This window comes from Lissotriton vulgaris, chromosome 4_1, assembly GCF_964263255.1.
Source record: "Lissotriton vulgaris chromosome 4_1, aLisVul1.2, whole genome shotgun sequence".
In the NCBI taxonomy this organism is placed as follows: domain Eukaryota; kingdom Metazoa; phylum Chordata; class Amphibia; order Caudata; family Salamandridae; genus Lissotriton; species Lissotriton vulgaris.
The window spans coordinates 19519570-19663748 of record NC_141691.1 but is presented as its reverse complement, the minus strand read 5'-3'; the positions used below and the strand labels follow the sequence as shown (position 1 = coordinate 19663748).

Sequence of the window (144179 nt, the reverse complement as noted above, 5' to 3'; positions counted from 1 at the left end):
CCCCAGGTGCTGTGTATGTTGCACTATAGTGCTGAATCAGGTACATTTTTCTATTTTTTCTACAGCACCCTCAGTGCATGAACAACTATAGCAAGAGTAGAAAATATGATCATTACCTTTTAGTCTAGATTTCATTTTATGTGTTTTGAGTGGGAGAAATGCCGTCTTTCGCCTTTTTATGTGTTTTGAGTGGGAGACACGCCGTCTTTCGCCATTTTATGTATTTTGAGTGGGAGACACGCCGTCTTTCGGCGCAGCATTGTAGGATGGCCACACCAGTGCGGCAACTTGCTGGACACAACCTCGGTGCCATCCGGATCTCGGCGCGTTGTGCTGCCTTCGGCCTATTCGCACATCGGTCCGCTACTGACGCAGCCTCATGGGCCAAAGAGTTTTGTATGCTTTTTATAACCCAAAGCCGCATAACAGGTCATGTGACTTGTTTATAAAACTTTTCTTTGGTTAATTTTACTTTTGGTTTCCTAATGATGGAAGGCTTGATCATATGACCTAAAAATAACACTTTTCATTGGATTAAAACATTTTTTTTTCCCAAACGATGAAAGACCCACCTTTTTTTTTCTCACTCAGCAATCAAAAAAGGTTCCGTTAGATGACAACAGAGGGGACAGGCAACAACAACCATCACTCAAAAAAGGGGAGGGCAAGTTCTTCCCTACCGGGTCATGTTGGGGCTCCACTGGAACTCATCGAATTGATAGTCTACAGTGTTTCTGGATGTTTCAGACTGAAGCTGGCGTCAGCATGAGAGCACCACCATCTCGTAGCTCCGTCGTGGCCATTCCGCAAGCAATCATGGCAGCCGCTCCCCACCAGAAGCCTGCGGGAGTCGGGGGACCCCAAGACTTTTATAGAATCTTCAAGGCTGAGGGGACGCTTTCGGGAATGGGGCCCATGCCCTAGCAGACAAGCGTCCGAGTTCCAAGGTGTCCCAGGGCCATTTCAGTGGACCACGCCCAAATCCGAAGAGCCGGCCGCCATTTTAAGAGTCCTGTGCAGCCACCTATTGCTGCACCGCAAGAGTGAAAGCAACTCAACTACATGGTGAGTGAGGCGCTGTAGCTGCAAGAGCGGGCGGTAAACAGCTGAATGGCAGAAGAGGCACAATGTAGCAAAAGCGGGCGGAATGGCAACTGAAACGGTAAAGGGGCACCCCACTACAGCAGACAAGCCTTCACCTGGGGAGGCCCGTTCACGGCGCCTCCCCCCCACCCCCCGGGACGCCCCACGCTGTTTTTCGGAACAGCATTGTAGTATACCAAAACCAGTGCGGCAACTTACTGGACATGACCTGGGTGCCGTCCAGATCTCAGCGCGTTCTGCTGCCTTGGGACTATTCGCACAACAGACCGCTACTGACGAGACACAGTGCAGCAAAAGCGGGCGGAAACCGCTGAATGGCAAGTGAAACGCTAGAACAACGCTAGAATAACATCTGGAATAATTGTCGCTCAGAAGAACAGCACACAAAACTCTGCAGTGTCTGAGGAAAGTAAAACAGAGAAGGTCACTGTAGTTTGAGACACACTTAACACTAATGACTTAACAAAGATATCGTCTGTCTATGAAGCAGCTGTCATGTTCACAGAATTGACAAAGAAGTGTGCAGACACCAATGCTATTAAGAAACACAAAGAAATCCCTAACGCATCTGCATTCTCGGAAGAGGTTGACACAGATGACATCTTAAGGAACTAAGAAAGACAAATTAAGGATGAGGAAGTTGTCACTTTAGTTTTTTCAATAATGGAAAATATGCAGTCATTGGCATGAAGGATGTCTAGTGAAGCAGAAAAAAGGCCATTTGATTAATCATCGAAAATTGAGTAATTGCGTAATTTGGGCATAAAAGTTATATTATTGGAAGTAGATGGTTATAGTTCTGGTTAATTTCCATTCAGAGTGTCCTACACAGCACCACTCTAGGTAAACACTACTTTATGTAAAACATGGGACATAGCACTCATTGGAAGGTTTGTGATCTTTCCTGTTAAGTTGCATCATAAGTTATTTTAACCATTCCATATAAAGTCATGCATAAAAATGAATACACAGACACAAATAACATGTGTATCCAAAAACAAAATACAGATTTCGGCCTTATTTATTGCCTCTACTTTTCAAAGGCAAATTTCTGTGGAAAACATGCACATTAAGGGTTGCCTTTCCTTAAACCTTTGTTTTTTATAAAAAATTGGAAGAAACAAAAAGTCTTCCCTTCCATAAATAACCCAAGACTTTTATTTTGTTATGGCAAGGGAACGAAATAGAGAATAAACTATAGTTGGTCACCATGGGGTTTAAAGAAGGGATGGTTCTTCACCAGATTAGATATTTACCCAGACCCTCATGCTCCAATGTGATGAACTAGGCTAAAATTCTTCTGGTGCCTGCACCCTGTCACAGAATATCACCCCAAAACATGAAAGCGCCCAAACACCAGATTGAGTTGAACCCCACAGTAAGCCTTATTTCTTCAGGGCCTCAGAATTTCTTTTGCTTTGCTCATGGAAATTGTGGGATATAGGACAGATAAGGTGTCACCATTAAGAAAGGGTAGTATTTAAATTTGCATATCAATTATGTTTAACCTTTTAAAAATATGATATGCTAGCTTGAACTTATGCTTTACATTTGAAGCCGAATTCAACAGCTTAAGTAAGTAGGTTTTCGTAGTTGTAACTTTAAAGGGTGATGTAGCAAACTGTAACGATTTTCTAAAACAGTGGAGCGTATTTAGTGTTTTAATGTACATGTTTTTGAAACGATTACACAAATGAAACATTTGTGAGTTTTAAATTTCCGGAGAAGTATAATTTACCAATAGTTTTCTCTGTAGATGTTTTTCCATTAACAAACCCAGTTCCATCACCCGCCCAGGATATCACTACTGTTCCCCATGTCATAAAACCTTAGGATGTTCAATAACTGAAACAGCTAATATGGGTTTACTTACAGGGGACATCTTTTGTTCTGTTTTGTAATGTAAAACTATTGTGAACGCAAGTATTATACATAGTAAGTGTTTAATATAGCATTTGTCAGTCATTGGTAAAGCAGCTAGGACCTGTTCACTCTTGACACCCCAGGTGCTGTGTATGTTGCACTATAGTGCTGCATCGGGAATACGGACAACCCTATTGATGTCGATTTTTCATTATTGATTATTGTAAAGAAATGGCGACTCCCCCCTTTAGCAGATTAGCTAAATCTTTGCGTAATTTGGGCATAAAAGTTATATTATTGGAAGTAGATGGTTATAGTTCTGGTTAATTTCCATTCAGAATGTCCTACACAGCACCACTCTAGATAAATATGATGCCTTGAGACTATTCGCACAACAGACCGCTACTGACCATTGTTCCTTCTGTTTTAATAAAAAATCTTTTAAGGTGTTTACTGTTTTTGTTGCGATGTATATATTTATAAGTTATTAAAGTGTTATAATCCTACTACTTTGTTGGAGTGCTATATATTTTTAATGTGACACATAATTGTGAAGATTTTGATGTACAAAAAGGCATCCCTGGAATCTTCCGCTTCAGGCTCGGTCCCACACACCCTCACAGTGAGAATCCCCTCCCCAATCACAATACAGGATGGTTATCAGATTGTAGGAACGCGTGTAGTGTGACGGATCACATTGGGTGGGGGCCTTGATCTACTGTAACTCCTTTGAAGAGGGGTGATTCTTTACAGTTGAGGCCATAAACTACATCCGCAGGGCTAGGTGATAGCCTGGGACTGGCCTGGACAATCGGACACAGAGGAAGAGGAGTGTCAGAGGGTGCGGTAGTGAATAGGGTGAAAGGGAGGTGTCGGACGGGCACAGGGTGTGATTCTCAGGGAAGAGCAGCGCAAATGGGGGGAGGTTTATGGCCCATGCATAAGACAGAGAGCGGGGGTGACCAGTGCGTGGGGGAGATGCTTGCAAGGGTGGGGAGCCATGCTGAGGATCGGCAGCGTGCAGAGAGTGGGTCTGGTCAAAGCATCTAAAATGGCTGCCGTGCACGACAAAAGTGTGGCATTGGAAAAAAAGCAAGATGGCGCACACAATGTTTATCAATACGGATTAATTTATAACAATTATTTTTAACAATATATTTACTCGCAGTGTCAAAATGGCGGTCAACAATTCCTGATTTCCTTCGAATCGATCGTCAACAGACGTCACGCAGCAAAAAAAAAAAAAAACTCACGCGCAGCCGCTGGAAGACAAGTATCAACATATATGAGCCTCCTCAACCACCCTCAGAAAACATAGGGAGTCAGGATACGTCTCCTGTACCCCCTTATACCCATTTCTCACATTGTTTTTCCTCCATCTTGTAATTTAATTAAATCGAAACACAAAATGGAGAATTCCCGTTTCGCTACCAGTTTGCGACCCGGTTCGCGAACTGGAAAGCGCTTCTACCTCGAATTTTTTTATTTTTTTATTTGCCCCACGGGACCCTTTAATAACCCCAACATCATTCCTTGGGGGTCAAGAGGGGTCTACCTTGCCCCCTTTCATTAAATTCCCCCTTCGTTTTTCTCCTCCTCTTGTCTCTCGATCCTACCAAGAGACAAGATGGCGGCCGCACCGGACTGTTTAGAATGTTGACAGACACCGGAGAGCCAATCAGCTTCGCATCGCAAAGCTCCGTTACGCGAAAAAAGTACGCGATCTGGAGCGCTATCCGGAACCCTGTCACAGATATATCTGTTTTTTTAAACGTTAATTTCTCGAAATCCACTGGAGCACATATATTGGGACCCAGCAAAGGCACATCGGGCTAACAGTCCCTACAATTTTGCCAAGTTTCGTGCAAATCCATTCAGCCGTTCGAGCTAAAAGTGAGGCCAAACGCCCTATGGAAAAATGAATGGGAAAAATGCGTTTTGGGACCCCCCTTTTTTCGTGGCCCCCCCTTAACGGAACCCCCCAAATTTTCAGGGGCTGCTCAGAAACAAAATGTGCCATTTCCCTGAAAATTTCAGCCGATTCCGTCCACAAACGCCAAAGTTATTAGTCATAGAATTTTCAAAAGTTCCATAGAGATAGTATATATATTTACTGAAAAAAACATAGGTTTTACACACGTTATAGTTAGGAAGTAGCATTTAAAAAACCTATGAAATTCACTGAAAAAAACATAGGTTTGACACATGTTATAGTTAGCTGGACATTTCACTCATATAAAACCAATGAAATTCCCCCGTCATAGTTACTTCAGCTAACTATAACTCGCCCGCCCGCAATGCACTGCTGATGATGTCACACATCAAATCACTCTTGACATCATCTATTAAATGGGTTAGTTTTGAAAATTACATATATTTTATATATGTAGATCTGAAAGTTGGTTGGAAAAAAATTGTAGTATATAAGTGTAAAAATGGTTGCTTTTGGGTGACAAATAGATTCTATAACTGACTGATTAAATATATCTTAATGAGTACATGTGTTACTGAGTAATATTTAAATATATACCTATCTGTGTCTGTCTTTCAGTGTCTATTTTAGTGGCTAAATGTGTTGATAAGTATCACTGATGCATTATATCTATATAGGTTATTGTTTCTTTATTATTAGCAAAAGTATCCCAGTGTCTAAGTGTTAATATGCTACATTAGGAGATTTTACATATTCCATACATGCAAGAGTCAGTGACATACTATTTACTATATGTTGTAGGCAGCATATGTCAGATACTAGATATTATCAGTGATATCAAGAGTAATGTCACTAACCATGTGATGAGTGATGTAATATGTAACATCATCAGCATTGCGGGCGCGCGAGTTATAGTTAGCTGAAGTAACTATAACAGGGGAATTTCATTGGTTTTATATGAGTGAAAGTTTCCAGCTAACTATAACATGTGTCAAACCTATGGTTTTTTCAGTGAATTTCATAGGTTTTTTAAATGCTACTTCCTAACTATAACGTGTGTAAAACCTATTGTTTTTTCAGTGAATTTCATAGGTTTTTCAAATGCTACTTTCTAACTATAACGTGTGTAAAACCTATGGTTTTTTCAGTGAATTTCATAGGTTTTTTGAATGCTAGTTCCTAACTATAAAGGATATACCTGAAATAAATATCGCCATACCAATCTAACATGCGCGACCGAGTGCGCGCACCCACCTATATATTTCGTGAAAGCTTTGCAATTTGAACCTAATGAATTTCTTCATAGACCAATGAAAGAACTTATAGTACGTTAAAGACACTGAACCTAGGCTTCTTTTTTTTCATATAAACCTTTTAATTAAATGGAGCCGAATATCTTTTTAATCTTTCGTGCGTGACTGTATGTACACACCTTAATATTTTTTTTAAAAATATGAAAAGTTTTATAGTTTAACGATTGTATACTTAAATCGAGCTCTAAAGATATGTAAAATCCGTATGTGTTTGAATTCACTCCTTTTCACGTTTTCAAACTTCGCTGAAAAAGATCGCTACTTCCAAATCACGTACGTGACTAGATACTGTCAACGCTTACACGTCCTGAGAAGCGCATGTGTGTCATGTATCTTGAAAAGAACACTTCCAATTGGTTCTTAGTAGTTTCTATTCTGGAATTTACACGCAGCACTCCACCCACTTCCCTCACTATCTTTTCTACTCTCAAGAGAGCACAACGTCCAACATTTTTCCGAAGACTTTGCTGAAATGGCTGCAACTTCGCATTCATCTTCCAAATCTGAAGAAAATGAGCGACTACCTTTAAGAAGAAAAACGGAATCTTTCATTTGGCAATTTTTCACTTATCCTAAAGATCAAAAGAAAGTGAATGCGCCAAAGGTAACCTGCACGATATGCAAATCAGAGCTCTCAAGAGGAAATCCAAGGAAAAAATATTCCTTTTCCATACATACCATGAAGCGGCATGTCAAACAAAGGCACCCTATAGAGTTTGCAAAGGCATCGACAAGAGCTCTGGCCACGCTAATACCAACAGAAGTGGCCAGCACATCTTCTGCAGGACGACCTGTATCTCCATCGAGTGCTGAGATGGACTTGAGACCATATCTTGCGAAGGTGCACATGAAATGCAACGACTGTGGAGAAATTCTTTTATACGGAGAGCAGAGCCTTATTCTAATTAAACTCAAAATTGAGAGTCATAAATGCTCTGAGAAAAGATAAATTTCTTCATTTCATTTTGATGGTATGACATACTTAAAAATGTTGTTGCAAGTTTAAGAAATCAAAAGCAACATAACACTTGTTTCCAAAAAAACAAAACAAAAAAAAAAAGTTATTTTCAGAACTAACTCTTTGTACCAAAACGAGCTCCAAGAGCATATTATAAAGAAGTTTCTCGCCGCTTTCTTTTAGTGCGCGACCGGGTGCGCGCACCCACCCATCGCATACAGGACCTGAGACGCGCATGTGAAGTCATGTGACTTGAACACAACACTTCCAATTGGTTCTTAGTAGTTTCTATTCTGGAATTTACACGAAGCACTCCACCCACTTCCCTCACTTTCTTTTTTACTCTCACGAGAGAACAACGTCAAACATCTTCCAGAAGACTTTGCTGAAATGGCTGCCGTTCAGCATTCATCTTCCGAATCTGAAGGAAATGAGCGACCACCTTTAAGAAGAAAAAAGGAATCTTTCATTTGGCAATTTTTCACTTATCCTGAAGATCAAAAGAAAGTGAATGCGCCAAAAGTAACCTGCACGATATGCAAATCGGAGCTCTTAAGAGGAAATCCAAGGAAAAAATATTCCTTTTCCATACATACCATGAAGCGGCATGTCAAACAAAGGCACCCTATAGAGTTTGCAAAGGCATCGACAAGAGCTCTGGCCACGCTATTACCATCAGAAGTGGCCAGCACATCTTCTGCAGGACGACCTGTATCTCCATCGAGTGCTGAGATGGACTTTAGACCATATCTTGCGAAGGTGCACATGAAATGCAACGACTGTGGAGAAATTCTTCTATACGGAGAGCAGAGCCTTATTCTAATTAAACTCAAAATTGAGAGTCATAAATGCTCCGAGAAAAGATACATTTCTTCATTTCACTTTGATGGTATGACATACTTAAAAATGTTGTTGCAAGTTTAAGAAATCAAAAGCAACATAACACTTGTTTCCAAAAAAAAAAGTTCTTTTCAGAACTAACTCTTTGTACCAAAACGAGCTCCAAGAGCATATTTTAAAGAAAAGTTTATCGCCGCTTTCTTTTAGTGCGCGACCGGGTGCGCGCACCCACCTATCGCGTACTGCACTTGAGACGCGCATGTGAAGTCATCTGACTTGAAAACAACACTTCCAATTGGTTCTTAGTAGTTTCTATTCTCCAATTTACACGGAACACTCCACCCACTTCCCTTGAGAAAAATTTTATCGTAAAACTTTTAAACCCTCCTCTTGTCAAACATTCGACATCGTTCACATAACAATGTAGTAAATAAAACTAGATCCACTCCGTCCCTTAATTACAAGGGACATATTGATGTGTGAAAACAACTTTTGTTTTCACGTGATAATGTGAAACACTGAGCCTGTTACAGGATTTTCTTTCACATATATGTTACCATTCTTCTTCAAGCACTAACACCGTAAAAAATACCACCGATAGCGGTGATATTTTTTAACGCTGAGTACAGGCGATTTGTATCGCTTAGAGCCCTTGCTATTATAAAGGTTTATCTCCTAAGTCTCTGATCTCCAACTGTGCAACACGGCTCCCCTGTGTGCCGTAATGAGGTGCTAGGGGCGCCGCGCACACTCTACTGTGACTAAGCATCCATAAATTCCACGGACATCTCTACCCTGCTATCTGCAATTGTAAACATCAAAAGGAACTACGCTGCGCCCCTTGGAGAGGCCTCACTCCCACTGCTACAATGGCTTGGCAGTCGCCAAGATCCACAAGAACAGCGTCTCAGATCCATTGAACTTCTGTGACGGTCTCAATGAAAATAAGCACTGAAGAATTTTCAAGTATGTAGTAGTCCTCCTGCTACAGCATATAGAATGCATTCTGTTAGATATAAAGAAGGGAAACACCCACGCCAATTTTTACCGCAAATAAACCTTGGTATTAACAAGGTTTAACGCAAATGCGGTAAAAATCGTTGCAAAGCATGAATATCACAGAAAAGTCAGCATTATTCATGCAATAGCGACCTAATGCTATTAGCCATGTTATCCACCTCCCATGGGATAACATAGCTAAGAACTGCTCAGGGCAGGTGTTAGCTTTTAGAGATATTCCCGCTTAGCGCAAATATCTCCAAAAGCTAGTAATAGGAGATGGCGATGTTAGAGACTATTTTCAGTCGCTAACATCTTGGCACGCCCACTTTGCATCTCATTAGTGATAAATATAACTGACATGCAAAGTGGGGCCCAAAATGGTCGCTATCTCTTACTAGCTGTCGCTAAACAGAGATAAACCCCCTTGATAATCTACCCCTATATTCAAATTGCTGCGTCAAGACCTACGCCTGCTTCAAGCACATGCACAGTTTTGAAACAGCATGGGCCTGAAAGTCACTGAGTAAAATCTCATGGATTACAGTCAGCCACTTTCAAGACGCATTACTTCAGAGGAACACTTCTTTATGATACAGGGCTTTAGAATGTCACATATCTCCGAGATTCATTAATGTTGTATATATGATACATTATTTCCACTGTCATTATAAAAATTAAAGTGACGAAATTCTAGCGCAAAGAGAAGCAACGTCAACATAAAGGTGCCACAATCTGTTTTAAAGTACCCTTTACATTACACCAACATTCTCTTTATAAAGACCCCTCAGGTTTTTTTAACAGCTGTTAAATCCTTCCATACTCATTACAAAGCCGCTCCATCACGAGCATTGCCTCAGCTGTCCTCAGAACGGATGACATTTGTAATGAACTTGCCGCTGTGCTTGCGCAACACTAACATTGCGCTTCCTTGACACGTTCTATTGACTAAGCAGAACCATGATGGAACCACTCTATCATGAACACACCTCAACCATGGATCAGAAAGGAGTAGCTCTATCATGACCATACAACTACCACTCAGCCCCCCAGCCCCCTAATCCTGAGGCAGAATTACCACTGCAACACAGGATTTAAAGCCCTGCAAAGAACACCATGTAACATTTAATATAATTTTCCACCAATGTTTTCTTATATCAGTATTGCTAAACTCACTCAGTGAAATGTCGCTCATTTTATTAAATCACTTTTAAAGCATGCCTTATAACAATGCACCCAATCCTATGTGGAAGTGTTTAATATAAAACATGACATTCCATTAACGAGGATAGACAAAGAAATAACACAATGACGTAAAAATGTCTTTATTTTATATAGTTACCTAAAAAAATAAAAAAATAAAAGTAAATTTATTTTTAAAACGTAGTACCTGTGGAAGAAAATCAAAAATAAGATTATAAAGTACATTTAATTAAAGAAAAAAGAATAGGAGACAATAAGAGAGATGCAGAGAAAACTCTCAGATATTATTAGTTGAACTTACCTTATAAATATAATATCTGTGGAGGAGAGTAAAAAATAAATCTGTTATAATACATATTTCTGAATGCAATGTAACAAAATAAGTCAAACAACATATTAAATGGTTTATTTTTGCTGTCCTCAGAATACATTGATTTTCACTATCAAGAGTGATTTCAATATTAATCATCATATAACAGCGGGGAAAAAAAAACCACAATCAAAATGATTGTGTTTAAAAAACCCATACAAAATCTGCATACATATTATAAATACCTGAAAAAAACATGTCTTAAATGTTTTCCTCAAATTCACAATTTCTTGAGTAAGCACACTACATCTTCCACAGTTACAAACTAATTAAAGTATACCACTTATTTTTCAATATATCTCAACAAAGCCCCGTGCAGGTATCTCCTGTAAAAAATCTATTTGAAAGACACAGTTTCTTCTCTCATACCTTTCCGCGTGGCCAACTTGTATAAGCTAACTCATTATCTTTTAAATACCTCTCCCAAAAACTTGCGTCCATATAAGTTTTAAAATAATTTTCAAAAGTACTCATTTTCTTCTCTCATATTTTTCCTTGTGGCCAAATACTATGAGTTAAGTAGTTTTTTTCTGAAATTATTTAATCTTAGTCTTATCTATTGTTTTCTGAACCTTTACAATTAAAATTTGTAACATGTTTTATACCATCAAACATTAAGTACATGTGTACCTGATGTTATCACTATGCCAAACACAAATTTCATTTATATATTTGTACACCCTCATTAACATGATATTTGTAAACTAGTAAGTTTCAAATCTTTACAGTATACATCTTCCTACAGCAAGTCATTCTACTGAAATTTGGGTTCCAAAAATAACAGATACGAGTTAGTTAAGGCAAAAGGCAAACGTTTTTTAAAAGTCAATTGGCTATCATTGCAAAGCGTCCAGCCACTAGCACACTTCAAATAAGCTGTATAATGTCCTGATGATGTAGAAGGCCCTTCATGAAAAATAATGGCTACAGTTACAAATGTTCTTCTAGAAATAGAAACTTGAGAAGCCACAAAATTTTTAATTAAAGTTGGCAATTTACTCCCATCAGCTCTGCATCGTTGAAACATTAAAATTACATATTGTCCGTATATATGGATAAATAAAGTTGATAACATTTCAGACTTGCATTGAGAACAGACCATGTTCTGATGCACATCTTTAACTAGTTTATTAAAAGGCACTTCTTTGCAGTCTGGTAATGTCAAATATAAAAATCTTTTACTGTGTATCTCAGTACTGCTTAAAAATGAGCAATTATCACACTTATGTTCCCATTTAAAAGAAAGGCCAAAAAAGACTATCAATATCTACACCTTCATCTTCCAAAACTGTAAACATATACATGATAAATTCCTGACAATCTTGCTGAATATTCTGAGAAAATTGATTTACTCCTGCAAATATGTCTAAAACATTCCTTAGTTCTGAAACCCTTGCTACTTCACTATCACCACTTCTACATATTTCAAATATAGAATTTAAAGAATAGCAACATTAACTACTGCATTTGCATAGCAGCTGACACCAGACCTATTTTCAAACTTAAATCCAACAATCTCTTCAATACTAACAGTTTTGCTATGGCTACCAAGAACAGCTACATCTTTTTTTCGTCGTTTCTCGACTACTTCAGCACATTTGTCCCCATTTTTCCTTTTTTGACCAACTATACGCCTTTCAATTAAAGGATATTGAGGTAAACTTGGAGCATATTCTCTTCTTAACCTATTATACTCCTTCACACAATTTAAATCTGCACTAATCTTTGTCTCATCATAATCAATTAGATAAAGTCCACATAAAGTTCTAATTCGCGATAAAGCAACATACGCCATACCCTCTTTGAATACAGTGCTTCCAATATTTACCAAAGCACAATCTCCACTTAAACCTTGAGATTTATATATTGTCACTGCATATGCCAAACAAATTGGAAATTGCTTACGACGGACATATACGTTTTTCACAAGCAAAAAACGAGTCCAACATCGACTAATTTGTTGAACTTCCTCAATTCCATCAAATTTTATTCTCAAAAATTCAATCTCATCTCTATTTGTATAATTGACAAAACCAACAACATTACCCATTGCTCCATTTACCAATCCTCTTTCTACATGTAAATTTCTCCTTAAAATTATCCGACAATTTAAACATACATACAGATTTTTCTCTAAACCAGCAGTTTTAGATATAGTTTTTTGAAGAGAATCCAATTTTAACTTCAACTTTTCAGACAAAACAATAGTACTACCTTCATGCTCTATTCTATCTTTAGCTTCCAGTTTCTTAATTTCTTGATTTTCTAAATTCAACATTATCTCATTAAAAACTGAACATTCTTTCAGAGTTGGCATCAAGCATATCACTGACTTATCTGCTACCTCTTTACTATATATTTTCTAAGGTACATTATCTTCATTTGGAAACAGCTTGGAAAGTAATCAGGTTTGTAGAGTGTGTTTCGCATCTTCAGTTAGTTTTCCAATCCTAATATCTTGAAGAATACTTCCATATTTAGTATCCTTTGCCTGTCGCAAATTTGGAATTAATTCAGTAAAATTGAAATGTGACCATATATTTACATTTCCAATACTGCCCAGGCACTTTCTGGTCTCCTCATGTGTAACAGTTTCAAATACAGGTTGTCCTTTCACAGGAGTTAGCTGCAGTAGATCTCCAAAAACTGTGACATGTTTACCCCCAAATAACACATCATACTCTGTCTTAAGTGTCTGTTGCATTCTTAAATGCACAAAAGCAAGCATTAAATTGGATACCATGCTTACTTCATCAATAATAAGAAGTTTAATTTTTTTAAGGACTCTAGAAACTTCAAAACAAGCTTCTCCACATAGCTTCTGATATTGTAATTTATTTTCATGTTCAACTGGCAGCATCAGTAAGCAATGTAAAGTAACACCTTTAATATTATGTGCTGCCAAGTTGGAGCAGTAACACCACATGACAGTGTTGACTGAGTTCTTTGCTGTTAATATGTAGTAATTCCTTTAATTAGGAAACTTTTACCAGTCCCAGCTTCTCCACTTACGTATAATCGAATAGGTTCAAATGACATACATGAGCAATCTTTTCTCTCATGACGAAAGCCATGCTCAATGTGCTCTGTCACTTCATCATATATCTGTCTTTGCTCAACATTAAACTGCTTCTTTAATTCTTCTAAGTCGATTACTGCCTCTTGACCTTGCTGCATTGCTCTTTCCACCTCATCCATGGCGGTGGCTGTTTCATTTTGGATAATTGGTTGTCCCAGTGGATCTTGACTTAATGAAGCCGAACTTTGACTACCTTGTGAACTATCTCTAGCAATCTCCGCTGCAATTGTCACTTCTTGCTCTATTTCATCATTCAACATTTGGAGATAATTACTAAAAACAGGACATTCAATATTACTTTTAGATGCGTTGAAAGAATCTTCATAACTATCAAAGTCTCCAAGTAGTTCCTCTTCTCTACGCCATGGTTTAAAAAGTTGCAAAAGAGCAAAATAGTAAAATTCTCTTTTGTCAGGTGTTTCGCAACTCAGTTTCTGATGATTTATCAAGTGTCCTTTTCTTTGTTTTACCAGACATCCTTCATGTCCAATTACAGCATATACACCTTTATCAATGTTTTCCGTAACATTCCTTTTAAAAGTATAATTTTGAAGTATTTCATACAGACAAATGTTTTCAAGCAGAGTACTTCTATTTGGATAGTATGTATCCAACATATTTGTTTTCAAAATGTCTGTACTGTTTGGTTCTTTCTGGGCTAAATATTCAATTTCTTTCACAGGTTTCAGAACACGGCTTTGTGTTTCTGCTAGGCCCAAACTCACCCAGAGAATAGTCCTTGATTTAGCATAAAGCCTTGCTGATGATAATCTGTCACAACATAAAAATGGTCCAATTTCTCAATGAGACAGCATCTTCAAACTGTACGTATACAATTTCTTGCTTAGGCTCTTTTCAAGAGAAGTGTCTTCCCACATCTCCTTCAGTTCCGTCTTTTCAGATTTCGTGATGTAAGACGTTACATATTGAGCCACAGCAATAGAGTTGTCTGCAACATATTGTATGTCCATGTTAGCATTCCACATGGACAAAATGACTGGGTTATAGTATAGTTATATTTATATTATATTTGGATTCTTCACCTCTTCTTAAATTGTACGTATTTTTAGGTGACCTCCTTCTGATATTATATTGCAAACATGACATCAAATTGTTGACTCTTCCTTTTGAAAGTACTGGTCCTGCAAATCCAAAGCGACATTTGGTGTAGAATTTGCTCTTTGATTTGAATTTTTGCCGACAATATTTTCCACAACAGCAACAACACTTTTCCTCTTAAGTCCTTATCAGTGGTACTATTAGGTATGTCACAAGTGGCATACTGTTCAATAAAAGACAGTACAGTCTCATCCGAGTCTATTCCAAATTTAGGAGCATCCTTGATCCATAGCAGCATATGAATATGAGGAGCACCTCTTGCTTGATATTCTTTTCTCCAAAAGAAATCCAGTACTTAACCAAGAGGCGGATTTTTCTTGTTTGTAATGAAAGACATCATAGCTTCAAATCTATGATTAAAATATCTGCAAACATTAACTGGATGTAATGAACACAGTTCTCCAGGTGTCTTGTAGTTTATGTTTTCTATGTTTGCATTCGCCTCCCGAAGAAATTCAAGTAAATCTTCCCAAGCATACTCTGCACAGCTTAGAGTTAAAAACCATGTTGGTGCTCCTAAGTTTCTAAGCATGCACTTCAAATCTCCATGACGACGGTACCAATACTCATTAGTACCCCGCTGACAAGCCATTAAATTAATTAGATGTGAATCCAAAACACTATCTTTCTGTTGCACTTTATCCATAAAATTCCTTTGCTGAAATATTTTGCAGATGTACACCACTTTTTAAAATATGATTTACTGCATAAGACAGACCAGATAAATCACTTTCAAACAGAAGATGAAACAAATATGGAATGCATTGGTGAAACCTTGGATCTTCTGCATATAATCTTGTTGTCCGGTACTCAGATGCAGGAATCTGCATAGGTCAATCATCATATCGTGTACCTTCACCTGTAGGAAATAACTGTGGAAAACAATGACCTTCCAAACTTTCTTCCCACACACTAACAGGATTTCCTTTCGCCTTTTTCATCTGAAATAATTCAATAGCATTCCCTATTGCTTCTTTGGAATGTAGTGGATGAACACTGTAATGTTCATAAATTTCTTCAGATCTGGATACATCAACTTTTTCAATTTGTCCACTAGACAAATCACTATCCTCTTCTTCACTTACATCTTCTTGTTCTACGTATACATCTTTGTAATACTTATTATTTTGCACTAAATACAACGTTGCCTTTTTCACTTTCCTAACATCCACTAAATCTTGCCAGATTTTCTTACTCTTTGTAGGTACACCATTTACTAGAATAACTAGAGGTTCCTCTTCTACATTTTCAACACCAATTGTTTCCATATTTTTTTTTTAATCAAGTGGCAAATACACAACTCTACCCTTTAATCCTCTTTGTAAATCTGAAGGATTTAATTTACCAGTCTTAGGCTCCATACAAACAATAGCCTGAAAAGGATGTACACATTGAATCAGAATAGTCTCATAAGTATTTAAATCCATCAATTCTGATGGAATATTTACCAACTCTAGATTATTATGAACAGCTCTAGCAGGCATTTTATTTTCATTTAATTTATTATAGCAATATTTACAAACATGTTGCTCAAAACCCAAATCAAAATAGTTTTCCACCAACAAATAAGTTGCAAAATCTTTCCATTGACCATTACTTTCATCTTCACTTTTTAAATGTAAATCAACTAACCTAGTTTGACTTTTGTAATGAATGCGTCGACAACAGACACAAGAAAAATTTGGTTTCTCACCTGCAATTACCTTAAACTTTATTATTTCCTGTTCAAAATTTTCAATATTAACATTTCCAACATTTTCTAACACATTTCCTTCTATAATTATATCAGTTTCTGCATTATCTTCCTCTGGACCAAAATAACTTACCTCAATTTCTGCACAAATCTTCTTAACATCTAATTCACATCCATACAAAAGAGCACTATTTAACTGTTTAAGTTTAAGTGCTGAACTTTTTGCATAGTACAACTTTCTCACTAATTTTCTCATTTTCGTATGATACACTGCTAACATCCGGAAGTGATGAAACACACTCTGGCATTTTTTTTTTTAGAAAGACAAGCCATAGAATGGCCTTGCAGACCTATTTTTTCTCGCACTCTGCATTGATCTAATTCTTGCAACATTTTACATTTTTTTTTAGGCTTTCTTTAGTGTACTTACGTAAGAAATTGCGAAATAAAGGAATTAAATCCAGTCGTACACTACAAATGCTACTACAATTCCAACTGTAAACAGGAGCATTAGGACGTCCCTCTAAAGCTTCTCTAGCCATAACATCTTCTGCATTTCTAACCACAATTTTCTCTTTCTCAATAACACAACCATCCTTCACCTCATAAGCTCGACCACTGGTGTCAACTGCATGCAACAGATCGTTACTTTGAAAGTAACTCTCTTCATTGAAAAATGGCTCAGAAGTTGAAGTGTGCATCCACTTCCCAGAAAACACTTTACAAAAATTACTCCTATTTATGTGTCTCTTCCATTTACTTTTACCTTTTAAAACTCGAATCGCCTTATTTAAAATATTTATTCTATTAAGTATTAAAATAAATAATGTTCTTTTTGTCTCAAATGCGCGCTCAACGATACCCTCTATATATTGTTTTTTCTTAAAAAAAAGCAGATCTTCTTTTAGAAACTTTCTCCTTTTGTAATAAATTCAAAACTAATCTGTTGTAAAACATACGCTTCCTGATTTGGCTGAATTGATTAGTCCCGGTTTTACTGTACACTCTTTCATCTCTCCTCATTCCAGAAACATTTTTATCTTTGATTCCATATCTCCTTTTAGATACTGATATCGTTTTCTCCTTCTGGACTTCAATATTAACATTTTTCCTTCCCAAAATTCCTTTCAAAAACTTTTTAGTTTGCTTACCAGGAGCACTCTTCTTTGTATCCGTCCTCTCTTTCTTAGAAAACACTTCAATTTCTTTCTTCTTCAAACTGTAAGTCCGTTTGTAGAGTTTATTTTTTTCAATTCTAGTCGGCATCTTAATTTAAAATTTTGATGAAATTGTAAATCTGTAAAACACAAAAATAACAAATATTATAGTTCACTACTAGCATATACCGTACAAATTAAAACCACAGATTCATTTCCTAATGAAATACAGATAATAACAGAAAATCTCTGAACAAAGTAGTAAATCCTGTAGTGAATGTTTGTTGTAAATTTATCACACTCCATATCTGTTTTAACATTATAGACAATTTTTTTTTTAATTCTTAAAGCATACAAACAGTACACTTTTTTCAAGAACTATCGGTCATCATAGGTGTTTTAATCTTTTTTACTACAATCTCTTTTACACTTCATGAGAACATATCTTATCACTCTCATAAAGCACATCATCAACGAATATATCAAGAAAACTGTCATCACGAATGCTTTGCTATCAATTTTTTTTAAATTTATTTATCAGTTCAAAATTTAGAAGAACTTCCAACATTAGTTCATCAGGGACTTCTTCAAGTCCATTGTCCTCATCTTCTTCTACCATCTCTAAATAAGCTGAATCTAAAGATATGTTCATAAAATCATTATTTTCATCTGTTTCCTCTTCAAACACCGCGTCTAAAATTTCCTCAATCAGTTCGTCAATGATGTCAAAATGAATTTCATTATCTTCTGACCAATTCTCCATAACTAGACTATTTTTATTCTTCTGTATCCTTTTAAAAAATATAGAGACTAAATTATATCTTTTTCCATAAGTGTTTAACTGAAAAGTACTTTTACTAATTTTCAAACTACATATATTTTTATAAACTCTAACTTAATAACTCTATACATTGTAAGATACCACATTCCTCTTATTTTGAAAAAGAAATTGGCAATATAACTCTAAACATTTACACTGAGCTTTTTTTTCCATTAAATAATTACTGTTGTTAAAAGACATTTCACTGAAAAAATTATTTTTAGATTTTCTAGATATCTGAAATATTTATTACCTGTACAATAATTTTTAGAGACCCATTTTTTTAGTTCATCACTACAAAGTGCAATATAAATTTATGCACTCTGAAGAAATGGAACACACTATACAAACCATAGCATTCACTTAACAGATTACCACTTCCCACAGAGACAGTTCCATTTATGTTACAACAGCATACTCACCATGTAAATGTCTTAGCATATGCAAAATGTCATACTAACCATGAAGAACCACCTCATAATAAAGCTCTACATTAATATGTAAAAAAGTATAATCACAGATATGCAGGAAACATGACCATCACATTTAGATCCATATCATAATACCTCTCTGTAAATAAAGGTGAAACACTGCCAAACATAATACAACAAGATTTCAAAAATAATGAGCACTTCACAAGAATTAATTAAAAGAAACATGAAAGAATGGAAAGGGGCTACCACTCGGTCCCCCCGAACGTATGGTTGGGTGCCCCGATCCTCCCGGGAAACCATTTTGGGCGGGAGGCGTGTCTCGGCTGGTATGCCCGAAGCGGCGTAGCTGGGGCGTGCCTTTTCCCGCCCAAGAGGGGTTGTCCTAGACACCTACACCGATGGCCACGCCCAGTAGGCGTACCGGCAGAGGGTACACGCCCTCCCGAAGAAGAATAAAGAGAGCGGGAATCCATAGAAGCATCCTCTTGTTCCTGTGCTTGGAAGGCTGCACCCACTCGTTGCTCGTGAGCCCTCGACGGAACAAGGAGCAATTTTGAGAACTTGTAATTCTTGTGTTTCTCTTTCAGAGACTTTACAGCGAAGGATCCAGGACCGTGTTGATCGACTAACAGTTGATAAGCGAAACCATGTCTGGCAAGAAGGCAGGAAAGGGTTCTGAGACTGACCAGATGCTTCGCATGTTGGTGACCAGAATGACGAGAATGGAACGAAGCTTCGGAAAAGTCCCAGCGCTTGGTCGTGATTTGGCGGATGTCAAGAAACAACTGGCCGCAATGAACAAGCCTGGTAACCCGAAGAAGGTAATAGGCCCGGCATTGTCGGGAGTCATCCCCGAGGGTAGAGGGAAGCGGGTTAAGAGGAGGGCGGGGGCAGGGGAGGTTCCGGTCCCTGAGGTGCCCCCGGTCAACCCTGCCATACCAGCTGATGAGCCAGTACCAACCCCTGACGCGGTTCAACCGATTCCGGTTGTGATTACGCCCGCTAACAATGAGGATATGCCTCCTGAATTGGCCACACAGTTGGCCGCATGGCTCAATAAGAAGGCAGGGGGTGCCACAGCACCAGGAGACACAAACGAAGAGGCCAAACTACTAATCCAGCAGTTGCGGCAGTCGCGAGATGCCGCGAAGGCGAATCTCTCTCTTGTCTCCCTACAGGCGACAACAGAAGGACCGGCAGCTGGTCTCGAGAAAACGGCGGGAACAACGACCGCACCAGGTAAGCTCACCTTGCCAGTGGCAGAGGAGGGCTCATTACCCTCAAGGCGGGAGAGGGTGGTTCAACATATCCCGATGGCCACAAGAATTGATATGGGCAGACAAGTATGTCAATATGTTTTCGTTGTTAACCGACCATCGCGAGATGGAATATGCTAAAACACAGAAAGATTTGTGGCACCCGAGCGTCTGGTGCACCAAGATGGTGGAGTTCAGGGTGGAGGAGACGATAACGAATTGGGCGAAGGCCTTTGCAATGTTTACTGCGATTATTGGTGAACGTAAGCCTGAGGTATTGCCCGAACTGTCTTGTTATCAGGCACGTATAATGGATTTTTATGAAACATATGGGGGGGATGAATGGAAAGGTTACGACATGAAATTCCGTAAAGCGAAAGAGTATGATTCGTCTCTGACATGGGATTGCCTCGACTCCATTTCTTGGCATAAGCAGCTCCTGCCTGGCGCGGCAAGGACTTCCTCGCCAGGTGGGAATGGGTCGGGGGTTTCCCGCCAGAAGCCTGAGGTGCCCTTTCAAGCAGGCACCGGTGGCGATCACCAGCCGAAAACCGGCGGGAATGGTGTAAAGTGGGGGGTCTGTTGGGGCTTCAATAGAGGCAACTGTAACAGACCGCAAGGTGCATGTAAGTTCAAACACGCGTGTGCGGGTTGTGGGAATTCCTCTCAACCGGAGAGTTCTTGCAGATCGGAAAATAGCGGGTCGGGAGGTAAAGGAGGATCCAAGCAAGACTGAGGGGGATCGTTGTGTACAATTGCTTACTCCCGTTGATCTCATGGCTATGACTCCTTGGTTAAACAAATACCCTGATTATGTCTCTGCTGGGGTGTTGAGGAAGGGATTCTTATATGGCTTCCACATCCCGGCAGGGGATTTTCGTGGGGAACTTTTTTGTAAAAACCAGCTTTCGGCACAGCATAATCCAGGTGTGGTGGAGAGAAAAATCGCTAAAGAGGTGAGCCTAGGCCGAGTGACTGGGCCTTTTCAGCGCCCGCCAGCGGCGAATTTCATCTGTTCCCCATTAGGGGTGGTCCCCAAAAAGGACCCGGGGGAATTTAGGTTGATCCATAATCTGTCTGCTCCAAGGGGTTTCTCAGTAAACAATGCTATTGACCCGGAAGTCTGTTCGGTGCGGTACGCATTGTTCGATGATGCCGTCACAATGTTAAATTGCCTGGGCCGTGGGGCGCTGATGGCGAAATCAGATGTCGAATCGGCGTTCCGGTTGCTCCCGGTACACCCACAGGATCAGCGTCTGCTAGGTTTTGCGTTCCAAGGACGTTATTACATGGATACATGCATGCCGATGGGTTGCTCCATTTCTTGTGCCTATTTTGAAAAATGCAGCTGTTTTTTAGAGTGGGCATTCACCGAGGCCACAGGGCATAGGCATGTTATGCATTACCTAGATGACTTTCTGTTCTTGGGAGCTGCCGGCGACACGAAATGTGCGCAGGCGCTACAGGACTTTTGCATCCTCATAAAGGAGTTTGGAGTGCCATTGGCACCAGGTAAGACGGTTGGACCATCTACTTCACTGGAGTTTCTGGGAATTGAGCTCGATTCTGTGGAGGGATGTTTCCGTTTGCCAGTGGGAAAGGTATCAAAATTTAGGGCTTCCTTGGAACTTTGCCTTGGTAGGGCGAAAGTGACCCTGCACCAGTTACAGCAAGCAGTGGGTCAGCTTAACTTTGCCTTGAGAGTGATACCAATGGCCCGCCCCTTTTCACGCTCTATTGCACAAGCTATGGTTGGTCTCAAAGAAGGGCATCACCGCACGAGACTGTCTGCAGATGTTCGCCAGGACATGCACATTTGGTTGGCATTCCTGGTGGACTTCAACGGTCGAGTAGTGTGGAACAACCCGCCAGCGTCTTCGGATGAGCTGGGTTTGTGGACCGACTCGGCCGGGAGCGTGGGATTTGGCGCCATCTTTGGTAATCGATGGTCGGCGCAAACATGGCCGGCGGGGTGGAACACCAGCGGTCTCACAGGTAACATAGGGTTCCTTGAGCTATTCCCAATTTTTGTTGCTCTGATGGCATGGCCGGACGAGTTCCGAGACCGCTCAGTGGTATTTTGGTCTGATAATATGACTGTTGTAGAAATCATTAACAATCAGGCAGCACGCTGCAAATGGATCTTGAGATTGCTGAAGGAAATTGTGCTGCTTTGCATGAGACTGAATGTACAGTTCAGGGCGAAACATGTGCCGGGTGTACTGAATCATGCGGCTGATGCACTCTCTCGTTCACATATGCAGGCGTTCAGGGGTTATCTACCTACAGCGGACCTAGTGGCGGCACCGTTCCCCGAAGCACTCTGGCTAATCGGTGCCCCGGATTACAAGACCTTGTGGCAGCAAGCTTAGCCCCCAGGACGAGGAAGGCATACGAAGGAGCGTTTCGTTCCTATTGTACATTTTTGGGTCCGACAGGGAGTCGGAACTGGGGTCAGGAGGAGTCCTTCCTGGGGTTCCTGGTAGCACTGCACAGAGAAGGCCGATCAGCGGCAACGGCCAATAGACACAGGGCGGCCATCTCATTCATGGCGCAGGTGCATGGCATCAAAGACCCAACAGGTTCCTTTTTGGCAAAAAAAGCCCTTCGCGGCTGGCAGCGCCTCGAGGGTCGCAAGCAAGACTAGAGGCACCCGATTGGCTTAGAAAGGTTGTCCCTACTCATGGCAAAACTAGTCACGACATGCTCCTCCCAATTCGAAGCAGTTCTGTTCCGGGCAGCTTTCGCATTAGCGTTCCATGGGGCTATGCGGGTGAGCGAACTGGTCGCAAGGAATAAGAAAGATGTGGAGGGAGGCTTGTGCAGGGATCACATCCTAATTAGGGGTGATTCGATGGTAGTCACGATAGCTAGGTCCAAAACTGGCCAGGGAGCTATGGGGAACAGTGTTGTTGTCCAGCGCATGCGAGGATCCCCCACGTGCCCGATAATGTGTATAGAGGAATACTTGGCACTGAGGGCGGATACATGGGGGGGAGTTTGCTGAGGCACATCGATTCAACCCCACTGACGAGGTTTCAGTTCCAGAGGGTGCTTGCACTGACAATCGCTGTGGCGGGCATGGACCCGTGCGATTTCGGGACCCACTCCTTTAGGATAGGGGATGCTACTGAGGCTACAGCCAGGGGTCAGAGTACGGAAGAAGTGAAACAGTTAGGACGATGGTCCTCGAATTGTTTTAAAAGGTATGTGCGATTGCACATGTTGTGAAGTCAAGTTACATGCACTCACGCTTCTTGTCTTCTGTTTGATTTACAGTTTTGCGAGCATGTCATGCGGGGTGGAATTTGCAGTCGACCCAGTACCAGGGGACCAGCGGTCATGGATCACCGTCTGATGAGAGAGGGGTTTGGGTCGTGAGGTGGGTCGGAGACGTATTCAAAACAGGTGACGCGACTCGCGCAGCTGGGGAATATGGGTACAGAGTGGCCTTCCATGGAAGGGGCGGGCTCTGTATTGACCAATTCGAATCTTTTGTTGAGGGTCTGTTAGGGCGGCAGAGGTCACCGCCATCTGTAGTCATAGTACACCTGGGGGGCAATGACTTGGTGACACTGGGTAGACGAGAATTACTCGAGCGAGTTTTGTCGGCCGTTAGCTGGTTGGCAAAAAGAATCCCGGGGTGCACGATTGCCTGGTCCCACATGTTTCCCAGAAAGGTGAACCCATTGCGCCAGCAAAACAGAAATCAACAAACCTGAATTGCGCAAACCAAAAACAATGACAGGACCAAGACCCATACAAAAAAACTATTGGTAACTGTAAATCGAAATCCAACAAATTATGAGAACATTAATCTCAAGGCAAACATATTATGAACTATTCTAACTCAAGGCAAACAATTAATGAATTTCACAAACTCAAGGCAAACAAAATACGAGTTTTCTTAACTCAAGGCAAACAAAATATGAGTTATTTTAACTCAAGGCAAACAATTTATGAGAAACACTAACCCAAAGGCAACAAATTTTGTGTAACCCTACACTCAGAGGAAAACAAATAAGGGAATCACTAAACCCAAGGCAAACAAATGATAGGTTTCTTTAGACCCATGGCAAACAAAATATAGGCTTCCTCAGACCCAAGGCAAACAGGTTTTGGGTATGACTAAAGCCAAGGAAAACAAATTCAGTTTCACTTAAAACCCATGACAAATCAAAATTTGGGATATCATCAAACTCATTGCACTCACGTCACAAACTGAATAAGGGACACTACATGACAAACTGAATAGGGGACACTCCACCAGAGGCAAAATAAACACTACACACACTAACCAACCACCACTTCAGAAAAAACACGAGACAAACACTATAAATGACCAGCAAAAATAATAATGTCCCATGCTCCAGTGAGCGGTCTCTGTTGTAAATACGGCAAGATTTGCGATGTCTTCCATAAAATACCATCATTTCCAGAAAACACACCTCATGAGTAAAAACAAACCTACAACAGTAGCATGCCCCCAATACACACAATGTTGTGAAAATGCAGAATGAAAAAAAACAAGGTAATAGTAACACAACAAACTAAAACAATAAACGTGGTCACCGTATTCTAGGTTAGATGAGCGATACCTCACCCGAAAGTCCAGTCCAAGTAGAGATGAGCGATACCTCACCCGAAAGTCCAATCCATAGATGAGCGAAACCTCACCCGAAAGTCCAAAACTTCGCCCAAAAGTATAATCCAAGTAATCATTCATCCAAAGTCCAAATGGTGCAGGTTAAATCCAGCGTATGTAGAGAATTGCGCCACAGGCAGCACCACCAACTCGAGATCACCCCACATGAAGTATTTGGCAGGGGGCTCTTATTGGCCCACAAGGTGAAAACCAACAAAGTCCAGAGTACATGAAAGCAGGCAAATCAAAATGACAAGGGATCCGATAGATCACGAGAACCAAATTGGAAAACATCACGATCTTCAAATAAGAGTGATAAACGTTGTGATTCACAGCACAACAAAGAGATTCTTCCCAATGTCTCAAGATGGCCGCCACAGCGTCGTTATGCGTGATTTTCTAAAGGAAATTGCCCACGTCTCCACGTTGAACATGACGCTGGTAACCTGACCGACATCCGACGTCACAGGGGTCATCCTCACCAATACGCCGGAGAACTCGAACAACATCATCAAATGAAAACAGCAGAGGAAGGTTGAGGAGCTCCGCTGATCAACCGTCACTGACTCCAACCGTCAATGACTCCACGACGGTGAGTTAAAATAGTAAGACGCCCTCGCCAAGAAATGTCTGCACACGCTCTCTCTGATTAAAGTAGGGCAAAACGGTGCATGGACATCGATCTCCACACGCAGGTAGTTGGTCTGCCACAAATAGTTTTAAACCAGTGCACAGGCATCGATCACCGCTTGCAGACAGATGCTCTGCTGGAAATTACTCTGCCATTAAAAGTTTAAAACGGAAGTCCGAGGCAGGCACACTCCTTAAATCAACAAGCTGCCAAAATAACAGTGCAGGAAATAGATGACCAAATCACCACAGTAACATTTCCAACGTCCAAATTCCAAATTCAGCCAGATGTACACAGCAGACACTTCTTTCCAGGATACAGAAATGCAAAACGAACGTCAAACACTCTGGTCTATAGGCTGTCCTGTTGACTAAGGACACTGGTGGGGCTTACCAGAGCGCAGTTTCTTATGAATTCTGTTAATTCTGTTCCTGTGGTTATTCACATCCTTAGTTCCAGGTTAGTGCAAGGTTCAAGGTAGTCCAGGTAGTCCTTCACGCAGTTCTTCCCAAAGTAGGTAAATCCTTCAACAGCACGTAGTTCTTTTTTACCTCGTCGCCAGTATTGTAATGATGAAAGATGCGCAGTCTGGGTCTTATAGTTACATCAAGTATATTTATTCTTAAGGAAGATGTTCAGTTCCAATTAATGCCCCACCAGGAGCAGCCTCCTAGCTGCTCAGCCGTCCAGATCAACTGACACTCCACTCATACAAACACACTCCAACATTCTACATGACCTCACCACAAGCTGAGCAGGTAGGCAGAGAACTACTGAAAGGAGAGTGCAGCAGGTAAAAGAAGACTACAACACAACCTCATGGTCAAAACTTTTCATTTTATTTCACTCGACCACCTCCCTTTCTCACCCCACCAGTGCAAACCGCGACAAGAAACCGCACTATAATTTTGTCGTCTAACAGAAACTTTGTGAATACCTTAATCATTACCACTTAAGCCCCCTTCCCCCTCCCTCTCACCCCACCCCCACCAGTGCAGGCCACGGCGACCAACCAGCCTGAAATTTTGTCGACTGACAAAAAGTTTATGATTTCAATAACCAATACAACGGTATCACTAGTAATTTACCATTTCTCTCTCTTTCTGCATTATCTGTCTCTCTGCTAATATCATTTTTTCACTTCCTGAACAACTTCTCTCATTATATATAAACGCTTCAAAATCTCAAAAATAATTACTCTCTATATTAAATATATTTTATACTGCGTATTCAACATTTAAATGAAAAAATTACTTTTAGAAATACAACACATTATGACACCCAAAAATTTGTTTTCTTTCAGGCTACGAGGAAAATCAATCAATGTTTGTGACTGAACTATATTTTACGGTACATGACAAAACAAACTGTTACCAATGCTTTGTACGATGTACAACAGTGACAGACACAAAACAGATATTCGTTTGACGGAACTTTCTATTAAGCTTCTATCACTGCAACCAAAATTCAATGGCACAGATATCCAGTCAATACACACTCATATAACTCTCTTCAGCCAATCACATTTCGTCACGCAAAATTGTAAAATCAAATTTACATTTCAATTGGTTGTCCTCCACAATATTTTCAATCTCACGTGAAAGTCACCCATCACCAACTGCTATCTCTGGCTGTTTCCATGGTAACACCTCATTCTGCACCTGACTGAAGGCACAGGTCAAAAGTTCATGTCTCAATGTTCTACAGCAAACTAAGAAAACTGTTTTCCCTCCAGAAACACCTGCCAATCCACAGCTCTGTTATATGTCATTTTTTTCACACCCAATAGTACTTTTCGTTTAACATAAACATTAACATGCAACGTACTCTTCCATCTCAAAGTATTACAATCAACCAATCATTTTTACTTTTTCAACCACACCCAGCCTCATCCTTTTTTTATCCTGACTTTCAGCTTCTAACTACCATTCCACTTCCAGAACCGATCGGAGTATGACTACATATCCCTTGAAAATGAAGGTCTGGCTTATAGGACACAGTTATATTCACTGGAGTGGAAAATATACAGCAAGCAGACGAATTTCCAACCTTGATTTAACAAATGTACACATAACGTGGATTGGCCAAAGAGGATTGAAATGTCACCAATTGATTCCATTGGTGAAAACTTTTATGCATCTCCCAGAACCAGACCTTATAATTGTGCACTGTGGTGGGAACGATCTAGGCACAATCACTGGGGTAGGTCTGGAAATGCTTCTAAAAGACACCTTTCGACAATTGATGACACTTTTTCCTTGAAGTGCCTTGGTATATTCCAATATATGCCAAAGACAGAAATGGAATTGGTCCAATCAACATTGTGCACACATTGAGAAAGCAAGGAGACATGTAAATAAATCTGTTTCTGCTTTCCTCAGAGATTATAGCATGGGTTCTATTTAACACAACAACTTGCGTTACCACATGCAAGACGTCTATAGGAGAGACGGTGTTCATTTCACGGATGAGGGAAACAGAATCTTCCTCTGCAACATCAGGCTCTGCATCGGTACTTACTTATAAATGCAGAAAAAACTCAATTAACACAAGGGCTTTTTTCAGAGCCACCTTATATCTAAGCACTCAAACTTCTACTTTATCTCTATTTTCACACTCTTGTAAATAGGTGTGCGCGACCGGGTGCGTGCACCCCGCAACTTTAAAAAAATATATATATATATCTTTTCGTGTTTAAGGGCCTTACTGCACACCCTAAGAAAACCTACGCAGCAAGACAATCTCTACCTTCTCCCCTTTCCATGTTTCAACGCTTTGAAATGAACAATATATTTACTCGCAGTGACAAAATGGCGGTCAACACTTCCTGATTTCCTTCAAATCGAACGTTAACCGACGTCACGCAGCAAAAAAAAATTCCGCTCACGCGCAGCCGCTTGGGTGCGCGCACCCGTGCGTGCGGATAGATATATAATTGACTTTAACTTTAATTATCTCAGCAACTTTTGAACGAATTTACACCATTCCAAAAAAAAGCGTAATCTGCAAACCGAACTCTACAGTTTCGCCAAATTTCTTATAAATCCATTCAGCCGTTCGACCTGTAGCCGAGTCTAAACGTCCTATGGAAATAACATGGAGAAAACACGTTTTGGGACCCCCCTTTTATCTCAGCCCCCACTTTACCAATCCCCCCCAAACTTTCAGGGAAGGAGCACAACGGACCGAGCCATTTTCTTTGAGAAATTCGCAAAGATTCATCCACCAGGGCTAAAGTTATTCCAAATAGAATGTTGAGGATTTCCTATTTAAACTAGGTCCTAACTATAACTACCTACTGTCGACCGCCAGTAGGTAATATGTATATATATATATATATATATGTTCGCAACACACCTCCGTGATCCTTGCAAAGGTTAGAAAAGAACGGCACTCCAAGTTGATGTTTTCACCAAAAGTGGTTTATTGGCAGACCCCACTGCCCCCCTTGACATACGCGTTTCACCGATTTGGCTTCTTCAGTGTCAGCCATTCATTGTGTACGTTGTCATTAAATCCCCTACCACTACCCCAAACATAGAGAGTGGACTGTTGCTCGCCTTGATGGTGTGTGGCGGCCATGTTTTAACGTGCAAAATTACAAACTCTTTTGTAGCAGCGTGTTACAATGTTAACAGGGGGATGTAATGACATTCTGGAAAAAGTGCCTGTGCAAAAGTGCATATAATACAAAAATTATTAAAAACAAATTGTTGACCGGCAAGGCATGTTGTCCACAGACATTCATTCACATGTATATGTACATTCTTTCTGTATCCACCTTACTTGACATGATTGCATTTCGACAATTTATCAAGGATGTAGATTGTCATAACTCTCACATGGTTCACAGATTTACATATTGAATTCTGCCCTGTATGGGCTAGGTGGACAATTCATCTGTGTGCCTTGTTTTGTCAACCCTGAATATGGAGCCCTGTATGGGCAAGGATCCATATATATCATAATTCATGGTACCAGATTCTATGCTGCTAGCTAAAAAGTTACATTTTTTCAAATTGCAGGTCTCACGTGTTCTTATTACAATGCAGGTGTTTTTATCCTGAACCAATCTGGGACTAGATATTAACTATTCTAAATGTACCCAGAGTTCTTCGTTGTTGTTAAGCCCTCTCGGCTGCATGCTCTGAAGGACGATAATGTACCTAGACTCCATTGCTCTAAGAAGTCTTATCCTGTCCCCACCTCGCTCCCTTCTATCAAGTTGATCTATAAGGTAGAAGGACAATAGATCCCTATTGCTTTCATGATGGGTCTCGAAATGGCGTGCCACCGGGTAGTTCTTATCCTTATTTGCGATGGCACGCATATGTTCCAGGATGCGTTTTTTGGCTTGGTTGATGGTGCTGCCAATATATCTTTTGGTACATGGACACACTAGGCAATAAACTACAAATTCTGAATTGCAGTTCAGAAATTTTTTAATTTCTCTCATTGGCCTGGGGTCATTCGTCCTCCCTTTGTATTTGGTTCTTTTCTTGCTAAATTTGCAAGCTTTGCAATGCATGCAGGGAAAGAAACCATTGATGGGTTTATTTCTTGTGCTTTTGGGGGGGTCAGTGTAGTGGCTCCTCACGAAATGGTCACTCAGAGATTGACAACGTCTATAGGTGATAGGCGGTCTTTCTGGTATCAATCCCTTTAGTGTCGGATCCGTTCCTAGGATGTGCCAGTTCTTATTGAATATATGCACCAGTTCATTCGATCTCATGTTGTAACTGGTGATCATCCTAGTGGTACGGTCATCTGTTTTGTTTTTGGTGGTAGTTTGTATGAGGTCTTTCCTGTCAATGATGTCTACTCGCTTGGTTGCTTCATTGAGTAATGATCTAGAGTACCCTCTTTCTCTGAATCTTAATACCGCCCCTTCCTGCGCCTGTCTGAAATCGCTGGAATCAGAGCAATTCCTTTTAATGCGCAATAGCTCTCCGAAGGGAATATTCCTCACCATGCTTTTCGGGTGGTGGCTGGCCGCGTGTAACACGGTATTTCCAGCCGTGGGCTTGCGGTAAAGCTTAGTGCACAGGGTTTTCTCTTTGACAAAGACCTCTAGGTCGAGATAGTATATAGATGTCTTACTCATTGTGCTTGTGAATCTGAGATTCAACTCGTTGTCGTTTAGCCCTGCCACGTACTCCTCAGCCGAGGAGACGTCACCCCGCCAAACGACAAACAAGTCGTCTATGTATCTCGACCAGATCATGATGTTATCCAGCCATTTCTCATTGGACCCCCCCCAGGCCACGTGTTTCTCCCACCAGCCCACGAAGAGATTCGCGTAGCTGGGGGCGAAGCACGTGCCCATCGCGGTCCCTCTCAGTTGGTGGTACATGTTACCTGCAAATAAGAACATGTTATTGCAGAGGCAGAATTCCGTCATTTGCACTATCATTTTGTTATGCTGATGGTATTGCATACTCTTTTTGCCCAAAAACCATTTAACGGCAGAAATACCATTATGATGTTCAATACAGGTATACAGGCTTGTAACATCGAGGGTGATGAGAAGCATGTCATCCTCCCACCCAATTCCCTCAATCTGCCTTATAAAATCCTGGGTGTCTCTGACATAGGAAGGTAAATCTTTTACAAATGGAGATAGATATCCATCTATGAATCTCGACGTGTTTTCGAGTAGGCTTCCTATGGAGGAGACAATTGGCCTGCCTGGGGGGTTTCGAATATCTTTGTGCACCTTGGGGAGATGATAAAAAGTTGGAATGATTGGGTGCTCGCAAAGCAGATACTCATATTCATGTTTATTGAGCATACCCTCCTCCTTTCAACCCCCAAGTAATTTGTGATATTCAGTGACACAGTTCACGAAATCCCTTTTGTCCATGATTTTGTAGCAATCAGAGTCATTCAGTTGCCTCAACGCCTCTCTCTTGTACTGTTCTTTTGTGAAGATGACAATATTGCCCCCTTTGTCTGAGGGCTTTATTTCGATGGTTATATCTTCTTTGGGGGACTTTATCGCTTCCCATTCTGATCTTGGAATGTTGGAAGTTTTCTTGGTCAGTTCCGGACTTCTCATTGTCATTTTTTCCATGTCCTGTAGGATAGCGTCATTGAAGACGTCTATGGCGTCATGTGTTGCATGAGGTAAGAATCTGGATTTGCGTTTGCAATTACTAGGGTCTCTGATTTGTGTGACTTCCTCCCTTCTTAGTATCTCCAACGAACTTGGTATATCCTCTGAGTCCGTGAGTTCATGGACCACTCTGAGGGCTGGGAGATCATTGACTGCTAGGCATGCTTCCGATGTTAGAGTTACCGCCATATTCTCTGTTTCCTCTGAGAGATTCTTGTTCGCAAAGATTTTCTGTAATTTGAGTTTGCGGACAAACTTGAAGATATCAATCCTGGTTTGGACCGGGTCAAATTTGGCAGTGGGACAAAACGTGAGTCCTTTTTTGAGGACACTCTCCTCATGTGTTGTGAGTGTCCTCTCAGAGAGGTTGATGATAGTGTGTTCCTCCTCTATTGCCATCGTCCTCTCCTTCCCCGGCTGCGGGTCACCATTGGCGGAGCCGCTTGGGCGTCCTCTCCTGCCGTGCCTTGTTTTCCTTTTCCTTTTCCTTTTTTGGATGTTGTTTTCTGTGATGTTTGTGATGGCGCTCGATATCCTGTTTCCTGCATCACTTGGTATTCGTCTAAAAAAGGTTCGGGGACTGTATCCTCATTCACATTGGTTTTCTTCTTTTGTTTATTCCCTTTGGTAGACTCATCCTCTGATTGGGATGCCTCAGATTCCGATGTTATTGCCCCTGAGCGTGTTGGTCCTCCCTGGGCGAGTCTTTTCCTTGTCGCATCGAATTTTTTTGCGAAGGTTAGGATTCTGCCAGTTAAATAATCCTGTTCGTCTCTCAGGAATTTGGTTTGTTTTCTCTTTTTGATGCCATTTTCATAGTCTTTGAGTCTTTTTTGCATGGTATTCCGCAAATCCTCAGCTGACTTGGTGTCTTTGTCCTTGCTGATCAAATCCTTCAGTTTTTGGATTTCGGCTAGGGCTTTATCCCTATCACTCCAGGCGTATTTGATAAGCATTAGTAGCATCCCCTTACTACTTTCAGCCGTGTACAGTGCCCAGTCTTTCAATAACTGTGGGTCCGGGTTTTCATAAGAGGGAATGGTGAAAATTCTCAAACCTCTTGGGACCCGATTACAGTCAACGTAGCTTTGGAGTGAAGTTGCCTCCCACCATTTCCGGACTTCCCTTTTGGTCATTCTTTCTAATTGTAAGAACAGAGTCTGTAGATTTGTTGCAGGTGTTGTGGGGTTCGTGGCCCCAGCGGCAGTAACAGTGATGGCATTTGCGCTTTTAAATATACTTTCTGCCTCCCGTTCTCTCTCTGCCGTGGATGACATATTGGTGCAGCTTAGTGCAGCTTCCTGGTACTGTCAGGGTTGACAAAACAAGGCACACACATGAATTGTCCACCTAGCCCACACAGGGCAGAATTCAATATGTAAATCTGTGAACCATGTGAGAGTTATGACAATCTACATCCTTGATAAATTGTCGAAATGCAATCATGTCAAGTAAGGTGGATACAGAAAGAATGTACATATACATGTGAATGAATGTCTGTGGACAACATGCCTTGCCGGTCAACAATTTGTTTTTAATAATTTTTGTATTATATGCACTTTTGCACAGGCACTTTTTCCAGAATGTCATTACATCCCCCTGTTAACATTGTAACACGCTGCTACAAAAGAGTTTGTAATTTTGCACGTTAAAACATGGCCGCCACACACCATCAAGGCGAGCAACAGTCCACTCTCTATGTTTGGGGTAGTGGTAGGGGATTTAATGACAACGTACACAATGAATGGCTGACACTGAAGAAGCCAAATCGGTGAAACGCGTATGTCAAGGGGGGCAGGGGGGTCTGCCAATAAACCACTTTTGGTGAAAACATCAACTTGGAGTGCCGTTCTTTTCTAACCTTTGCAAGGATCACGGAGGTGTGTTGCGAACATTGAAACGCGTCTCACCAGCGCGGAATTGAGCACCCGGGTAATGAGGAGGAGCGACGGCGGTGAAGGGAGCTGTTCGATAAATCAATTTGGCCGTCGACCCGAGACACGGGGATTATCCAAGGATTATTGAAGGCAGGACGGAGGGTGTTCTGCCGTCCCAGCAAGAAGCGAGGGGAATCTGCACACGCCGAGCCGACACCGGGACAGACGCGGCAACTGCTTGAGATACGAGCGGCGGCTGGGAAGGTCCGGCGGAGGGTAAGCGGTGCACTAGTACCCAAGTCTCTTATTTATTTTTGCGATAACCATTGCCATATACGTGTCTCTGACCCGCTAACAGCAAGTTACCTGTGGCGGACCCCCCGCTAACTGCCTTACTGCCCCCACAGACTGTGTACTCCAAACGCGGGAACAACGCGGGAATAACAGTGCTTGAAAGTACCAGGAAGCTGCACTAAGCTGCACCAATATGTCATCCACGGCAGAGAGAGAACGGGAGGCAGAAAGTATATTTAAAAGCGCAAATGCCATCACTGTTACTGCCGCTGGGGCCACGAACCCCACAACACCTGCAACAAATCTACAGACTCTGTTCTTACAATTAGAAAGAATGACCGAAAGGGAAGTCCGGAAATGGTGGGAGGCAACTTCACTCCAAAGCTACGTTGACTGTAATCGGGTCCCAAGAGGTTTGAGAATTTTCACCATTCCCTCTTATGAAAACCCGGACCCACAGTTATTGAAAGACTGGGCACTGTACACGGCTGAAAGTAGTAAGGGGATGCTACTAATGCTTATCAAATACGCCTGGAGTGATAGGGATAAAGCCCTAGCCGAAATCCAAAAACTGGAGGATTTGATCAGCAAGGACAAAGACACCAAGTCAGCTGAGGATTTGCGGAATACCATGCAAAAAAGACTCAAAGACTATGAAAATGGCATCAAAAAGAGAAAACAAACCAAATTCCTGAGAGACGAACAGGATTATTTAACTGGCAGAATCCTAACCTTCGCAAAAAAATTCGATGCGACAAGGAAAAGACTCGCCCAGGGAGGACCAACACGCTCAGGGGCAATAACATCGGAATCTGAGGCATCCCAATCAGAGGATGAGTCTACCAAAGGGAATAAACAAAAGAAGAAAACCAATGTGAATGAGGATACAATCCCCGAACCTTTTTTAGACGAATACCAAGTGATGCAGGAAACAAGATATCGAGCGCCATCACAAACATCACAGAAAACAACATCCAAAAAAGGAAAAGGAAAAGGAAAACAAGGCACGGCAGGAGAGGACGCCCAAGCGGCTCCGCCAATGGTGACCCGCAGCCGGGGAAGGAGAGGACGATGGCAATAGAGGAGGAACACACTATCATCAACCTCTCTGAGAGGACACTCACAACACATGAGGAGAGTGTCCTCAAAAAAGGACTCACGTTTTGTCCCACTGCCAAATTTGACCCGGTCCAAACCAGGATTGATATCTTCAAGTTTGTCCGCAAACTCAAATTACAGAAAATCTTTGCGAACAAGAATCTCTCAGAGGAAACAGAGAATATGGCGGTAACTCTAACATCGGAAGCATGCCTAGCAGTCAATGATCTCCCAGCCCTCAGAGTGGTCCATGAACTCACGGACTCAGAGGATATACCGAGTTCGTTGGAGATACTAAGAAGGGAGGAAGTCACACAAATCAGAGACCCTAGTAATTGCAAACGCAAATCCAGATTCTTACCTCATGCAACACATGACGCCATAGACGTCTTCAATGACGCTATCCTACAGGACATGGAAAAAATGACAATGAGAAGTCCGGAACTGACCAAGAAAACTTCCAACATTCCAAGATCAGAATGGGAAGCGATAAAGTCCCTCAAAGAAGATATAACCATCGAAATAAAGCCCTCAGACAAAGGGGGCAATATTGTCATCTTCACAAAAGAACAGTACAAGAGAGAGGCGTTGAGGCAACTGAATGACTCTGATTGCTACAAAATCATGGACAAAAGGGATTTCGTGAACTGTGTCACTGAATATCACAAATTACTTGGGGGTTGGAAGGAGGAGGGTATGCTCAATAAACATGAATATGAGTATCTGCTTTGCGAGCACCCAATCATTCCAACTTTTTATCATCTCCCCAAGGTGCACAAAGATATTCAAAACCCCCCAGGCAGGCCAATTGTCTCCTCCATAGGAAGCCTACTCGAAAACACGTCGAGATTCATAGATGGATATCTATCTCCATTTGTAAAAGATTTACCTTCCTATGTCAGAGACACCCAGGATTTTATAATGCAGATTGAGGGAATTGGGTGGGAGGATGACATGCTTCTCATCACCCTTGATGTTACAAGCCTGTATACCTGTATTGAACATCATAATGGTATTTCTGCCGTTAAATGGTTTTTGGGCAAAAAGAGTATGCAATACCATCAGCATAACAAAATGATAGTGCAAATGACGGAATTCTGCCTCTGCAATAACATGTTCTTATTTGCAGGTAACATGTACCACCAACTGAGAGGGACCGCGATGGGCACGTGCTTCGCCCCCAGCTACGCGAATCTCTTCGTGGGCTGGTGGGAGAAGCACGTGGCCTGGGGGGGGTCCAATGAGAAATGGCTGGATAACATCATGATCTGGTCGAGATACATAGACGACTTGTTTGTCGTTTGGCGGGGTGACGTCTCCTCGGCTGAGGAGTACGTGGCAGGGCTAAACGACAACGAGTTGAATCTCAGATTCACAAGCACAATGAGTAAGACATCTATATACTATCTCGACCTAGAGGTCTTTGTCAAAGAGAAAACCCTGTGCACTAAGCTTTACCGCAAGCCCACGGCTGGAAATACCGTGTTACACGCGGCCAGCCACCACCCGAAAAGCATGGTGAGGAATATTCCCTTCGGAGAGCTATTGCGCATTAAAAGGAATTGCTCTGATTCCAGCGATTTCAGACAGGCGCAGGAAGGGGCGGTATTAAGATTCAGAGAAAGAGGGTACTCTAGATCACTACTCAATGAAGCAACCAAGCGAGTAGACATCATTGACAGGAAAGACCTCATACAAACTACCACCAAAAACAAAACAGATGACCGTACCACTAGGATGATCACCAGTTACAACATGAGATCGAATGAACTGGTGCATATATTCAATAAGAACTGGCACATCCTAGGAACGGATCCGACACTAAAGGGATTGATACCAGAAAGACCGCCTATCACCTATAGACGTTGTCAATCTCTGAGTGACCATTTCGTGAGGAGCCACTACACTGACCCCCCCAAAAGCACAAGAAATAAACCCATCAATGGTTTCTTTCCCTGCATGCATTGCAAAGCTTGCAAATTTAGCAAGAAAAGAACCAAATACGAAGGGAGGACGAATGACCCCAGGCCAATGAGAGAAATTAAAAAATTTCTGAACTGCAATTCAGAATTTGTAGTTTATTGCCTAGTGTGTCCATGTACCAAAAGATATATTGGCAGCACCATCAACCAAGCCAAAAAACGCATCCTGGAACATATGCGTGCCATCGCAAATAAGGATAAGAACTACCCGGTGGCACGCCATTTCGAGACCCATCATGAAAGCAATAGGGATCTATTGTCCTTCTACCTTATAGATCAACTTGATAGAAGGGAGCGAGGTGGGGACAGGATAAGACTTCTTAGAGCAATGGAGTCTAGGTACATTATCGACCTTCAGAGCATGCAGCCGAGAGGGCTTAACAACGACAAAGAACTCTGGGTACATTTAGAATAGTTAATATCTAGTCCCAGATTGGTTCAGGATAAAAACACCTGCATTGTAATAAGAACAAGTGAGACCTGCAATTTGAAAAAATGTAACTTTTTAGCTAGCAGCATAGAATCTGGTACCATGAATTATGATATATATGGATCCTTGCCCATACAGGGCTCCATATTCAGGGTTGACAAAACAAGGCACACAGATGAATTGTCCACCTAGCCCATACAGGGCAGAATTCAATATGTAAATCTGTGAACCATGTGAGAGTTATGACAATCTACATCCTTGATAAATTGTCGAAATGCAATCATGTCAAGTAAGGTGGATACAGAAAGAATGTACATATACATGTGAATGAATGTCTGTGGACAACATGCCTTGCCGGTCAACAATTTGTTTTTAATAATTTTTGTATTATATGCACTTTTGCACAGGCACTTTTTCCAGAATGTCATTACATCCCCCTGTTAACATTGTAACACGCTGCTACAAAAGAGTTTGTAATTTTGCACGTTAAAACATGGCCGCCACACACCATCAAGGCGAGCAACAGTCCACTCTCTATGTTTGGGGTAGTGGTAGGGGATTTAATGACAACGTACACAATGAATGGCTGACACTGAAGAAGCCAAATCGGTGAAACGCGTATGTCAAGGGGGGCAGGGGGGTCTGCCAATAAACCACTTTTGGTGAAAACATCAACTTGGAGTGCCGTTCTTTTCTAACCTTTGCAAGGATCACGGAGGTGTGTTGCGAACATTGAAACGCGTCTCACCAGCGCGGAATTGAGCACCCGGGTAATGAGGAGGAGCGACGGCGGTGAAGGGAGCTGTTCGATAAATAAAAAAAAAAAATATATATATATATATATATATATATATATATATATATATTACCTACTGGCGGTCGCCAGTAGGTAGTTATAGTTAGGATAATTTTCAATGTTAAATCTCAACATTCTATTTTGAATAACTTTGGCGCCGGTTGTCGAATCTGCCTGAAATTTTCAGGAAAATGGTCTCATGGCGGTCCGGTCCTTCCCTGAAAGTTTGGGGGGGATTCGTCAAGCGGGGGCTGAGATAAAAGGGGGGTCCCAAAACGCGTTTTCCCCATGTTAATTTCCATAGGGCGGTCGATTTCACTTTTAGCCCGAACGGCTGAATGGATTTCCACCAAACTTGGCAAAATTGTAGGGACTGGTAGCCCGATGTGCCTTTGCTATGTCTCAAGATATGTGCTTCAGTGGATTTTGAGAAATTAACGTTCAAAAAAATATATATATCTATAGGCGCTCTCGGGTGCGCGCACCCGTGAGCGCTCCCGGCGCGACACGCGACTTGCGCGCAGAAAGCTGGTTGGCTCTCAGTTGTCTGTAAACATTCTAAACAGTCCGGAGCGGCCGCCATCTTGTCTATCGGTAAAATCTAGTCATAAGAGGTGGCAAAAACAAAGGGTGGAATTGACCATAAGGGGGCAGGGTAGACCCCCCTGACCCCCTAGGTGTGATATGGGGGCCATTAAAGGGCCCCGCGGGGCCTCAAAATTTTTTTTTTTTTTTTCGATTTTCGCGGGGGAAGCGCCTGGTGCGCGCACGGGGGAGCGGGTGAAGCGACTGGTGCGCGCACGGGGGAGCGTATCGGGGAGGGTACTATGGAAAAATAATCACTTCAAAAATTGTATGTTTATGAATTGTTTTTTTTTTTTATTTGTTTATACTTCATGAATTACATATAAAAAAGAATATTGTCTGATACAATTGATATTATTAAAGATAAATTTATTCCTCTGATTCTGTTTCATAATTTAATAAAATTTCTAACATAATATTGTCCGGAATTTCCTCATAATTATATGTACATGATTCAATTTCTTCCAAACATTCTATAAACTGTTCATCCAAAGAGTCATCCATGAAATCAACTTCTTTTTTTTCATCTTCTGGTTTTTCCACCTTTACTTTGATAGAAGTATCATTTGCCTTATTTTCTCCTTCCATTTTCTTTCTGTAAATTGCATATAAATTAACTATATTAGTAGAGCTAGTATACCAGAGAAGCCTAACTCAATCCATAACTATTACAGAGAAGTCTATGTCTATCTCTAACTATTAAAGAGGGATAGCATATCACTAACAGAATATTTTTTAAGAAATAAACTTAATGTGTACAATATACTTCCATAATTAGAAGTTACCTTAGAGAAATTAGTTGAAGTTGACAGTGAAATTTGTTTTCAAGTGTACTTCAGGAAGCAGTAGTCAAAATGGCTGTGTTTCCCTCTCTTCTTTTATATATATTGTTGTACTTAACCAATCAAACGACAGGAAAAAATCGTAGAAAATGAGAGATACTTTTTAATTGGTTGTAAATTCTAACATTACAAGTGTGTTTTTGTCATGTAATTTACCTCAGGATATTTAGACAGGCCTGTAGCCTAAATGTCTCAATGGAATTTCACCAAATTTGGGCAAATGGTAGGGACTGCTATGTAGTAGGGCGTATTCTATATTTGATGAAAGTGTCTCCATTGGGTTTTCCGTAAATTACTTTCCCACCTTTTTTTATTTTGCGCTTACTAGTGCGCGCTCAAGTACGCGCACGGGCAGCGTATCGGGAGTCATCCATTTTGTGTTTCGGAACAATCGAGACACAAGATGGAGGGTAAACAATGTTCGGAATGGATAGAAGGGGGAACTGTAGAGACTTCTTGACCCTCTAGGTTTTCTGAGGGGGGCTTAGGAGGCTCATAAACGTAAAAAAAAAAAAAAAATTCTTTAATTTTCCACGGGGGAAGCGCCTGGTGCGCGCACCTTTAAGCGTTCTCGTACGCGTACTTTGGTGAAAAATAGTGAAAAAAGTTAGAAAAAAATAAACGCTTTGAATGATCAGAGTTAGGGTAGCTCTGAAAAGAGCTTTTGGGTTCTGTGGTTGATTTAGGTACCTACAAGTAGGTTCCAATACACATTCTTAAATTCAGGAGAATATTCTATTCCCCTCATCTGAGAAGTGCACTCCATCTCCTCTGTAGATGTCTTGCATGTTGTAACGCAAGTTATTATTGTATAATGAACCCATTCCATAGTCTCTCATGTAAGCAGAAACAGATTTATTTACATGTTTCCGTGCTTTCTCAAATTGTGGACCAAATTGGTTGGACCAGTTCCATTTCTGTCTTTGGCATATATTGGAATATACCAAGGCAGTGTGGGGAAAAAGTATCATCAATTGATGAAAGGTGTCCTTTAATAGCATTTCCAGACCTACCCCAGTTAATGTGCCTAGATCGTTTCCACCACAGTGCACAATTATAAGGTCAGGTTCTGGCAGATGCAAAAAGGTTTTCACCAATGGTATCAATTGGTGACATTTTAATCCTCTGTGGCCAATCCACTTGATTTCCACATTTGATAAATCAAGGTTATGAAAATTTCTGCTAGCTGCATACCTTTGAGCCCAGTGGATGTAGCTATGTCCAATAACCCAAACAGAGTACATGATGTGAGAAGGTTCTGGTCCAGTCAGATGAAGTGTGGGAATGAAATGGCAGTTGGAACAGTAGGAGTTCACAAAAAAATAATTGTGGAGTTTCTGTGCTCTTGAATCACTAGCAATGATTGGTGGATTCAGATAGTTGAAAACTGAAAGTTAGGGTGTATGGTTATGTTGTGTGAAAGAAGCAATTTGAATGGTTTAAAAAAAATCACCAAAAGCAAAAATACCCTGTATAGGCTGCTGTATTCACAGGTCAAACATCCTTGCTGAGTTAATTTGCAACATTGTAAGATAAACTTTTGAACCTTAGAGTTCAGTTAGGAGGGAGTTGCTATGGTAACAGATAGAAAGGTTTGAGAGGGGGATGGGTGTTGGTTTGAAAATAGTGAGGGAAGAGTTTTCATTGGTTGAATTAAGGCATATGTGTACAAAGATAGAGATTTTCTATGCCAGTCTTGGTTTCAGTGTATTGAGAGCACACCTTTTCCTCTGCTAAAGAAAAATTGGTGTGTGTGTCTGACACTGTTTTCAATCTCCAAAAGCATTTCTAAAGGTAAGTAATGATTCATTTAATTTAGATAGAGATTTATTTTCTCTATGGAGAATATTTGGAAGCAGATAGTTATGTTTTAGAAGTGAAATTGTATGTTAGTATATAAGTCCTGCGCAGTGTTTTTTACATGTTATTTAAAAATCGATTTTGGGTGCAAATGAATGGTATTTTTATTTGGCCTTTTTTATGATTGCCATGTGCAGTTGATGCATGACTTTAAACATGGGTAATAAGTGATGCACTGGTGGCGCCAGGCTTTTATAAATGAGGCCCTGATTTTGTTTGATGAGATTGAGTGGTTTTAGTTAGGTTCTGTGCAGTGTTTCTTACATGTTATTGAAAAATCGATTTTTGGGTGCAATTGATTGGTATATGTATTTGGCCCTTATTTATGAATGCCATGTGCAGCTGATGCATGACTTTAAACATGGGTAATAAGTGACGCACTGGTGGCGCAAGGCTTTCATAAATAAGGCCCTGACTTTGTTTGATGATATTGAATGGTTGTACTTAGGTTCTGTGCAGTGTTCCTTACATGTTATTTAAAAATCGATTTTTGGGTGCAATTGATTGGTATATGTATTTGGCCCTTATTTATGAATGCCATGTGCAGCTGATGCATGACTTTAAACATGGGTAATAAGTGACGCACTGGTGGCGCAAGGCTTTCATAAATAAGGCCCTGACTTTGTTTGATGATATTGATTGGTTGTACATAGGTTCTGCGCCGTGTTCCTTACATGTTATTGAAAAATCGATTTTTGGGTGCAATTGATTAGTATATGTATTTTGCCCTAATTTATGATTGCCATGTGCAACTGATGCATGACTTTAAACATGGGTAATAAGTGACGCACTGGTGGCGCAAGGCTTTCATAAATAAGGCCTGACTTTGTTTGATGATATTGAGTGGTTGTACTTAGGTTCTGTGCAGTGTTCCTTACATGTTATTCAAAAATCGATTTTTGGGTGCAATTGATTGGTATATGTATTTGGTCCTTATTTATGATTGCCATGTGCAGCTGATGCATGACTTTAAACATGGGTAATAAGTGACGCACTGGTGGCGCAAGGCTTTCATAAATAAGGCCCTGACTTTGTTTGATGATATTGATTGGTTGTACTTAGGTTCTGCGCCGTGTTCCTTACATGTTATTGAAAAATCGATTTTTGGGTGCAATTGATTAGTATATGTATTTTGCCCTAATTTATGATTGCCATGTGCAACTGATGCATGACTTTAAACATGGGTAATAAGTGACGCACTGGTGGCGCAAGGCTTTCATAAATAAGGCCTGACTTTGTTTGATGATATTGAGTGGTTGTACTTAGGTTCTGTGCAGTGTTCCTTACATGTTATTCAAAAATCGATTTTTGGGTGCAATTGATTGGTATATGTATTTGGCCCTTATTTATGATTGCCATGTGCAGCTGATGCATGACTTTAAACATGGGTAATAAGTGACGCACTGGTGGTGCAAGGCTTTCATAAATAAGGCTCTGACTTTGTTTGATGATATTGATTGGTTGTACATAGGTTCTGCACAGTGCTTCTTACATGTTAAACAAAAATCGATTTTTGGGTGCAATTGATTGGTATATGTATTTGGCCCTTATTTATGAATGCCATGTGCAGCTGATGCATGACTTTAAACATGGGTAATAAGTGACGCACTGGTGGCGCAAGGCTTTCATAAATAAGGCCCTGACTTTGTTTGATGATATTGATTGGTTGTACTTAGGTTCTGCGCAGTGTTTCTTACATGTTATTGAAAAATCGATTTTTGGGTGCAATTGATTAGTATATGTATTTTGCCCTAATTTATGATTGCCATGTGCAACTGATGCATGACTTTAAACATGGGTAATAAGTGACGCACTGGTGGCGCAAGGCTTTCATAAATAAGGCCCTGACTTTGTTTGATGATATTGATTGGTTGTACTTAGGTTCTGTGCAGTGTTCCTTACATGTTATTCAAAAATCGATTTTTGGGTGCAATTGATTGGTATATGTATTTTGCCCTAATTTATGATTGCCATGTGCAGCTGATGCATGACTTTAAACATGGGTAATAAGTGACGCACTGGTGGCGCAAGGCTTTCATAAATAAGGCCTGACTTTGTTTGATGATATTGAGTGGTTGTACTTAGGTTCTGTGCAGTGTTCCTTACATGTTATTCAAAAATCGATTTTTGGGTGCAATTGATTGGTATATGTATTTGGCCCTTATTTATGAATGCCATGTGCAGCTGATGCATGACTTTAAACATGGGTAATAAGTGACGCACTGGTGGCGCAAGGCTTTCATAAATAAGACCCTGACTTTGTTTGATGATATTGAGTGGTTGTACTTAGGTTCTGTGCAGAGTTCCTTACATGTTATTCAAAATTCGATTTTTGGGTGCAATTGATTGGTATATGTATTTGGCCCTTATTTATGAATGCCATGTGCAGCTGATGCATGACTTTAAACATGGGTAATAAGTGACGCACTGGTGGCGCAAGGCTTTCATAAATAAGGCCCTGACTTTGTTTGATGATATTGATTGGTTGTACATAGGTTCTGCGCCGTGTTCCTTACATGTTATTGAAAAATCGATTTTTGGGTGCAATTGATTAGTATATGTATTTTGCCCTAATTTATGATTGCCATGTGCAACTGATGCATGACTTTAAACATGGGTAATAAGTGATGCACTGGTGGCGCAAGGCTTTCATAAATAAGGCCTGACTTTGTTTGATGATATTGAGTGGTTGTACTTAGGTTCTGTGCAGTGTTCCTTACATGTTATTCAAAAATCGATTTTTGGGTGCAATTGATTGGTATATGTATTTGGCCCTTATTTATGATTGCCATGTGCAGCTGATGCATGACTTTAAACATGGGTAATAAGTGACGCACTGGTGGCGCAAGGCTTTCATAAATAAGGCCCTGACTTTGTTTGATGATATTGATTGGTTGTACTTAGGTTCTGCGCCGTGTTCCTTACATGTTATTGAAAAATCGATTTTTGGGTGCAATTGATTAGTATATGTATTTTGCCCTAATTTATGATTGCCATGTGCAACTGATGCATGACTTTAAACATGGGTAATAAGTGACGCACTGGTGGCGCAAGGCTTTCATAAATAAGGCCTGACTTTGTTTGATGATATTGAGTAGTTGTACTTAGGTTCTGTGCAGTGTTCCTTACATGTTATTCAAAAATCGATTTTTGGGTGCAATTGATTGGTATATGTATTTGGCCCTTATTTATGATTGCCATGTGCAGCTGATGCATGACTTTAAACATGGGTAATAAGTGACGCACTGGTGGTGCAAGGCTTTCATAAATAAGGCTCTGACTTTGTTTGATGATATTGATTGGTTGTACATAGGTTCTGCACAGTGCTTCTTACATGTTAAACAAAAATCGATTTTTGGGTGCAATTGATTGGTATATGTATTTGGTCCTTATTTATGATTGCCATGTGCAGCTGATGCATGACTTTAAACATGGGTAATAAGTGACGCACTGGTGGCGCAAGGCTTTCATAAATAAGGCTCTGACTTTGTTTGATGATATTGATTGGTTGTACATAGGTTCTGCACAGTGCTTCTTACATGTTATTGAAAAATCGATTTTTGGGTGCAATTGATTGGTATATGTATTTGGCCCTTATTTATGAATGCCATGTGCAGCTGATGCATGACTTTAAACATGGGTAATAAGTGACGCACTGGTGGCGCAAGGCTTTCATAAATAAGGCCCTGACTTTGTTTGATGATATTGATTGGTTGTACTTAGGTTCTGCGCCGTGTTTCTTACATGTTATTGTAAAATTGATTTTTGGGTGCAATTGATTAGTATATGTATTTTGCCCTAATTTATGATTGCCATGTGCAACTGATGCATGACTTTAAACATGGGTAATAAGTGACGCACTGGTGGCGCAAGGCTTTCATAAATAAGGCCTGACTTTGTTTGATGATATTGAGTGGTTGTACTTAGGTTCTGTGCAGTGTTCCTTACATGTTATTCAAAAATCGATTTTGGGGTGCAATTGATTGGTATATGTATTTGGCACTTATTTATGATTGCCATGTGCAGCTGATGCATGACTTTAAACATGGGTAATAAGTGACGCACTGGTGGCGCAAGGCTTTCATAAATAAGGCTCTGACTTTGTTTGATGATATTGATTGGTTGTACATAGGTTCTGCACAGTGTTTCTTACATGTTATTCAAAAATCGATTTTTGGGTGCAATTGATTGGTATATGTATTTGGCCCTTATTTATGATTGCCATGTGCAGCTGATGCATGACTTTAAACATGGGTAATAAGTGACGCACTGGTGGCGCAAGGCTTTCATAAATAAGGCCCTGACTTTGTTTGATGATATTGATTGGTTGTACATAGGTTCTGCGCAGTGTTTCTTACATGTTATTCAAAAATCGATTTTTGGGTGCAATTGATTGGTATATGTATTTGGCCCTTATTTATGATTGCCATGTGCAGCCGATGCAAGACTTTAAACATGGGTAATAAGTGACGCACTGGTGGCGCAAGGCCTTTATAAATCAGACCCTGACTTTGTTTGATGATATTGAGTGGTTGTACTTAGGTTTTGCGCAGTGTTTCTTACATGTTATTGAAAAATCGATTTTTGGGTGCAATTGATTGGTATTTGCATTTGGCCCTTATTTATGAATGGCATGTGCAGCTGATGCTTGACTTTAAACATGGGTAATAAGTGACGCACTGGTGGCGCAAGGCCTTTAAAAATAAAGCCATGAGTTGCTATTGTATAAACTTAAATATGTTGCAATTTATTGTTTATATTGTTTGCTTTTTAACATTACTTTGTTGTTTGCTAATAGTGGTCTTTCATGTGTTTTTTTAACAGAACAACAGATTCAAATCAACTTCTGAAAAGCAAGCAAAAATGCCTTCAAGGCAAAGAAATATCAAAAATACCATACGGAAAAGGAGAACATCAACAACAGAGTTTATGGAATCCTCTTCAACAACTACTTCAAAAAACACCAGAAAAGCTTCTGGTAAGCCAATTAAGTCTTTTCTTCGTAACATATGTCGTAGGAAAAAAAATGAAATTGCTAATGTGAATATACAGAAAAAGTCAACAAATCTAAAAAGGAAAGAGAAGCCCACAAAAAATGTTTCCATTGGACCAGGAGAGAAGAGAATGGTTAGCAATAGAAGAGTAAATGTTTTTAGGGACATTCGTAGGCGAATGTTTCGCAATAGGGTAGTTTTAAATTTGCTAAAAAATGAAAAGAAAATTAAACTAAAAGCTGCTTTTTACAAGAAAAAGAAAAGTGTAGAAAAGATTGTTGATCAGGCTTTTGAAGTTAAGAAAAAATTATTTATTTTAATAATCAATAGAATTAGGATACTTAATAAGGCAATGGATGTTTTCAAATCGAACAGTAGATGGAAAAGAATTATTAATCGGAGTAATTTTTGTGAAGTATTTTCTGGTGAATGGATGCATAGTTCAAGTTCTGAGCCTTTTTTTAATGAGGAGAGTTACTTTCAGGAAAATGATTTGGTGCATGCGGTTGACACCAGTGGTCGTGCCTATGAGGTGAAAGATAGTTGTGTGATGGAAAAAGAGAAACTTGTACCTAGAGATGCAGAAGAGGTGTTAGCTGATGAAGTTTTAGGGAGACGTACTAAGGGTCCAGTGTACACATGGAAATGCAGTAGTATTTGTAGTGTGCGACAGGAATCAATTGATTTGCTTCGAAATTTCTTACGTACATATAGTAAAAAAAGTCTCAAACAAAAAATGAAGATCCTGCAAGAGTTAGATCCTTGCAGAGTGAGAGAAAGCACAGGTTTGCAAGGGCATTCACTAGCATGTCTTTCTAGAAAAGTTTGTCGGAGTGTTTTTCATCATTTTAGGATGTTAGCAGTGCATCATAATAACGTAAGGAAATTAGTGAGGAAGTTGTATTATGCAAAAAGTCCTGCACTTAAGCTTAAACAGTTAAATAGTGCTCTTTTGCATGGATCTGAAGTGGATGTGAAGACTATTTGTGAAGAAATTGAGTTTTGTTATTTTGGGAACAAAGAGGACAGTGTAGAAATAGATATAGTAATGGATGGTAATGCAGAAGATAATGGACAAATTTCAAGTATTGAAAAGTTTGATGAGGAAATTATCAAGTTTAAGGTGAAATCAAGTGAGAGGCCTAATGTAACTTGTGTGTGTTGTCGACGGACTCATTATAAAATTCAGACTAGGTTAGTTGATTTATATGCAAAAAGTGAATTGGAAAATAATAGTGAATGGGAGGATTTTGTAAGTTATTTGTTGGTGGAGAATTCTTTTGATTTGAGTTTGGATCAGCGTATTTGCACTTATTGTTTGAAAAAATTAAATGAAAATAGAATGCCTGCAAGAGCAGTTTATAATAATCTTCAGTTGATAGATATTCCTTCTGAATTGATGGATCTAAATACTTATGAATCTATTTTGATTCAATGTGTCCATCCTTTTCAGGCTATTGTACGCATGGAGCCTAAGACAGGGAAATTGCCTCCATCAGATTTACTGAGAGGATTAAAGGGAAGAGTTGTTTATTTGCCTCTAGATGTAAAGAAAAATATTAATACAATTGGTGTAGAAAGAGCAGAAGAAGATCCTTTAGTTATTCTAGTTAATGGGGTTCCAACAAAGAGTAAGAAAATTTGGCAAGATTTAGTGGATGTTAAAAAAGTCAAGAAGGCAACGTTGTATTTAGTTAAAAACAATGAGTACTACAAACATGTAAGTGTTGGAGTTGAGGAAACAGCTACAGAAGAAGATAGTGATTCTTCAGTTGGTCAAATTGAAAAAGTTGATGTGTCTAGAACTGAAGAAATATATGAACATTATACTGTTCATCCTTTGCATTCCAAAGAAGTAATGGGAAATGCAATTGACTTGTTTCAAATGAAGGCAGCAAAAGGAAGTCCCATTAGTGTATGGGAAGAAAGTTTGGAAGCTCGTTGTTTTCCACAATTATTTCCAACAGGTTGTGGTGGACGATATGATGATCGACCAGTTCAAATTCCTGCAGCTGAATACCGGACTCTAAGATTATATGCAGAAGATCCAAGGTTTCGTCAATGCATTCCATATTTATTTCATCTACTGTTTGAAAGTGATTTGTCTGGGCTTTCTTATGCAGTTAATCATATATTAAAAAGTGGACCTCATTTGCAAAATGTATGTGCAAGGGACTTTATGGAGAAAGTTAATCTGCAAGACAGTATTTTGGAATCTCAGCTAATCAATCTCATGGCATGTCAACGTGGAACCAATGAGTATTGGTTTCGTCGTCATGGAGAATTGAAATGTATGCTAAGAAACTTAGGAACTCCTACATGGTTCCTCACTCTTAGCTGTGCTGAGTATGCATGGGACGATTTACTTCAATTTCTACGAGAGGCAAATGAAAACATACCAAATATAGAATTGAAAACACCAGGAGAACTGTGTTCTTTAGATCCAGTGAATGTTTGCAGATATTTTAATCATAGATTTGAAGCTATGATGTCTTTTATTACCAACAAAAAAAATCCTCCCCTTGGAGAGGTTTTGGATTTCTTTTGGAGGAAGGAATATCAAGCGAGAGGTGCTCCTCATATACATATGTTGTTGTGGATTAAAGATGCACCCAAATTTGGAACAGATTCAGATGAAACAGTGATGAGTTTCATTGAAGAGTATTCAACATGTGCTGTTCCAAAATCTACTGAAGAAAACAATTTAAGGCAACAAGTTTTACGTTTTCAATCTCATCGTTGTGGAAAGTACTGTCGTCGAAAATTTAAAAACAAGGAAAAGTACTACACGAAATGTCGTTTTGCATTTCCTCGACCAGTGATTTCTAAGGGAAGAGTAAATAATTTGATGTCATCTCTACGACATACTGTGACGAGAAAATCTCCCAAAAACACATATAATTTGAAAAGAAATGAAGAATCTAAGTACATCAACGATTACAACCCAGTGATTTTGTCCATGTGGAATGCTAACATGGATATTCAGTTCGTTGCTGACAACTCTATTGCTGTGGCTCGATATGTGACATCTTACATCACCAAAAAAGAAAAGACAGAACTGAAGGAAATGTGGGAGGACATTTCACATGAAAAGAGTCTAAGCAAGAAATTATACAGTTTCAGTCTGAAGATGTTGTCGCATCGAGAAATTGGAGCATATGAATGTTCTGATCGGTTATCATCAGCAAGTCTCTATGCCAAATCAAGAACAATCATTTGGGTGAGTCTTGGTCTTGCTGCCACACGAAACCGAGTTTTGAAATCTGTACAAGAAATTGAATATTTGGCGGAAAAAGAACCAAACAGTACAGATATTTTGAAGACAAATATGTTGGATACATACTATCCAAATAGAAGTACTCACCTTGAGAACACATGTTTGTATGAAGTTCTTCAAAACTACAGTTATAAGAGGAACATCACAGAAGATATCAATAATGGAAAATATGCACTCATTGGCTATGAAGGATGTCTAGTGAAGCAGAAAAAAGGCCATTTGATTAATCATCGAAAATTGAGTTGTGAAGTTCCAGACAAAAGAGAATTTTACTACTTAGCTCTTTTGCAACTCTTTAAGCCATGGCGTACAGAAGAGGAACTACTTGGAGATTTTCTCTGTTATGAAGACTCTTTTAATGCAACTAAGGATACCATAGAATGTCCTATTTTTCTAAATTATCTGCAAATGTTGAATGAAGAAATGGAGCAAGAAACCACAATTGCTGAAGAGATAGCTAGAAACAGTTCTCAAGATAGTCAGAGTTCTACTTCATTGAGCCAGGATCCACTAGGAGGACCAATTATCCAAAATGAAGCTGCCACTGCCATGGATGAGGTGGAAAGAGCTATGGAACAAGCTCAAGAGGATGGAGTTAACTTAGAAGATTTGGTAACGCAACTAAACATTGAGCAGAAAAAGATATATGATGAAGTCACAGAGCAGATTGAACATGGATTCAGACATGAGAAAAAAGAGTGCTCATGTATATTATTTGACCCTGTCCGACTGTATGTAAGTGGAGAAGCGGGGACAGGAAAAAGTTTTCTAATTAAAGCCGTTGCAAGTTATCTGCAGAAAAGGACTGATTCACCACTGTCTTGTGTTGTAACTGCTCCAACTGGTCTGGCAGCACATAACATTAAAGGGATTACTCTACATCGTTTATTGATGCTGCCAGTTGAACATGATAATAAATTGCATTACAACAAGCTATCTGGAGATGCGTGTTCTGAAGTTTCAAGAGTCTTGAAGAAAATGAAACTTCTTATCATAGATGAAGTAAGCATGGTCTCAAATCTAATGCTTGCTTTTGTGCATTTGAGAATGCAAGAAATTCTTAAAACAGACTATGATGTGTTATTTGGAGGAAAACACATTATTGTTTTTGGAGATCTATTGCAGTTGACTCCAGTAAAAGGACAACCAGTGTTTAAAATGCTCACGCATGAAGATACCAGGAAGTCCCTTGGAAGCATTGGAAATGTTAATATATGGCTAAATTTTAAATATGCTGAACTGCTTCAAAATATGCGACAGGCCAAGGATGAAGATTATAAAAATATTCTACAAGATGTAAGAATTGGAAAAATGACTGAGAAAGGGAAAAAAGCTTTGCATAGTCGATTAATTTCAAATTTGTATCCAAATGAAAACATTCTTCCAGAGAATATTTTTAAAAAAATGACTGAGAAGAAATCTGGGATATGTTTGATGCCAACTCTGCAAGAATGTTCCATCTTCAACCAAAAAATGTTAGACTTAGAAAATGAAGAGATTGTGAAACTAGAAGCAATAGATAAAATAGAGCATATGGGTGCAACAATTGTTTTGTCAGAAAATTTGAAAATTAAATTGCATTCATTGGAGAAAAGTATTTCAAAAACAGCTGGTTTTGAAAAGACTCTGAATGTGTGTTTAAATTGTCGTATCATTTTGAGAAGGAATTTAAATGTTGAAAGCGGTCTGGTAAATGGAGCAATGGGTTATGTTGTTGATTTTGTGAATTACAGAAATAGAGATGGAATTGAATTTTTAAAAATAAAATTTGATGGCATTGAACAAGTACAACAAATAAGTCGTTGTTCTGCTAGATTTTTACTTGTAAAAGACTTATATGTTCGCCGAAAACAGTTTCCTGTTTGTTTGGCGTATGCAGTGACAATTCATAAATCTCAAGGTTTAAGTGTAGATAGTGCATTGGTGAACATTGGAAGATCTGTGTTTAAAGAGGGTATGGCATATGTGGCATTATCTCGAGTCAGAACTTTATCAGGATTGTATTTGATTGCATGTGATGAGACAAATATTTCTGCCGATCTAGATTGTGTTAAAGAATACAATAGGTTAAGAAGAGAGTATGCTCCACATTTGCCTCAATATCCTCTGTTTGAAAAACGTGTGGTAGGCCGAAAAAGAAGAAATGAGGATAATTGTAGTGAGGTAGTTGCAAAAAGACAAAAAGTAGAGAAAACTGTAATTGAAAACAGGAAGAAAAAGAATTGTGGAGAAAATGTTGTTGGATTTCAGTTTGAAAACAGTTCTGGTGTCAACTGCTATGCTAATGTAGTGGTTAATGTTGTTTTTTTTCTTAAAAGTTTACAAGAACAGATTGTTGAAAATCGGGATCAAAGATTGTGTGGTTTATTGAATTCTGTGTTTCAGAAATGTAGCAGTGTTACAGCACAAATAGAAAGTGTAACAGAAATTCGAAATATTTTAGATTTGTGTTCTGGTCAAGATAAATTTTCACAGAACATTCAGCAGGATTGTCAGGAATTTTTAATGTATATGTTTGGTGTTTTGGAAGATGAAGGTGTAGATGTAGATAATCTTTTCAGTCTTTCTTATCAATGGCAGCATGACTGCTACAATTGTAGTTTATCAAGTACTACTACAATAGACACTGAAAGATTTATATATTTGACTTTACCAGACTGTAAATCAGTGTCTTTTAAAAATCTAGTTAAAGCAGCAGATCATAATATGGTGTGTACCCAATGTAACTGTACAATGCTGTCCACATTATTTATACAAAGGTATGGGCAGTATATCATTTTAGTTTTCCAACGATGTAGACCTGATGGAACTAAATTGACAACTTCTATCAAAAATTTTGTGGCTTCTCAGTTATCAATTTCTGGAAGGACCTTTACAACTGAAGCTATTATTTATCATGATGGACCTTCGACCACCTCAGGACATTATACATGCTACTTAAAATCTGAAAATGGATGGAGTTACTGCAATGATTCTCATTTAACTTATAAACAACGTTTGCCTTATGACTCTACAAATTCTTATCTAGTGTTTTTAAAACCAAAGTTTTAGTAAAGGGAATTGGCCTTTGAAGACGGGAATAGTTAATAAAAGTTAGTTAGTTAGTTAGTTAATCTAATATTTGAAATTATTTATCTCATGTAGATACTTTAAGTGGATCTCAAAGTAAAAAATACCGATATATCAGACACAAATTGGCCGTGAGGATTGTGTATGGTATGATGTTTTTAGATCTTTTTTCATAGGAAGTCGATGAAATGGAACTCATAAGGAACAGCAGACTTTTTTTCTACCAAAAGGACCTTCACTATCTTCTATTTGGCCTCATGGAAAAGTAAGTGAATCAAAGATTAGTGTACATATATGAGATGTATGTTTGAATGGGTTTTTTTAAACACAATCTTTTAGATTGTGTTTTTTTTTTCCCGCTGTTATATGATGAAGACTTTGAACTCACTAATTTAAGTGGAATTCAATATATTCTGAGAACAGCAAAAATAAATAATGTAACATATTGTAGAAGTTATTGTGTAGTTTGCATTATGTAATTTATATTGTGTTCACATTGTTATGCACTCATTTTCTTTTTCACCCTTATTTACCTCTCTTTAATAATTTACAATCTTTTTTCATTGCTGTTTCTTTACTGTACTTCATTCACAACTTCTTAATCTAATAGGAACTATCTGCATTTCCTCAGTTCCTTCCACCACTTTTTATCTTTTTTATATTCTCTTAGTACCACTGCTTTAGTTTCCTAACCCTCTTTCTCTTTCTCCATTTTTTTTTCTTTCACACTCATTGTACTGTAGTTCAGTTAGTTCTTCCTTTTGTCTTTCTTTTACTCTCTCTCTTCTTTCTCTCTATTACTCCCCATGTGTTGCCCTTATTCACTTATATGTACCCTCTTTCACCCCTCTTTACTTATATTCACTGATATTTACTTTCCCTCAATCGCTGCTATTCTTTTCCTCTGATCCCGTCACTACCTGTCATTCTCATACTTAACTGTCCTTCTTTTTACTTTCAATATCCATTTATATTCTCCCTTAACCTCTACTTTAGTGTTCTTCCTATTTCTTCTTTCTTTTGCTCCCTTATTCATTTTTCTTTTCTCAGTTACTTCCTTTTACACTTTTTATCTGTCTTACTATCTATTACACAGTCCCTCCTTCATTTTTTTTTTCTTTTTTTTTGTTAGTGCGCTGACGGTACGCGCACGGGTGCGCGCACCGAAAGCGCACCAAAGTGAAATATAAAAAAAAAATATTTTAAATTAAAAATATTATCTCAATATACATTATAGTGTTCATTTTTACAAAAACATACTTTAGCAATTCACTAAAAAACACATAGGTATGAGTCTGTATAAAAAGTTAGGAATTAGCATTAAAAAAACCTATGAAATTCACTGAAAAAACCATAGGTTACACACCAGTTATAGTTAGAAATTAGCATTAAAAAAACCTATGAAATTCACTGAAAAAACCATAGGTTTCACACCAGTTATAGTTAGGAATTAGCATTTAAAAAACCTTACAAATTCACTGAAAAAACCATAGGTTTCACACCAGTTATAGTTAGCTGGAAATTTTACTGATATAAAACCATTGAAATTCCCACGTTATAGTTAGTCGGACTCACTATAACTTGCGCGTGCAATGCACTGCTGATGACGTCACATATTACATCACTCATGACATGGTCAGTGACATCACTCATGACATCACTGATGACACCATCCAGTGAATATGTGTCTTTCTGAAAAATAAATATTAGTGAGTTATGTTTAAATATTTAAATACATATATTAGTGTTTCACTTTGTGTATAAGTGGCTACATGTGTTGATAAGTAGCTACATGCGTATGTATATGGGTTATTTGATATTTTTATTAGTATTAGTATGAGTGTCTATATGGTTAGGTGGAGGTATTACTTAGCACATAGATGCATGAGTGACTGACTCTTTGTTTGTATGTGTTTTGAAGACAGCATATGTACAGGACTGTATGGGTGGATGAGTGTCTATATGTGTTTGTTAGTGAGTGAATGACTGTCTCACTAGTGTCTTTATCAGTAACTACATATGTTTTAATCTAGTATATATGAATATTGATGTATATAAGTGAGTATATGTGAGAGTAAGAGATTGTAAGATTTCCTGTTTAAATAAGTATGTGTTTCTATAAGTGATTGTTTAAGAGAATAAATATGTGTAATTTTCAATAGAAGTAAGGTGGAAGTGTGTGTATAACTCTATATTCAAATAAATGGTTGTTCAATAGTTTATTTGCACGTGTGAATATGTGTGTGAGTAACTTTTGGATGAATGTCGGTGTGTAACAGGATGTATAGGTGTATCTCTTCATATGATGAGTGAGTATATGTATGAGTGACTATATAGAACTGTTGGTGAATGAGTGGATGTGTATATAGATAGTGGAAGTACAGAATTGCTTGTTGTAACTGATATAGGTATGTCCATTTTTTAAAAATTTCAGTTTCTATTTTTGAATATGTGTCTCAAGGGTTACTTTACACTGAGAGGAGGTCTGTCACTATGTCACAAGGATGGTGTCATGAGTGATGTCACTGACCATGTCATGAGTGATGTAATATGTGATGTCATCAGCAGTGCATTGTACGCGCAAGTTATAGTGAGTCCGACTAACTATAACGTGGGAATTTCAATGGTTTTATATCAGTAAAATTTCCAGCTAACTATAACTGGTGTGAAACCTATGGTTTTTTCAGTGAATATATATATATATATATATATTCACTGAAAAAACCATAGGTTATAGACCATATATAGTTAGGAATTAGCATTTACAAAACCTTATTTTACTCACACAAAACCATTGAAATTTCATATATAGTTACTTGCACTAACTATATATCGTGCACCCGCAATCCACTGCTGATCATGTCACATATTACATCATTCATGACATGGTTAGTGACATCACTGATGACATCACTGATGACATCATCCAGTGACTGTATGTTTCTGTAAAGTTAAAATATCTCTTACATATTGAAGAATGAGTGGATATATAAGTGTCTGGATGAAGGATTTAGTAGGTGCATGACTGACTGTATGAGTGAGTGATTAAATGTGTCTCACTGAGTGCATGGGTTAGTGACTAAACTGTCTTAATTTGTGCATCATTATGTCTGTTGTTCTGTAAACTGTTCCATGTGTTGATAAGTAGCTATATGAGTAACTATATGGGTTATTGATTGGTTGCCCAAGTATTTCTATGGGATACTGAGTGTGTGTGTGGGTGGCTGGGAGGTGTGTGACTCTGTGCATAGATGTGTGAGCAGTTGATTCACTAGATGTATGGTTTCAAAAGTGCATGTGGAAACAGCTGTATGGGCGGTTGACTGTGTGCATGAGTGTATTGGTGAGTGAATGGATATCTCAGTGCTACATGTCAAAGTAAGTACATATGTAAAACACAGTACATGTGAGAGTTGACATATATAAATAACTGTGCATAAGAGCCAGTGAATGTGTGAGTGGCTGTATGGATCATTGTGAACTTGTATCAGGGATTGTATAAGAGAGTAAATATGTGTTAGTATATGTTTGAATAAGTAAAGTTTGTATAACTGTATATTTGAGGAAATGGAGGTGTGATTGATTCTTTGCATGACTGACTAGGTGTGTGAGTAACTCCATGGATGAGTGACAGTCTGTGAGTGTCTGTTTACACTGATTGTATCTAAGGTTATATTAGAGTCTGAAGAGGTTCATCGTATTATCACATGAATGATATCATCAGTGATGTTATCAGTCATGTCAAATGAGATGTTTTCAGTGATGTCATCAGTGATGTCATTTGAGATGTCATCAGTGATGTCATCAGTGATGTCACTAACCATGTCATGAATGATGTAATATGTGACATCATCAGCAGTGGATTGCGGGTGCGCGATATATAGTTAGCGCTTATAACTATATATGGAATTTCAATGGTTTTATGCGAGTAAAATAAGGTTTTGTAAATGCAAATCCCTAACTATATATGGCCTAAAACCAATGGTTTTTTCATTGAATTTTCAAGGTTTTGTAAATGCAAATTCCTAACTATATATCCACTATAACCTATGGTTTTTTCTGTGAATTTCATTGGTTTTTTAATAGCAAATATGAAAAGCTTTAAAATGTCAAGTACGTGATAGATAAAAACATTTTCGTATTTATGCACGCTGATGTGCTTTGAACGCTGCACCCCCCCCCCTCTTTTGTCTTAGTAGTACTCTCTCTTTGCAGATACTGAAGGGTAGTTAACGCAGGCCTTTACCCCCGTTGTAATCCGTCGTGCCTGCTTGTCTCTCCATTTGATTGATTGTTGTCCAAGCATTTACTGTTTTAGAATTGGTTCTCTTTGGATCATTCTCTATTTACAAACAAGCACAAAGTCGCAATACTATGTTTAGTCTTTGCAGATAGTGAAAAATCGTGTAAAAAAATAAAAATAATCGAGCAAAATCAGTAGGCCACTAATTGGATCTCTTTTTGACCTCGCTAAAATAGAAATATTAGGAACAACCCTTCATGAGAAATACGAAAATAGTGAGATGAACTGAGCTCCACACCATGAGGGCTGCAAGACAGCTCGGCTCCATCACCCATCCCGCACAAAATAACGACAAACCCTATGCAAATATTAAAAATATAGACAACACACCAGCAAAGAAACAGGGTAAAACATTTTATTAAAAAACTATTTACATAACGTTGGTTTATAAGATGATGTCAGTAGTGGACCGATGTGTGAATAGGTCGAAAGCAGCACAAGGCTCCAAGATCCGGATGGCAAGCTCCTGGATGTTGGGTGCCATAGTTCAGAGTTCTGAGTTTGAGCCTTTTTCAATGCCTGTGCTTTGTTGAATCAAAATGGCGGCTTGACACAAAGCTGACTCAAGCGTTGCTACTGATGCTATGCAGACCAAAACTGGTTTTCAGTTTGTACATTTTTCTAGATTTTTCAATCCAAGTTTGGTTGACTTTGTAGAACAATGGCTTCAAATTTTCATCATACGGTGTGGTGGCGCTGACTGGGGGGGGGCGCTTCGCTCCTGCCCCCTCCCCAAGTAAGATTTTCATACGTGAAAGTACGTTAATGGTTTTGGTCCCTGAGTTGCTTCGATGTCACTGCCATTCTCAAATGGCATAAGTTCTGGATGTTGGGTGCCATAGTTAAGAGTTCTGAGCAGCGCTTGTAACACTGTCTGAAGCTTATTTCCACCTACTGCAGCTTCACTATTCTCAAAGTAAGTGAGTGTCGTTTGTGGACCTGACTGCATTAGAAAACAATGTGATATGTTACCTTCCTAAACAGCTTGACGGAGGCCCCTGAGGGGCGGTGTGATGGCCATGGACTCGGAGAAGACGCTTGGCTCCGACACCCTCCCCAAGTCTTATAGCACTGGTGTAGCCTGAGATCGCCCCCGACATAGGCGGCCGGCTCCCGGGGTCCGGCGGAACTTTTTGCCTTTTGATGACTCTTCAATTCTGAACCTTGTCCCATCCAGCTGAGTTGCGCCCACTCTTGTGGCTACAGCGTCTTGCCCACCATCCAGCTGAATTGCGCCCACTCTTGCGGTGCAGCGATAGGCGGCTGCCACAGGACTCTCAAAATGGCGGCCGGCTCCTCGGTTTTGGGCCTGGTCCACTAAAATGGCCCTGGGACACCTTTGAACTCGGACGCTTCCCTGATAGGGCTTGGGTCCCATTCTCGAAAAGCGTCCCCTCAGCCGTGAAGATTCTACAAAAGTCTTGGGGGCCTCCGACTCCCGCAGGCTTCTGGTGGGGAGCGGCTGCCATGATTGCTCGTGGAATGGCCACGACGGAGCTACGAGATGGTAGTGGTCTCATGCTGACGCCAGCTTTAGTCTGAAACATCCAGAAACACTGTAGACTACCAATTCGATCAGTTCCGGTAGCGCCCCAACATGACCCGGAAGAGAAGAACTTGCCCTCCCCTCTTTGACTGATGGTTCTTGTTGCCTGTCCCCTCTGTTGTCATTTAACAGAACTTTTTGGACTGCTGAAAGGAGTTGTGTTCCGAACGCTGGTTGGTGGAGACATTTTGACTATATTCTTGACCTACGTTGTCGCGTAATGCGTTATATGACACGCCGCGTTACCGCACCCGGAAGTGATCCGAGGCGCGGCGCGCAGCACGTAACGTAAGCATAACAGGACATGTGACTTGTTAATAAAACTTTTCATTGGTTCATTTTACTTTTGTTAATTTAATGATGAAAAGCTTGGTCATATGACCTAAAAATTACGCTTTTTATTGTTTTCGAACAATATTTTTTTTTCAAACATATGTTATAATATTCCAGGCTAATGTACTTTCCCGGAAAATTTACAACTGTCTTGTAAGTAAAATATATTCCTTTTTCGAGAAAAAGGGCGTTTCTTCCTTCCATGACGGAGCTGTTGAGTAAAAGAGATTCGGCCTGCTGTCTTAGTCGCCGATACGCCTGATCATCAGATTCTTATCGATCACTTTATATTGCAGACATGAAAAACACAACTGCCCTTAAGCATTTATCTTTACTGCGTTCCTACATATTATACCTTTTATCCGTCATGTAATTGGACTGCTTTATTTCACTTGCCTTTACTGATTCGAAAACAGTGACTAAAAGTAAAAACTTTACCAATGTAAATACTACTACCGTGTTTTGTTTTAAAAACCTTTATTGTGAAAATGTCAGTATACAAATACGGGCCTATAACCACGTGGGCCGGCCACGGAGCAAACTGAAATCGTATATGATGAGGAGACATTTACACTGTAGAAGAACGTAACGAGCGGGCCATTAGGTTGCAAGAACAAAGGTGTCTAACAGTTGCGGAATCGGTGGACGTACATTTTGTAATTAAAATACGACAGGGCCACTTACAATAAAATTTTCTAGATATACATTTGCGGGCAAGGAGTTACGAGTCCCATTTATACCAGCGCCATTTTGGGCGAGGCCGGGCAGGTCCAAGATATAGTCAAAATGTCTCCACCAACCATCGGCCAGACCAGAACCCCTTTCGGCCCTTTATGCTACAAGATGGTGTCTTCCATTCAGAAAATATTGTTGGCAGCATTTTGAAAGGAAACAGAAACAGCCGTTCTCCTAGTGAGTTTCACATTGTTACATTTAGGAAGAATGTTGAAGAGTAGTATGTGGAAAATCTGAAGCCATTTTTCTACAAACTCTCAATCAGACTTGGATGGAAAAAAAAAACCTGAAGAATGTACAAACTGAAAACCAATTTTTGTCTGTATAGCATCAACAGTAACGCTTGAGTCAGCTTTGTGTCAAGCCGCCATTTTCATTCAATTAATAGCGTCCCCCTGCACACATTCAGGGACCTGGTCGTGTCTTCAGATGAAACGGATTGTAGGAAAAGAAGCAGAAAGGAAAAGGAAAAAAGTTCCGCCGGACCTCGGGAGCCGGCCGCCTATGTCATGTGCCACCTTTGGCCACACCAGGGCAATAGTGAAGCTGCAGCAGGTGCAAATAAGCTTCAGACAGTCTTACAAGCACTGCTCAGAACTCTCCACTGAGGCACTCAACATCCAGGACTTGCCATTCGGATCTTGGCGCCTTGTGCTGGTTCCGACCTATTCACACATCGGTTCACTACTGACATCACCTCATAAGCCAACGGGGCACCCCACGCCGACTTTCGGCGCAGCATTGTAGGATGGCCACACCAGTGCGGCAACTTGCTGGACACAACATCGGGGCCATCCAGATCTCGGCGCGTTCGACTCACTGTACCGCAAGAGTGACCGCAACTCAGCTGGACACGCCATCTTTCGGCGCAGCATTGTAGGATGGCCACACCAGTGCGGCAATTTGCTGGACACCACCTCGGTGCCATCCGGATCTCGGCGCGTTCGAGTCACTGTACCGCAACAGTGACCGCAACTCAGCTGGACACGCCGTCTTTCGGCGCAGCATTGTAGGATGGCCACACCAGTGCGGCAATTTGCTGGACACCACCTTGGTGCCATCCGGATCTCGGCGCGTTCGAGTCACTGTACCGCAAGAGCGGGAGAAACTCAGCTGGACACGCCGTCTTTCGGCTCAGCATTGTAGGATGGCCACACCAGTGCGGCAATTTGCTGGACACCACCTCGGTGCCATCCGAATCTCGGCGCGTTGTGCTGCCTTCGGCCTATTCGCACATCGGTCCGCTACTGACGCCGCCTCACGTGCCAACGGATTTTCTACGCTTTTTGTAGCCCTATGCCGCATAACAGGTCATGTGACTTGTTTATAAAACTTTTCATTGGTTCATTTTACTTTTGGTTTCCTAAAGATGGAAGGCTTGGTCATATGACCTAAAAATAACACTTTTCATTGGTTTAGAACATTTTTTTTTCCCAAACGATGAAAGCCCCACCTTGTTTCTGGATCATTTAGACTGAAGCTGGCATCAGCATGAGAGCACCACCATCTCGTGGCTCCGTCGTGGTCATTCCGCGAGCAATCATGGCAGCCGCTCCCCACCGGAAGCCTGCGGGAGTCGGGGGCCCCCAAGACTTTTGTAGAATCTTCACGGCTGAGGGGACGCTTTTCGAGAATGGAGCCCAAGCCCTAGCAGGCAAGCGTCAGAGTTCCAAGGTGTCCCAGGGCCATTTCAGTGGACCAGGCCCAAAACCGAGGAGCCGTCCGCCATTTTAAGAGCCATGTGGCAGCCGCCTATCGCTGCACTGCAAGAGTGGGAGCAACTCAACAACATGGTGAGCGAGACGCTGTAGCCGCAAGAGCGGGCGCAACTCAGCTAGATGGCCGCCACCTGGGGAGGCCCGTTCACGCCGCCTCCCCCACCCCCGGGCCGCCGCACGCCAATTTTCGGAGCAGCATTGTAGGATACCAAAACCAGTGCGGCAGTTTACTGGACATCACCTGGGTGCCTGTCGTACATGTTGTGTCAGCCATGTGACACTGGACACAGTCCCATCAACATCTCAACGCGTTCTGCTGCCTTGGGACTATTCGCACAACAGACTGCTACTGACGAGGCCTCCCCCCGCACCACCCGGGACGCCCCACGCTGTTTTTCTGTGCTGCATTGTAGGATCCCAAAACCAGTGCGGCACCCAGGCGACATCACCTGGGTGCCGTCCAGAACTCTGCACGTTGTGCTGCCTTGGGACTATTCGCACAAAAGACAGCTTCTAACCATTGTTGCTTTTTGTGTTGAAAAATGTTTAAATGTTTTTAGTTTTTGTTCCGTTCGTTATAGTTAATAGTTAATAAAGTTTTATAATCTTACTTTGTTGGAGTGTTATCTATTTTTTTAAAAACGGGTGAATGGGGCCTTGAATCGGGTTATTGTCATGTGTGGGCTTTGGAAGTGTGCTGCTGCAGGATCGGACATTTCAAACTCAAATGCACGTTCTTTTTCTTACCTTTCCGAAGCATGGAGCGCAATAGCAGGCAGAGAAAGGGTGATGCACGTGTTGAACACTACCTGACCTGGCAAGTTGCTGGCAGTGCCCCCTCGCCCGCTCCTAAAAGAGGGCACACACACACCGCCGCCCCGAGTACTTCACAAATCTTTAAAAGACCATGCGCTTGTTCATGAGGCTTAAATGGTTTATCACCTCTTCTAGAACCCCTGCATCGACCCTCTGACGTTTCCTGGAAAAATTACCATGTAACACAATACCAAGCCCTGTCAGCTGAAACCCCCAAGGAATCGTGGGGCATATTATCAAGGGGGTTTATCTCCGCTTTTTTGGCTTTAAAAGCCATGAAAGCGGAGATAAAATTATCTCCCTATTACCAAGCTGTCGCTAACACCAGTTAGTGACAGCTAAAAGGAGATAGCGACCATCTTGGGCCCCGCTTTGCATGTCAGTGATACTTATCACTAATGACATGCAAAGTGGCGTACCAAGATGTTAGCGACTGGAAACAGTCCCTAACATCGCTATCTTCTATTACCAACTTTTGGAGATATTCGCGCTAAGCGCGAATATCTCCAAAATCTAACACCTGCCCTGAGCAGTTCTTAGCCATGTTATCCAATGGGAGGTGGATAACATGGCTAAGAGCATTTGCTCGATAATACATGAATATCGCTGACTTATCTGCGATAATAGCAAGGTTTATCTGCGATAAAAATCGCCGATGTGCGGCGATAATTTTTGTCTCTAAACAAGTTAGAGACAAAAATTATCGCTAGTTGTTCGTAATATGCCCCCGGGTTTTTGCTCGCAGAAATCGGGAGGCGGGAGACTAGCACTGAAATCAGTAGTCACACGCCTGAATCGGGAGGGTTGGCATGTCTGAATTCTCTACAGCTGGGGCCATAAACTACATCCGCAGGGGTAGGTGATAGCCTGGGACCAGCCTGGCATCTAAAATGGCTGCCGTGCACGACAAAATTGTGGCATTGGAAAAAAGGCAAGATGGCGCAGCCGCTGGAAGAGATGTATCAACATATATCAGCCTCCTCAGCCACCCTCAGGAAACATAGGGGATTAGTATACGTCTCCCGCACCCCCTTATACCTAGTAATTTAATTAACGAAGCACAAAATGGCGAATTCCCGTTTCGCTACCATTTTGCGGCCCAGTTCGCGGCCCGTGAAGCGCTTCTACCGTGAAAAATCATTTATTTTTTCTTTTCCCCACGGGACCCTTTAATAACCCCAACAACATTCCTAGGGGGTCAAGAGGGGGATACCTTGCCCCCTTTCATTAAATTCCCCCTTAGTTTTTCACCTCTTCTTCTCTCTCGATCCTACCGAGAGACAAGATGGCGGCCGCTCCGGACTGTCACGCAGCAAAAAAAAAAAAAGCTCACGCACAGCCGCTGGAAGAGATGTATCAACATATATCAGCCTCCTCAGCCACCCTCAGGAAACATAGGGGATTAGGATACGTCTCCCGCACCCCCTTATACCTAGTAATTTAATTAACGAAGCACAAAATGGCGAATTCCTGTTTCGCTACCAGTTTGCGGCCCAGTTCGCGGCCCGTGAAGCGCTTCTACCGTGAAAAATCATTTTTTTTTTCTTTTCCCCACGGGACCCTTTAATAACCCCAACAACATTCCTAGGGGGTCAAGAGGGGGATACCTTGCCCCCTTTCATTAAATTCCCCTTTTGTTTTTCACCTCTTCTTCTCTCTCGATCCTACCGAGAGACAAGATGGCGGCCGCTCCGGACTGTTTAGAATGTTGACAGACACCGGAGAGCCAATCAGCTTTCTGCGCGCAAAGTTCCGAAACGCGAAAAGTAAGCGGACCGGATCGCTGCCCGGAGCGCTGTTACAGATATATATCTTGATTTAAACGTTAATTTCTCAAAATCCACTGAAGCACATATATTGAGACCTAGCAAAGGCACATCGGGCTAACAGTCCCTACAATTTTGCCAAGTTTCGTGCAAATCCATTCAGCCGTTCGAGCTAAAAATGAGTCCAACCGCCCTATGGAAAACTCAATGTAAAAAATGCGTTTTGGGACCCCCCTTTTTTCTCAGCCCCCCCTTGACGAAACCCCCCCAAATTTCCAGGAGCTGCTCAGAAACAAAATGTGCCATTTTCCTGAAAATTTCAGCCAATTCCGTCCACAAACGCCAAAGTTATTAGGCATAGAATTTTCAAAAATTCCATAGAGAAAAAATCCTAACTATATATACCTACTGGCTATCGCCAGTAGGTAATATATATATATATATATATATAGATATTCACTGAAAAAACCATAGGTTATAGACCATATATAGTTAGGAATTAGCATTTACAAAACCTTATTTTACTCACACAAAACCATTGAAATTTCATATATAGTTACTTGCACTAACTATATATCGCGCACCCGCAATCCACTGCTGATCATGTCACATATTACATCATTCATGACATGGTTAGTGACATCACTGATGACATCACTGATGACAACACCCAGTGACTGTATGTTTCTGTAAAATTAAAATATGTCTTACATATTGAAGAATGAGTGGATGTATAAGTGTCTGGATGAAGGATTTAGTAGGTGCATGACTGACTGTATGAGTGAGTGATTAAATGTGTCTCACTGAGTGCATGGGTTAGTGACTAAACTGTCTTAATTTGTGAATCATTATAAAAGTTGTTCTGTAAACTGCTGCTTATGTTGATCCGTAGCTTTATGATTAAGTATATGGGTTAATGATAGGTTGCCCAAGTATTTGTATGAGAGAGTGAGTGTGAGTGTGGGTGGCTGTGAGGTGTGTGACTATGTGCATAGATGTGTGAGCAGTTGATTCACTAGATGTATGGGTTCTAAAGTGCATGTGGAAACATCTGTATGGGCGGTTGACTGTGTGCATGAGTGTATTGGTGAGTGAATGGATTTCTCAGTGCTACATGTCAAAGTAAGTACATATGTAAAACACAGTACATGTGAGAGTTGACATATATAAATAACTGTGCATAAGAGCCAGTGAATGTATGAGTGGCTGTATGGATCATTGTGAACTTGTATCAGGGATTGTATAAGAGAGTAAATATGTGTTAGTTTATGTTTGAATAAGTACAGTGTGTATAACTGTATAGTAGAGGAAATGGAAGTGTGATTGATTCTTTGCATGACTGACTAGGTGTGTGAGTAAGTCCTTGGATGAGTGACAGTCTGTGAGCGTCTATTTACTCTGAGTGTTTTTCTAAGATTATATTAGAGTCTGAAGAGGTTCACTGTATTATCACATGAATGATGTCATCAGTGATGTCATCAGTGATGTCACTTGAGATGTCATCAGTGATGTCATCAGTGATGTCATCAGTGATGTCACTGACCATGTCATGAATGGTGTAATATGTGACATGATCAGCAGTGGATTGCGGGTGCGCGATATATAGTTAGTGCAACTAACTATATATGAAATTTCAATAGTTTTGTGTGAGTAAAATAAGGTTTTGTAAATGCTAATTCCTAACTATATATGGTCTATAACCTATGGTTTTTTCAGTGAATTTCATTGGTTTTTTAAAAGCTAATATCAAAACCTTTAAAATGTATTCTTCTTTAAATCTTAAAATATATTTTACATGTTTTTAGTACAATTTTTTTAAATTATTTTTATTGTTTCGCTCCCGGTCCACGAACCGGTTAGCTTCCCGTTAGCTCAATTTGGAGCCGCAACCCGGTCCGCGAACCGGTAAACGTTCCGTTTGCGTAACTGTTGCGTTAGAAAACAACATCGTGACGCATCGCGTCAGCATGACGTTTCGCATTGTCGCGTGATACGTCATGTGACGCGCCAAGTTAGCGTACCCAAAAGAGGCATACACCTACCATAAATCTGTCCCTAACATGTTAAATGATTGATTCAGGATGACGATAAGGTGTGGCCTCTCCAAAGGTTTGTTTAAGGTGAGGCCTACTCAGGGTTGCATATCAAATTTATAATAATAAATAATACATAATAATAATAGATAATACATGTGAAGGCCTACCAATGAAGTAAATCATGTCCACTTCACTCTTGAACAAAGGCCAGACCTCTTCTGTGTCCATGGACAGACCTAAACTTCATCTGCACAATGTCATTCGTAAACTTAGGAAACAGAGGTGATGTAATTGAAAAACGTGGAGTTTCTTTTGCTCATTTCACAATCACATCACCTGAGTTGCCTTTGCTTAGGTATCTCATAGTGCAGATGTAGTCCAGCATATGAAACAGTACCCAGAAGTGCAGCAGTGTATGCATTAACTTTGACACTTACAGAAGCCTCAGTTTCTCCATGTCTACCTCACATTTCTAAATGTATATCATAAGTACAAAAAGTAGAGAATTAATTATACATGTTAAATGGTTTATTTTTGCTGTTCTCAGAATGTATCAAATTTCACTAAAATCAGTGACTTGAAGGTATTCATCATGTAACAGCGGGGAAAAAAAAACACAATCAAAATGATTGTGTTTAAAAAACCCATACAACATAAGAAATCTGAATTCGAAACTCCTTAAAATTAATTTACTTTCTATGACGTCGAAGGATGTCCTATGAACAGCTTACACTCTGTTGTGCTATTAATATTTTCAGCCCGCCACTTTCTGAAAGAAAACCTCCATCTTTTTGAAAAATATGCTACATACGATAAAAGACTTCTCACATTCTACCACATGTTTCCACATGGCCAAATCATGTTAGAGCGATTTACAACTCTTGGAATTCTTGTAAGCAAATCCCGTCATTTTCTATTTTCGCAACGTTCAGAAAGAAAACATTTAAGTTTACTTTCACAATCCTGGACTACTAATATCTTACCCTTCTCGCTCACTCATGTTCTACTTTTCCTATGACACTGATACTGCTTACTATGAAGCAGAATTACTTGCATCAGGTTTATATAGTTGGATTTTTAAAATGACATTATAATCAAAGGTTTTGACCAATAATCTAGACAGCATTGCAGACTTACATTCCCTCTACTCCATGAACCTCTTGAAATTCCTCAGAACACATCCCGAGATTCTTTCCTTAAAATTTTGCTTTTAAAAACACCAGGTAAGAATTTTTAAGGTCATTGAAAGTTATAACAGAATCGTTGCAGAATGACCAGCCGTTTCTAGACTTTAAATAAGCTGTGTAATGTCCTGATGTTGTTGAAGGACCATCATGATAGATAATTGCTGCAGTTACAAAAGTCCTTCCTGATATTGACAACTGCGAAGCAACAAAAATTTTTATTAAAGTTGTCAATTTTGTTCCATCAGGCCTACATCGTTGGAACATTAAAATGACATACTGGCCATATCTTCGTATAAATAATGTTGACATCATTTCAGATTTACGTTGGCTACACTCCATGTTGTGATCAGCTGCTTTTACTAGCTTATTAAAGGACACTGATTTACTGTCTGGCAAAGTTAAATATATAAATCTTTCTGAGTCTACACTAGTAGTACTTGATACCCTACAGTTCTCGCAGTCATGCTGCCATTGATAAGAAAGCCCAAACAGGTGATCTACATCTACACCCTCATCTTGCAATACATCAAGCATATACATTAAAAACTCCTGACAATCCTGCTGAATATTTTCAGAGAAGTCTGTTTGACCTGAACATTCGTCTAACAGATAACGAACTTCAGACACACTTTCTACTTTTGTTCTATCAGTGCTACATTTCTCTAACACAGAATTCAACAAACAGCATAAACTTTGTTCCGAATTGATCACAATCTGTTCTTTTAAAGTCTCTAGTGAAAAGACAACATTAACAACTACATTAGCATAGCAGTTGACACCAGAACTGTTTTCAAATTGAAAACCAACAACATCTTCAACAGAATCCATTTTCTTTCTGCTTACAATTTTCGGTTCATCGACTTTTGAGCTTTTTGCTACAACCTCCCTACTATTACTGATATTTCTTCGTTTCCGGCCTACCACACGTTTCTCAAACAAAGGATATTGAGGCAAATGTGGCGCATACTCTCTTCTTAACCTATTGTATTCCTTAACACAATCTAGATCTGCACAAATGTTTGTGACATCACAGTCAATCAAGTACAATCCCGATAAAGTTCTAACTCGTGACAATGCCACATATGCCATACCCTCTTTGAACACAGAACTGCCAATATTCACCAATGCACTATCTACACTTAAACCTTGCGATTTATGGATTGTCACCGCATATGCCAAGCAAACAGGAAACTGCTTACGGCGAACATATAAGTCTTTAACAAGCAAAAGCCTAGCAGAACAACGACCAATTAGCTGTACTTCCTCAATGCCATCAAATCAACAACATTACCCATTGATCCATTTACCAGACCTCTTTCAACATGTAAATTCCTTCTCAAAATGATTCGGCAATTTAAACACACATTCAAAGTCTTTTCAAAACCCGCAGTTTTAGATATAGTCTTCTATAATGCATCCAATTTTGATTTCAAATTCTCAGACAAAATAATTGTTGATCCCATATGCTCTATTCTGTCAATAGCTTCCAGTTTCACAATCTCTTGCTTTTCTAAATGCAACATTTTGTTGTTGAAGATGGCACATTCTGCAAGAGTTGGCATCAAACATATTCCGGATTTCTTCTCATTAATTTTCTGAAAAATATTCTCAGGCACAACGTCTCGTTCTGGATATAAATTTGACAGTAATCGTGCATGTAAAGCTTCTTTCCCATGCTCAGTCACTTTTCCAATTCTAACATCTTGTAGAATATTCTTGTAATCTTCATCCTTCGCCTGACGCATATTTTCATGCAGTTCAGCATAATTGAAGTTTAACCATATATTGACGTTGCCAATGCTCCCTAGGCACTTCCTGGTATCTTCATGCGTGAGCATTTTGAACACAGGTTGTCCTTTCACTGGTGTCAGCTGCAGAAGATCTCCGAAAACAATGATGTGTTTGCCACCAAATAACACATCATACTCAGTTTTAAGAACTTCTTGCATTCTCAAATGCACAAAGGCAAGCATGACATTGGAAACCATGCTTACTTCGTCAATGATAAGAAGTTTCATTTTCCTCAAGACTCTTGAAACTTCACAACAAGCATCTCCAGATAACTTGTGGTATTGAAATTTGTTGTCATGCTCCACTGGCAGCATCAGTAAACGATGCAAAGTAATACCTTTAATGTTATGTGCTGCCAGTCCAGTTGGAGTGGTAACAACACAAGACAGCAATGACTCAGTCCTTTCCTGCAAATAACAAGAAATTGCTTTAATGAGGAAACTTTTTCCAGTTCCCGCTTCTCCACTCACGTACAGTCGGACAGGCTTCAACGACGTACATGAGCACTCTTTCTTCTCATGACTTAATCCATGATCAATTTGCTTGGTAACTTTGTCATATATTTTCCTCTGCTCAACGTTGAGTTGTTTTTCCAAGTCTTCTAAGTTAACCGCATCCTCCTGAGCATGTGCCATGGCTCTTTCCACTTCATTCATAGCAGTGGCAGCTTCATTTTCGATAACAGGTCCTCCTAGTGGATCCTGACTCAATGAAACAGAACTCTGACTTTCCTGAGAACTGTCTCTGGCAATCTCGGCTGCAATTGTTGCTTCCTGCTCAATTTCCAAAGTCAACATTTCTTGATATTTTGGAAAAGCAGGACATTCTATGGTCTCCTTAGCGGCAGTGAAAGAGTCTTCGTAACAGAGGAAATCTCCAAGCAGTTCCTCTTCTGCACGCCAAGGCTTGAAAAGTTGCAAAAATGCTAAATAGAAAAACTCCTTTTTTTCTGGAGATTCGCCACTCAATTTTCGATGGTTTACCAAGTGCCATTTTCTTTGCTTGACCAGACATCCCTCACTTCCAATTACAGCATACACTCCTTTCTCAATATCTTCTTTGATGTTCCTCTTGAATATGTAATTTTGTAGAACCTCATACAAACAAACATTCTCGAGGTGACTGCTTCGATTTGGATAATATGTATCCAACATGTTGGTCTTCAAAATGTCGGTACTGTTTGGCTCCTTTCCCGCCAAATACTCAATTTCCCGCACAGGTTTCAGAACTCGATTACGCGTTCCAGCAAGACCAAGACTCGCCCAAACGATACTCCTGGATTTGGCATAAAGACTTGCTGAAGACAACCGGTCAGAACATTCGTAAGCTCCGATTTCTCGATGCAACAACATCTTCAGACTGAAACTGTACAACTTCTTGCTGAGGCTCTTTTCATGGGAAATGTCCTCCCACATATCCTTCAATTCTGTCTTTTCTTTTTTGGTGATGTAAGATGTCACATACCGAGCCACAGCCACAAACTGTATATCCATGTTAGCATTCCACATGGACAAAATCACTGGGTTGTAGTCGTTGATGTACTTGGACTCTTCGTTCCTTTTCAAATTGTATGTATTTTTGGGTGATTTCCTCGTCACATTATGTCGCAGAGAAGACATCAAATTGTTCACTCTTCCTTTAGAAATCACCGGTCGTGGAAAGTTGAAACGGCATTTGGTGTGGAACTTGTCCTTGTTTCTGAATTTACGACGACAGAACTTTCCACAACGATGGCTTTGGAAACGTAGAACTTGTTCTCTTAGGCTTTTCTTCTCGGTTGCGTTTGGAACAGCACACGTAGAATACTGTTCTATGAAACTCATCACTAAGTCATCCGGATCTGTTCCAAATTTAGGTGCATCCTTGATCCACAGCAGCATATGTATATCAGGAGCACCTCTTGCTTGGTACTCCTTTCTCCAGAAGAAATCCAACACCTCTCCAAGAGGTGGATTCTTCTTATTCATGATAAAAGACATCATAGCTTCAAATCTATGATTGAAGTACTTGCATACATTCACTGGATCCAAAGAACACAGTTCTCCGGGTGTCTTGAATTCAATGTTTTCAATGTTTCCATTTGCCTCTCGTAGAAATTCAAGTAAGTCTTCCCAGCCATACTCGGCACAGCTCGGAGTGAGGAACCATGTCGGAGTTCCTAAGTTCCTCAGCATACATTTTAAATCACCATGACGACGGTACCAGTACTCATTAGTACCACGCTGACACGCCATGAGATTAATTAGGTGAGAATCCAAAATACTGTCTTGGACATTGACTTTATGCATAAAGTCACTTGCCGAGATGTTTCGCATCTGTATACCACTTTTCAAGATGTGGTTCACTGCATATGATAGTCCAGACAGATCGCTTTCAAACAAGAGATGAAACAAATAGGGAATGCATTGACGAAACCTAGGATCTTCGCATACAATCGTAAAGTCCGGTATTCAGAAGCAGGAATTTTATGAGGTCGCTCATCATATCTTCCTCCTTGACCTGTTGGAAATAGCTGTGGGAAACACCAAGCTTCCAAACTTTCCTCCCAAACACTAATGGGACTCCCTTTGGCTTGTTTCATTTGAAACAACTCAATAGCATTCCCCATGACTTCCTTGGAATGCAAAGGATGAACACTATAATGTTCATATATTTCTTCACTTTTAGAGGCCTCTACTTTCTCAATTTGACCAGCACACAAATCGCTATCCTCTTCATCACTTACTTCCTCTTCTGCAACATATACATTCATATAGTACTTATTATTTTTCTTCAAATACAATGTTGCCTTTTTGACTTTCCTAACATCCACTAAATCTTGCCATATTTTCTTATTCTTTGTCGGAACCCCATTAACCAAGATAACCAGAGGTTCCTCTTCCACTTTTTCTACTCCAATTGTGTTAATGTTTTTGTTCAAATCTAGAGGCAAATAAACAACTCTTCCCTTTAATCCTCTCTGTAAATCTGATGGAGGCAACTTCCCTGTCTTTGGCTCCATTCTTACAATAGCCTGAAAGGGATGGATACTTTGAATCAAAATAGATTCATAAGTATTTAAATCCTTCAATTCAGAAGGAATCTCAACCAATTCCAGATTATTATGAACCGCCCTAGCAGGCATCTGGTTTTGGTTTAATTTGTTACAACAATAAGTACACACACGTTCATCCGATCCCAAATCAAAACAATTTTCTACCATCAAGTATGTTGCGAAATCCTTCCATTCACTACTAATTTCCCTTTTACTTTTTGCATATAAATCCACTAACTTAATCTGATTCTTATAATAAGTGCGTCGACAACACACACAAGTGAAATTAGGCCTCTCACTTGATTTCACCTGAATCGTGGCAATTTCCTTCTGAAAATTTTCTGTACTGGAAACATGTACATTATCTTCAACATTACCCTCTACTTCTGGGTCAATTTGAACATTCTCATCTTTACTTCCAAAGTAACAAAACTCAATTTCTTCACAAATATTCTTGACATCTATTTCAGAACCATGCAAAAGAGCAGCGCATAATTGTTTAAGCATAATTGCTGGACTCTTAGCATAATACAACATTCTGACTAATTTCCTCACTTTATTATGATGAACTGCTAGCATCCTGAAATGATGAAAAACACTCTGGCATACTCTCCTGGAAAGACAAGCCAGTGAATGACCATGCAAACCAGTCACTTCTTTCACTCTGCAAGGATCTAATTCTTGCAACAACTTCATTTTCTGCTTCAAACTTTTCTTATTAAATGTCCGTACAAAATCACAAAGCAAATTGATGGAATCCTGTCGCACACTGCAAATAGAACTACAATTCCAAATGTACACAGGACCCTTAGGACGTCTTCCTAAAACCTCATTACCTAACACCTCTTCTGTCTCTGTTGTCACAAGTTTTTCTTTTTCAACTGGACAACCATCTTTCACTTCATAAGCTCGACCACTGGTGTCAACTGCAAGCACCAAATCATTATCCTGAAAATAACTCTTCTCATTAAAAAATGCCTCACAACTTGAACTATGCATCCATTCTCCGGAAAAAACTTCACAAAAATAAATTCGATTAACTACTCTCTTCCATCTACTATTTGATTTGAAATCAGAAATTACCTTGTTTAGTTTCCTGATTCTATTGATTACCAAAATAAATAACTTTCACTTAATTTCAAAAGCCTGATCAATAATTTTCTCTACATTTTTCTTTTTCTTATAAAATGCCACTTTCTGTTGGCCTTTCTTAATATTTTTTAACAAATTAACTATTATCCTGTTGCGGATCATTCGTTTTCGAATGTCCCTACACTGTTGTTTCCTTCTACTATCATGCACAGAGTTATCTCTTGCTCTAGCAGTAACATTTTTGATTGGTCTTTCCTTTCCGTTTAAATTGCTTCTCTTTTTCTGGACTGAAACATTTTCTGTAGAAATACTTTTTTTACTACAAATATTTCTTATGAATGATTTTGTGGTCTTACCCGGAGCTTTCTTGGTGATTTGACAAGTTTTTTTTGGAGAGGACTGCTGCAGTAATAGATGAACCTGCTGTCTTTGACGTTTTCTAGCCTTTCTAATTCAATTCTTAGTTAGCATTTTCAAATTTTGAAATGATCTGCAGTTGAATCTGTGGTAAAATATAATAAAAAATGTTATTAACCACTATTACCAAACAGTAAATGAATAACAGTCATCAAAAACTTAACACCCTACTTATTATTTAACATAGCAAATCTTTTGCACCACCACTGCGTCAAAAAAGTGACGCACAGTGGTACAAAACAGGCATACACCTATCATAAATCTCTCCCTAACATTTTAAATGATTGATTCAGGATGACGATAAGGTGTGGCCTATCCATAAGTTTGTTTGAGGTGAGGCCTACTCACGGTTGCAGATGAGATTTTCGCGTGTTGAAGAATACAAAGGAGATAATACATGTGAAGGCCTACCAATGAAGTAAGTCATGTCCACTTCACTGTTGAACAAAGGGCACACCTCTTTTGTGTCCGTGGACAGACCTAAACTTCATCTGCACAATGTCATTCATAAACTTAGGAAACACTAGTGATGTAATTGAAAAATGTGGAGTTTCTTTTCCTCATTTCACAATCACATCACCTGTGTTTCCTCATTGACTTAAAATGTCATTAAGACACATGAAAGCGTTTTTTGATTGCCCTTGCACCATTTTTGGGTCATTTTTTACATGGCTATGTAACTCCAAGAATCAAAATCTAAATTTGCCAAGCACAGGTGGGAGCACATTTACAAGAAACTTGCCCCATGGAGAAAGCTCTTCAATTTAAATGGGAAAAATAACATCATAGACACTCAAATGCCTTATAAATATGGCCCAAACAGCCTATGAAGCTCTAGCAGTACATATCCAGAAACGTAATTGATTTCAAAAAACGTTTTTAAACACAACATATAAATCAATTGTATACCTACATTCAAGAGGAAATGACTTAAAATGTCCTTAAGACACATGAAAGCGTTTTTTGATTGCCCTTGCACCATTTTTGGGTCATTTTTTACATGGCTATGTAACTCCAAGAATCAAAATCTAAATTTGCCAAGCACAGGTGGGAGCATATTTACAAGAAACTTGCCCCATGGAGAAAGCTCTTCAATTTAAATGGGAAAAATAACATCATAGACACTCAAATGCCTTATAAATATGCCCCAAACAACCTATGAAGCTCTAGCAATACATATCTAGAATTGTAATTGATTTCAAAAAACGTTTTTAAACACAACATATCTGTTTCAGCTTACATGAGAGACCATGGAATGGACTCCATGTACAACAATAACTTGCGTTACTGCATGCAAGATTTCTACACAGAATGTGCATTTACAATTTCTCAAAGAAACAAAATCTATTTGTATATCACTTGAGACAAAGCAACATTTTAAAAACACAGCTTTCTTCATCATTTTCTCCTTAAACCATACTATTCTCTATCTAAATTAAATACATCTTTTCTCACCTTAGCAAATACTTTTTGAGTTTCAAAACAGTCTCAGAAATACACCAAATTGTCTTCAGCAGAACAAAGAGTATGCACTCAAGAGGCTGCAGCTATAGAAAGCACAGAAATGCTGATATTCATTACACATATCTCTCATGTTAGCCAATCAAAACTCTTCCCTCACTTTTTTCAAATCAAAACCCTTCCCCCCTCTGCCCTCTCTGCCTTTTTTGCATAGCAACCACCTCCTGAAACACCTCTGATTTTTGCAAATTCACACAACAATGTTTCAATTGAACTCTGAACTCTCAGTGCACCTGCGTATCCAGTGCAATCTTTCATTAAATGTTTTTTCCTTGACCATTCAAATTACATCTTTCAAAGAACACATCCATGCACCCTAACCTTCTGTTTTCAGAAATGGAAATCCACCAATCACTGCTAATGAATCATTAGCACTGAAACTCCACAGTTTTTTTTCTTTACAAACTCCTACTGTTTCAACTGCCCTTTCATTACCACACTTCATCTGACTGCATCACAACCTTCTCTCACCATGTTTTATGTCTGGATTGTTGGACATAGTTACATCTACTGGGCTCAAAGGTATGCTGAGAACAGAAATTTACCTAACCTCAATTTACAAGATGTGGAAATTAAGTGGTTGGGCCAAAGAGGATTAAAATGTCACCAATTGATACCATTGGTGTAAACCTTTATGCATTTGCCAAAACCTGACCTGTTAATTGTGCACTGTGGAGGTAATGATTTGGGCACTTTGACTGGGGTAGGTCTGGAAATGCTTTTAAAGGACACCTTTGAGCAATTAATGGCACTTTTTCCTCAAACTGCCTTGGTATATTCAAATATATGCCAAAGACAGAAATAGAGGTGGCATTTGTGGTTTTGTCCACAAATTGAGAAGTCGAGGAAGCATGTAAACAAATCTGTTTCAGCTTACATGAGAGACCATGGAATGGGCTCCATGTACAACAATAACTTGCGTTACTGCATGCAAGATATCTACAGAGGAGATGGAGTTCACTTCTCAGATGAGGGCAACAGAATTTTAATTTTGAATTTAAGACTGTGCATTGGTACCTACTTATAAGTACCTAAATGTACCATAAACCCAAAAGCTCTTCTCAGAGCTACCCTACATCTGATCACTCACAATTATTATTTTACTCTAACTTTTTTCACAAATTTTCAACAAAATACGCTCCCCGGAGCGCTACCCGGTACGCGAAACAGAAGCTAACCGCGCGAAATTTGTAGAAAAAATGTTTTTTTCCCCGCACATATAAGCCTCCTCAGCCACCCTCAGAAAACCTAGGGGATCAAGATAAGTCTACCGTGCCCCCTTCTACCCATTCTGAACATTATTTGCCCTCCATCTTGTATCTTAATTCGACCGAAACACAAAATGGTGGACTCCCGTAACGCTGCTGGTTCGCGAACCGGGACGCTTCCCGGGAAGCGGTCCAATAAAAAAGGTGGGAAAGTAATTTACAGAAAAACGACTGGAGACTCTCTCACCAAATATAGATTAGCTCATACTACATACCAATCCCTTTCATTTTCACAAATTTGATTGAAATTCCATTTAGCCATTTAGCCTGTAGACCTCTCTAAATACCGTGAGGTAAATTACTTCACAAAACACATCTGAAGTGTTGGAATTGACAACCAATGAAAATGTTACTTTCATTTTCTACTTTTATTACCTGACATCTGATTGGTTATATACCTGAATATATATATATATAAAGGAAGAGAAGGAAACACAGCCATTTTGACTACTACTTCTTGTTGTACATTTCAATTGGATTTTCACTAATCACTTCTACTTCTTTGTAAAGGTAAGTTATTATTTTTAAAACTGAAGTATATTGTGCACTATAAGTTAATATGGTAAACTTTTTCTGATAGTTATATACTATCCCTCTGTAGTAGTTTTAGATTTAGATAGACTTCTCTGTTATAGTTATGGATGGAGTTAGGCTTCTCTTGTATAATTATGAATTTACTTACGTTAAATCACATACACTTTTTTATATTCCTACTTCCACTCTGATACTATACACTGCCCAAAGATAAATTCACTGATAAAAACTGCCTATCTAAAATTAATCCCAACAGTGCCCTATCTCTACTAATATATATTTTTTTTATCCAAATTTCAGGCAAAATGGAAGGCGAACACAAAGTTGAATTTCAAATTGTCCTGCAAGAGAGCAGCCAAGAAATATTTGATCCAAATTATATAGAATTTATGGATGAAGAACTACTGCAATGTGTGCAAGCAGTAGATGACCTCCTTCAAAATGAGGACATTTTACACCCTCAGAGAATACAAACTATGTTCAATGAAAATAATGACATTTCAGACAGTGAAATGTTAGAAAGTTTATTAAATTTTGAAACACAATCACAATAATAAATAATTGCTTAAAAAATAAAGAAATTAAAAAATAATCAACAAAACCAACAATCAATTAACATACAGTATTTGAAAAGTCTATCATTCTTTTTTCCTTATAGTACGCTCCCCAGAACGCTTTCCGGTTCGCAAACCGGGCGCTCCCCACGCAAAAAAAATAAAAAAATATTTTTTTTGCCCTGCCGGGCCCTTTTAAAACCTCCACATAAAACCTAGGGGGTCAACGAGGATCTACTATGCCCCCTTATGGTAATTTCACCCTTTGTTTTGGCCTCCTCTTGTCTCTCGATCCTACCGAGAGACAAGATGGCGGCCGCTCCGGACTGTTTAGAATGTTGACAGACACCGAAGAGCCAATCAGCTTCGCTTCGCAAAGCTCCGTTACGCGAAAAGTACGCGAACCAGAGCGCTAACCGGAGCGCTGTCACAGATATATATCTTTTTTGAACGTTAATTTCTCAAAATCCACTGGAGCACATATATTGAGACCTAGCAAAGGCACATCGGGCTAACAGTCCCTACAATTTTGCCAAGTTTCGTGCAAATCCATTCAAACGTTCGAGCTAAAAGTGAGGCCAACCGCCCTATGGAAATTAACATGGGAAAAACGTGTTTTGGGACCCCCCTTTTTTCTCGGCCCCCCCTTGACGAACCCCCCCCCACATTTTCAGGGGCTGCTCAGAAACAAAATGTTCAATTTTCCTGAAAATGTCAGCCAATTCCGTCCACAAACGCCAAAGTTATTAGACATAGAATTTTCAAAAATCCCATAGGGAAAAAATCCTAACTATATATACCTACTGGCGACCGCCAGTAGGTAATATTACCTACTGGCGGTATACTACAATCAGCTCTTTGACGGGTCTACCCCCAATTTTAGCTGCAAAATTCTGCAAAGCTCCAATCGCCCTAGAAAATGCTAATTTTCTAGCTTTAAATGCTGTGTGCCAAGAGCACTTCCTGTAAAAAGAAATCCCAAGATAGGGGAATTGATCTGTAGTCTCTATCCTTCTACCCTCGATGAAAATGGGACAAGGTTCTTTCTTTGTTCCATGTCGACAGGACATGGAAAAGGTTTTTGATATATTAACCTTAAGTCCCTTTTCCTTCATAAAAAGTGTGAACTTTGAGACAGCCCTGTGTAGGCCCAGCCTGGTTTGCGACATGATGGCAGTGTTGTCCGCAAACAAAAGGATGGGGATGGGATGGCCCGGGACTGAGGGGTAATCATATGGAAAACTTTTAGGTGGTCGCCAATAGAGTTAATATAGAGGGAGAAGAGTAGGGGCGCTAAAATGCACCCCTGTCTCACCCCACTCGTGATGGAGAATCTTGATGAGCACTCCCCTCGTTGTCCAAAGCGCACCCTCACCCCAGCATCCCTGTAAAATTCCCTGTAAAATTCCTTGATGAAATTAAGGATTGAAGGTTCCATACCCAGGTCCTCAAGTGTGGACCATAACTGATTATGGTGAACACAATCGAAGGCTGAACTCAAATCAATAAAAGTAATAAAAACGTTACCTTTCTTGGCTTGGGTATACTTAGATTAAAAAGTACAAATTTAGGCTCTGCTCAACCGTTTCCATACCAGGGCGAAAGCCATACTGAAAAATCTATAAAATGTTGGCGTCCTCAGTCCATTGTTGCACACGCTTTAAAATAATGCGGCCAGCAACCTTGATCAAGGCGTCAAGGAGGGAAATCAGATGATAGCAAGATGGATCATGCCTGTCTCCCTTTTTAAATATAGGAACAACTATCGCTTCTGACCACGTTGCGATAATTCCATGGATGTTAGCACAATTCATCACGATGGTTAGTAATGGGGCCCAGAGATCAATTTCAGCTTTAAAAACATCAATAGGTATCGCATCCGGGCCCGGTGCCTTGCCGGAAGGGCGCTCTCCCTTATGGCCAGAGTGACCTCCGCACAAGTAAAAACAATATCCAACGGGAGGGTTCCCAGGCAGGGTATACTATTGTTGCAAGGTGTAATAAGAGCCGGGAGAGATAAATGGGTGGAAAATTTGTTATACAGATTTTGGAAATGAGCCACCCAAGTATCCCCATTTATAGCTATGTCTATCGGCTCAGACGTTTTGTCCCGGACAAAGGGTGCGTTTACAGCCTTCCAAAAGGCAGTTGGATCCCTATTTTCAGAGGAAGATATTCATGCTTGCCAAGGCACATGTTTCATGGTTTTCTCCCTAATCTTGATTGCACAGCAATACAGGTGTCTGGCCTGACGGATCTCGCGTGGGGATCTAGGCGTGGCATGTAAGGCCTTTTTTAGGGATTTTAACGCAGATGTGCAGTTCTTATCAAACCACCCTTAGGGTTTGTAAGGGCCTGACTTTAACTGGCGGGAGAGTAGGTGTTTTAACGATGCTTGTACCCTTGAAAAAGAATCCAAGATTTTTAGAGGGTTTTCCAAATGGAGATAAACAAGTGTCAATCTCTTCCTTTCTTGCCATAAATAATTTATCAAAGAGCCCCACGGGATTAACCTTATCCCATTTAAGGGTGAAACCGTTGGTGCGCCCGACGGAAATAGGTTGTTGATAGGTGGGGCAGTTATCCCTAGATGCATGCTTATGTGAGGGCTTGTTAATAGTAAATGCAATTGCATAATGGTCGCCATAAATATAATCTAAAGTTTTCCATGATGACAGTAAATGGGCGTGTGTTTTGGCGAAAAGCATGAAATCTATCACAGTGTTGCAACCCCTCCCATGAAACGTTGGCTGAAATGGTACGGGGTGAACATAAGTCTTTAATGTATAACAAATTAAACTAAAAGAAAAAATGATTTAAAATGTCCCCTGTTTTAGAGTGAGTAAAATGATTCGGAGTATCATCCAAAAGGGACCCAAGGCCGCAAATTCCCTTCGGGCCATGCTGACAAATATTGCAATTAAAATCACCCAGCCAAGCAAGGACACACTCCCCGCCTTCGGATTCTTTTAGGCTGATAATTGTGTGACTCAATTCATCTATAATTTGTGATAAATTTTCTAAGGACACATTATTATAGAAATGTATTAAAATCAGATTAAGTGAGTTACCCCATCTAATCACGACAACCTGATAAAATTCAGTGGGAATATGTTTCAAAACAGTGAGTCCACTAGAGATACTAACATACACACATAAACCACCCCTATTTCTTCCCTGGTTACTTGCTAGGGCTGGTGAGTGGAAGGTCTGAAACCCAAGAAGATGGACAGGATTTAATGCCCATGTTTCCTGGAAACATAGGATGGAGTAGTTATTCACTAATTCCAACCATGGTTGGAAGCCAGTTTCGATTGCAAGGCCTGCCATGTTCCAATTAAGAACTAAGTGGGGGGAAAATTCAGGTAATTGTCTAGGTTTCATGGAGACAACCCCTTTTTTTTCACCATTAGCAGTAGAACATGGTTTAGGAGATAAGACAGTATCATGGTTCCCAACATCCCCCACTAAATGAATTTCTACTTGCTGAGAAGACCGGGTAGAAGATTTTCCAAGGATAAGCTCACCAGGTGTAATTGAGATGACAGAACTGTTGTGTGGTAAGTTACACCCTGCGGAACAATCATTTTTCGCATAATAGTGACATGAGTTTAACACAATATTTCCCATTTTAGTAGAGTTCGAAAGCTCAGGGACGGCCTCTAAGTTCGAAGACAAATCTGGTTGTGATAGGAAGTAATCCCCCGATGTTACTTGTAGGGGCTCAGATGGCCTGCTAGTGGGGATAAGTGTAGAAATGATGGCTTCATTGGAAATTTTACATTTGCTCGATTGCTCATGGGTACATCCTAGTTAAAGGTCAGGTAGCGTCAGTCCTTCATTTTCATCTAAACCAGAGATGGGATCAAATGGATTATATAATGGAATATTCCAATGCCCATTTGAGTATGTGAGATGGTGTCTATTAACAGAAGGGACCTGTTAGAACGTTGGGGTGGGAAAAAGGGGGGAAAACTGTTTGCTTTGTATCTTAATGCTGTGAATTGAGAATTATGAAACCATCACCAAAGTCAGCCCGGAGAAGAGTGTTGTGGGACTCCGCAAGGAAAAAGCTCAGTAAAGGATATTAAGTCCGAATGTAAAAAAGGTGACCAAACTTTGAGCGTCAAGCCACCCACTTTCAACCACAAACTGGCCTGGATCTCTGGTTCGTCCCTCTGGAAAGCTATAGAGGTCAGGCTTCCACATGTTTGACTGGGAGTTCATCATTAGGGAAGCCAGAAAACCCTCACCGAATCTGCACTGGTTGAGAGCTTAGAGGGACCCTTGAAAGAAAAGCTCAAGAAATGTTTCTAAGTCAGAAGGTAAAAACGTTGACTGCGACCTACCGCAAAGGGTAGCCATGCAGAGCAGGATCATTATCAACCTGAAATTTTGACTTTGTTCCAGTCTAGCACAACCTCAATTCCCTAAAGCCGATTTAGATGACTGTGTAATACATATTACTAAATCTTAAAAAATGTGGATTACATTTTTTTAAACATGTATTTGAAGTTAAGCCTGCCTGCTTACAGCCAAGCTACCAAGGGTTGAGCATGAGAAAACATTTCTAAGACCTATACTGAACCCATTGAATGCATTATTACCAGTAGTGGATATAAATTTGCTGCAACTAAAAACCCACTTTCCAACATTGGTATTTCGCGGTGGGGATGAGGACTTTAAGAATTACATCATTTGTGGTATCGGGTTCCCAAGGCCTACATGCTCCGTAGATAACCCACTTACACTGAAAGAACTGTTGGCACGGAAACTGAAAAGTACAAAGAACAAGTTTATTAAGACCCCATGGGGTGGTGGTACATTCCTACAGCATCCTTCGGTAATGCAAGAAGTATCACACCGAACTTTAGTGTGATTCGTTCTTTTATACAGTTTACAGGTAATAAAAAGATAGGCGGTACAAGGTTACAGAGCTTTATGTACATATATGGTCATTTTTGGAACACAGACAACTCATGGGAGGGGTTACAACTCCGTTGGTCAGTTTTGGCGGAACATTCCTGAGGGGTGACAGTTCAGTTGGGACTGCGCATGTACAAGCTTGACCGTTACTAAAAATAGCCTGTTGCTGGGCAAACTCGAGTGGTCAGTGGTACGGACAACGGACTAAAGGGCATGCTGACCACGAGGCCGCTCATTCCCCAAAATGGCCGCCGTAACATACAAGATGGCGTTTTCTAATATGGTCAAGTTAAGGAGAATAACGTGTAGCAAAGCTAAGCGCTAACCCTGCCATCGTCAAATTACGACAGACAACCCTTTTAGCGTTTAGCTGAAGCTACCTCATAGTGGACATAATCCGGGTATTCGTCCTCAATATCAATTAACATTATTTGGGCAACTTCTTTATGAAGCATCATTTCATTGCGAGCAAGAGTACGTCTGGATGGAATACAGGCTGATAAACACATGGAACATAAGGCAGGACCACATTGTATACATAAACATACAAAGAACAGTATCCCAACAATGACACATAAAATCGTTAATAGTTTCCAACCCCAAGCGGTAAGCATTGACCAGAACCATCCTGAAAGAGTCCAAGTTCCATTGTCTGGGTGTATTTCAGCAGCTATTTTGTGTAACTTTGAAATAGGATCATAAACAGATGGCGAATTATCGGGCACGTACACACAACAGCTACTTCCGATGATTCTACATGCCCCCCGCCACGGTCAGCTAGAACCACATCTAGAACCATGCGGTTCTGAAGCGTAACAATCCTAGAAATCTGGAGTTCTTCGGTAATATTCCCTAATGCAATAGCAGTATCATTGGCTACAGCCTCAACAACACGAGTAAGTCGTCGTATTTTCCGACTATTCAACGCAGCCCCCACAAAGGAAAACAGTCCCAGATTAAAGTCCACATATTGTTGTAAGGCAGTATCGGTCTGGTCGATGTCATCCAGAACCACAGTTCGTTTAACACGATTCAGTACGAAGTCGTGATAAAGCACATAATCATTGTGGTACATTGGTGGGGCAATGAATACAGGGGGCAATACAAAGGATACATAGCATGTACCTAACCATCCTAAAGGGAGCTGATGATAGCCTTTCGTTCCACAAATAAAGTAGGTATTACGAGATGTCACAAACGAAATGCCATTCGGGCTGTCAAATGTAAGTGTAGTGTTGCATTCACTTTTTCCAACCGGGATTGTACCTTTATTACGTATGCACAAATCAGCTTTAGTGGCAATAACATTATTAACATGTGAACTGGATACATTAATATTCCTTTGATTGCTATAAACGCGGGGTGCAGACACATTGTTGGGCGGTATTCTTCCCATTCAAATCGAGTACCCTCAGCTCGTGGATACCCATCCCGGTCATGGTGACAAATCTTGTTCAAACGGAAAAGCACACCCCCTTTCGTTGGCCATCGCAAAGTGAATAGAAGAGTGTACCAGGCATTGCAGGATCCATTATGTGAAAATGGGAGCTGGATGAGTGGAGTGCCCCCTTTCTTCTGATGACCGGGCAACATTCCACACACCCAACAGTTGGAAGTATTCATCATGTTATGAGTATGATGCAGAATCTGAATAAAGCTATTGTTCAAATAAGTCTGTCAGTGCCGTTCTTCGTGGTAGGGCAAGGTGAAGTGAAAATGTTCAGATGGAGCCGGGGTAGTCGGCAGCAAATGTTCACGTACAGGCACCACAAGTTCTACTACCCAGGCTATCACTGCTATCACCACAATTGTCAAGACGAATAAGATGGCACCAAGTATTCTTTTGTCTCGTGATGCAGTGGACGCCATAGTTCACAGAGTTCACAATGTCTCAAATGTATATATATACCTAAAAAAGAAAAATACGGTGCTGAGCTCCGAGGTAGCTGTTGTTTTCTTCTCCGGGGTCAAGACGGGTGTCACTACTCTTGGCAGAACAGATCCCCCCCCCTTGAGATTCCCGGCTTCCGTTTCACAAACCCCAGAGCAGTAACCAACCAGTCTCGAAAAACAAAAATCTTCTTTCTATCTTGGCCGCAGATCGTAGCGCTGTCGTCCAGAAACAGTGTGGTCCGGGAAGGCTCCCTCGACTTCGGCCGATGTCACAGCTGGGCTCTTTTCTTTATCCAGAATCTCCTTGTAATCAGTCAACACAGCAGGATTCACCAGATCTGGCGAAACACGACGGCAGTGAGTTGAGTGCACCCACCGCTTTCTGTTGGTCACTCGTACAGCTGTTCGAGCTGCTAGGAGGACCTGCTCGGGGCCACGCCACCTCGGTTCCAAGCTATTCGCCCTCTCAAACGACTTCACCATCACGAAGTCACCAGGACGAAGGTTGTGAGCCTCTCCATTGGAGTTGTCAGGGAGCGCTTCTCGAACCTGTTGATGAATAGAAAGCAAATCATTTGTTAATCGTGCCAAATAATCGTTCATCATTATACAAGGCACATCATGTATCAATCGCGGCTTAGGCACTCCCCATATGTTCATGGGCCTTCCAAACACCACTTCATACGGTGTGAGGCCTGTTCGAGAGTGGGGCACTGATCTAAGAGAGAGCAATGCTAGCGGCAAGGCATCCGGCCACTTCAATGACGTGGACGCCACAATCTTAGCCAACTTCAACTTCAACGTGGCATTGTACCGCTCAACAAGACCTGCTGACTGAGGGTGGAACACAGCATGAAACTTCTGCTGGATCCCTAATCAGTACATACTCCACAATTTTCCCAACAAAATGAGGCCCATTATCGCTCCACAAAAATTTGCAAACTCCAAATCGAGGGATGTACTCCTTGAGCAACACATTAGTTGTTGTCAAAGCTGTATTATCTTTCGTGGGGAAAGCCTCAACCCATTTGCTAAAGGCACACACCACCACTAAGACATACTTAAGGTTATTGCAGTGCTCAAGCTGGATATAATCCATTTGGAGTACCTCGAATGGTGCAGAGGGTGGAACGAACCCTCCTTTCGGAGTATGAGTCCCCTTTGCAGGATTGTGCTGTAAACATATCAGACAGGTCTGCACTACTCTCTTAGCAGTATTGGCAATCTCGGGATGCTCCCAAACTCGTGTTAACAATAGAGTGATTGCTAGAGCTCCCACGTGCGCCAATCAGTGTGTCATCTGAACCATCGCCTGCAAGTAAGCTGCAGGCAATTTCCATCTCTCCATGTCCTTGCTTCTCCAACAACCCTCATCATCTAGTACCCCTTCTGCTGCCCATGCCGCAAGTTCTGATTCAGTAGCTGATTTTTGAATATCTAATATCTCCGCTCTAGCATCATACCATCGCTCAGCCTGTGATTTTGTTACATACATGGGGGAGTCAGTTCGAGACATAGCCGTTTGTCTCGCTATACTGTCTGCAAAAGCATTTCCTTGACCCACTTTATCGGTGATCTTTTTATGGGCACTGCATTTAATTATCGCTACTTTCTTTGGACAAAGCAACGCGTTTAAGAGATCACGCACTAGTTCTCCGTGCATAATGTGTACTCCATGAGAAGTCAAAAACCCACGTTCTCTCCAGAGTAGCCCGAAGTCATGCGCTACTCCAAAGGCATACCGGCTGTCTGTGTTTATGTTCACACATAGGCCAGCACTCAGTTCGCAGGCTCTTGTCAGGGGTGTCAGCTCTGCTGCTTGAGCCGATTTATGTGGTATTCTAGCTGTTTCTACCACTGTCTTAAGTGTCGTGATCGCATATGCTGCGGAAGTCGTACCATCTGGCAGCCTCAAGCACGATCCATCAACCCGCAGTTCCCCATCCACATCTGGAAGTGGCATATCCTGTAAGTCGACACAACCCTTTGTCTGTTCCTCGGTCAGGAAAACACAGTCATGATGTTTTTCTTCCTGACCCTCCTCGACCGGATAGGGCAATAAAGTGGCAGGGTTCAGGGTAGCGCATCTTTTCAGTGTGATATGTGGCGCCAGAAGTGTGAGCTCATATCCTGTCAAACGTGCGCTCGTGAGATACTGTGTTTTCGTTTGATTCAACAAGGCATCTACTGCGTGGGGAACTAACACCAACAATTTGTGCGATAAAACTATTCCCTCACTCTGTCGTATAGCTACCGCTGTTGCTGCAACTGCTCGAAAGCACCCAGGTAACCCTCGTGCTACAGGGTCAAGAACCGCTGAAAAGTATTTGCATGGCCTTTGTTTATCCCCGTGTGCTTGCACTAACACAGATAACGCGCACCCATCTTTCTCGTGCACATACAACGTGAAGTACCTAACACGGGTGCAGAGCAAAGGGCTTGTCTCAATTGGTCAAAGGCATTTTGACATTCATCTGTCCATTCAAGGGGCATTGGTGTAGTTTTGGACAGTAACACTAACAAAGGTTTTATAATGTGCGAAAACTCCATGATCCACTGTCTACAAAAGGACGTTAAACCTATGAAGGCACGTACATCTCTCTGAGTGCGGGGGACTGGTGTGTCTAAAATCGCCTGAATTCGATCTGATGTTAATGCACGCCCCTCCTTAGACAAAAGATGACCGAGGTAGGTCACCTTGGGTCTACAGTATTGAAGCTTTTTCTTCGAAACCTTATGATTGTTCTGTGCCAAAAAGGAAAGCAAAGCAAGTGTACTCTCCTCACATTGTGCATAAGAGTCTGCAGCTAACAAAAGGTCATCGACATACTGAATAAGGGCAACTCCAGATTGCAATTCAAAAGAATCAAGCTGTCTTTTTAAAGCCTGGCTGTAGATACTAGGACTCTCAGTGTAACCTTGAGGAACACGACAAAATCTATACGATTTATTATTTAACGTGAAGCCAAACAAATATCTGCTATCAGGGTGGATGGGGATAGAAAAGAACGCATTTTTAAGATCAATGACACTAAAGGTTGTTGCCGTTGGGGGGACCAACGTAAGCAATGTCGTGATGTCAGACACCACCGGATATTGGGGGATGACAATTTTGTTAATTTCTCTCAAATCAGTAATAAATCGATAGATCTTGTTGTCAGTATCCTTCTTAAGGATCGGAAGAATAGGGCTGTTGCACACATTGTAAGGAACCTCCTCCACTACTCCTGCAATGATCAAATCTTGGACAATGTGCGTCAGGGCAATTTCACCTTCCCTGGAAATCTTATACTGTGGTACACGTGGCAAAGGTACTCCCTCCTTTACAGTGATACGAATAGGTGGTATAAGCATCTGTCCCACATCCGTGTCTGAGGTCGCCCATAACGTGTGTGGGAGAGAAGCTAATGCTGCAGTGTCTTGTATAGTGCAAAACCTGTCCGATTCGGGATAATTGTCATTCAAAATAACCTGCACTCCCTCTGGAGCGCAACGTATCGTTGCTCGAAAATATTTAAGCAAATCAATGCCCAAGATGTTATCTGGTGTATGGGGCGACAACAAAAATTTACCAAAACTAAAAAAATTATCAAGACAAAGTGCAAGAGGTTTTGATAGTGGGCTAGGAGAGGGTGTGCCATCAAACCCTACACATGTTATCATTTCGCCAGACAGGGGTGCCCTCGGAACCAAGTTTTTTGACAAAGCGCTACGAGTAGCTCCTGTGTCGACTAAAAACTGATCAGTAGAACCCAAAATGCCCGCTGATAAATATGGACCTCTCTGATCTACCGGCACTTCAACTGATTCCGTACCCCATCCTACGCAGTCCTATGCATGCACATAATCCTGATGCTCCACATTCTCACCCTCCAATATCTGATACTGATTCCGTCTATCAAAAGTGTTACGTTCATCCTGGCCACGGCCCCTCTCTTCAACCCTTCCACGATCACCTTCGCCACCTCTCGCCCCCGAATAACTGTTCCTCGACCTTCCACCTCCTCGACCACGCTGACTACGTTGTTCACGAAGTACCGGACAATCTTCAGCCAAATGCCCAAATTCCTTACAATAAGCACATTGATCCTCCGCTATATCCGTACGACCATACGACGCATTACCCCCACCTCGTCTACCTCTGTCATTCCCTCTAGATTGCGTTCCACGAACCTGTGCCAACATCACCTTCGTTTTCAATTCCTTCGCTTTCTTATCAACACTTTCTTTAGCCTCCAATTCCTGCCGCTCATAATACTGAGCCATGGTTAACAAAGACGCAGGGGTCGCCGTGGCCCAGGAACTTTCACTCGACTTTAATCATTTTGCAATCTCCGGTAGGAGATTAGCCACATACTTATCTACAAACAAATGCCTACCCGTATCATCTGTTAACGATTGACCACTGTAATCGGGAAACGCCTCTTCAAAGCGTGTAAAGAAATCTGAGACCGTTTCATCTGACTTTTGTTTGCACGAAGCTAGCATGGTCCAATCGATCTTTTTAGAAGGAACAAGCATTTTTAGTTTAGTCAAAATAGCCGCCGGGAGGCCTAGAATCAACTCACATGGCTTACATGCAGGTTCCCTGTCTAAATCTGCCTGGTTTATTTCTTTCCATGTTCCCCCAAGTATTGCTTCATCATTATTTTTATGAATTAATCTCCACATATCAGGCGGCGGAATCAACCCAAAAAACAGATCTATATCGACAAGAGTCATAACACAGGAGGAAATAGCCCCCTCCACCCCTTCATAGAATGCTGCTGGGTTTTTACGAAGATCAGGTAAGGAATTTTTCAACGCCATAACATCCGCTCTATTCCAAGGCGTATACACCCAATTATATATAAAATACCCCTTCGCATCCTTCGATGTTTTATCCTCATCTGTACCATCCCCTTTTGGCGGAACATACAAAGGTGCCGCTTCACGCATAGGCATAACATGCACTTTATAATTCTTATCTGAACCCCGGAGAGAACACTCCGTAACGTGCTCTGTTGACCCCGGCACTGGCTCCTTATCCTTTTTCCCTTCATCCCGCAATCTGGACGCTTCATCCCGTAGCTGGATCAGTTGTCTGAAAAGGTCATCCGTATCTGTAAGGACAAACAAACCTTTATCCAAGTTCTCACAATAAACCAACACAGCTTTAGGTTCTAGAGTATCTGAATATTTACGATATCGAGCAACAACTTCTGTCGCGAAAGTAGCCAAAAAACACAACAATTCTTTATCTGTCCATTTACCCCTTTCAACTACAATGTCTGATACAGTTACTTGGCCCAGATTTAACTTCCTAGCATAACTACGCAACTCCGCTCCTCTCTGAGCAAATAACCTGACACCTGATAGATCCTTTTTGTCTCGCCCTTCATCGTCGGAATCTTCAGTCGGAGCCGTAGGTGAAACGTACGGAGGCGGCGATCGATCTAATAACGAAAAATCATTCGTTTCATTATTAAGGACAGGATAAAGCGGTCGCCGAATAGGAAATTGCCCGGTCGTTTGCAATTTACGTTCCCGTTCCTCCCTCTCTTTCTTTTCCTGAACCTCTTTTTCCTCAAGCTGTAAAGCCTTATCTCGAGCAGCCTTGCGCTGCTCTTTGTCCGCCAAGGCAACCTAATTTTTCATACGTTCACGCACCGCTTTCTCCCACATTCGTACACAATCAAACATATTCTGTCTAGACCTGCGCTGAAACAAACATTGCTCCACAAACTGAACCTTTCGTAAATCAAACGACCCATGTAGTGGCCATTGCAATTCGGGATCGGTTCTGGTATATTTATGCCATAATTTACTGTACATTATAGGGGGAAGGCCAAATTTTATGTACATTTCATGGTTTGGAGTTCCTTCTGGGGGAGCCGGCTGTGATTCCGCTAACCTAATTGTGGTACCATTTCCAAGACAGCACATCCCTCGGAGTGTGCTTAAAACAGGCATGTTCAAAAAGTATCACGAAAGTGCGATACCATATAAAATGGCACTTACAGTACTTCACACAAATGTGCTGCTCAGAGTAGAAAACAAGATTAGAGAAACATCTCTACATGCCTGCCTATGTGAAGTGCACTACACATATAGATTCAAAGTTCACAAAGTTACAAATGTTAGCTAACTCAAATCAAAGTCACAGTCACAGAACTTCGGTAAGCGTCCGTAGACTACCTTACCGATCACAAATCGTAGAACTTCAGTAAGCGTCCGTAGACTACCTTACCACTCACAAATCTTACCCAAATCTCAAAAGGTCCAGATTCCAACTGCCAAGGTCTTTAATCGAATCAGCCAAAAGGCACTTATCCAGCAACACAGACGATCAAGAACTCAGTCGGAGACCGGCGCCACCTGGAAGGTCAGATCAGAAGGAAAGGAAGACAACACCGTGGGTGCCAAGACTCGGGTCACTCGGTGGCAGCGTACGCGTCCATGGCGAGTTTCCAATCCTTCGTCACAACCTCTTCTTCGGGCATCCGAGTCGCCGATGAGTCCCTTCGTGGTCGCCAATTTGTGGTATCGGGTTCCCAAGGCCTACATGCTCCGTAGATAACCCGCTTACACCGAAAGAACTGTTGGCACGGAAACTGAAAAGTACAAAGAACAAGTTTATTAAGACCCCATGGGGTGGTGGTACATTCCTACAGCACCCTTCGGTAATGCAAGAAGTATCACACCGAACGTTGGTGTGATTCGTTCTTTTACACAGTTTACAGGTAATAAAAAGATAGGCGGTACAAGGTTACAGAGCTTTATTTACATATATGGTCATTTTTAGAACACAGCCAACTCATGGGAGGGGTTACAACTCCGTTGGTCAGTTTTGGCGGAACATTCCTGAGGGGTGAATGGTCAGTTGGGACTGCACATGTACAAGCTTGACCGTTACTAAAAATAGCCTGTTGCTGGGCAAACTCGAGTGGTCAGTGGTACGGACAACGGACTAAAGGGCATGCTGACCACGAGGCTGCTCATTCCCCAAAATGGCCACCGTAACATACAAGATGGCATTTTCTAATATGGCCAAGTTAAGGAGAATAACGTGTAGCAAAGCTAAGCGCTAACCCAGCCATCGTCAAATTACGACACTTTCAGTAAAGTGAATTAGGATTTTAAAAATTCTTTAAATTACCTCAGAATAACCAACGACATCACCCCCTCTCAAGCCCTCTGCGACTCCCTAGCCTCATTCTTCCACAACAAAATTGCAGACATCCACAACAGCTTCGACAACCAACCCGGAGACCAACCCACCCAATCCCCCGCAGGACCCCCACCCCCCCTGAACATCCTCAACGACTGGAAGCCAATCTCCATTGAGGACACCATCCGTCTGATGAACTCTATCCACTCAGGATCCCCCACAGACCCCTGCCCTCACCACATCTTTAACAAAGCAGACTCCATTATTGCACCGCACCTCCGAGACGTCATCAACTGTTCCCTCAACTCCGCAACCTTCCCGGAAAGCTGGAAACATGCTGAACTCAGCGCCCTCCTGAAGAAACCCACAGCTGACCCCACCGAACTCAAAAACTATCGCCCTATCTCACTCCTTCCATTCCCGGCCAAAGTCGTCGAGAAAGCTGTCAACAACCAGCTCGCCGCATTCCTCGAAACCAACAAATCCCTCGACTCCTCACAATCCGGCTTCCGAGCCAAGCACAGCACCAAAACTGCACTCATTGCAGCAACTGACGACATTCGAACTCTACTGGACAATGGAGACACAGTCGCCCTCATCCTCCTCGACCTCTCCGCAGCCTTCGACACGGTCTGCCATAGCACCCTTCTACAGCGCCTAAAAGACATTGGAATCCAAGGAAGGGCACTGGAATGGATCAACTCGTTCCTCTCTGGAAGAACACAGAGGCCACTGAAGTCATTTGCGGCGTTCCCCAAGGGTCCTCCCTCAGTCCCACCCTCTTCAACGTTTACATGAGCCCCCTCGCGGCCATCGCACGCCAACATAACCTCAACATCATCTCCTATGCCGACGACACTCAACTGATCCTATCACTCACCAGAGACCCTAACACGGCCAAAACCAACCTACATGAAGGAAAGAAAGAAGTAGCCGAATGGATGAAATACAGCCGTCTGAAACTGAACTCAGACAAAACAGAAGTCCTCATCTTAGGTACCTCCCCCTCCACCTGGGACGACTCTTGGTGGCCAGAGGCCCTTGGAAAAGCACCCATCCCGACGGACCACGCAGGAACCTGGGTGTCATCCTGGATTCCTCACTCTCGATGAATAGACAAGTCAACGCCGTTTCTTCATCTTGCTTCAACATTCTTCGCATGCTCAAAAAAACATTTCGCTGGATCCCTACCGAAACTAGAAAAACAGTCACCCACGCTCTGGTCACGAGCCGACTGGACTACGGAAACACCCTCTACGCCGGCACCACCGCAAAACTCCAGAAAAAACTACAACGCATCCAGAACGCCTCAGCCAGGCTCATATTAAACATCCCGCGCAAAGAACACATCTCTGATCACCTGAAAAACCTCCACTGGCTCCCCGTCAATAAGAGAATTACTTTCAGGCTCCTAACCCACGCACACAAAGCACTCTACGAAATCGGACCCGAATGTCTCAACACACGACTATCCTTCTACACCCCCTCCCGCCAGCTACGATCCTCCAACCAAGCCCTTGCCACTGTACCTCGCATCAACAAAACCACCATGGGAGGGAGATCCTTCTCCTACCTAGCAGCTAAAACTTGGAACTCACTTCCCACTCACCTTCGCCTTACTCAGAACCACCTAGCATTCAGAAAGCAACTCAAAACGTGGTTTTTCGACAAGTAACTCCCCACCCTTCTTCAAGCGCCTTGAGACCCTCTGGGTATGTAGCGCGCTATATAAATCTTTTGACTTGACTTGACTTGACATTTTTGGATTTTGGACTAAACTGTTTTAATCTATTGTTTTAGAATTTTTCTAAGTATGTGTGTATAATATTGACAGTGTTCTGACCTAAAAATAAGGAACCATAGAGCTAGTCCTGGCTGAACTTTCTACGTTCTGGATTTCTGGGTTGCTTAAGTCCCTTAGGACTTGGTCTGGTGTAGCAGGGGAGATTCAAGGGGGTTAGGATGGTGCCTCTTCCATTTTCTCCAGTGTCACCCATTTGAATCCAGATGGTGGGAAGGGGAAGTGTCCCCTACTCAGGAACCACCACTGTCCCTTGCAGAGAGCTAGCTTGAGGCCCAAATAGCTTTGATTCATCTGCAGCAGTGTACATTAAAATATGCTGAGAAGAAGTGGGATAGGGAGGCAGGATAAAAAGACATGGGGGCAATGTAAATGGTGTAGAGTTTGAGATGCTTAAGGGTCAATTTGAACCCAAGTTTCCCAATGCCATAATATCTAAGTACTCCAAGGAAGATGGTATTGATAAGTGTCTAGCAGCCTTTAAGAGGACCCTTCGGATGAGTAGGGTCTACTCTAAGTATTGGAGTGCACTTCTGTGGAAATTAATTCAAGGAGCTGGGAGGGATAGGCTCCTGATCCTGAATGGGTAGGATGGGAAATCATACCAGCAGAAGAAGGCATGCTTAGCTGAGAAATATAGTTTAACCCCAGAGCAGTACAGGGTAACGTCCAGAGACACCCAGAAAGTGAGCACAAAGTCATGGGCAGACTTTGTTGACATATCAAAGAAGGCACTGGAAGGATGGATTGTTGGTAACAGTGCAGACTTCTGTGAAGGATTGTATAATTTGTTTTTGAGAGAATACATTTTGACTCATTGTGCTGAAGAGAAGTTCCACCAGTAGCTAGTGGTCTCAAAGATGTCTAGTACCAGAGACCTAATCAAGGCAACTGATGAGTGGGGGAGAACATGGGTTTACACATAAAACCAGGGGTTGACCAGAAGAAGTACAAACAGGTCCCTCCCTAGGAGAAAGCCTGGAGAAAAGAAGGTCAACTGAGGAAGTCCTCTAAAGACCCTCAAAAACCTCGACAGGAAATGAGGCATGAGCCAACATAAATTCCAAGGGAGGGGTTATCAGGGACAAAATTGCAGGTTATTTGATCCCTCACAACCAGCCAAGGCACAATGATGGAGATGCTTCTTGCACCAAGAGACTCCCCAGTGTAAGTTTAGGGAAGGAGAGTGGTGCTCCTAGGAGGGATAGACAGGTGGTGGTGAGTACACGCAAAGGCATGAAGTTAATGGGGTTTTGGTGGAGGCTACCAGGGAAATAGGGGAACATTTAATTATGGTCCTGGACAAGCTGGTACCTCAGAAGAGGTTGCTACTTGGTGAGTATCACCAGGTAACCATGCAGACAGCACTGCCAAACTATGGCTTAAGTGGATTTGTAATGTGGAGATGTGAAAGGTTCCATGAAGTTAGTGGTCTCTTCTGTGTTCCCAGTTCAGCACAGCCATCCAGTCATTTACAAAATGTTGTTCATGAGGCAAACTGGTACATGATTGTACAACACAGTGGCAGACAACAGAACATTGAATGACATGATGGCCTTTTTCATCATTGACACCCTCTTTCCGAGACATTAATCAATACAAGGAGAATGATAGCACAAGCGTCACAGGGCTTCCACTTCTCTTCAGTCGCCCGTTGGAGATCTCCACACCCACAGCTCCCTTGACATGACTGGGTAGATGAGCTCAGGCTGTTGGCTGGAACTGACTTCTGTAACACGGTTCATCCTAGAGTACCTGGCATGTTGTCCTATCAGTATAATGATTACCAGGAGGCAAGAGACTTATATACCGTAAAAAAAATCTAACCCACTTGCCAGCGGCTGACAGACTCACCAGTACCTAACCTGCACAAAGCAAAGCAAGCACCAATTATATTCCACTAAAAAAGAAAACAAAAAAAGTTACATGCAAGGCAAGACACAAATACAAGGAACATTTCACACACAATTCAAACAGAGGCTAAATAGCCTGCTAATATTACATATTTTCTCAAAAACACATTCATACGGGTAATTGATACTCATTTGGAGTTAACAGTTTAAAGGTTTACTTAGAAAATACTTGCAACTACACAGTTCTACCATCAATTTTGCACTAAAATAAAAAAGAGAAAAAAATTCTGGTCACAAATTATAACATAACATGCAGACCATTAGCCAAACTATATTCCACATGTCATTTTTCTTTGATGGTCTAGTGACTTCTGCCCCCATTGGCAATGGCCCAAACATTCAGCCCCAAAAGGGGTGTGACTCTTGCCCAAAGGGCAAGGAACGCAGGTCAGTGCAGCAGAACAGATTACGGCAAGGCAGGAAAATACAGAGCAAGCTCATCAAAGTATAAGCGGCCCAAGGGAGCGGGGCTGGCATGGTTGTACTTAAACTTCAGGTCAGCTTCAACAGGTACTCTCCTTCCTTAAATCCAGATGTTCTTGAAGGCATGGAGGATGAGATGCCCCTGAGACATAACACAGGTGTTGAGAGAGGGACAGGCCCAAACCCCAATGATGGCTGACACTTTTATAAATTCCGATGCATGAAGAAAATATCAGAGAAGGGGAGAGATATACACATAAACAGCTAGACATATGATGCAATTTGCTTTTCCCCAGACTCTGCAATGGGATGGTTGGTTAAAATGTAAAGTTTTAGGATGTTGGTTGAGGGTTTATATATTCCTCAACCAAAGAGAGCAAGTAGCAAGTTCAAACCAAGACAGACCATTGTTACTGCAGACATTAAAATATTATGAATGTGTGGGAAGGTTGGGGATGAAGCTTAATCCCAACGTGGTGCCTCCATGTCAGGCATCACTTGACATTAAAACCACAATGACAAATGTGAAATAGAATAAGCTGATTTAGAATGCACTGGTATGACTACATGTGAAAAAGTACTATATCTATGCTTCCCTCATACAACCAAATATAAATTTTCATGACTGCAAGTATGCTCTTGAGCTGGTTTTCCTCCATAAAAAGTATTTTGGCACGACTGTTGGCACAACATATTCTGGGATCTGAAGGGGTGTGTTGGGTTTAGTTGTTCCAGGGGTCCCCTTCCAAATTAACTATTCCCTGGTAGATTGAGAAAGCAGATTTATAGATGTGCAGGTAGTGCTAGGGAAATCCAATGTAAATAATAGTGGCCTTTGCAATCAACACCAACCTTGCATATTTTGGACATGTTAACTCAGTCCCTGCTCAAGTATGCCCCATGTATCAATGGCTTGAACTTCAGCTGTATCCCTGACATCTACCTGGACAGGTCCAATCCACCATTACTGGTAGCCTACTTGATGGTGGTCAATAGACAATTAAAATAAAGGGCTGTGGATAACCAGGTGGAAGAGACATAATGATTACATCCAGAGGTTACAGAAAACAAATTGTATTGTAAAAGTCAATATTTCCTTCACACCAGAATACATTCCTTTATTGTAATGCTGTATGGCAGATACAACATATCTGGGACACACATTATTAGATAACAACCATTTGAAATTGTCTTTCAACTGGGGCTTGGTACATTTGAGGATACAATGCAGAAGGTTCCTCTGGGAGCCCTGGAGGAGTGTTGTATGGGAACATATAGATCAGTATGGACTGACAGCTTAGTGTAATGCATTTAAAGCTGTACCTAGGGACTGTGTCTTAGGACAGTATGTGGACTGAAAAGGTCTCTACTGAGAGAGATAGGGGAAATGAAGGCTGGTATAGAGGACCAAGTACTGAAATTGTCACTCAATCCTGCCTGTCACAAAGACTTGAAAAATTTAGAATGGATTATAAAGCATTACTTGATAATCTGGGGCAAATTGAATATATGGAATATGTAGTCCACCAGCTGGCAAAGTATGAAAAACGATCCCATGCATGACTTCTGATTCATGAACAATCAAATGCCCCCATGGGCAAGATACATCTGCAACTGGAAGACATTGGATCAACAGGAAGAAATTAACATATTGTTTTTTGAGATTAAGACACCATGACCTATGATGCCCCTCCAAGATGGAAGAAGGTAATGTTTGGAGGAGCATTTAAGAAGGATTAGGTTAAGCAGATTTAATTTTTTTACAGAGTATTGAATTAGAGGAGCGACTTGGAAGAAGTTATCCAACTCTCACTGAAGAAAATTGTGAGAGGTCACACTCCAGGTGTGGATGGACTTTTACACCGCATATTCCACACGCCTGACACCCTGATTGTTATCCATGTACAAGGTTTACAAGGTGGCTAGAACCACGGATCACTTCTGACATGCATGAGAGAGGCCTTCTTCCTAGTCCATCTGAAAGCAGGAAGTAATCCTGTGAATGTGGTATCTTATCGCCTTTTATCCTTAAATATTTTATGAAGTGTTTGAGAAGATATTAGCTATACTTTTGATGTGTGTTACACATGTTATACCGTAGGCAAATCAGAAAACAGTATTCTGGGCAGCAACACCTTCCTCAATCTAGGGAGGCTTTTAAATAGTTACATGGTTGGCTAGGCAGGTGGAAACTGAGTATTGGGGGTCTCTATGGACAATGGGAATGTATTTAATACTCTGGGTGCCTTACCTACTAGAAGTGTTACGTAGGATGATGTACGTACAGATAGATGTACAAGGTTAAGATGATGAAAAGGGAGGGTTGCTAGACAGGGTTGCCCGCTGTCATTATAATTTTTCACACTGAATATTGAGTCATTGGTCTGATTGTTGTGTATTAATGGTCCCTGAATGGGGATAAAAAGGCGGCATACAATTTCAGTATATATGAGGATGATGTATTTGTTTATCTGTTCAACAATGACATCAATGTGAAGTTACTAGTATAATTTCTGAGTGAGTTTGGCGGGATCTTTAAGCTGAAAACAAATTGGGATGAATTGTGCCTGTTACCTCTGATTGAGTATTCTGACATACAATCCCAATTAGTGGTGATTTGATACTATTGATTATCTGTAAGTGAATGCATATCATTGCCTGACTACGTTAGGTTAACAATAGACCATAATGTCCGTTCTTGGATAGAGGAATAAATCCATGCATGGGGGGACCTTTTTGATAATTGGCTACCTGCGTCTTCTGAGGACTTGTGTGAGACAAATCATATGGGTCCCAGCTGTTTTCTACTCTGTAATACACTCATATGCCAGTTGTCCTTGATATGGGATGCTGTGCCCAAATAACCCAATATCTCTTTAGCATTGCTAGGTTGACTGGTTGCTAGGTGTAAGGAAAAGGACATATGCTGAAATTGTTGTGATTTCTAGATGTACATATAGACGATAGGAGTAGTGTTCATTATGCAGTAGGGAATATGTACTTGGTGAAGTTGGAGACCAAATCTGATATATGCCAGCTTGAAAATGATGCAGCAGGGTTACACATGTATTTGCGTGTGGCCATGATAGTGATTGGAACATGGTATCCTGTGCCTAGTCACATGAAGGGGCCTGCGACATCATATGCTGATACGTGTGCAGGGAAATTGCAAACTTCAACACATTCAATAAAAGGTTACTGGGAGCGAAATTCTGGACAGCAGCATGCACCACCATGATGTTAACTGGTATTCCTGCTCCATGTGGCAGCCGTAGGGCTGTCTGGAAGAACTCTAAGTGCACTCTTTTAACCCCCTCAACATGGAAATACCCTGTGCTCCCTCTGTCTGCCTCCAGCTTTGGGGAATACTTGACAATTTCTAATGACAATGAAAAGTAAAGCAATCAGACAATTGGAACCATGATGGTTGCTCAGTTGATTTCAATGTCACTTTGTTCCTGTAAAGACGCTACTGTATAAATACATAAACAACATGATTCGGCAAGCCCCTGTCTGTACCCATCACCGGAATGAGGATAGCAAGTTTGGCCCTTCACGTACTACTGTCACAGATTACATTATCCAACAAAGTTAAACATCTAGGCCTAAAACCTTATCAAGCATGATACAAACACTGCAACGTTTGGTCTACCTGCTCAGGCGTCAGAAACTACATGTCCCAGCGGGGAAAGTGGACTGTATTTGGTGTATGAATATGTATTTTTAAGACACGTCTGTGTATAAAGGTTTGGACAGTTTCATACAGCCTCAGAAAACATTAAAATATAGAATGCACTCTGCATAAGGTAAAGCTAACACTCCCCACCTAACCTTCAAATTTAAAGACACATCATAAAAATATCCAACTAAATATGATTAGCAAGTCACATCTTGCTTGTTTTCTCAAATATTTGTCGGTGCTGAGTCTCTGGTGATGCTCCCTCAGGATATTGACTCTGACTGATAAACCCATGATGAATAAAATGAATTTTTAAAATAGAAATATCCTTCATGCCAAGCAGGAAGTGTCATCTGGCTTCAAAATGCTCAGAATGCAGATCTGAAACCGCGTGATAAACCATCAACATAAATCAGCTCCTGTGCACAGCCTGCAAAACAGAACACAAGACATTAAAATGGGCACCCCAAACCTCACGGAATCTACGCGGCGTACAAAACACCGGTCAGAAAACACAGGTTTTGCAACAAGTGGAATTTTGTGAACTAACCTGTGCACTAATAGGTGGGTTCTCAAAATTTTCATTCAAACTGCATCACAATGCAGTCTGTCACATGAATGAAAATTATATAGGTCACAAATTTAGACTTACTTTAATTGGATATCCCCATAGGGATGGTGGCATGCTGGTGTCAGCAGACCACTGTATTTGTGATTGCATTCATGAAAATCCGACCCACGTTTACTTTTTATAGAGTGTTTGAGAGATTGTAATCCTCATCCATATCACATTCAGAGAGCATCCAATGTGATTGCAGCTTGGGTCTACCCCCTTACTCCATATATTGAGAACATTAAGTCTAGATCAGATTGAACCTACATTGGAGATAGAAAAATTGCTACCTGTAAATGTTTACAAAACAGTTGAAAGGGGAGCTGCATTTCTGAGCTGTGAGGAATGGACTCGGTTGGACTACCACACCCAGGGTCACCCATGGCAGCCACCGCTTCCTGCCTGTTTTCCAGAACCTGGAGGTGCCTTCAATGGGTGTTTGGAATCCTGCAGCGCGGAAGCTGTATATGTGAGCTGTGAGGACTGAACTGGGGTGGACCACAACACCCAGGGCCGCCCATGGCAGCTGCCACTTCCTGCCTGTTTTCCAGCACCTGGAGGTGCCTTCAAAGGGTGTTTGGGATCCTGCAGCGCGGAAGCTGTATATGTGAGCTGTGAGGACTGAACTGGGGTGGACCACAACACCCAGGGCCGCCCATGGCCGCTGCCACTTCCTGCCTGTTTTCCAGCACCGGGAGGTGCCTTCAAAGGGTGTTTGGAATCCTGCAGCGCGGAAGCTGTATATGTGAGCTGTGAGGACTGAACTGGGGTGGACCACAACACCCAGGGCCGCCCATGGCCGCTGCCACTTCCTGCCTGTTTTCCAGCACCGGGAGGTGCCTTCAAAGGGTGTTTGGAATCCTGCAGCGCGGAAGCTGTATATGTGAGCTGTGAGGACTGAACTGGGGTGGACCACAACACCCAGGGCCGCCCATGGCCGCTGCCACTTCCTGCCTGTTTTCCAGCACCGGGAGGTGCCTTCAAAGGGTGTTTGGAATCCTGCAGCGCGGACGCTGTATATGTGAGCTGTGAGGACTGAACTGGGGTGGACCACAACACCCAGGGCCGCCCATGGCAGCTGCCACTTCCTGCCTGTTTTCCTCCCCCTGGAGGTGCCTTCAAAGGGTGTTTGGGATCCTGCAGCGCGGAAGCTGTATATGTGAGCTGTGAGGACTGAACTGGGGTGGACCACAACACCCAGGGCCGCCCATGGCCGCTGCCACTTCCTGCCTGTTTTCCAGCACCGGGAGGTGCCTTCAAAGGGTGTTTGGAATCCTGCAGCGCGGAAGCTGTATATGTGAGCTGTGAGGACTGAACTGGGGTGGACCACAACACCCAGGGCCGCCCATGGCCGCTGCCACTTCCTGCCTGTTTTCCAGCACCGGGAGGTGCCTTCAAAGGGTGTTTGGAATCCTGCAGCGCGGAAGCTGTATATGTGAGCTGTGAGGACTGAACTGGGGTGGACCACAACACCCAGGGCCGCCCATGGCCGCTGCCACTTCCTGCCTGTTTTCCAGCACCGGGAGGTGCCTTCAAAGGGTGTTTGGAATCCTGCAGCGCGGAAGCTGTATATGTGAGCTGTGAGGACTGAACTGGGGTGGACCACAACACCCAGGGCCGCCCATGGCCGCTGCCACTTCCTGCCTGTTTTCCAGCACCGGGAGGTGCCTTCAAAGGGTGTTTGGAATCCTGCAGCGCGGAAGCTGTATATGTGAGCTGTGAGGACTGAACTGGGGTGGACCACAACACCCAGGGCCGCCCATGGCAGCTGCCACTTCCTGCCTGTTTTCCTCCCCCTGGAGGTGCCTTCAAAGGGTGTTTGGGATCCTGCAGCGCGGAAGCTGTATATGTGAGCTGTGAGGACTGAACTGGGGTGGACCACAACACCCAGGGCCGCCCATGGCAGCTGCGACTCCCTGCCTGTTTTCCCATGCCTGGACGCACCTTCAAAGGCTATTTGGGCTCCTGCAGCATGGTACACATTCAGGACACGTCCATGCCCTGATGAAGGCTGGGCCAACTGCGGGCCTGTCTGCTCCTGTCCGCAGCTGGCTGTGGCTGGGCAATGCCTTTTATCTTTGAAACCCAATCTTCTGAGTCACAGTAGATATTACCACATGTATTACCTAGTAGCACAGTCATTTTAAATGGCCTCATTCACAGTTATGGGTAGACATAAACTTGCTCCCGCTGCACGGGGCAGCAGAAACAAAAGTACAAAAACAAGCACCCCTATATCCAAGTATCTAAATTCTGCAATGGGATCAATTAATAACACATTTGTTGGCTCAGAGGAATGCTTAGCTGCCACAAATACAGCCCTAAATGTAGCTGTAAAAGAAACCAAGTCTGATATAGCTGCCCTTTAATCAGAATTTAATACTAACACCCTTCTGAAGGGTACAACATCACCCCGGCAAAACATAATTAAAGCACCATGTGTACTGACTCCTCCACTGGAGATATCAGTCCTAACAAACAGTACAGATCTGATATCCCCCCAGCAGAAAAAATAAACAACCATCAAAAACAATATTAAACAGATCTCTTACAGTCTATACAGACAACAAAGTTGCATTCTAAAAAAACTGCCTAGGGACATAGTGGGTGCAATAATTCCCAATCACTCACAACATTTTGAAACCCTATTTAAGAAATTACAAGGGAAAACTGACACTATTGAAAGGAAATTATTGTCTGAAATGACCAAGATCAAAAGTGACATACCTGAAATTGTATAACTGATCACAAAATCATTATTACCTGAAAAACCTCTGGTAGTATAGATGCATAATATAGTCAACAGGTAACTGCCAATGTTATATTATCAGACCCAGCAGCCTTTTACAGAGCAACGGGGATTACTGATGGGGTAAAAGGTCTTCTGTCTTGCTGATTTCTAACAAAGCAAACACAACGATAATTAACAACAGACATAAGAATAAACACTCAACTATTTTTTGACAATCAAGAAATTACCACATGCCTCTACACCTACCACCCCAGGCAACCCCCTACACAATTGTTTTGAAAAATGTGCCAGCACTACCAGGTGGGATTAAAGTGGACTGGGGGGATCTGAAGAACAACGTTTTACATTGGTTCACAAAAATCTTTCACTATAATTACAACTCTCACTTCCAAAGAATCAACATGGTAAAAAGAGTGAACTGGGTGGGGTAATCTCTAAAACACTGCCAAGGGGACAGCAGTGTCATAACTTTCTATTTCCCAGAAATGGTGAGAGCATTGAATGGCAAACTTTGCAATTATGGAGCAACCCCACCAAGACATCAAGTCGACATTATCAAGGCAGTCCCTGTGAGGTTCTTATGCAAATCAGGTATGGTGCAATTTATATTTAGTCATCAATGGAGCGCACACCGCTAACCTCTCTTCAGGATCGCCCCTCTGGACTCTGGTACTTGCAGTTCTTTAGTGGATGACCCAGGTGCGTGCAAGTCGGTACTTGTAGGACTGATGAATCTCTAGACCCGATACATGTCCCGGGTTTCAGGATATCGCCCGAGACATGTTTCGGGTTTCGGGATAACTTCCCTCATCAGTAGAGAAAGATCGTTAGGGGTGAAAGAGAAGGCCGTCACACAACAATCAAAGGCCTCAATGCCTGAACCGGCACGCAGGTGCGTCGTCCAAGAGCCCGTTGGCCCAAAGCTCAAGGGAGCCATATTGTGTTTAGTCATCAATGGAGCGCACACCGCTAGCCCCTCCTCCAGATCGCCCCTCGGGACTCTGGTACTTGCAGTTCTTTAGTGGATCACCCAGGTGGGTGCAAGTTGGTACTTGTAGGACTGATACATGTCCTGGGTTTTAGGATATCGCCCGAGACATGTCTCGGGTTTCAGGATAAGTACCGACTTGCACCCACCTGGGTGATTCACTAAAGAACTGAAAGTGCACTCCATTGATGACATGTCTCGGGCGATATCCTAAAACCCGGGACACGTATCGGGTCTAGAGTTTCATCAGTCCTACAAGTACCGACTTGCACCCACCTGGGTGATCCACTAAAGAACGGCAAGTGCCAGAGTCCTGAGGGGCGATCCGGAGGAGGGGCTAACGGTGTGCGCTCCATTGATGACTAAACACAATGGGGCAATTTATACACCCAGATAATGAACTGCCGAGGCACATTGCCATGAAGCTTTCATACTGACCAATATCTTTTCACCTCTTAGAAGATGCAGTGACCCTGACTTACAACACCAAGCTGTAGATTACAAACTCTGCATATCTATTTTAACCAAAGAAATACCATTTATAAACCTGATGGTAGCAACATGGAAAATGGGGGTAAAAAAATAAGTTGAATAAGGAAGCATGGCTTGAAACAATTAAAAACGTTCAAAGTATATGTCTACAAGAAACTTACGGGTAGATGCATCAACGTTGTCATTTGCGATTCCTTATTTGTGAAAAAAAAGGAATCGCAAATAAGGAATCGCAAATGGCAATGCATCATTTTCGCAATTTTATTGAGATTCGGTAAAAATTGCAATTTCTACCGAATCCCAATAAAATTGCGAGTTTCAATTAGTGAATTCGCAATTCCCATTCATTCCTATGGGCTGAAATGCCCATAGGAATGAATGGGAATTGCGAATTCGCAATTTGAAAATAGGAATTCAACAAAGCATTTCAAGGGTGGAGAGGGGGGTCCAAAGGACCCCCCCTGCACCCATGAAATGCACTTTTACATGTAAGTTACATACACACATGTCCTAAGGACATGTGTGTCTGTAACTTAACAGTTTAAAAAATGCATTTTTGTGCTTTTTTAAACAATTGTGCAAATTACCACGAGGTTCAAACTTGTGGTAATTTGCACTTGCAATTTTAAAATTCGCTAATTTTTTTGCAATGATGCATTCCATTTAAGGAATCGCAGACCTTAAATGCAATCGCATTTAAGAAATTCGCAAAATTTGCGAATTTTAACAAAAAGTAATGATGCATATCAAAAAGCATTTTTGGAGTCGCAAACGGCCGATTTTAAGGAATCGCACCGTTTGCGACTCCAAAAATGCTTGATGCATCTGGGCATTAGCATACAGAATCTTTCCACATTGATGGATTTTCTATGGTCATTACCCCAGGAGTGCCATACAGGAATGGAAGAGCTAAAGGAGGACTTGCTGTTCTGGTTTCCATTACATCCCCCTATTTTCAAAGATAGTTTACAATGACTCACAATTTTCTCAATTCTTGTGGTTTTTAACTTAAAATCAAGAACAAAAAGACAGTTTTTAAAAATGTTAGCCGGTGTGAATATTATTGTACCAAAGCCAACACGCCCTTAAAAAGTGCCCTAAAGGTTAGACCAAGAGATAGCGAATTAATGAATTAATGAAAACAGAAAGGATGTTATATAAGCAGACCCTCAACAGAAGGAAAAAATAAATACTAGACTACACATCGGAAAAATTGCTCAAGCGGCTGATAAGCAGGACACCTCTTTATTCTGGAAAACAATTAACCACCCCTATTTTTAAGTTCATTCTGCAGCGAAAAGCAAGAGCCTGGTCCAGTTCTTGGATTGGTTAAAGTACCTTAGACAGATTGTTAACCCAAATAACAACATCCAGTAAATGTGGTTTGGTTTGGTATTTAAATATGTATTATATATACACCGATCTGCATTGAAGAATCAGTGAATATATAAATATCTGGATGGGGGATTTAGTAGCAGTGTGATTGACGCTTTACTTGACTAATTTATAGTGTCTCATTAAATATATTAGATAGTGACTAAACTGTGTGAATAGCTACATTACTTGGTCAGTTGTTGTGTAAACTGCTGCACCAGTTGGTTACTAGCTACGTGAAAGACTATATTAGTCATTGATTAGTTAACTGACTATTTGTATGGGAGAGTGAATGTGTGTGTGAATCAGAGGGGGATCTATGACTGCCCAAAGATATGTGAATACTAAATTCAGTAGGTATATCACGTTAAGACTACATGTTATGATAATTGTTTGAGTGAGTGGATATCTTTATGGGTGTGGTGATGTGCTAATATATTTCTCAATGTTAAAAAAAAATAGCCAAAATGAAAAGCAGTATAATTAAAAGTTGTTGTATATAAATAAGTGTACTTAAAACTCATTGATTGCATGAGTGACTATATAGATAACTGTATAGTTGTAATAGTGGTTTTATAACACACTAAGTATGAGTTACTATCTATATCTATATAAACGCCAACTTGCATAGAATGCACATGTGCACCAATAATAAACAAACCAGTACTCATACCGGAAATTGTAAATACAATACTGGAGGATGCTAAAGAAGCTATTCAAAAAAAGAAAGCGGGTAATAGTAACGAGGACTGATACCAAATTAATAAAAAAACAACTTTATTAAACAAAAAAGAGGAACTGACAAAATTGTCTATTGAACACAGTAAAAGGACTAATGTAATTAACCAAGAGAATAAAACCATGATATAAGTGAAAACAAAGTAAGAAAAACATCGGGAGACTCTTAAAAAAAACAGGATATGGAGGATGAAGACTTGGGAGCATTTGAACTAACAAAAAGACAAAAAAAGAAATTGAGGAAAGCAAGAAACAGGGAAAAAAAGGAAATCTTTACGCAATCAGAAACAGAATTAACTACACCGTTTAAAGAAACTGAAAGAACTCTAGAACTCAAATATTGTGGAACTACAAATTCTTTGGATCAAAAGAATAAAAAGAATAAAACATCTAGTGGATGGGTCAACGTGATGCCGGGAACAAAAGCGACAAAAATTGCTGAAGGAGAGGAGAAATACTATGACATCTTCTCTAAACCATCCACAACCAGTTCCAAACAAAGACAGACCGAAAGAAACATCACTAGTTTAACTGAACCTTCCGACTTAACCATTGGTCTGAATAATGTCAAGCAAAAAATAGAAAAAGTAGCACAAACAACAAACAAAATTAAGGCTAACGGTTGTATAATAAATGATCTCACTCTCCCAGGAATTCAAATCAACGAAACACAGAGTATGACAGAGGGAAATAATGCAAGGCCGTCACAAGAGTTTGGAACCATATATTCTAATGAAAATGACTCACAGAGGCACACGCGTCCATCAAATCAAATTGCGAATGACTGGCACGAAAAAATCTCACTCAGTCAACCTATAACTTGCAACAAACAAGATGTACTCCCTGATTGGAAAGGAATGGGGAATATTGGACTAACGCCAAATTGCCCCACAAGGAAAGAAATAACTGATGGTTTGACTTATGAAAAAATGCAAGATAATTTAGTTATTGTAAAAAGAGGTCTGAGTAGGCATATTACCTACACAGAAAACGAAAGAAAAAGGGAAAATATAAGGGATGTAATGCCACAAAAAAAGGACCGTACAATTAGTCCTTAAACCACTGTATGAATCAAGAGGCCCTCATGACATTCTTAATAGAGGAAACATCCTCCGACTAATGAAAAATCTAACAACTCTTGCAAGAATAACAACAGAAGATATTGAAACAGTGGGCTTTCAGGAGTCAACTCCCGCCAACAGTCTATCCGACACCCCTTTTAAACACTGGAAGCAATACAAAAAAAAAACAGTCCAGTGAAAGCAATCCAGTTTTCTCCATATTAAAAAATACGTTGGGGAAATCAAACAACAAAGTTAGATTCTGTTCGATATCATTAGAGAAAGAGAACACAAAAGAGGCAAACAAACACTGGATTACGGAATCCCTCCATGGAACAAAGGATAACTGACAAGACCAAGTGCAAGAAAAGACCACGGCCTTTACAAAACTGAATATATGTTCATGGAATATAAATGGGATCGGTGGACAAAGGAAGGAAGCTAAAATCCAAGGATTTTGAACTGAAACTCAAATAATATTACTCCAAGAAACTTGGTCAACAGACCCTTTTATGTTGAAACATCAGACAGGATACTTTGAACCAGCTGTTAAACATCAGACATTTGGACGCCCTTGTGGAGGGTTAGCAATATTTGTATCAAACGATCTAGAAGCAAAACATGAGTTAATCCATACAAACAACTCAAACTTTCTCGTACTAAAAATTCACTATAAAACTTGTAAAAGTATGCCTTATAAAACCTTGACTCTTGTAAATGTATATATACCACCAAAACGGACCTCAAAGAAAGAGTTGATTACTGCCCTAAATGATCTTCTATTGGAGCAAATTTTGGAAGACCCTCTGGCAGATTATATTGTAACAGGGGACTTCAACACAAACTTGCTAATGCCTATGGAAGATTACATCCTTCTGGGAGACCTCAACTTTCACCTTGAAAAGAGCAACGACCACAACACCACCACCCTCTTGGACAACCTCGCCAACCTCAGACTTAAACAACTGGTCACTTCCCCCACCCACATCGCAGGTCACACACTCGACCCCATCTTCACCTCCAGCAATCATATCTCCTTCAGCCACACCACGGATCTCCTCTGGACTGACCACAGCTGCGTTCACTTCACCTACAACAAGCCGAAACCCATCAACCACTTCCAACCAACTCTGCAAAGAAGCTGGAAAAAAATCACCATCGACCAGATCTCCTCATCGCTCCTTCTTAACACCCCTGCCCACTCCTCTAACCCAGACCAAGCCGCCGCCAACTTCACCCTATGGTTATCCAACACCGCCGACACCTTAGCACCACTGAAAAAACGGCAAAGCAAACCTGGCAGCAAGAAGGCCTCATGGTTCAACGATGATCTTAAGAAGTCCAAGAAACTCTGCCGCTCCCTTGAAAAGGCCTGGAAAAAAGACCCAACCACTAGCACCAAGGACGCCTTCAAAAACACCACCCGCACACACCACCAACTAATCCGAAAGGCCAAGAAAACAGCATTCAAGGATCGACTTGACAACAACGCCCACAACAGCAAGGAACTTTTCAACATTGTCAAGGAATTTACCAATCCCTCGGCCAACTCCAACGACATCACCCCCTCTCAAGCCCTCTGCGACTCCCTAGCCTCATTCTTCCACAACAAAATTGCAGACATCCACAACAGCTTCGACAACCAACCCGGAGACCAACCCACCCAACCATATGCTGAACATTCTCCCCCCTTGAACACCCTTAACGACTGGAACCCAATCTCCACTGAGGACACCATCCGCCTGATGAACTCCATCCACTCAGGATCCCCCACAGACCCATGTCCTCACCACATCTTCAACAAAGCAGACTCCGTCATAGCACCGCACCTCCGAGACGTCATCAACTGCTCCTTCAACTCCGCCACCTTCCCGGAAAGCTGGAAACACGCTGAACTCACCGCCCTTCTGAAAAAACCCACAGCAGACCCCACCGAACTCAAAAATTACCGCCCCATTTCTCTCCTTCCATTCCCGGCCAAAGTAATCGCTAAAGCTGTCAACAACCAGCTCGCCGCTTTCCTCGAAGCCAACAATTCCCTCGACTCCTCACAATCTGGCTTCCGAGCAAAACACAGCACTGAGACCGCCCTCATCGCAGCAACAGACGACATTCGAACTCTACTGGACAATGGAGACACAGTCGCCCTCATCCTCCTCGACCTCTCTGCAGCCTTCGACACAGTCTGCCACAGCACCCTTTTACAACGCCTGAGAAACATCGGAATACAAGGAAAAGCACTTGAATGGATCACCTCGTTCCTCACCGGGAGAACCCAGAGAGTCCGCCTTCCACCATTCAAGTCCGAGGCCACTGAAGCCATCTGTGGCGTGCCACAAGGATCCTCACTCAGTCCCACCCTCTTCAACGTATACATGAGCCCCCTTGCGGCCATCGCCCGCCAACACAACCTCAACATCATCTCTTACGCGGATGACACTCAACTGATCCTTTCTCTCACCAAGGACCCCAGCACCGCCAAAACTAACCTACACGAAGGAATGAAAGAAGTTGCCGAATGGATGAAACACAGCCGTCTGAAACTGAACTCGGATAAAACAGAAGTCCTCATCTTAGGTACATCCCCCTCTGCATGGGACGACTCTTGGTGGCCGGAAGCCGTTGGAAAAGCACCCATCCCAACAGACCACGCACGGAACCTAGGCGTTATCCTGGATTCTTCACTTTCAATGAACAGACAAGTCAGCGCCGTATCCTCTTCCTGCTTCAACATTCTTCGCATGCTCAAAAAGACATTTCGCTGGATCCCCACCGAAACCAGAAAAACAGTCACCCATGCTCTGGTCACGAGCCGACTGGACTACGGAAACACCCTCTACGCAGGTGCTACCGCTAAACTCCAGAAGAAACTCCAACGAATCCAAAACGCCTCAGCCAGGATCATATTAGACATCCCGCGCAACGAACACATCTCTGGTCACCTGAAAGACCTCCACTGGCTTCCCGTCAATAAGAGGATCACTTTCCGACTGCTAACCCACGCACACAAATCACTCTACGACATCGGACCAGAATGCCTCAACTCACGACTGTCCTTCTACACCCCCTCCCGCCAACTACGTTCTTCCAGCCAAGCCCTCGCCACTGTACCTCGCATCAACAATACCACCATGGGAGGCAGATCCTTCTCTTACCTGGCTGCTAAAACATGGAACTCACTCCCCACTTACCTTCGCCTTATCCAGAATCACCTAGCATTCAGAAAGCAACTTAAAACGTGGATATTTGACAAGTAATCCTCCTCCCCTCCCTAAGCGCCTTGAGACCCTCTGGGTATGTAGTGCGCTATATAAATTCTTTGACTTGACTTGACTTGACTATGGTATGGAGCGACTTTGTTCAATCGCAAAATCATCAATGGGCAATCCCTGACCCTATAACCCTATAACGGAACCTAAAACCGATACTGGACAAAATAAAATAGGGATAAACCTGGTGAAGGATATGGAAGCCCTGGGCCTTTGAATATTGAATGGTAGATTTTGAACAGACTCCCCACAGGCTTGCTCTTTTCATTCTAAAAGTGGTACTTCACGAATTGACTACACGCTGACGTCTTTATCTACCTTTAACAAGGTGACATCTTATACCTTGAATAAAGTTAAGGACAGTGATCATAGCCAGTAATTTTTTGTGATAAATATATTGTGCCCAAAATCTGAGACCTTCCAGACAACTCCTGGTGAGATCTGTACTATTAATTACAAGAAACTCATATGGAAATCCGAAAATTCGGAGGAGATCGCCGGATGGGCAAAAAAACTAGTGACAGTATCCATGGAAGAAGAAACAAGCATAGTTATCATGGAACGATGGGAACATTTCACTCAAAAAGTAGTCACTAATAATGCTAAAACAAAAGGAACACAAAGAAGGAAAGGTATGAACAGCAATAAAATGGACGGCAGAGAAAACTACATCTCTCTCCCATATGCTGTAAGGAAATTGAGATGTACACGAAATCGGCTGAGGAGACAAATAATGAAGTCGCCAAATAACAACGAATTACCTGCTTTACTGAGAAATACGAACAGCAGATTAAAGAAATTGATCTGGAATGAAAAAAGCAAAGCCAAACAAGATCTGTGGACAAAAATATTCCACGCAAGCAAATTGTCAAATTCAAAGGAGTTCTGGAGACTAATTATTGGCCTAGCTCGACCGAATAAACACGGAATAGTATAAATATGGTTAATTCTATACCAACCAATGGGATTATGGGACCGGTAGTCCAATCTCAGATCACAGGGGATACCCAAGCGATCCCACCAATACATATCAATCCACGGCTCATAACACTGTTTTCACTGCCATCACTGCCAAAGGAGTTAATCTTGGGTGCAACTTTGAATGTAACTAACTTACAGAAGTCGGGATAAAATTCTAATGAGGATGTGGCAGGGGGTGATAGGTACTTCTCCCTTTCTGACCACACAGGTTCTTCAGAGGAGGACTTTGGTGAGGAAAATGACTGGATTGATGACAATAGTGATATGGGGGACTGGCGTACCAGTGATGCATTGACTCCATACTCTGGCCCCCGAACAGTTCGAAAAGCAGGTAAAGATCAAGGAGTTATATCATCTGCCCATGATGCTGGACCACTGGCTTTGGACTATTCATTCTCTCATCAGGGTTGGAGAGTAACCTTGCCACTGCGTCTATTGTAGGGATTGAGTATGGTGCAGCTCTTCCTCATTGTCCTCCAGGGGAAATGACTCTTGCATTAATTTATCAGACGATCATGGCCCATCGCAAGGAAACCCGGCAAGAAAGTGTTTGCACGCAAGGTGCTTGCCGTAGGGTACAGAACTCTATCCGGAGAGTGGCCAAGACTTTTTCAGACATCGCCTCTAGAATAGGGGTGGTAGAAGAGAGGGTTTCAATTCTTGAAGATGATATGGCCACTAAAAAAGGGTGTTACTGACTCAATGAAGACTCAAAGGGAAGATACTATATGGAAGCTCACCGGCCTTGAAAATAGAGCGTGTCGTAATAACCTAAGAGTCTTAGGGGTTCCGGAGGAGCTTGAGGGGTCAGATGCCAGTAAGTTAATTGTTGATCTATTTACGGAAGCATTCCCTGAGGTCAAAAAGTGGGACTGGGAATTGGAGATCTAGCGGGCCCATCATTTCCCATTCAAATTAAGGAAAGGGTCAGGCAAAACTGATTATAAACCACGTGCCATTCTGTAGTATTCACTACCGTGTTCTCAACAACTGCATCCAGTGGGCCATTGCTAGCAAGTGTGTGGTTGAGAATGCTGTGCGTTCCATGTTATGGTTTTATCGTACAACAGCCCATTCTTCTACTGGGGTCTCCCCCTTTGAGCTCCTGAGGGGTAGAAAACCCTCCACCAAAATTTGTCCGGGTTGGATGTCCAAGTGGGTAAAAATGAATGTTATGGATGGAGTTGATGTTTTTGTCAGAGACAAGGTGTCCGATGCTCAGAAGAAGCAAAAAACATATTTTGATGAAAGGAAGAGATCTGTTGCCCATGACATCTGTGTTGGTGATGTGGTTCGAATTAAAAATCCTGTCCATGTCACCAAAGGTAGGAGCAAATTCTCTCAACCAGTTGTAGTTGACAAGGTCTGTGGAAATGCTGTACGTGTGAATAATAAGGATTGGTGGAACATCTGCAAAATTGTTAAAATTAGTAGTGATGATGCTTGCACTGGTGTTTCTCAGCCCAATCCCTGCTCTGTTTCAAGTGACAAACGTTTTGGTACTGTTGCTATTAATGGTAATGGCAGAAATGTTGTTGATGCTTCTGTTCCTGGACCTCGCAGGAGTCATAGAGTGTGTAAGGTTCCTGCCAGGTTCAGATAACCTGTTGCTTCTGCTTTCTCCTTCTCTACCAGTTGTGCTTTCTTTCCTCTACTATTCTTGTTCTAATTTTCTGGCTTCTTCTCTCTTCTTTTCTTTTTCCTCTTCTATTCCTTTCTTTTCTTTTCTCCCCTCCTTCTCCTAGTACGAACGCTTCTTCTTTTGTTTTACTGAAAAGAGGATAATGTAGTATTCACTGTTCTGTGCCTTCCTGGCACCTGTAGTTAGAACCCTTGTGTTCCTATGTTCTATGGCTTTGTAGTAGAATGTTGCCTTCTGGCAGTTGATAGCTTTGCCTGCTGCCTGTCGCTGTGCTTCTCCTAAGCTGAATAAACCTAACCTACAAGCTAACTTGTTGTCCAGTCTACTTCAATACTACACATTCTTATATGTTTCAATAACTTTTTGGCCAGAGAAAGGATTTATGGCTTAGCACGGCCAGACAAGAAACAGACTGGCAAGGGTTGACAGAGTTTTGTTAGGCCTGATCTGTGTCCAGCTACTGTTGCGTGGAGGTGGCAGCTCCGTCAGCTGATAGCAGTGTTTCAATCAAAAGCGGCTCAAGTTTATTCACTTTTTCCATCCAAACTGAAAATCATTGTTCAGGGCCAGACCAGGTTTTTTACCTCTGAAAGTCAGGCCAAGGAATTTTTGAAATCTCTAAAGTCGTAACAGGCACTATGATGATTGCTAAGTCCGATTTTCCCTCTTCTTTTTCTTCTCCTTTTGGGGACTTCAGGGGGTTTTCAGGGGATACAAGTACTGGGAGGGAAGGCTGCGGTCTGGGAGTTTAGAGGATGGTGGCTTTGTGATTTATGTTTTTTGCTGGGTTTTTTTCTCCGCTTTTCCTCTTTTTTTCTCTCCTTGGATCGTACCCTCCCGAATGATTCTGGTGGTGAGGTCACCGGGGTGTCTGTGCTTTGGGACAGCTTCACAGGGTCCAGTTGCCCAATGTAAGGGGTGGTGGGGGAGATGGGGAGGAGGGTTGTCAGGGGGGTAGGTTCGCGATGGGCACAGTTCAGGAGGGTGGTTTGGGGGGGTGGTGGTGGAAGGGGGGTTGGGGGTAAAAAATCTAAAAAAAACTTGAACACATATTTTAATCATGATATATTGTTTAATAAAGCTATCAGCAGTATACTGTCAATCTTTGGAAGGCTTATTGTTGTTCTGTTGTTTTTTGTTCAGTCTGCACGATCCAGATTAGGTCCTCTATGGCTGGGGGTTTTTCTTTCCCAGAATCAATGGCTCAAGGTAAAATACGTATGGGTTCTTGGAACATTTGTTGATTGAACAATGGCAAAAAAGGGCATTGTTTTCAAGAGATGTCCAGTCATTACGCTTAGAGGTGCTCTGTTTGCAGGAAACGCATGTATCCTGGACTGATCGGGACTACCTGAAAATTCCAGGGTATGACTTACTTGGTTGCTTTTGCCAGACCTCTAGGATTAGAGGGGTGGCAGTTCTATTAAGACATGGATCAGGGCTTTGTAATATTCCGCTCATGATAATGATGGGAGATGGGTAATTAATGAGTTGCAAATATATGGTAAACCCCAAACTATCTTCAAATCTGGATGATCCATCAGTGCTGCACTATTTGAATGTCGAATTGGCTCTTTGGCCTCGGCCTGTTTGCCTCTGTGGTAATTTGAACATCAATTTGTCTGCTGATTTCGACTTAGTGGGGGGACAGAACTATGTTGGTAAAAAATCCAGAGTCATCAGGTCTCTTCAAGCCTTGGCCCTGGAACATTATCTTACAGATCTTTGGTTTCACCATAATAAACATCTAGAAGGCTACACTTATTTTTCTGCCCCTCATAATAAGATGGTTCGGCTAGACTACTGTCTTATGTCTGAACAATTGGCAGATTCTACATCTATCTCTGTCCTTCCTAGGATCTTATCGGATCACAACCCTTTGATTATGGAATGTATTTGTTCTCATACAACAAGAGTCCCAACAACTTGGACATTCGAGAGAAAGCTTTTTTTAGAACAATCATTTATAGACCATATGAGGAATTTGATTGAGGAATTTCTAAATCTTAACAGAGGGACTGCTTCCTGTATCACTGTGTGGGATTCGTTAAAAGCAGCAGTTTGGGGGGAAACAAAGAGCTTTTCACATTCCCGGCAGAGGTCCATACAGGCTGAGATCAATAGGAGGATGGTGGAATTGGGGTTAGTAGAGGCCGAACTTATGTGTGCAATTAAGGAGGGTCGAGATATAACTCAAGGGCAGTTACAGGTGGCCAGGGTTAGGGCCTCTTTGTTGGAGTTTTTTGGGCAAGACCTTGTGACTAAATACCTGCAATTCCGCTCTATGATGTTTGAGTTTGGGGAAAAATCGGGGAGGGTCTTATCTAAGAGACTCCAGCAGAAAGGGTTGGCTAACCATGTAACTAGAATTCTGGACTCTCAGGGGAATATTCAGGACACATCGGAAAAAAGTAATGGAAGTTTTTCGGCAGTTTTACTGTACTTTATATAAAGAGGAAATCAGAGACTCCAATTTAGAATATAAGGCTGAAGCTTTCCTACAGGACCTTAACACGTTACAGGTCACTGCTCAGCAGAACAAAGTTCTTTCTGCCCCTATAGACTTGGATGAGATTGAGTTGGCAATAAAATCATTAGCCAATTGGAAAGCTTCTGGCCCTGACTCCATTCCTCTGGAATTGTATAGTCTGTTTCGCTCAGAGATTTGGGATGATATGCTGGCCACTTTTAGAGGGGCTCAGCTTGGCCTTATACCAGCTACATGGCACCAAACTAAGATTATTCTAATTTTTAAAAAAAAAATTAGATCCATCTTCTTTCCGCCAGATATCTCTGATTAATGCAGACAACAAAATATATTTGAAAATCTTATCCACTAGACTGTCCTTGTTAATTTCTCCATTAGACTCCCTGCGTCAGCATGGCTTCATCCCAGACAGGGACACGGCCGACCATGTCAGCCGTGTAGTTGCACTCTTTGACTGGGCCCAAGCTACGTAATCTCCCCTCGGTGCAATCCTGTTGGATGCCGAAAAGGCATACAACAGGGTAGCCTGGGGGTTCTTATGGGTGGTTTTACAGTGGAAGGGATTCAGCTCTGAATTCATCAGGGCAGTCCAAGCACTTTATATTGCTCCCAAAGCTACTCTTTCGGTCTCAGGGCAGCAATCAAGATCATTCAGTATCAGCAGGGGTACTAGGCAGGGGTGCCTTGTTTCCCCCTGCTGTTTGCATTGTATATTGACCCTTTGCTAAGCAAAATTGAGAACTCATTGGATATACTCTCAGTTAGGGTTAGTATGTCAAAATATAAGGCTTTGGCCTACGCCAATGATATTATAGTTTTGACCAGCAATGTGGCATCAACTTTTATAGCTATTAGGAATTTAGCAGAGCAATATGGGTGGGTGTCCCGATATAAACTCAACGTTACTAAAACCCAGGTTATCTAATCAGCAGCTATGGGCCCTTCTGAAGTTGCAGTTGTTCAAAGCGCACAGTATCTTGGGGTCAAAATTACAGCTGAATTTGAAAAGATCCCTGACTTGAATATCTCACCCCGTTATTGAATCTGTTAATTCTACTCTGACTAGATTCGACAATTTGCATCTATCTTTGTATGGCAGGGGGAATGTTTTGAAAATGCTGGTTTTGCCAAAGTTCCTGTACCTATTTAGAACCATTCCGCTGGAGTTCTCCCAAGCCGGCCTCAGTTATGCTGATAGATGCTGTAATAGACCCCTTTGGCGGTATCATCAACCCCGGAGTGCGGCCAAGTTAATGCATCTATCGCTTGATCGAGGAGAGTGGTCTGTGCCTAATTTGGTGTTGTATTGGTGGTCAGCTTTTCTTCAGCATTTTTCTACACCACTATTTGGGGACAGGGCATTGTTGCCATCTCACTGTAGTCCTTCCATTTTTTAAATAGGGCTCGGGGAAGATGCCAAGGGTATTTTATTACAGGTTTTGGAACCTAGCTACAACAAGAAAATGAAGTTCAAGGTGGTTATAGCAATATTTACAGTTTGGAGCAAGGTCCGGTGCAAATGGTTTATTCCTAATCTTAATTACTACACACCTTTGGATGCAGCTAGAATTTTACCCCATATATTTCAGGATCACATCACATTTAACTGGATGACAAAGGGAATAATGTCCTTGGGCGATTTAGGGTCCGATCGATCTATGGCTACTTTTTTATTCTTAAAGGATAGGTTTTCTTTAACCTCTTGGCCGCGGCGGTAATTTCTCTGCGGTGCTAAGGTGGAGAGGGGGCCGCATGGCCCGCCATGCTCATGACGGAACCGCTCCATCACGAGCCGCGGTGGCGCTGTGCTTGTGATGGAATGGTTCCGTCACGGCCCCGCCCGCCTATTACAACGCTCAGCGCAGGCGCGTAATCAGCGCCGCGCAGGCGCAGCGGCCGAGCCGTGACAGAACCATTCCGTCACCAGCACAGTGCCACCGCGGCTCGTGATGGAGCGGTTCTCTAGTTAAATGTGGCGTTGGTGTGATTGACTTACTTTGTAGCTTATTTTTATTGGGATACGTGGTACTTTGGACGATACTATCACTTCAAGATGGCGCGCGTTTCAAATACTATTTAGAGCCATTACAAGATGGCGCCCGCGTGGCATGCGGGAATACTGATGGCCGGATACCACTGATACCAGGTAAAATAACGCTCTCAATTTGTACAGTTTGTATGTAGACTGAATAAGAATACTGCGTTGTGTAGTTATGGTTCATGAATATGCATGATTACTGAGACTTAGATACTTACTATTTTGCAGTTGATAGACCAATATATTTACTGAAAATTTGAATATTGGAGCACTCCACCCGCTATACTGATAGGTAAGGTAGTGGTTGAGATCGTAAAGTTTTGTGGGATAGAGTTACCACTAGAGAGTTGTGTGATCACTTACTGTTACGTCTTATTTGCAGTTACTGGATGATTAACGTGATGTTCGTACTTACTACCCATATGTTATATACCATATGAAGATATTGTTTATACGTGCTGCAAGATATATTTTACTGCCTATGGGTGAGTTTTATTAACGTTTGGTCTCCCTACTTATTACTGATCCCATGAGAATGGCTTGTGATCGGGGTGTTTTAATTTTATTCAGACAGATGAGAAGAATTATTCACGCTGATGGTTATGGATTACTTAAACTTTTGGGGTATGCTTTTACTCTATAATATATTGACCTACTTTGTTCTACTTTGTTCTACTATGGGTGTCATACTTTAGTACTGCCGACTAGGCTAGTTGTTCTGTCACACTTGGGGGATTCAGGTTTTCATTCTTGGTAATAGGCACTGCTTCTAGCTTTACGACTTTCTGCCTCACTCATTATTCGGTGACTTTTTTGAGATCAATTGATAGCCTATGGATTTGTACTTGTGTACTTTTGATGATGTATTGGATTATTTGTTAATGTAGCCTAAACATAGGTTATTGTAATTACTTGCAGCCCTGAAGAAGTCTGAATGTCAAAGACTGACTAAGACGAAACACGTGTTGGCTGTATTAAGAATTTCATTTCATTGGATGATGGAATAAAAAGAAGAAATCTGAAGAAACTTATTCACCTTACTATTGTGGACTGTAATTGAACATTTGAGTGCTTGGTGAATCTTCTTTGCTGGTTTTAGCCACTTGTTGGCTAATAATGAGAGTCTTGGTAACAGACTCTTGTCCACTTTGGGCACCAATTACATTTGCAATTTTACTTACTTACACACGCTGTGCGCTCCTTTTAAACTGTTACCTTTTGCGGTCACCAGCACAGCACCACCATGGCTCGTGACTGAATGGTTCCGTCATGAGCATGCAAGGGGTTAAATACTCACAGATTTTTTAAGTATCAAGAAATTCGAAGTTTTGTGGATAAATTGAAGGTTCAAAAATCCAGCTTATTTTGCAAGAATGTATTGATGGATTTGATTTTGTGGCGATCAAGAATAGGTATAGGTATACTGTATCAGCATTTACTCTCAGGAATTACGGATGACTTTTCTACTTAAAACGTTAAATGGGAGTTAAAATTGGGTAAGGTTGGGCTGGATATTTCCTTGGCTTTGGAACTATTAAATAGTGTCTTAATATCAGGAAGTCTACGTTCTCAATGCTATATGGCTTTATTCAATAACTACTACACACCAGCCAAAATTTTTAAATGGGGAGGGAGAGGGGGTCATTGTTGTCCAAGGTGTGGCTTGATAACGGCTAATGATGTACATATGTTTTTTGAATGCCCTATCCTTACCACATTTCTTCAGGATCAAGTACTGTTTATCAATTCTGGATTGAAAATTCCAGCTGTTCTCTCCGCCAAGCTTGTTATTTTTGAGTTTGAGAGTAATTGTGCACTGGAAAGATCAAGAAATGCATCTGCCCTTCTCTGTATCTCTATGTCCCTAGTACGACTCTCTAACTCTTCAACTCTTCTACGTCTACATGAGCCCCCTTGCAACCATTGCACGTCAACACAACCTCAACATTTTCTCTCACGCTGATGACACTCAGCTGATCCTCTCACTCACCAAAGACCCAATCACTGCCAAAACCAACCTACATGAAGGGATGAAAGAAGTAGCCGAGTGGATGGAGCACAGCCGTCTGAAACTGAACTCGGACAAAACGGAAGTCCTCATCTTAGGTGCATCCCCTTCCGCCTGGGACGACTCTTGGTGGCCAACGGCCCTAGGAAAAGCCCCCATACCGACGGACCACACAAGGAACATGGGCATCATCCTGGATTCTTCACTCTCGATGATCAGACAAGTCAACGCCGTCTCATCATCATGCGTGAAGTAGTGTGGCTCACTGGTTAGAGGCGGCAGACCCGAGAGCAGAGGACGGCCCGGGACCAGGGTTCGATTCCCGGCGCGGCCGGTTTCTGGACCAGGGTCAGCGGACTCGATAATTCTCTCGCCTCGGTGCCCACTCTGATCAGCGATCACACTCGGCAACTCTGGGCATTAGCTTGCCTCATCTTCACTAACGGCCCCACCAGACCGCCGGGGATGCCTGGTCTCACCCTGGAGATACCCATTAAGGGACCATCTCTCAGGGAAGCCAGGAAGGGTTTCGCAGCGGTCGAAGCGCCTTGGGACCCTACGGGTAAGTAGTGCGCTATATAAATGCCAATACATTTACATTTACATGCTTCAACATCCTCCGCATCCTCACAGAAACATTTCGCTGGATTCCCACCGAAACAAGAAAAACAGTCACCCATGCACTGGTTACAAGCTGTCAGGACTACGGAAACACCCTTTACACCGGTACCACCGCAAAACTGCAGAAAAAACTCCAACGCATCCAAAATGCTTCAGCCAGACTCATACTAGACATCCCCCGCACAGACCACATTTCCGTTCACCTGAAAGACCTTTACTGGCTCCCCGTCAACAAGAGAATAATGTTCCGCCTCCTCACCCACATGAGGAAATAGACATTTTTACGTGGCCAATGTATCCCCTGCGTGTACCCCACATTTAGTGTATGTTCATGTCACCCATGCACTTTCCCTCTCATGCCTGTAATAATAATGCCTCTGCATTTCCGTCCCATGTTAGAATGTCACTTACCAAGCCTTCCATGAAAGAAACGTTAATTCTGCACTGAGGCCTATGTTGCCCATGTTGCCAATGTATTTGCATGGTGCACGTTTAAAAGTCGAGATGAACCCGTTTTGTGGCTCAGCCGAGCCAGGACCCGAATTCAGGCTCCATGCCTCCAGACACTCTGAAAGCTGAAGCTTAGCTATGTATCCCTGACCTCTCGCATACTTTCTGCTCAGCCGAGAGGGGCCCAGTCCGGCCTGCCAAGACAGTATTTTGCTCACAGTTATCTGCCCTGCTCCACATAAACACATTCCTGCCTAGCAAAGAAGGTAAACAGAACCCGTCCACAGAGATAGAGTCCAGCCTTTCTGTCTCCGTTTAAGTGATTTACAGAGCTCGCATCCATAGAAGGCCCATGGCCCCCACGCAATGCACGAAGAAATATATGCACACACTGGCTTGTAGTGATGAGCAACCTTTGCTCGAGCGACCTTTACTTCAGACCATACATCCTCCAAACTTAAGATATCAGATAATACCAGGCGTGCAGGTCGTCCTGACACTCAAGGCTTCTCTACTAGAACGAAAGTCAGCTCCCCCCAGCTTCCCCCAGTTACACGTCAATTGCACGTCATGACCAAGTGGCTCACACAAGTGGGGTAAAGGTTCCAGCTGACCACGCAGACCCCCTCCATGTATCCACCCACCTATGACACACCTATGACTCCTCCAGGGAACGCCCACGTGTACGCTTTCTTACACGCCCTTTTGCACGCCCATGTGCTCTCATATCTCTCTTTCTCTTGCTCCACCTGGAACGCTCCGCCTTCTCTATGTAACGTAATGTATGTTTAATGTATAAATAATGTACTCTGTGAATAACATTCAGAAGACCCTTCCTGAACCTTAGTGGTGATGGAACCCGATTCTCCCTTAACTCGAGTTACTGAAATAAAGCCCTTTTGAATCGGACACAACAGACTCTGCCTCTCATTATATGCATGACCCTTTGTTTAAGTATAGAAATTCCGACAGGGTAATATTTATTTACCACACTGTTGGAACCTGAAATGTCAGGTCACCTAGGGTAGCCTGGCCTAGGGCAAGACATGCAATTCTAGAGGCACAAGTGTGAAGGTTGCAAACCACCCAGCAGCAAATCCACGTAATAACACATAAAAAGGACACTACACCAATGTTGGAAAAATAAGTACTCGTTTATAAAAATAATATCTTTGCTCTTTTGACACTTGAATTCACAGTTCAATATAATGCATTCCGTCAGGAGAAGAACCAGTACTTTTAAAATTGCCAAATAATGTCAAAACACAGTTCTATTAACTTATCCGCACATTACATTCAGATGTCTGGAAATCAGTAGTTCTACTTTCAGAGATGTTAACTTATTTCAGTAATTATTATCAAAATGACATTTAATCAGACACCAACATTAACCAGATTTGACTTCAATGAGGAATTTCAGTTAAACTCTACGTTTACTTAGACACCAGCAATCTCTATGAGGAACTTATGCCTTTGCTTAACCAGCAAGTTCCTTCCGCCCTCTATTTACAGATGATTCCCACAAGCTACTCCCCACCTTGTATCAAACAATGAAGGAAGCGACCAGTGTCTAAGGTACTCCCTTGTAGGCGCTAGCGCCCCTTTCCCCCTGCAGTTCACCTCCTTACTTGTACCAAAACCGGCCGTGGCGGTCTTGCTGCGCCAGAGAGTGGGGGAATGTAGTGCGCTATATACATTTTTGACTTCACTTGATTTATAACATTGGAATAGATTTGTTCTGAGGCTCCCACTTTTGTAAATTGGAGAGCAAGGATTCTGGCTCTCCATAATTTCGAGTCAGCAGTTCTTCAGAGGTGGGGAAGAAGGAGGCGGGAACAGGGCCTGAAAATGTGGGCCCCGTTGGAGGAGTGGCTTGGTGCTTAGCGGAATGGCTCTCGATATGTGACTCAATTTTCTTTTCTTTTTTAGTGTAAAGATCGTTTTCTTTATGTTTTCCTTTTGGCTTCTTTTAAAGCCAGCTTTTACTCCCCCTTTTCCTGATGTATGTATAAATGCAAAGCTACAGTTTATATTCTTTGATTTCCCAAGATGTTGTTTCTTTTTTAAGCTTCAATAAAAATATATTAAAAAAACTATTTATACACTTCCGACATCCCAACAAAAAAACAATACCCAGCGCCACCACCACTACAACCACCCCTCCTGACCCCTCCCACTCTACTACCTCAGAGGCAGCTCAAAAAAGGACAACGGATCTTGCCAAAATATATATCCCCTCAACAGCACACTAGCTCAATGTTCAGAGATGTGGCAACCAAAAGGGAAGGAACTCGCACATCAACAATAATTTACGGATTGCCAAGACTACAGGTGAAATGCTATATACAACTAACTATAGAAACCAAAAACTTTTCTGTGTGTAGATATACCATTGATACGTGTTGTGTACTGCATAGTGGACGCAACCATATTATCTCAGACACTGGGGAATATTTCAGTCATTTAGCTCTGTTCCCTCCCCTTTTGAAGCGGAAGAGGAGTGGGCTGGTCTAACGTACACAACGTCAGCGTAAGACTATAAACAATTAGACTACGCATTGGGCATGGTTCACTTTTGCAAATAGAAGAAACTCTGCCACAGCAAAGGTCCTCACCCTGACACGTGGGTGCCACCATGACCACGTGCCTCCTCAATACAGGCCCATTGCAAACTCAGCGCCTTAGCACCTCAGACTTATGTCTGTATCGACTACTGCCTTCGATCTCCAATGCAGACAGCAGGGTTCACAACTTGAATTCATAGACAGCATTGAAGTTAGCCTTGATTAATGTAAGGCAGAGACAATTGTACTCTATGTCCTCAGACTTTGTTAAAATAAGTCACAAAAATTATCTGTCAATATCTGTGGTCACTACTGCCTTCTATCTACAGTGCAGTTAGCAGAGTTTATAACTTGATACCAGTTTCGGATAAGCATTACGGACAACATTGAATTCAGTCTCGATGTACTTAAGATACAGACAATTATACTATATTCTCAGATTTTATTAAAGTATGTGACAAAAAAGCATTCCTCGTTGTCTATGTCAACTACAGCCTTCGAGCTACACTGCAGGGTTCACAACTTGAATTTAGCTTTGCATCTACACAGCATTGAAGTTAGCCTTGATTTATGTAAGGCAGAGACAACTTTGTTAAATGATCAAACCAAAACATTCATCAATGTCTGTACTGAGTACTTTTTTTTAATGTACACTATGACCAACGGAGTTCACCACTTGATACCAGGTGCGCATCAGCACTACAGACAACATTGAATTCATTCTCTATTTATTTAAAGCAGAGACAATTGTACTGTGTCCTCAGATTTTTTTTAAGTAAGTGACAAAAAAACAATCCTTGATGTCTGTATCAACTACATAATTCAATCTACACTGCGACCAGCAGCGTTCACAACATGGTACCAGTGGCGCTTTAGCTCTCCAGACAATATTACATTCATTCTTTATTTATTTAAGGCAGAGACAATTGTACTGTGCCCTCAGATTTTGTTACCTGTTACCTTTGACAAAAAAACCTTCATCGATGTTTGTGTTGAGTAGTGCCTTTGATCTACACTGCGGAGAGCAGGGTTCACAACTTGAATTCAAATTTGCATCTACACTACGGACAGTAGGAAATTCACCCTTGATTTATTTAATGCTGAGACAATTGTACTGTATGTGTTCAGCTTTTTTTCAAATAAGCAAAAAAAATCATTCTTCCATATCTGTGCTCAGTACTGCCTTCGCAGTTATTGACAGCAGGGTTTAAAACGTCAATCCAGCTTTAAATCTATACTACGAACAGCATGAAATCTATCCTTGATTATTTTAAGGTAGAGATAATTGTACTTTATGTCATCCGAATTTGTTAAAAGATACGACAAAAATAATTTATTGATGTCAGTGATCACTACTGCCTTTGATATACATTGTTAGGCCTCACGATTCAGGTAGAATGGCGATTGTACATGACGCATTCCAGTAGACAAGACACATTATACCACTGTGAACGCCCCGAACCATGAACCATTGCAGAGTGTACACACGCTGAGTTCTTTCAGTACCACTAACTCACTGCACCACAAGTCATCTCCCTGTAGCCTTATTAAGACAGAATTCACTAGGCAAAAACATTGCTCCCAGTGCAGTCTCCTTCCACTACGCATTATCGCAGGATATGTACAAGCTCAGCTCCAAAGATAGTACTAATTCAGTGCACAATGAATCATCGCAAAGAAGAGTGAACAGTTTTATGTCAAGGTGAGACAGACTACCCCTTTTAAATGTCCCTGAAAGATACATATTTTATTAATGCATTCTATTCATGTTCTATCTTCCACTTCAATCATGATTACAGATGAGGCACTCCAAACAGGAACACAGCCCTGAGGTCAGGACGCGCTACACGCCGCTCCAGAGTTTTATACAGCCTGCGGTTTCCCGTCGTTTTTTGAGCCATATTCGGCATGAAAAAAGAATCAGAACCATTGAATAGAACAGCACCCTGTTCGACGTATTCTACAATAATTGGAATCGCTAAATATTGTGACCTCCGAGCCTCATAGAACCTGCTATACTTCAGACATTTGCAGAACCGAGAACTTTACCCTGCATCTCATATACTCATACCGAGTACCATCGGTCACGGGCCCGGCTGGGTCAGAATTATCACCAGCTGAGCGACCTTCCGACTTTGACACAGCCATCTAGCCCTGAGGAATCGCGAGTGCGATGAAACAGGTGTCGGCTGGCTGTATACTTCATTAAAGACTCCACGATATACCCTTCAATTGGAGTTTTGTTGAAATACTTCTGTCATTTATGTTCCAAAAGTGTTGTTGTATTGTTAATTAACAATCTATATTCTGTGAATTGAGTGCATCGGCAACCCAGTCAGTCAGAAAAGTGGTAGTTTTGTCTTCTCAATCCGAGTGGTAAAGGTTTTTCCACTCGCCGATTTGCACCTGAGAAAATGTTGTTTACGAAACCTTTGTGCGTATGAACAGGCAGTGAACCCAGTGCTCAAACTGACCAAAATGCCTTTAGAATTCATACCGAGGACAGTAGGGTTTACAACTTGAATTCAGCTTTACAACTACACTATAGAGAGTAGGGAATTCAGCCTTAATTTACATAATGCAGAGACAATTATAATGTATGTATTTACATTTTGTTTAAATAAGTGAGAGGAAAGCATTCTTCTATAACTGTGCTGACTAGTGGCTTCGCTGTGCACTGTGGACAGTAGTATTCACAACTTGAATTCAGCTTTCCATCTATACTTCAGACAATAGGGAATGTAGCCTTCATTTAATTAAGGCACTGACAAAATAAAACTCCTGTGGCACTGCCAGTATGCGCAAACACCTTTAATCCCTGCATCTTGTGAACTATGTTCACAAACAATGTAGAACACAGCGCAAAATGTACCTCCACCACCGGCAATACCAAGTCCCTCTGGGGCATCACCTTCAACATCGCCACCAGACATACATCCCCATTTTAAGAAAGTTAGAATGCACTGTGTGAAATGCAATTGTTTAACTTGTTATGGGGAGCAATCAGTAGACCTAGTTTGCAGAGCAATCGATAACCATTGAGGGTAGGTTTTTTTCCCCTTAAAGTTCATGCAGTACAGTATGCAACAGTCAATGCTTTGAGTACAGACTGCTAGAACCATGCATCATCACAGGGTGAGCACACGCTGAGCACCAGACGTACCACTAACTCAGTGCACCATAAATAATAGCCAAGTAACCTTATTAAGGCAACATTCAGTAGTCAAAAAACATTACCCCCAGTTTGGCCTGTCTGGACCGCGCGTCTTCGCAGTGCACCATAATTCATTGCCACGTGGCCGTATTCAGGCAAAATTCAACTGACTCTTCATTCATTATTTGCAGAGTGCAGTACCAAACTAAATAAAATGTCTATCAAACCCTATACAATATCCTTTTAGTAGCCTTCCTTCAAAAACTTCTTTCATATCAGTTCTAGGTTTAGTTGAAAAACAAAATTCACGCTGCAATTGCAAAGGCACACTCAATGGCAGTCTACACTGTGGACAGCACAGGTCAAAAATTGAACTATAATGTTCCTGAAACATACACATTTCGACAATGTATTCCATACATGTTTCATCTTTAATTTCATTCGTGATTACAGATTATGCAGTCCAATAGGCAACACGCTGACTACCAGATGTACCACTAACTCAGTGCACCATAAATATTCGCCACCTTAGCGCACCACAACTCATGAACCCATTGCAATAGGATATTCTGTGTATTATTTTACATGTAGTGCTCCTACCTTTGTACAGCAGAAGTCATAAACCATTTACGATGTAATATCTATGTATGATATCATGATTACTATTCCACTTGTTAACAAATGTAACGTGATAAAATGTAATTGAGCACACATACCCGTACACATTTCAGCTATCTAGTTGTGTCTGTGTATTTATTATGTTTGTAAAATGCTGCTCCTGTGCCATACCACATTGTATTGTGATATAAATAGCATATACAACCTTCTTACCTCTGACAGTAAGTGTGGGCTTTTCCTCCTTTAATTTCATTTTTTTTCGCCTATTTATATAGTGCATATTCAACCCAAAGCTATGTCAGCGACTTACATGAGCACCGTATTTACAATACATTTTCAGGCAGACGTTGATAACGTAATTACGTACTTACCTCAAACACTGATTTCTAGCAGCAAGTTCAACAGTATACCTGAATGACCACATACGTACATATATTAATTGCCTTTCATGCGCCAAACACTGCAACTTAAACTTTTAACAGCTACAACACTTCACTGAATGTACAACAAACACACATAATCGCAGAAATGCGTCTTGTCCACCATCTTTTATGTATGCACCTATGAATAAATATAGAGTCGCTTGATTTCTCATATAGTTCACCACAGAACCATGCCCATAACTCCAGAATCATGGTTCAGAGCCTTGTGCAGCACTGGCATACGTCAGGCCAGCCCACTCCACTTACACTTCCAAGAAAAAACAAAAACGCAACATTGCCCATATTTCCATTGTAGTGATTTCTTAGTTCCAGGTCCAGTTGTCAGAACGGCACACACACACTCTTTCAAGCCTGGTATATGGCCACACCACACCCATCCAGCACATGCGTCACTACACACGTGACCCTATCAATAAAAAAGACAAGGCGCACGTGCTCTACGCCATTTTAGAATTGCTCCCTTCCCAAACTCGGTGATGGCCCGTCCTAGTTGTTCGGACGCCTCATGTAGGCCCGAACCACTGAGCACAACGGCCCACCACTACGTGCGTGGCCTCTTAGGTCACTGAGTTAGTGGTACCGCAAGGACTGAGCAGGTGAGGAACCTGCGATGAAGATAGGTGCACAAGTATGTCCTTTCCTATAACCATATCGAGACTTAGCACCATATGTCAGACTTCTTGTTGGCAGAGCTGGACTGCATGATGTAGAAGGTGTCCTGTCTAAGAAAAGGTGAGCAAAGAGGCCTGGGTGCGCATGAGAGGGAGTCAATGGGGTGCAACAGACTGGATACAAACAGGCAACGCAACGATTTAGGCTTACGCAGTCCTATATTCCGTATCTTATTGCATTTTTTTTCCATTAGCAGGAACATTTTTATTATTGGTCAAATGTCCGACGCTCATTATGATCAAAACCACGTGTATCACTTTGCACCCCTTGCTTTCACAACCGAATAAAAATATTACTACTATAGTAATTTTTCAAAAATCGAAGCCTATTTAACAAGTTGGAACTGTACAAATAGTTGTGAGGGAAGGTGTGTGAAAGGGCGATGTAATTCTACTCCACATTAAGATAGTAACAATTACCACTCATAACATCTTTATTTTACTACCTTTTAGATGTAGAGCTTCAGGGTGCATTATGTCCCGGCACGTGGTGAAAAACATACCAGTGACAGAAAAGTAAGCTAGGATATTCTTTTCAGTCACTCTCTCACTTCCGTTCTCATTTGATAAAGAAATGACACACAATGTTAACTTCCGTTTTATCTTACAGGTTGTGTTTCAAAAATTTGCCTCCCCCCAAACACCTCAAAAGCTCAATGTTCGTGCATTCTGCGATGATGAGTGGCCATCGTAACAACGTCTGAGAAGGCTGCTTTGACACATGTTTCAATCCAAACCAGATTGCTTTTCCACATTCATGTTAGCAGCTCCCAATGTGGAAAAGCAATGCCGGCTCCCGAAGGACGCAGGCCGTGGGGGCATTGGGGCTCCCCCCACAGTCCCCAATGTTTTTTATAATCCCCTGGGGATGGTGTCCCCGGGGATATTAGAAATTACTGAAAGAAGTTGTGCACCCAGCACCGCGCTCAGTGCGGCCTCCTACTGAGCAAGTGTTGTATGCACGACTCATAATCTGTAGGGTGTGCAATTCCAGATTGTTTGGTGCACAACTTCTTTTCCACATGGGGAGTTGCTAACATGCATCTCCCCATGTGGAAAAGCAATCTGGATTGGATTTTCTTTTAAAATGCAAACCAAGTTTGCTATGGGATGTTCCCTTCCTCCCACAGCAAACAGCAGTGTCCCGGGGGTGCGCTCCCCGGGACATTGCAGGAGCCGGCATTGGGTTGTGGGGGTCCCCAGGGCCCTCGAATGCTCCAGGCGATAACTACCTACTGGCGGTTAATACATTTAAAAATTAGCATTTACAAAACCTTTGAAATTTACTAAAAAACCATAGGTTTCAGCCACGTTATAGTCAAGAATTAACAATTAAAAAACCTTAGAAATTCACTGAAAAAAACATAGGTTTCAGCCATGTTATAGTTAGGAATTAGCATTTAAAAAACCTTCTAAATTCATAAAAAAACCATAGGTTTCACACATGTTGTAGTAAGCTGGACATTTCACTCATACAATACCATTGAAATTCCCCCATTATAGTTAGCTCAGCTAACTATAACTCGCGCGCCCGCAATGCGCTGCTGATGACGTCACATATTACATCACTTATGACATGGTCAGTGTCATCACTCATGACATCACAGATGACATCTCAAATTACATCATTGATGACATCATCCAGTGAATGTGTGACTTTCTGGAAAATAAATATTTTTAATATAGTTATATCTAAAGGTCGGCGGAAGAATAAATGGGTAAATAAGCGTAACGGGAGTCCGCCATCATATGTTTCGGATGAATTTAGTCATAAGATGGAGGATAACAATGTTGGGAATGGGAATAAGGGGGCACAGGAGACATATCCTGACCCACTAGGTTTTCTGAGGGTGGCTGAGGAGGCCCATAAATGTTAAAAAAAAACTTTTTTTAAAAAAAATTTGCACGGTTAGCGCCCGGTTCGCGCACCGGGTAGCGTTCCGGAAAGCGTAACGAGGGGAAAAGCAAGGGAAATAGTAACATTATATTTTAGAGTGCTTTGAGGTAGGGTAGCTCTGAATAGAGATGTTGTGTTGTGTGGGTGATGTAAGTACCAACATGTAGGTACCAATGAAGAGTCTAAAATTCAATGTACACCGTCTCCTCTGTAGATATTGCGTATGTTCTAATAGATGGCAGACAAAGTGCATTCTCCCCCCGCCACACTGCATGCTTTACAAGGACCCAATCCCACAGCAAACTCTGGAGTCGTACTTGATTTTCTGCAGTGTGCTTGTTTATTAAAATTAAGTTCACAGGTCAATTACCTCATTGACCCACCAATCTCTTTATTTATTCGTACATATTCCAACACAGTATTCAAGAGTAAACTTGCACTTATATACAATATATACATTCACCGCCCATTCCCAATGGGCCTTTTATTTGACTTCAGGGTTGCGCCAGCAGGCCACAATCCAGATCACCTGCTCCCTTAACGTTAACCCCCTTCTGGTCAACAGAGCCGCAGGTGAGGAAAGCGCCCACTTGGGCAACCAGAGGCCTCCGGGGTAGGGCTGGAAAGCCAAGGCCACCAGCAGGTCGGCCCCAACTCTCCCGCCAGCCCAGAGTCCATACTGATTTAGCAAACCTGTTCAGAGTTAACTGTCTCTAGACAAGAAGTTCCCGTGGTATTCTTGTCCGGAACCCCGCCACAGGACGAGGAGCTTACTGGCGGACTCGACCTCCCCCCCCTGCGCTCAAGAGCTTCGGAGACGGCCCCTAGGACTGTTTCTATGAATATCTCCATACCCGCCTCCGACAGATGGACTCCGTCCTCCGCATATAGCTCCGGCCTGTCTGCCTGTATTAATTTGTGACGAATCGCTTTAATACTAGATTTCCGCAAGATCTCCGCCACCGACTGGTTCAGCCTTTTAACCGATCTGTTTATTGCTTTCATGGGTGCGCCCCGAGCCCACACGAGTCTCGGGATGACTTCCGACCATAGCACTATAGCTTCTGGGAAAGTGTTTTTGATTGCTGCTAGAGTAGAGAACAGGGACTCCTTCACTTCTCTCCTTCCGCCCGGAATCATGTTGTTGCCTCCGCAGTGCAACACGAATACATCCGGCAAAGGCATTCCTCTGGCCAACACCGCTTTTACATCCCTCGGGACGTCCGCCAGGCGCTGCCCGCCTATCCCCACCCAATGATGGTCACAACCTCGCATCATGGTCACCCTGTCCCTGAGTGTCTTTTCGAAGTGCGCCCCGGCCCTGCGAATGAAGGAGTGGCCACACCTACAGATTTGGGTTCTCTTAGGGGAGGTACCTAAAGTAAATATGAAGAGTAAATGTGAAGAGATACAGTCAGCCGATTCTAACAAACGGGGACGAAAGCTAAAGACATGTTAGACTAATTGCGGGCGGATATAACGTTCGTAACAAGCTGATTTCCAGCGACCCAACCTCTTGATTACGTGTTCGGGTAGGCCTAAGCCAGCAGCAGTTGTCGCTGCACCAATTCTAAACGAATGTGATGTAAAATCGCCCGGATCAACTCCGATCCGTGCCAGGGTCATTTTTACTACTCGAGTGAACTGGAACCTGGTAAGGGGTAACCCACTCTCATGAATCAAAAGTCTATCATCCGCTCCCTGGGGCCTGGCTTGGAGGAATACCCTCAGCAAGTTGACTGGACAGAAGGGCTCACCCTCTACTCTACCCAATTGTAACCAGGTACCTTTACCCAGCGGATCCGTTTTCGATCTCCGCACCCTGAGCCGTAGGACACCTTTGGACTCGATTATATCCGAGCACCTCAGACCCCCTTCCCTATCCGACTTGGACGCCGGAAGCAATTCTGAAATTCGTAGCGCCCCACAAAAGGCTAAGGTGTAGGCTACCCGGAACAGCTGCGTCTCATATTGGGAGAAACAAACGAACGGTAGAGCCTCTAGGATTTTTATCAACTTTTCTACGTCTATCGGCCTCCTAGAATCTTTCTCCCCGGGTGCTAGGCGCTCCCAACCTCTCATTGCTCTTCTCACTCTCTGATCTTTTGTCGGATCAGACACCCCCCGTAGACCCGCATAAAATGCTAACGCCGACAACTGCCTTTTCATGAATGCTACCGACTTCCCCTGCTCTTTCTGCTGAACAATGAAGCCTAAAACACTCTGGGGGGCAAAGATATCCACTACACCCACGCCCCTCAGGTATGCCATATACGAATCCCATGACCTCTGATACATACTCTTAGTCCTTGGGGCCAGGGATGCAGATATCAACTCAGCGGCTGTGGGGCACCAAACTTCCATAGCTCCGCTGGGAAGGCTGACATTGACGTCTCCGCCTGGGGCCAATGCTCCCGGAATTCTGTCAACTTAAAACGAGACGATGCATCAGCCGCTTTGTTTTCAACCCCTGGAACATGCTTAGCAGTGAATTGGACATTATGGCTCAGGCACTGCAAAACCAATTCTTTCAACAACCTGAGTACCCAAGTACAGGTAGCCCTCTGGCTATTAATCACCATGACTACGGACATGTTGTCCGACCAGAATATTATACTCCTGTTTGCCAGCAGATCTCCCCACAAGTGCAAAGCTACTACTATGGGGAAAAGTTCAAGAAAGGAAATGTTAGTAGTCAGGCCTCGCTCTATCCAGTCCTCTGGCCAGCACTGCATACACCATTTTTGACCGAATATAGCTCCGAAGCCAATACTACCTGCAGCATCGGTGAAAAGCTCAAGATCCGTATTAGAAGAACAGGCTGCTCGCCACAACACCGTGCCATTGAAATCCCTCAAAAAGCTTCTCCAAATCAGAAGATCCTCTCTAACTTCGGCTGAAAGCCTCACCCTGTGGTGTTTGGCCCGCAGCCCAGACATTGCCCTCGCTATACTCCTGGAAAAGGCCCTGCCCATAGGAATGACCCGCAGAGCAAAGTTCAGTTGACCCAAGAGAACTTGTAGCTGATGTAAGGTTACCTTCCTTGCCCCCAGGCAGCTATCAATAGCGGCCCTAAAGGCATCGACCTTGACTTTTGGCAGCCTGCACACTCCTGCCATTGTATCAATCTCTATGCCCAGGAAGGTCAAACACGTGGTCGGGCCTTCGGTTTTTTCCGCCGCCAAAGGTACGCCGAGCGCCCCAGCCAAGCGCTGGAAGCCCAGCAGGGCCTTCCTGCATGACTGGGAACCCTCGGGACCCATGAACAGAAAATCGTCCAGGTAATGGACTACTGAATGTGAGTTGTCCGAGGTCAGAAACTGTTCGACCGCCCATTCCAGGAACCTTGCGAAAGTCTCGAAAACTGCACAAGCAATAGAACACCCCATGGGCATGCACAAATCCAAAAAATAGTTACCGTCAAATGTGAAGCCCAAGAACCTGGTATCGTCCGGGTGAACGGGCAGTAACCTAAAGGCTGATTCAATATCAGCTTTAGCCATTAAGGCTCCTTCCCCAAATGCCTGCAATTTCTCAATAGCCGTGTCAAATTTGGTGTACTTCACCGAGCAAAGATCTGGGTCTAACTTGTCGTTGACCGAAAGCCCTGGAGGACTTGATAGATTATGGATCAGACGGAATTTACCTTCCTCTTTTTTCGGAACTAGACCCAATGGGGAGCAAACCAGATTATGGGTAGGTGGTTCTGCAAAAGGGCCCCCGACCCGCCCCAAAGCTACCTCCTTCATGATCTTCTCTCGAGCTGCCTCCATATTTCGCAACACTGAGCTCTGATTACGAGGTGGGACATTGGAAGGGGGGGCTGAAGAGGGGATACGGAAGCCCATTGTAAAACCATGCAGTAGGAATTGAGCCTCTTCAAGATTATCGTACTTACTGAGGAGGTGTGTCAGGACATGCCGTTTAATTGGAGTTGGCAGCTTTGTCGGGAGTCTTAGTTGGCTTTCCTTTTGGGGCACTGTGACTGGGCTGTTCTTTGGGGTTACCAGTTTTCTTAAAACACCTGACCTCGGGATGAGAGGTACCCCCGCAGTAGGAACAGCAGTGTTTGAATTTACACGAGACCCCCCTGGTACACTCATTTCTATTAAACTGCCAGCAGGCCTGTTTCTTCTCACCGACCCCTTTGTCAGTTCGAAAGGACTGGCTCTGAGTTGCGGGGACCGGGGTAGGCGTTGAAGGGGTGGAATAGAAGACTGTATGCCATAAATTAATCTCCCGCTGGTCCCATGCTATACCCGGGTGAACTGCCTTCATCTGTCGGAACATTTTATCGTATTTCAGCCACCCCTGGCCTGGAAACTCTGTTGCCGCTCCATGAATCAAGGATATATAGCTCATCAATTGTGGGCCTAAAACCGGATACTTCTCAAGCATAACAGCGGCATATATTGCGAATCCCGTGATCCAATTCTTCATGGACCATTCTACCCACGATTTCTTTTGATTGTAATCTCCCTCTTTCCCGGCCTTGGGTTTTCCGGCCGCCACCCCTGCATTGATAAGGTCGAACACTTCCACGTATTCGCCTCTGAGTATCCTGTCCTTCATATCTGCTGGTACATGCCACGTGATCCCCGCGGATGGCGATAAGGTCATCGAGGACGAACCGAACATTAACGGGCTGAATGCTAGTAACGGGGAGCCAGCTGGCTGCCCCCCAAACCCCCCATGCATCTGGCCATTAGAGGGACCCGCCACATCGATTACGGCGTTCGCCATTGAGCCCTGACTTGGACCTCCTAGATTAGAGTAAGCAGTCATCGCTAAGGGGGACCCATGAGCCGTATAGGCAGGAAACATTGAGCTTACAGGGCTGCTACCTATCGCTTGACCATGCGACCCATATAATTGCATCCCTGGTAACTGGGCGACCCCCCCGGGCTGAACCCAAACTTGCTGAGGTAATATAAATTTTATGGTCATGTTGTGTTCCCTAGCGAGTACCCCACCGACTCCATGTACGAGTTAAAAGTGCATGTAACTTCCCTCCTGTACCAGCTATGAAGACGCAAATACATTTGCGTCCAACGTTAACTTGTCCTCTTTCAGACCCACCATGAATGGGTTTGATGGTCCGCTCCTAAGTATGCTATGCCAACGTCTTTTTGAAGTGTATTCCTACGTTTCTCAGCCTGGCTGAAAGTAGGCCCTGAATCTCTGCCACCGAGCCTCTTCTTTGGCTTCTGACTGCGAGGGCCTCTGCCCAAGCAGCCCCCGTACCCGTGAACTCTGACTTACTTCTAGCGCGGCCCTCCGTGCTCAGCTCAGCCTGCTGCCTGCCAAGATTGACTATAACCTTCGCGTTATCTGTTTTCCTCCCCGAAGATACATTCCAGCCTGCTAGCTTCAGTAAACATCCTTCCTCAGCTACAGGGCTAAAGGGCCGACCTGTCTTTATGCAAGTAATTCATAGCCTCTGTTGTCATGCTTCCATGGAAGGCCCCATGCCCCCACGCTTCTCATACAGACACTCAGGCGCTTATACACGCACTCCTAGCAAGTATAGAATAGCTTTTGCTCTAGAGACCTTTCTGCCCAGATAGCTTAGTTCCTAAACACCAGATATCAGATATGATAGAAGTACAAGTTGATCTGACATGTCAGACTTCTGTCTCTTTCCGTCAGTGTAAATGTCAAGTCCCCTGCACCCCGTCTATCACACGTCATGCAGCTGCGCGCGCATCCAAGCTTCCGATTTCTGCTGACATTGCAACATTCTGTTAGCACCACCCCTTGGTGCCACCCACTTGCGTCACCTATCAGTGACGTTTCTAGCACACACCCTAGTTACGCCTAGTTTACGCCTCTTGATGATGTACTAGCACCACGTGTATACTGTTATCTTGTCTTCTCTCAGCTGTTACGCCTCTTACATTGAACGTTATGATGTAAATCAAGTATATAAGCTATGTATTGTCAATAAACGTTAGCGCGCTCATCTATCCCTTCTGACACCCTGTGTGGTGGTCAGAACATGATATCCTGATTCCTTTATGAGGAATAAACCCCTTAGAAACTCTTACACCACGGACTCTGTTTTCCTTCATTCCGATTGAGTTATTATTGACTAAGTACTTACCTGCATAGAAATTAAGAGAGTAAATTAATTATTTACATCATTTTGGCGCCCGAATAGGGACCCCTCCCCCACCTCACGCGCCGGAAGGTGCGTTGCGATCCGTGTCCCCTGCCATCAGTTAGACGGACTACACGTGTACTGGCAGGATTTCCTGCATCCCCCTCTGACACACGGAGGTGACGAAGACTGCAATCAGTGCCCAGACGAGGCGGTGAGGAGTGCGGAGGATCCCGACCAGAGCCCAGCCGAAGGAAGCAAGGTCCGAGGTGTGAAGAGGCCCACCAGGTTTCCGAAGTTTTCCGAAGTTTTCCGAAGTTCTCCGAAGTTTTCCGAAGTTCCGAGCCGAGTCCAGTCGAGTTTTCCGAGGCCTTCTGTTTTCCGTGCTTCCCGGTGAGTACCATTGCTGGGTCGTATCTAGACGGGTTTGGGTACGCAAGTCCGGTCTGCACTGTTTTTTAGGCAGTGTATCTGTACTGTTTAGCAGTATATAAAGTATTCCGAATTTCTGCACTGTTACAGCAGTGTATCCGTATCGTTGAGCGGTACATTCAGAGTAGGGGGAAGTTAGCTATGTCTTTAAATGTTTCATGTGATTAATGTCGTGGTATGAATGTGATTGTTTTTGTGCATTATTGTGTTTTCTTGTTTAAATAGTTACAGGCGAAATTAAGTATTAAGGATCAAGCATTTCAGTATCAAGTAGGCACAATGCCGTTTTTCAACAAATTAAAGCAGATAGGAACTAGGAAAGGGATGTTAGAGGAAGAGATTCCAATCCCCCCTAGGGACACTCCAGGTAATTTCATGTATAATAAGCATGGCATAGACGCCATCTTGTATCTAGAGTTATGGACAGATTATACCAAGCACCTAGAGGAAAGATACCGATGGCCAGTTAACGGAACATGGGATGCCGAGTGCATCATAAAGGTAGAAGAAATATTACGGAAAAAGAAAGCTAGACAATCTCAGAAAGACGCCATAGAATTTTGGCGTAAGGAATCACGTAAGCGTGCTGATAGAGCACTCCGTAGAGAAGACAGGCTTAAAGAATCAGAAAAGGCCCAAGAAAACGAATTAGTTACTGAGGGAATTCGAGTAAAAGTAGAACAAATAGATCGTATCCAAAATGGCAAAGTGAACAACATGTATCTCTTGGCCGATGGTACCCCTGACGCCATTTCAGAAATACCGAAAAATTTGCCGTCACCATTAGTTCCAACTAAAGTAATGCATAAGACTACTAAAGACATATTCCTAAATTCATACCTCGAAGATGTAGCGCCAGCTTACACAAATCTGCCTGTTCGTGCCCTGCCTACTGACGGGGCCGGGGGTGGTACTGCTCCCCAAGATCACGCTCAGCCGACACCGAAAAAGACTAGTTCCGTTCCGCCAGCCCCGCCACTTCCCTCACCTAAAACTGATTTGCCGAAACCACTTCAATCAGATCCTACTAAAAGACAAATTCAGATACTGACTGCACACAGAGATAATGCCCAAGCTTCCGCTTCAGGAGGTGCGACCGCGGGTCTCCAGACCCCGCCACCGACTCACAGATTAAATCTCAGAGGTATACAGAGTCCTCTTACGCACAGATCCCCCCGTTCTTCTAATTCATCCCGCCTTGACGCATTAAAGGAAAATATGTCAGTTTGTAGATATGATCCAGAACCTGGACAGGACGACTTAATGATATTAGCGTCATTACGGTTAAGATCTGCTACTGATAGTTTGTTATGTTATGCAGGAATGAAGGAGCGCCTAGATAGAATATATGAGTTCGTTCAAACGGGAAAGGACCCCGACAGTATTAAGGATGCCCTGGAGAAACAGAAAGTTAACATGCAAGCACTAATATTACGATTTTTCATAAATTGTCTAATAAGAGAACGAGACAGGCCCGGAACAGATCAGAGTGAATTAGATGCATTGAATAAGTGGGGTCAAAATATAGCCGACGGAAAACATGACAGACAAAATTGCATAGAGGCCATGTATAAAAAGATTAAGAAAGCAGTGATAGCAGTACACGAGAAAGAGATAGAAAAGGCTCCCTCCGAGGAGGAAGAAGAATCTGAAGAACCAGAACCGACTACAAGCACTATAGCATATGTAGGTAAGGGAACTTATCTTAGGAAGGGTATCCGTCCAGAAAGCAAGAGAGTTTTCTTCTCTGCCTTAACGAATCCGAATTCTGCTGAGCATCAGTTCCAGGAAACTGATAAACGGCTTCGAGATCGAGTTGGGTACCATGTACTCAATTCTATGGATGAACAAGAATTAGCCCGATCAGCGGTATCATGGGCCGAAAGTGCAGACATATATAATGATGACACCGTAGTACAGACATTTCTGAACCTCTCCCCCGACGAACAGAAATTAGCAGGTGTATACATGATTCAGCACCTTCTCATCAAATACAGAAAACATTATTCCGATCCAGGTCCCTTACACGAGACACTGGAAGCACTACTGATGGATAGATGGAGAGGCTTAAGTACAAAATTAGTTCAAATAATTCTAGAACAACGACGCAGATATGATACCTTTGTAAGCCCCGAATATGTCCCCGCCCCACCCCCAGAAAGGAAAATGTACCATATGCAGTGCAGGGGTGGTATTGAAAGTCAGAACCCCTTACGAGAAGTACACCCTGTTATGGGTGAGGACAAGGTTCTGAAACGCGTGTATGTACACACGCCTCTGACTAAGTTAGAACTGTTAGAAATGAAGAAATTAGTCCCGTGCCATGATAAAGACCCCGCAGGTTTTCACAGAGAGCTCAAAGATATGTTACTGATGGGGGACTACACATATGATGATATCATGAAAATGTTGAAAGTATTATTGCCTACGGGGATATTCGAGAAATTAAAGGAAAAGGAATGGGAGGTGGGAGACACAAAGATTGCCTGGGCAGAAATAGAAGACGAAGAGAAAAAACGGATTCCAGGGTTAGGCCTTGGGGACAGAACGAAAGCATTACCAGGTTTAATAGTACAGGTCATGCCCAGATTATTGACAACTAGAAAGGAGGATTGGGATGCAATCTCGTCCTGTAAACAGAAACATGATGAGGATACTAGCGATTTTTATTCAAGATTCGAGAAATGTTTTATTATCAATAGTGGCCTCCAGCCAAGTAGCGAGTCGTACCCACATCTTTTTGTATCAAAGTTAGTCGAGAATTCCCTACCGTTAGTTAAAAATAGAGTGTATAAGGTCGAGAGTACATGGCAAGCAAATACGCCATCCCAGATGTTACAAATGTTACAATATCACCAGAATAGAATTAGGGAAGAACAAGATCAGGAACAGAAACGTATGAAAGACACGAAAATGAAAATGTTAGTAGCACAGACGGTTCCGTCCGACAGTCACAGAAAAGGTACGACCCAGACAAGTCACACTGCAGCTCCTGTTAAAGGAACGTGCAATTATTGCAAGCAGCCAGGTCACTACGTACACGAATGTGCAGTTCTGAAACATAACATAGCGACAGGTAAAACTAAAGAGAGACCGCATCCGCCTAGACAAGACCATAACCAGCATCAGTCTACACAGAATACACAGCCCATGCATGCATCTGCACAGACAGCACAGACCGTAGCAGTACCACAGCCACAGCCCATTGCTGCAACTCAGCAAGTCTCACAACAGATGTACCAGTATGCCCAGTCTGCTTACCCCGAATATTCCCGATATACATGAAACAGCCTAGAGAGGGAAGGTGGCTTGCCTCTTATCGAGGTTCCTGTAGATCAAGAAGGTCCTTATGTACACAGTCAAGTATTGGGGAAAGATAGAAAGTTTTTAATTGACACAGGGGCAAGTCGCACTACAATAAGTCATGACGAAGTTCCAGGGGCACCCCTCTCAGGCTCACAAAATGTTTCCCTTGGGTTTTCAGGACAGCCTATTGTAAATGAAGTATCAGAACCAGTTCCCCTGGCTGTGGGTCCATTATCACGCGTTACAGACCTGTTACTAACAAAATCATGTCCGGAAAATCTATTAGGAATTAAAACATTGAAGGCTCTAGGAGCTATAATATGCTGCTCCCCGGAGGGAGTTAGACTCTTTCTGCGGGATTTCAAGGGTCATTACGTTCTTCGTGAGTTTGACGTCAGATTGAAAAATGTACCTGATTACTTGTGGGCAAAAGGCCCAACTGATGTAGGATGTATGCACATTACACCATACCGCGTTACCCTCAAGGCAGGTGTTGTATTACCCAGAATCAGACAATACAAGTTACCACCCGATGCTGTAGTGGCTTTACTGAAAATCATTGAAGAGCTCATTGCCCAAGGAGTGGTCGTCGAAACCGACTCCAATATCTGTAATTCACCCATCATTCCGATTCTTAAACGTACTGATCCCAATGCACCGCCAGTATATCGGTTGGTGATTGATCTTCGAGAATTGAATAAATGCATTATCCCACAGTATCCTGTGGTCCCCGATATATCATCTCTCTTGACTGCTATTGATTCAGAAGCAACGTTCTTTACTGTAATTGATCTCAAGAACGCCTTCTTCAGCGTGCCTATTGATCCAGAGAGCCAATATCTCTTCGGATTCTGTTTAAATGGACGCAGTTTCAAATTTTCGCGCGCACCTCAAGGATTCACAGAAAGCCCCAGCATCTATAGTCAAGCACTGAAAAGACAACTAGATTGTATTCAAATGCCAGTTAACTCCGCTTTACTACAATACGTCGATGATCTGCTGATCACCGCACGAAGTAAGCCCGAATGTGAAAAAGCATCACTGACAGTTTTACATTTCCTGGCTGACAAGGGACACAAGGTGTCTCCTTCGAAGCTACAATTCTGTGTTCAGCAAGTTGTGTACTTGGGTCACTTACTGTCCAAAGTGGGGAGACAGCTCACTCCCGATCGCATTCAGTTAATTGTGAACATGCCGCAACCCAAGACACAAAAGGAAGTGCGGGCCTTCATAGGCCTCACCTCGTACTGCAGACAATGGATTCCCCAGTATGCATTTTTAGCTAAACCACTCATCCAGTTAACGACACAGGAGGCAGCAACTTCGACTGTCCTCCCTTGGACTCAGGAACACACACAAGCTTTTGAAGAATTAAAGAAAGTTTTATGCCAAGCACCAGTTTTAGCGACACCATGTTACAGCAAACCGTTTACACTTTTTGTTACAGAACGTGATGGCACAGCGTTATCTGTCCTCACTCAAGATCAAGCAGGTTCACATAAGCCTTGTGCTTATTTTTCTAGTACATTGGATTCAGTAGCTCAAGCACTCCCTGCGTGTTTAAAGTCAGTAGCAGCAACAGCGTTAGCAATAAGACAAAGTGATTCAATTGTCTTAGGTCATCAGTTAACAGTTCAAGTACCACATTCTGTAGAGGTTTTGTTAAACAGAACCCAGACTCAACACTTAACTATAGCACGACTGACAGGTTATGAATTAACACTATTCCAGCCACACATAGAAATCAGACGTTGCAGCATCCTGAACCCAGCAACACTGTTACCTACAGTTATGACAGATCCAGCTCCGCATGATTGTATAGAAATAATTAATGCAGTAACTAAGCCTAGACGAGACTTAACAGATGTCCCATTGACAAATCCAGACCTGACACTTTATGTGGATGGTTCATGCATGAGAACAAGTACAGGAGAATTAGTGGCCGCGTACGCCGTGACCACTGAAACTGAAATTAAAGAAACACATCGTATTGACACACTGTCTGCTCAAGCAGCAGAGCTCATCGCTCTGACCCGAGCCTGTATTCTAGCCAAGAACAGAAATGTTAACATATACACAGATTCCCGCTATGCCTTCGGAGTTGTACACGACTTCGGAGTCCTCTGGCAAGAACGAGGTTTTCTGACTTCCCATGGGGCCAAGATACAACATGGCCCCCTCATTCAAGCACTGTTAGAAGCAATACATTTGCCCTCGGGCATATCAGTCATGAAATGTAAGGCACATACTAAAGTCATAGATTCCGTTTCCCAGGGTAACGACCTGGCAGACCAGACAGCAAAACATACAGCACTGACTCACACCCAGACTACTGATGTGACAAAGACAATAGTACAGACACAGTGTATGACAGTTAGAGATCCCGCCCTAGACGTAATTGACATCCAGACACATGCTACTCCAGAGGAGATAAAGAAATGGACTGAACTAGGAGGGATTCAGACAGGTCAAGGTTGGGTGACGAAGGGAAAATCTATATGGTTTCTCCCCGACTCAATGGTTCAAGTCATGATAAATACAGCACATAGTCCTGCCCATCTTGGAGAGAAAGCCATGTTAGACAGCTTACAGAATCTCTGGTACAACAAACACTTACGAGCAGCAGCAAAACAGAAAGTGCGTACTTGCATGATCTGTTGTCAGTTCAATCCAGGTAAAAGCGTCCCTGTTGAGCAAGGTGGATTCCATCCTCCCGATCACCCTTTTGAAGTCCTCCAGATGGATTACATCCAGATGAATAGCTGTAGAGGATTTAAGTATGTCCTGGTAATTGTTTGTGCTCTGTCCCGCTGGACCGAAGCATACCCAGTCCCAGACTACACTGCTCCGACCACTGCCAGACAGTTGGTTCGTGAATTCTTCCCACGGTACGGTTTGCCCCGTGTCGTGTACTCAGATAACGGACAGCCGTTCTCGTCCGAGTTGATGAAACAAGTTTCCCTCTTGCTAGGATATCAGTGGAGGTTCCACTGTGTCCGACATCCCGAAGCAGCTGGCCTTGTAGAAAGGCATAATCAGACACTAAAAATCCGTCTTGCCAAGATCTGTCAGGAAAAAGGGGTCGACTGGATAGTCGCCCTGCCCGTGGCACTATTCTACATGAGAATGGTCGCCCACTCAAGATCAGGGCTATCCCCGTACGAAGTGGTCTTTGGCAGACCACCGAATATGTGGGGGACGCCCGTTCCGAAAAAGATCACTGATGTTGATTGTAACATGTTGACAGATTACCTTGCCTCCTTGATGTCTGCACTCCGATCATGTCGTTCACAGGTTGCCGCAGCCTTCCCTGACAACACCGATGTGAAGGCGCATGAGGTCCGTCCAGGGGACCTGGTGCTCGTCAGGAATTTCGACCGGAAAAGTCCGCTGGAGCCCCACTGGAAGTCTCCAAAGACCGTTCTGCTTACCACCAGGACCGCCGTGAAAATCGAGGGGAGAAAGGGGTGGGTCCACACGAGTCACATCAAATTATGCAATGAACTAAAAAACGGACTGAAACAGGACTCTGACTCGTCCACCCCCACCAAAGACTGTGTTGAAGCACAAGACGTTACTGTGCCTAAAAGAGAAAAAGACTCCTCAAGAACTTTACCGTATGAAGCTTCGATCTAGCAAGTCAGACAGTTTAATTGTTTAAGTCCTCCCCTAGGTGAATCGGTTAAATAGTTTCTGACATGTATCCCCTAGATCGAGTTAGAGAGAGAGAGGAAAAGAAAAGAACATATTGCAAATCGCTTCGTAGTCACTGCATAGTGACACTAATAATCATGTTTATTCTCAGTATACTACTCATTATTGCCAGCATTCTGTTACCTATATACTGGCCTATTTTCAGGCGTGAACAATCTGCTTACAATGTCTCTGCTGAACACACTTTTAGTGAACTTCCTACACATGAACTCTCTTACAGACTTGCGCTGCGCAACAATACATTCATTAGTATGTTACACCATTCCCATCAGACAAGTAATGCTACAGACTGCTGGATATGTGGTCGACTCCCTCCCTACCAGAATTACAAGGGAGCTCTGCCCCTCTTTCCGTACCCATTCACTCACAATGGCTCCTGTGGAGCATGGTTTAAAATAATTAATTCCTTAGATCCTGATATCGCTGTTTCCGAAGGGGGCTGGGTTTGGGGAAACTTGAACTTAGTCCTACTCAACGTCTGTTATCCTGATAAAGAGGGACTTCCTACTCGAATAGGAACTGATCTAGAAAATGAAGTATATGGATTAGGTAATTACACAATTAGCCTTATGATCCTCACTGTTGAATCTGAAACTGCTCCAGTTTTGCCCCATATGTTAGTATTACCAGTCACAGGTGAATTATGTGTTAGCAAGAAAGGTTCAGTACACGTAGGTCATAGTAAATGCACTA

The 144179-nt window shown here is 42.0% G+C and overlaps 1 protein-coding gene across 1 annotated transcript; it reads left to right on the top strand.

The window, feature by feature from the left end:
• Positions 1–41125: 41125 nt before the first annotated feature.
• Positions 41126–99483, top strand: LOC147718247 (uncharacterized). The gene is made up of 3 exons (XM_086967173.1): positions 41126–41230; positions 46121–51853; positions 99394–99483. Exons 2-3 carry the CDS (start codon positions 46160–46162, stop codon positions 99481–99483), a joined length of 5784 nt encoding a protein of 1927 aa, XP_086823299.1. The 5' UTR covers positions 41126–41230; positions 46121–46159.
• Positions 99484–144179: the final 44696 nt, after the last annotated feature.

Excerpts from the sequence above, each read along its gene's own strand:
- LOC147718247 (XM_086967173.1), top strand. The coding sequence starts at position 46,160 with ATGCCTTCAAGGCAAAGAAATATCAAAAATACCATACGGAAAAGGAGA. Across the intron at positions 51,854-99,393 it reads GTGTCAACTGCTATGCTAAT|AAATATCCTTCATGCCAAGC; the intron begins GTAGTGGTTAAT and ends TTTTTAAAATAG.